The 144179-nt window shown below is 37.1% G+C and overlaps 1 pseudogene; it reads left to right on the top strand.

The window, feature by feature from the left end:
• Positions 1-84204: 84204 nt before the first annotated feature.
• Positions 84205-85938, top strand: LOC118984905 (lysine--tRNA ligase-like; annotated as a pseudogene).
• Positions 85939-144179: the final 58241 nt, after the last annotated feature.

Genomic DNA, 144179 nt, shown 5'->3' with positions numbered 1-144179 from the left:
AAATATAAGGTAGCTTCACCCACATTAGATTTTCATCACAGGTTTTATGGCTTATCATGAAACATAAGTGCTTTCATGAGTTACAAAGATTGCTTCAATATTTGACACTCTCTGCTTCAAGGAATCCTGATTGGCAGCTGATTAGGCTTTTGCTCCAGTTATTACCTTCTTTAGTGAAATTAGTAGCCTAGAAAATTGCATTATAATTCATCAAGGGGAAATTAACATTGCAAGAGATCTTAAGACTATGATCATATATTTACTTAGTATACAATATACATTTTTTCTTGAGCAATTTATAATAAAAAGTGTGCCAGAGAATGTGTGTTATTGATTCCTCTGGAATTATGACAATCCATTTATGCACATTTGGTCTCTATAAATGGAGAAGTTTTATCTGCCGTGAATTCCCTGTGTGATGGCATTAAAAAATTACAGAGGGAATGTTATCTCTCAGTTATCACTGTCTTCCCTACGTTCTACTTAAAGTCCTCTCTAGCACTAGGGACTTTCATAAGGATCCTTCAATGCAACCAATGCTAACAATATTCTACTCTGATACAAAGTTAATAATTCGCTGTCAGAAAACCAATGTGTTACATTATGGGCAATGCTCTAGAAATCTTACCCGTGGAAGCATCATAGCTAAATAAAGTTGTAAATTAGGTGCCAAAGGCATGTATAAATGTATTTTAGCAAAATTAGAAAAAGATTTTAAAGATTACAAATTGAACACACCGCAATTATATTAAATTAGAAGAAAGCAAGCTATCAAATGACTTTAGGTGTATTCTAAGTTCTCAACATTTTATTCTCTTACACCAGCTATAGAGGAGAAAAAGTTTACAGTGTACGAAAAATTGTAGATGTTAAAATGAAGTATCGGAAAACAAAAAAACACTAACTCCAAGATAATACTCATTCAGAAACAGTGACAAATTCAACAGACTCATTAAATTGTCTTACTTACATTCCATAAGTATATCTAATATATTTAATATTCATTAAATTTAAAAAAGAGGCACCCAGATAATCTACTTTACTTTTCAAAGAGCAGTACAGTTATATTTAATCTTAGAGCAAAGGTAATTTTAAAATTGACAAAATCTCATTAGAGGGTAAAACAGTTTCAAAAAGTTGGGTTTTATTTTTAAATGAAGCTATTTATCACCGACAAGGAGTATTTGAAAATAATAATTATCCCTGTGAAAATAATATGTTTGAGCTTCATACGTGAGTATAAAATCCTGATCAGAACGCAGCGTTCCTAAATCATCAGGCTGGCCTTTCTGTCCTTCTTTGCCTCCTCCTAGGGCTTTTTGCTCCTACCTGTCACCATCCCGTTTCTGTTTTTGTGTGTTTAGTTTTGTGTCGTTTGCCTTCAGTCACCCACTTCATATTCATAGACACACAAATGGCATCTGGTTTACTATCGTATTTAACATGTGAACAGGAAAGTGATACAATTCTGCCTCTAAAGCCAAAAATCAGGCAAGGAGATGAAAATAGCATCATGTTGTACATGCAGACTGTGCACAGCCTCAGTGCCCTGTCACATAAACATTCATTTTAAACATGGTACTGCTACAGTTCATTCACTGCGTATTTGCTATGTAAACTTAAATAAAACAGTTCTAACCATTAAAGACATTTACCTACAGAATTTTGGTAAATTGCAATAATGCAAATACACTACTAAATCTACACTGGAGTGAGATAGTAGGACAAAATTTATTTTATAATAATTTGTAAATATAAAATGTCATCGGAGTGCTAAATTATAAAAATAATTTTTGAAAACTCCATGAGGATGGATCCAAATGTTTATTTTAATGAGATACCAAGAATAGACAACCAACCCATTACAAAATGGGAAAAAACTCTGAAATGGGCTTCCGAAGATCAGCATTCACATGTACTGACCACAGCTTTCTCACTAAAAAACTGCAGTATTCAGATTCTCCCATTACTGCTAACCATTACTGAGCACTTGCATCAGACTCTCGGTCCTGAAAAGAAAGCACTTGCCTCATGATGAAACATTATTTCTAGGCACAAAAATACAAACCTACAATCCAAATTCACTTCTGTTTCTTAAACTCACAAGAGTACAATTTTAATAGCTAGCAAAAATAGATAACTATTTAAAATGACGAGGATTATATTTTATTAAAGTTATAAATCATTTAGCACTTTTTCGCTAGCTATCTACTAAGTATATCTACCTCATATATATTAACGCTTTTTATTCTCACAATAATCCCATCAGACAGGCATTATTATTCCCATGCCACAGATGAGGAACTGAGGCTTATGTTTGTTTGTTTGTTTTTATTCTACCGCTCCACATATCTAGCTAACATCTGTTGGTTCATTTAGTCACTCATACAGTCATTCAACAAGTATTTGAAGAACACCAGGTGCCAGGCACTGTGGCAGAAACAGAGGCTACAGCTGTGAACAAAGCACACACAGTTACCAGAGGAGACAGACACCTCATCGACTGGCTCCACACAGGCGAAATGGCACGTGAGCAACCTAAACCGCACTGCTGTCTAACAGGAGAAAAACAGTGCAGCTTTTACCTCAATATCACAATTAAATTAAAGTTCCTGCTCTTTCCATTTCCTTTTAGGAAGAGTAATTAGGAAATGGCATGTTATAGAGTAATGTGAAATATTTTAACATGTCACTTTTTTACAAAAATTAAATTTGTAAATGCTACCAAGGTTCTTCAAGACTGTCTTAATTCAAATGACCTAACTGAATCATAAATTTTTAAACATTTCTACAAAATGCCAGTGCCACTCACACTAGTAAAAAAAAACTATCGGGCTTGTGCTGTCACATTATGAGTTTGTGTGAAAGCTGCAGGCTCACAGTGCGCCTGCGTGACCGACCCCCTGGTACCAGTCAACCAGTCGGTCAGCATTGACTTCACGGTGCTTGTAAAGGACTGTAGTTCAAATTGACTCATTTATTTTTTGCTTTAACATAGTGAGGGCTCCAGATTTTTATATATAACAGGTGGGAGGGGATATGACAGTGGGCAGCAATGGTGCTTTGAAAGCAGAGCTAGGGGGATTGTGTTAGTTTCAGTTTCATAAAAAAATACAAGTTCTATTTGGGTTTTGTGTCATGCAACAGTAAAAATATTTATGTTTTCTAAAGATAACTTGATTCACATTTAACCTAAGCCTTCATTATTTCTCCTTAACATTATATTTACGTTGTGTGCACGTGGAAGGCTGAAGGAGATGATGGAGCTGCAACAGCCCCGAGCTCTGGGCACGCTTTCATCCTGACACCAGCCATGCCTCCTAGATTTTAAGCAACTCAAGGGTGGAAAATCTCTGTATCCTCATGGGCCTACAGTTCATGAACTTGAATGGGAAACAAATCCTTATATTTAAAAACCTGACTGAAACTAACCATTTCCTTCACTTGTGAATGTAGGGAATAAGTCAAAGTCAAAGTGCTTCCAGGAAGACCTATGACTTGATCAACAGTAAAAAATTCCCAGATAAATTTCATTCCAGTTGATACAGAGATCCCAGAATATTATATACACCCATCTCTATTCAGGAATTACATAGTAATTTTTAGACCTGTTGTCAGCTCTTATTTTTAATGTGTTAATATAAAGGCACATAAATTATTACTTCACAAATTTATTTTAAAACTATAATAAATATCTCTCTATATAATTAGCCCCCATTCTGCATAATTTCTTCTCCTAAGTAGAAACATATTTCTATATAATTAGCTTCTTTGTATTTTACCTTATGCATTTAAAATATTCTGAAGAGGGGTCCACAAGTACCAAAGAAGTCAACAACATACACACAGAAAAAAATATTAAGAAATTCCTGCTAGAGCCTGGAGGTAGAATGAAAGAAAAGGGATGGGGAGTGGAGAACTACTTATAATCCCATTGATGATCCAATTACTTGGGAGAATGACAAAAACTGTGCTACTCTGAGATTATGGAGAAAGGTGACCCCCATTGGACTGACTTGTGCAACATTCTGTGAGTCCTGATGTTTTATTATTCCCAATACTGAAGCAATCCTTAAACTTAAGAACTTGAGTCAAGAAGGAATTTGAGTGAAAGCTCAGTAACTCCTATTTTTGACAGTGTATAGCTGTGGTTGACTAAAGGGCTGTGAACTGCAAGAGACTTAGACAAGACTTTTTCAGACTTTAGACTTTTTATTGAATGATAGCTATTCTGTAATCAGCTTCCAAAGGAGGAAAATGGTAGAGAAATCCCCACTTGGTTGTGTAAGTGTATCTTGATTGCAGCTGAACGAAAACACAGTCCTGTCTGGCCATAGGTCATTGGAAGACTACTGACTAAAGGAATTCCCCTAATCACAGGAATTAACTCTCTAGAATCTTCTAAGATAGTTGGACAAATAATAATAAACAATGTAGAACAGACAAGAATAGATTGACTTACATAAAACTGGGCATGGAATGAGTGAGTTGAGTTCAAAGAGAAGATAATTGGATTTTAATTATGTACTTTTAATTCATCTCTTTTGAGAGATAAATTCTATTAAAAATAATTGTAAGTTTACTCACAACAGAAAAAAAGGGGGTGGGTTACCTTAGGCTCTGCTAAAATGCAAATGGCTTACACTTAGTAATTCTTCCACAATAGTCAGGAAACCCAGGGAACTTATTTGAAAGCAAGTGAGCAAATTGTTGCTGCCAAGGTTAAAACTATGCATACCACTGGTGGATGAAATGACCAGTGACCCTTTACCAGAATATGAGGCTGGATATAAATTAAGAATATGTGTTGTTCTTTATCTATCACACATATAACACCTACTATGTGCTTCTGACCTAAGTAGTTTACATATATATTTGCTCATTTAATTCATACGGCATCCCAATGATGTGACTACTATTTTTATTATCCCCATTATATAGATGAAGACACTGGGAACATGCGAGGGTGAGAAACTATTTAAAGTCACACAGATCCTGACAGAATCAGGTCTGTGGCCTGGCAGTCTTCTATTTCAACAATTTCAACAATTATATTGAGCTCCCGCTGTATAAATTATTCTGTAGAAATATGACCCCAGAGTGGCCTAAACTGGAGTGCCCAATTAGAATCATTGAAAGTCATAGCTTGAAGTAGGAAACAAAGAAGCAGAAAAAGATTTTAGGAGTGTTTAAAAGTCTTTTACTTAATTCCGTCAGTTCTAACTGAGACCGATTTTTAAATATCTAATTTATTTTCCAATTTCTTTTCTTCCTTTCCTCCTAACAATTGTGGGAACTGAGGAACAAATAGAGAAGATAGAAAGAAAGGTTTACATGACAAGGACAATATTCTTCTTCGTTTCCTACTAATTTCCTTTAAATTTATGCTATATTTGTATGTATGAAAGGTAGTGGAGTTTTTATTAAGCATGGTATCTTAAAAATGATCCCTGAAATGATATTTAGAAATTTGATTCGATAGAATTCAATTTGAAATATAACTATAATAACTTTATAGATTTCATTTATTTATTTTTAGAGAGGAGAAGGGAGGGAGAAAGAGACAGAGAGAAACATCAGTGTGTGGTTGCTTCTCACACGTCCTCTGCTGGGGGCCTGGCCCACAACCCAGACATGTGCCCTGACTGGGAATCCAACTGGCACCCCTTTTGCTCACAGGCCAGCATTCAATCCGCCAAGCCACACCAGCCAGGGCTGAAATATAACAATAATAATTAAACTAGCAGAAAAAAGTTCCATCATAGAATTCCATGGGTAGAAGCCACTGACAGAGAGGATAGCCTCCATGTCCATCTAAACACAAAAAGGAATTGAACTGCCTTTTCTCCCCAGATTTACATTATAGAGAGAAACACTAAACGTTAAAGGAAAAATCAGAATTCAGACTTCAAAACCAAAATTTAAAAATCACACCTGAAAAGTTTTCCCTGACTCCTAAAATCCTGACAGGAGCTTGACAAGAAGCATTATTTGGAAGTCAACCGTCTAAAATATTGCTTATTCAAGATGCTTCCCTGGTGGAAAATACTGAGAGGGGAATGAGACGGCACTCTCTCCTTGTCCAGCTGTCAAAGAAGACATCAAGCTTCTCGTCCACCAAAGAGACAAGACTTGAAAAAAATCATGTCATTGGAAAACTGCGTATCACTTCAGTGGGTTTGAGAAACACCTAAAAATTGCTAAAATGTGTCAGCAGCTACCTGGACACCTATCCAAAAATGAGAAAGATTATTGTTGTAGTACAATGTGAACAATAGGGAATTCGCCAGTCATGATGTAAAAAAAGAGACTACACACGTCAAACCACACAGGAATCATGATTAGGCCTTCAGGCTATTGGGAAGCATAGACTTACTGAGCAAGATGACAGCTTACAGGCCTCAGATATAATTAAAGTTTCTCTTTAGTGTTCACTTTAACATTTTACTCAGTCTTCTCTTCAACATAACTGCCAATTAGGCAGTTTAACAATAATAAATCAATGACTCTGGTAGGATTATCAATTTGTTCAGGATTTATCCATCTCAGTTGTCAACTAGAACACTAACTGGTATCTGAAGAGCACTTTTTTAAAGTGACTATAATATCTTCCTAAAGCTAGAGAAATGAAGATATACCAGTAGAGCTGACTCTAAAACAACCCACGTCAAACTAATCTAATCCTTCAAGCCAGTATAGAAAGACAACCGTAATAGTGCCCAATGAAAACCTTCAGAACATCCTTCTCTTCCCACACAACTCTCTCATGTCATCTCTCCTCCTGCTGGTTCTCTCCAGTTTTTCATTTTCCAATAGGTGTATTACACTAACAAATCACATCTTGTTTGTAGAGTATGAAAAGCCATCTTAACTCAGTGAATCTATTATTTTTTATCTACTGCCATTATTCCACATCCTGGCTACTGGGCTTCTTTTCTCATCTGTAATTCCAGTCTCCATGTGTGTTTTAATTTTCCACTGTTCAGGGACTTTACCTGAGCAGACTCCATCAGTGTCAGTGTTTTCTTCCTGTAGGTCTCCTTACCTTTACTCGTAACTGATCTTCTTTTGAGCTCATTCCCCAAATAGAGAGGAGTCCATATTTTATTAGCTTTTTAATCTCTGACACAGGGCACATTTCCTTACACTTAGCAGGGTGCTCAAAGAAATGCTTGTAGGTGTAAAGTACAACACCCTGAAAATGGTCTAGAACATTTTGTAGCCATCCTCACTTTTCTCTTTGGAAAATATATAACATAAAGAAACATTTGAATTGAGCACAGGTGCAGACTGCATGAATAGTAAAAAGCCTGCGCATCTAGTCAGCCTGGTGATGGATCACAACACACTCTCTATACATCATTTACTCTCTTCTACAGGGTTCCCATTTGGCTTTCCAGGATCACAGGGCCTTGCTTATCTCAACATCACAGGTGTTTCTCCTAGAGTCCCAGAAGGGGTACAGTGGTGTAAGTTTAAAAGCTTCCTTGGCCCCAGAGAAAGGAGGGAGAAAGAGAGGAAGATGAAAAAAGGGAGGGAGGGGGTGCGGAAAGAGAGATGGAGGTAGAGAACACAATTGAATCTTTTAATCCCTTGTTATTTCCAGATTAAATGACTTGCACAGGAGAAAAGTACTCTTTTATATCCATAACCTTTTTACTTCATCTTTACTGCCCCCTCGGTACCAAACTACCTACTAGAAGTCTGCTTAGCTTTAGCCAATACAACTCCAAACATATTCTGGTTTTATTTATCTGGGAAAGAGTGGTCTGAAGAGGTCAAGTTTAACATACTTCAAACTGCCCTTTTGGGGTGGAAAGTAAGGGAATACTATGGGTGAAGTGGGGAGAACTGTATAGTTTCAAGAAATAGTAATTGTATCCTCTGAAAACATTTATGGGAGTGAAAAAATGTATGTATGTATATATATTTAGAGATTCATTTCATCTCAGTCTTGCAGATGAAATGACAGGAAAAAAATTACCTATTCCCTATATAAGCATTATTCCCAAATATTTCTGGCTTAAGAGAAACTTTGAAACAAATTTCATCATTAAGAAAATGGAGTTAAGCTCCTTTTCTATTCATTATCACATTAAAATGACATTTCATTTATTTTAAATGACATTTTAATAGAATTCTTATTCTTATAGATGGAAAGCCCTGCATAGTACAATAATAGAATTACATCAAGTATACATGAAAATAAACCTTGAAAACAAATTGTGCAGTACTTAAAAATAGATGCAGTAAAGTAAGACATAAATAAATCAAATTCCATTTTTCCCAATAATATTAAACTCATATAGTTTATAAATATGTTCTTAAAAGTTTGTATTCTGTCAAATCTGTCTCAGATCATCAGGGAAAACTCAGCATTTATTACCATTTTTCATCACATCCTTACATGTTTCTTATTCCAATATTACATAAGAATTAATTTTATACTCTTGACTTTCTTTCATCAGCTTCATTTTTCAAAGGAAGCTTGTACCCAGTGGTTAACATTTATCATATGACTGACAGCTACCACGCAAGACTTCAACCTTCGTTAAGACTGCAACATAATAAGGAAGTCATGTGCTTGAATAAATTGTTGATCGAAATAAAGGATTGATCAAAAGATTGAAATAAAGTCTGTCCATTTTAATAAGTCCCACAATCATAAAATAACTCTTATAATTAATAATAAAAATAATTGATTGTCAGAGCAATTAATAATATAATGTAAGCAATATTTTAGCATTATAAAGGAGGCCCTCTCATTTCTGGGCACTATTCTGATAGGATATTTTTTCTGAACATAGAGGATGGAGCATCCCTGAGCTTTATCTGCTGTGAGCGTGGTTCATACTGCCTCTGCTTCTTGAAAAGTTGTAAAAAGGACCATTTTAGTAACTTTTCTGGCTCTTTAGTAACAACTCTGGCTCTTTTGGACCTTTACTAGTAGATTTAGTGAAGTGACCACTGACCTAGACTATGACAAGTCAAATAAACACACTTTGTAACTTGTTCCGAGTCACAAGTGATAACTTGTGAAACAGCAAGTACAAAATGGTAACATCACTACGTGCCAACTTGCCTGCATTGGTGCCTGATTCTGAAGAACACAGAAATAACTCCAGTGATTGCACAGCTGAGATATTTGCATTTTTAACACTCTCTTTAGGATTTCCTGTAGTTTTCTTCAGACAGGCATAAAGAAGATGCATGTTCACCTCCTTGTCCTCATTGCACTTTGCCCTCAATAAGTATTCATCAGGGGTTTGTTGACTAAAATGTTAACTCCAGAATTCTGCCTGGAGAGAAAACTGAAGCAAAAAATTCCTTGCAGACCACAGGAGGTAAAGAAGATTGAGTTTGAGGGGTTACATGGGTCTAAACATTTTATTCTCTTCCTTATAAAAATTAGGCCTCAAGGCCATAGCTTCCTGTCCAGAGCTGTTAGTGTCAGACAAACACATGATTTCAGACTGAGGAAAGAATAGTTTTAGGGATTTAACTTCAACAACAATGCTATCCTTATTTTGAGTACCTTAAGGAAGGGAGGGAAGGGCCTCAAACATTAAAAACCAGAGGCTTCTCGAGTCAACCAGAGGCTGACTCGACTATCACCCATGCCCCACAGCACTGTAGCCTTACGGGCATGTTATGTAAAACCCTCTCAGGAAGTCCTTGGTTTACCCAGTTCTCTGAACAATTCTGCTGATGGAAGTGTATGTGAAAATAAATTTGAACCCCCAGTTGGGAGGTGGCAAACAAAAGGAGAGATAAAATTGTGGCCAAATGTCATGCATGCAAAATATTCACAAGGCATGCTCTAAACCAAGAGAATATAAGAAGACATGATATTTGCTACAATTGAAAAGCTTAAAATTTGATGTTTCCTTTCAGTGTCTCTCTCTCTCTCTCTCTCTCTCACACACATTTGTTCCCTCTTTCTTTCTCTCTCTCTATCCATTTAACGTAACTGAGATTAAAATGTAATAAGTTTACTTTTCAAGAAAAAATCAATAATTGAAATGTGTTGACTTAAATTTTAAAAAACAGTCACAAGGTTTATCAACAATATGTGATCAGAGCAACATATGGAAAACAGAATATTTAAGTCAATGTAAAAATGGCAAATTATATTCCAAGTTTTGACATTGAAAATATTCATTTGAGAAATATTTATTAAATATCTGCTCTGTGGAAAACAGCATAAAGAAACATAACAATAAAGAAGGTATCACCCCTGTCCATTAAGTGTCCATCTTCCAAAAGGATGACTTGTTCACTGATAAGTGCAAGTCGAGCTGGTAATGTTACAGACATTACATATAAGTGTGATAGCAATAAGACTTATTTCAGGCAAAATTTCGAAGGGTCTCTTGCCACTTTCTAGCCATGAGACCTCGGACAAGTTCATTAACTTTCTACTGTCTCCTTTTCCCATCTAGCAAGAGGGAAAAATAATAGTGCCAACACACAGGGCTGTTGTGAATCTTAAAAGAACTAAAAAATAAATGCGAAACTTAGCACATAATCAGAGCTGATAAGAATGATGCTCTGGTTGCTTTGTATATGTGTCTCTTCAGAGTAAACTTAAAAGTCAAGGTGGGAAAAGGCCTGTCAAGAAGGGGAAAGAGATGCAAAAGCTTACAGATGGGAAAATAAGAGGCATATTGAGAGAGATTTGAACAGAGCAGTTTCTAGAATCCAAGATCAGGGTAAGAAGACATTAGAAATAAAGCTGAAAAAATGGATTAAGGCCAAGCTGAGGCAGGCTGAGGCTGGCTGAAGAATTTACATTTAACCTCAATATAGTAAGGAGCCAAACAATGTATGTGTGCAAGAAAATTAGATGACAAAGGTAGTGCTTTAAAAATATTAACCCGGTGGGGATAAATAGAAGAAAATAGGGAAAAAATTGTTATGGTGGAGGGGGTTCATTTAGGAGGCTATTATGATACCTCAGCCTTTAAATTAAAAAGTCTTGCATTGAGATAATTTCAAATGGGTTTATGTGTGTGGTGAGTTGTTACAGAAGCCACTGGAAACTAGTACAATTACAAATGTAATTTCTATCATGTAAATGAGAAATCTCAATACAGAAATGGTGATAATAAAAGAAATGATTAATCAATCAAATAATTAATGATTAATAAATTAATAAAATAATGAGCAAAGAGTAAAAAACTGGGGGCTATTTTTCTCAAAATATGTTTTTGGTTTATTTCATATGAAAATGTTCTTGGATCTCTGGCCAAGATGGAGACATAGGCAGATATACTGCACCTCCTTGCACAACCAAAAAGAAGGACAAAAATTTAAATTTAAAATTCAAATTTGGGGTTTTTTTTTGTTTTAAATTTAAAAACAAAAAAACAACTAGAACTTCCATAAAATTGAACTACATAGAAATCCGAAAACCAAGGAGTTAAAGAAGAAACATTTATCTAGACAAAGAGGTGGAGTGGAGACCTGAAGCCAGGGCAGAGAGGTTACACAGCAAGGCAGTGGCTGGAGGACAGGGCAGGTGGGCAAGGGGGTGGCAGGTGGGCAAGGGGGTGGCAGGTGGGCAAGGGGGTGGCAGGCAGATGGGGTGAGGCAGCAGCTGGCAGAACACGTGGTCCCACATTCATGATAAACCTGGAGGAACAGCTGTGGAGTGAAACGGACCACACAACCCAGGGTTCCAGTGTGAGGGAAATAAAGTCTCAAAACCTGTGGCTGAAAAAAACCTGTGGGGTTGTGGCAGTGGGAGAAACTTCCAGCCTCATGGGAGAGTTCATTGGAGAGACCCACAAGGTCCTAGAACATAGACAAGACCACCAACCTGGGAATCAGCACCAGAAAGCTCCAATTTGATTGTGGGTAACAGGGAAAGTGACTGAAAACTGGTGAAGAGCAGAGCAGGCTGCATTGTTCCCTCTTGGACCCCTCCTCCACATACAGCACCATAAAGTAGCAATTGGGGTTGCACTGCTCTGGTATAAGGCTCCTCCTCTTATTATATAACAGGTGTGCCAAGACAAAAAATAATCTCTCAAATAAAAGACCAGATCAAAGCTCAAAAAAATATAGAACGAAGTGACAAAGAGATAGCCAACCTATCAGATGCACAGTTCAAAACACTGGTAATCAGAATGCTCACAGAAATGGTTCAGTATGATCACAGAATAGAGAAAAAAGTGAAGACTATGAAAAGTAAAATAAAGGCAAATGTACAGGGAGCCAACAGTGATGGGAAGGAAACTGGGACTGAAATCAATGCTTTGGACCAGAAGGAAGAAAGAAACATCCCACCAGAAAGGAATGAAGAAATGAGAATTCAAAAAATTCAGCTGAGAAACCTCTTGGGCAGCTTTAAATGTTCCAACATCTTAATCATAGGGGTGCCAAAAGGAGAAGAGGAAGAGTAAGAAATTGAAAGCTTATTTGAAAAAATAATGAAGAAGAACTTCCCCAATCTGTTGAAAAAAAATAGACTTCCAGGAAGTCCAGCAAGCTCAGAGTCCCAAAGAAGTTGAACCCAAGGAAGCACACAACAAGCCACATCATAATTACACTACCCAAGATTAAAGAGAAAGAGAGAATCTTAAAAGCAGCAAGAGAAGAGACAGTCACCTACAAAGAAGTTCACATAAGACTATCAGCAGATTTCTCAAAAGAGACCTTACAAGCAAGAAGGGGCTAGAAAGAAATATTCCAAGTCATGAAAGGCAAGGACGTACATCCCAGATTGCTCTATCCAGCAAAGCTCTCATTTAGAATGTAAGGACAGATAAAGTGCTTCTCAGATAAGGTCAAGTTAAAGGAGTTCATCATTACCAAGCCCTTATTATATGAAATGTTAAAGAGACTTATCTATGAAAAATAAGATAAAAAATATGAACTGTAAAATGACAACCAACTCACAAATATCAACAACTGAACCTAAAAAAAATGAAGCAAAAAACTAGAATAGGAGCAGAATTATAAAAATAGAGATCACATGGAAGGTTTATCAGCAGGGAAGGGCGGGCAATGGGGGAAAAGGCACAGAGAATAAGTATCATAAATGGTAAATACAAAATAGACAGGGGGAGGTTAAGAATATAGGAAATAGGCCAAAGAACTTACATGTACAACCCATGGACATGAACTAAGGAGGTTGGGGGGATGCAGGTGGGCGGGGGTGTGCAGGACACGGGAATAAAGAGGGGGAAATGGGACAATTGTAATAGCATAATTTATAAAATATATATTTAAAAATAGTAATAAAAAATAAAAAGCTCATACCATTGAAAGACAGGGTGACATGGTGGTTAAGAGGATAGGATGCAGGGCCAAAGTGCCAGGACTCCTTCCACTGCCTCGATGTTCTCATCTGTCAAGAGGGGATAATAATAGTGCAAACTCATGGGGTTTTTGTGAATCTTGAAAGAGTTAATAAGTAGATGGGACTTGGTACATAATTGGAGCTGATAAGAACTAATGCTCTGGTTGATTTGTATTGTGCCGCTTTGAGACAGAAAAAATGAAGATAAGCACCTGAGGTTGACCAGGAAACAAAAATACGGACTGGTGTTCTTTAGGATGAAAAGAAATGGTGCTTGACTAGAGAGAGAACACCCAGACTCCAAAGCTAATTTACAGCACATCTTTGGAGTGTGACATTTCCAGTGTCTGAGAATTCTTTATCCCTTCTGAAGACTTGAAGAGAGGGAGTCAGGGGAAAAAAGCTGAAATCAGCCACTCAAGATTTAGAAAAGCTACCTTCCTACAGTCATTATACACAACTGAAATATTCCACACATAAATTATACATTCATTTCAGGTAAAAACATTTTAAAAATCACTTAACATCTCCCTAAATAATTACTAAACAAGGACTGCAATGCATGAAAATGTCTCATTATTAGAGATAATTGTGTGTCATCTGCTTTTAAGATTTAAACAAAGTTTTGTTTTCAAGTAGTAAAGTATAACAGCTTGTTCTAACAAATCAAAAGACTATTTAGGGTGTTTTGGATTACATTTGAGTGATTTTCAATTTTTGTTTAAAATCTGGTTCATTTAATGGAGAGGTAAAAGCATTCTTTAAGGATAAAATAATTAAATGCATTTCTTCCTCAAATATTCTGGCATGCAAAACGTACAGTATCCTAAACACATGTCCTATCACGCTGCTTTCTATAAGGATTGCATTTTTTTTAATACACAGCTTTCTTACAACATGCAGGAGTTGCCTTCGGTGTGCCTACTTTAGAGAAGTCCCAAGTTGTACTGTTTTCCTGGAAGCATATACCATATAGGAAGGCTTCTTAATTCTGGCTTGGACAAATATGATAACAATAAATATCATATTGTCTAATAACATAAATATAGTGTCTAATTCCAGCCTATACCGCTGAGTGAGAAGACAGCAAATTTGGATAAAGTTCCAAAAATTTTACCATTTGAATTATAAAAAGATATTCAGAAACCATGTGTTGTTCACCCTAGATAAGAGATTATACTGAATAGTGCCTTGTGATTCAAGATCCCTAAAGAGTGGGTGCTGAACACAGACAGCTCTTGTAACTGTCTTTGCTAAAGACAATTCTGGCTCCATGTCCCTCTCAGCCTAAATCCACTCCTAGGATGACATCATCCCATGTCTACTACTGCGATATGATGCCCAGATCTATGCCCAGATCTTTCTACCCACATATATGATTTGGGTAGATTATCTCAAAGTTTCTGAAGGAAAGAAACATAAAAATATAAGTCATTACATCTCACCCTTTCTACATTTCCCCCAATACACATAAGCACATTCACATGTACCACCATTACCCCATATTCACCATTTATCTGGTGAGTGGTATCTACCCAACCCAGAGAGATACCTGGGGGTACCTCTAATCTCTCTATACTACCATATCAGTTCATTGTCCACTTTTATTGATATAATTTCCTTTCTATCCAAGGAATCCATTTTTTCTTTTTGACATTTTCTGTATCTCCTATGTCACCACAGTAGTTTCAACCATCATTTCTTAGCTGCATTGCTGCAAGGATCTCCTAACTGGTTTCTTCTCCATACTTCCACCTCATAAAAGTGCAACTCCAAAATGAAAGTCGGACCATGTACCTCCCCTGACTGGAGTAATTCAGTGAATGCCAAGAGCTCTCTAAAGTACCTCACACAAATGTCTAGCACTGCCTTTAGTCTGAGTCTATGGAAGTGCTTTCTCAGCTCCAAATCTGTTTCCTTTTTACTTCATACTTTCCCTACACAAAACATATTTTTTTCTTTACCTAAACAATTTCTACTTATCCTGAATGCCCAGATCAGACCCTTTTCCAGAAAACTTTATAGATTTCTCTTTTTGTTACCCCATTCAATAATCAAAACTAGATGCCCCAACTCTGGGCTCCTACAGCATAACTATTACTCATCATGCATGTATATTCAATTGTCTGTTAATTTACTTCTCTCATTCAATCACCAGATCAGGCATTATTTGCTATTGAATCCAGAATGCTTAGCACAATGTCGGCACCCTCGAGTTGTTGAATAAAACAGAATGAATCAAAGACATAGGTCTTAAGAATCAAAACCTGTAGGAAAATACTTGGGGATGTTTTGGGGTGTGCCAACAGTGAGAATTTATCAAGTAAAATAAACAAATACTAAGTATTTTAATAAAATACAAGTATTTTAATTAAGTTGTATTTTTATGTTGGGAACAGATCCTAAGTTCAGCTTCCCCCTAAACAACTCTGAGACAGATATCTGCATGCAGGAAGTTTACTGGGGAGTTATCTCAGAAACAAAGCCTGTAAAGGAGTGAAAAGCAGAACTGAACAGAGTTTGACTACAATGAGTTGCAGGAAGGACCTTACTCAGCTAGGACCTCTGAACCTGGGATGGCCCTTTAGCACTGGCCCATCAAGGCACTGGGGCTGGCCTGTTGGTGTTCCTGCATCAGCCAGTCATGGAATGGAGCCTAGGCAGGGGCCATGCCTTTGGTGAGACTCTTACTTTCAGCAGAGGTCAAATTCCATTGAGAAAATTAGTTTTGAATTGCCAGTAGTCAATACTTTAAGCAATTGAGGGAATAAATGCTTCATTCCTCAAGGGGATAGCTAGGTGGTAGAGACATCCCCAAATACTCAGGCTCCTAAAAGCATTACTAATGTGGAGGGCCCCTGGATTTCCATAGGGCTTATCTCCTACCGCTTGGTCAAACATGCTTTACAAAGTCTTGCCACCCACTCCACACCAATGTGATAAAGAGGAGTCATCAAATAATAGACCAATCTGATATTTCAGCAGAATATCCAGACAGTCCAGGTCCTGGAGAAGGCAAAACAGAGAGCATAGCCCTGGGGCAAGATATATATTTTTACAGTTGAACACAAAGAATTTCTATCCCTCTTCCCTGATAAGGATGGAAAAGAATGCATTGGCCAGATCAATGGCTGCAAACCCTGTACTTAGAGCTTGACTGAGCTTCTGGGAGTCCTCTGTCATTCACCACGATTTATCTGGGGTTTGTAGGGGCCAGACTCACATCCATCATCATCCACTTTGCTGTCAAAGTCCAGTTCTGTAACAGTTTAGTCAGCCTTGGCAACAGAAAAATAGTTACCACTGGGCTTCTCAGAGATCACAGTGCTCACTCGTGATTTCATCATCACTTTGGAAAATGGAGCATCCTCTAGGCTCTTCCTACACAACATGGCCATCTGGTTTGGTTACCAGCCTATGTATATATATGTAATCTAGCAAGCTAACTTCTCTGAGATTTTTTATTCCTTCATCTGCTGTCCACCACAGCAATTCTGGCATTTCTATTCTTCATGCTGCAGGCCATCATTTGTCCCAAGGTTCCAAGAGCCATCCTAGCAATATGTTAACACCATCTCCCGAAGTCATTACAAGGGTATTAAATTCTTTATCATAGGAGAGTCCTTCCATGTCAATAAACCTTCTCTTATTCAACTTCATGTTGCACTCACTTTGATCCAGCATTTTGTGGCCAGTCCCACATATTCTCTCCTAGTTCCTGTCAGGACAGACTAGGGTTTACAATTTTTTAGGCTTCCTTCTGTAGCATGCCTAGCCCTTCCTTAAACATGTCATATTGGGGACTGACCCTAGATATTGGTCTGATAACCTGAAGACTGGTTGAGAAAAGAAACTAAATTGCAATTCAGTCGTAACAGAGGCCTCAGCAAATCCTACTGGAAGCTCTGTCATTGAAATAGTCCTTCCTGGATGCTCCCCATCAAGACAGGTAGTTGTGGCTTTTTATTGTCTATATTAGTAGTCGCTGGATCTGAGATAGCCCCAGTGAGGCAGGTATGACTATAGAGTGGCAACTCCCTTCAACAGAACTCAAGTCCGGTATAGGGCCTTAGCAGTGAGTCCTTAGCAGACAACATTCCCACTGTTGTCTCAGTTCTGAACAGGGGAGCTGAGTGGCACATCAGAGCATTCATTCTTGGAAGCAGGCCAATGCTCTAAAATCAATGGGACAAGCCTTAAAAACTCTGCCACTACCCTCTTCTCAGCATCTGTGAGTGGATAGAGAGCTTTGGTACATTGGCCATCATTTCATGAGGTCCGCACTCTTAGGATAGTAAATTAATGGGTTGTAGGATTTGTTCCTCATGTATAGTTTTATGGCATCATAAGAAGAGGAATATTTGGGGGGAAATAATGTAGCCTAAGGGCAGTCTAAGTATTAGAGTTATCTGGTTTCAAAAGGTGAGGCTTTGAAAATTTCTAGTGTCTCAGAAATTTCTGAAAAAAGAGTAAGATCAAATTCTAAAAACTCCTTTTGTAACTTACACTTAAACTTTTGATTCCCTTGGTAAGATGTTACTGTTTTGCATACTAAACAAGAAGTCTCTCCTATACTCACAGCTCCTAGTGATTTTAAAATGTAATGCTGCACAGGTCAGCATTCAAAATTAAACACAAAACAAAACAATGCTAAATAACAGCCAAGCCAATGGCCCAGGCTGCCCATGCAAATCTCTAACCCCCCTTTCAGCTACTTAATGAACAACTTCTCAGAAAATACTTACCAACTTTCTTCTCATCTTATTATGTATAAGATTTAAGACTAAAGACATGGACTTTAGAAAGTTTCAAGCTTACTTGAGTTTCTAACATCTATGTTATTCATAAAAATATATTTAGAGGCTTGCTAACTCAAGACCAAATTTAATATAAGATAGTGTAAAATGTTAAATAATGTAATACAACTTAAACAGCTCATTTTACTTATAAAACATTTCTCAAACATTTTACCTGCTTTGACCCCTTCCAGAGCCCTGTTAGGTATACAGAAATCATATTACAAACACTTCTATCTGAAACTGAAGCAGACATTAACTTATTTTTTCAAAACACACAATAAGAAAGCTTTTCAAGGCCTGATCATGGTCTTTTTGCCTCAAAGTCAGTGTTGTTTAACTGTACCATGTAGTTATCTATAAACATGGTGCATAGTTGACCTTCAATAAAATAGCTTGTGTTTATGTACCTAGAAACACATTTCCCAACAGACAGTTTAAAAAACAAATTAATTTGAGTTGGGGTTTGAACTGTTTACGAATGCAAAACACAGCCACAGATCAGAATGTCTCTCCTGGGGAGAATACCGCTCTTATTTCCATTCTCAAAGCAAGCACTGTGGGAAAATTAGAAAGAGCTGGTCAAGCTAATTTAAAGTTACCTGAGTGGAGACATTTCGAAACTATGTTATACTGAAGCAAAAAATACCTAAGTTTCAAATTTTCTGTGTTAGACTTTATTGAAACATAGGGTTGTGTGAGGCTTTAAAGGATTGATACTTTTAAAGTTAGAGCAATTTCCATTTTTAAAGGAAGATAATTTCCTATCTTTTTATTTTGAAGAGATACTCTTCATAACAATGATTACCCTGGCCACCAAATATTTTCTTCAGACAAAAAAGGATCTAGAGCAGCACATCTGTGAACTTATCCCTACCCCACAATCCATGAAGATGTTGACTTCAAAGCAGAGAGAAGCCCTAATGAAAATTAAACACAACACACTAATAATACTTCTTAATAATAGCACCTAACAATTACACAGCGCTTTGCACTTTCAAAGCATTTTACAATCATTAATTAGTTTCTCCACACAACATCACTATGACTTATGCCAGTGTTATTATCCCCATTTTAAAGATGAGGAAGCTGAGATCCAAAGTGATTAAGTGGCTTGCCCAAGACACGTAATGAATCAGTAGTACGATCTGTTACCTGAGTTCAGAACGCTGTGCCTCATTCTCAGAAGCAGCAGAGGGGGAGGATGGGGGGTGGGATGGGATGGGAGTAATAGACAGAAAACTGTACTTGAAAAATAATTAAATAAAAAAATTGGGGAAAAAAAAGAAGCAGCAGAGAGTGTGGAAATTCTTGAGGCCCACAAAGCATCTGCTTGGATTACAAACCTATTGTTGTTCCCACTCATGAATGGTACCCTCCTTTTTCATTGATTTCTATAGAACAAATGTAAGAAATTAAGAATTTTCCCTTCGTAAATCTAAGTACCTAGTAAACTCATTTAAATGAAAGAAAAAGAAAATCCACACATTAAGAACATTATGTGTTTTCCAATATCACTGTCATTATATCAGTATATTTGTAATGGATCACTAAGTGATGTTTGTTTTCAGTAGAAAAGAAGTTGAGAAGCAAGCCATACTCTGAAGCTAGAAATAAATAGCCTACTTGCTTCCAAATACGACCACCCACTAACACCAGCACAATTACTAGTCAAAAATTACCAAGGTAGCTAGCTAATTTTTTTCTCCCTGTGATAGATAGGTAGTAAAAAACCTGCCCTGAGATCTTTAACTTTGAGTATATGTAAATCTACATGAGCAAAAGAAAACTATTGTTTGACTTTTGAAAATTCATTCTAATATGTTCCCCATCTGAATTGGAATAGGCCAGGTTATATTGTAGTAACAAACAACTTTCAAGTCTCAATGATATTTAAATCCAATGTATTATTTCCTGCTCATCTTGCCCATCTTATGGGCAAGCACTGGGTGGGGTCTCTGCTCCACCGTGTCTTCACTCAGAGACCTAGACTGAGCATCTGGGTTATTCTGACAAAAGAAATGAATATTATAAATTGCTCACAACTAGATCTTGAAGTTCTAACATGGAAGTGACACATCATCCTCACTCATGCTTCACTGGCCAAAGCAAATTACATAATCATGGCTAATTCCAGTGGGTGGAGAAGCACAGTACCACGTATGCAAAAGAGGAAAACCACAAAATATAAGAATCACAATAATACTTATCATTAAAGATTTAGCTCACTCCTCCTCTAAGGTGCGTAGGTAAGTTTTTTCTTCCTATGATAGATAGTAAAAATTAGCTTCCTCCTCAAAGTTAAAAAAAAAAAGCCAGGTCTACGTTCCTTTGATCACAGGATGTGGGAAGAGCCCAGTCATAATCTGCTATCTTCCTTCCACTCTCATGGCAACTAGCATGTTTCAAATGGTGGAGGCTCTTTCGGCTTACATCCCTGAGTAAGGATGAGGTGTGAAGACTGTGGAACTACTGCATGAATGAGAAATAACCTTTCATGGTATTGGTTTAAGTCCTGAGATTCTGTGATTATCTGTTATTGTAAATTAACATGGCCAGTCCTGACTAGAACATCTCTTAGAAGACAACATTAATTGATGACAGCCATATTTTCATCACTAAAGTCAGATTAAAAGCTTCATAAGCAGCAAACTCCAATGGAAAGGAAAATAAATTCAAATAGTCCCTAATATCCATTATGTCTAGTTCTCTCCACACTCTCATCTTTTCTCGTCTTTCCTTTCCTCCCCGCCCCTCCCCCCTTCCCTTTCTTCCTTTCCTCCCCCCTACTTCCTTTTTTAAGCACTGAAAACCTTCTAAAAACAGCTTGGTTAGAGTGAGCCTTTGGAATCAGAGATGTCTCTGAAGCCATGGAATCATTTTAACAAGCAGTTCATGAATAAAGAACGGAAAGATCCAAGAACAAAGGTATTGCTCCTGAGACAAAATACTTTCACAGTACTTGTTATCTAAAAACTTACCTTGTAACTTTCTGCAGAAATGAGAAAATAAAATAGTGGTATCTTTACATAGTAATTTGCATTTTTTCCCAGGCAATCTCTTGGACCCTGGGTTTTTCTTAGTATAATAATTATTAAAAAGATGAATCATTTATCACTTCCCTGTGGCATATCTGGCACTTTAAATATATATATATATGTGTGTGTATGCATATATATATATATATACACTATCTTATTTAATCTTTTATATAACAAAATAAGTATTTTCATCTAATTTACAGATGAGAAAAATAAGATTAGAAGAGTTTGAGTAATTTTGCCAGGACAGGCAGCTAATGGGTTGAGCCAGGCTGAGGACAGGTCGAGCCAGTTTCAACACATCGTTTGAGCCTTAAAGCCCATAATATTTCTTGTGCATCTCGCTGCCTCATTTTCAAGTGCTAGATTATATGACTGTGTTCACACTGGTTGCAAGATTTTAGCAAGGCTTCTGCTAAACTTTTGTGCTTGCAGAAATCTGAAGTGTAATATGGAATGTGAGAAAAGAGAGATGCAAAGGTGCAAGTCTTCGGATTCTGCATTGTTTAAGAGGCACTTGGTAAATGCCAGACTCCCCTCATGGGAGTATTACCAATATAACAGCTAACAGACATTGAATGCTAACGATATGCTAGGTATTATTTTAAGTTCTTCACATGATCTAATTCATTCTATCCTCACAATAATCTTCCATGTTATCTATGTTACAGGAAAATTAAAGCACAGTGAATGAAGTAAGCAATTTGGTGAAGTGCACACAGCAGAAATTTGAACATAGTCAGTCTAGCTTCAGAATTTACGTACCTAACTGTTCTAATATACTGACTCCGAAAAAACAAAATGAGCAAAATTAGGTGAAACAATGTTGCCTTATGAGGAAGGCAACTGCTGTTATACATTTCTTTTTTCCTTTGGCTCTGCTCTCTGATTTATCCACAGGCCCTTTAAGTATCAAGGGCTGTTTTAGGTACTCTGGATACACTCGAGAAGAGAACAGTTATGGGGACTGGGGCAGAGCATGTGCTGCAGACCCCTTCTAGTGACCTTGGTTATGTCATTCAACTCTGATTGTTAGTTGCCTTATCACTTTGCATAAAATAAGGGAAGACTGAAGAAACTTGACTTTATGGCTCCCTTAAGCTCCAACATTCTGAAGCCCAGCTAGGTAACAGTTCATCCCCTGCACAAGTACCAAAGCACCCCACTACCCCTTGTGATTGTAAGGCTTTGGCTGAAGTCATTTGGAGAAGGCTCTCTCTAGCATCATCCAAAAGTTCAGTAATACGCAGAATTCAAATTCAGCAGAGTTCCATGGCATCTTGACTCTGTTACTGGGCAAAGAAAATAGATTTTATTTTCACTTTCTAGGCATAAAAATAGATGAGAGGAGTACTAGTGTATGCTAGTTCTTTAAAAGAATGGTTATTTATTATCCTTTAATGTGACTTCTAATATAAGCACTAATAAGCATCTTTAAAGGAACTTAAATGAGTCTTGTATATGCTTTCTTGGTCTTTAGATTAAAGAACAATTCTTGCAGCAAAACACAGAAGTGTGGCGCGCATCTATTTTTGCTAACAAATAGAGAATAGTTTTTCCACAGATCAGGTACAGAATCATATTCACCTCTCAGCAAACAGAATTTGTTTTAAAGACACAGGGAAGGGCAAAGTCTCAAATACAAGCTCATTGCTGATACTGGAGGTGGGTGAGTGATAAATTGTCACAGTGAGTCATTATTCCAAGAGGGTTCTTGTAAACATTAACCAACAAAGGAGGAAGATTGACTACTTGGAAATACACACTAATGACCTAGAATGAAATATAAATCATTTAAAAGAACCACGTGGAATCTGCAAGTTAAAAGAGATGAGAGAGAGAGAGAGAAACAAGCCAGAAGAGTGAGGTGCTGACCAAACCACGATTGAGCTCTAATCACAGCCAGGGGCACGCTCAGACTGACACTGTCAAACAAGGCGGTTCATGTAACAGGACGGTGTGATATAAGACTAGAAACTGCCCAAGAAGCTCGATTTATCTTCCTTTGAGAAATATTTGGAGGCTATAACCAGATAAACACTAAATTGAAATTTCTTTGCAAAGCAATAAAATAGACACTGTCAAGTACATATACCTCAATTATTTTCCTCAAGGTTTTGGAATGGAAAGAGAGTTCCTGACTTCACAACCTGACTAGTTGGGAACTAATGCTATCACAGCACATTTCATTTTGATATAGGACTCATTTATACTCTTCTCAAATGAAACACCATAGACATTAAGATAAAGTAGGAAAAGTTCTTTTATTATGACAAATTATAGGATGATTAGTTCATCTATTTTATTTCTGTGAGAGAGAGGAGAAAAATAAATTATAACAATATTAAGGCACACAAAGTCCCACAACCGACTCCCTATAATGCAGTGTTTACAGCATGCTAGGACCTTTTTCCAAGATTAAGGACCTACAAGTATGACTTACTTTTCCATTCTGTCCAAATCCTGAAAATGCTGGCCCTCAAAATTAAATCACTGAGAGTCACATTAAACATAACATAATTTTCAGGGACTCGGAAGCTGTCTTGCTCAAAATAATACCACTCATTGAAATTCATTTAAAAAGTCTTAGAGCCCTAGCTGCTGTGATTTGGTTGGTTGGAGTGTTGTCCTGTAACCAAAAGGTTTCGGGTTGGATCCCTGGTCTGGGCACATAGTATCCCCCATCCAGGCACATACAGAAGGCAACTCATTGGTGCTTCTCTCTTTCATCCATGTTTTTCTCTCTCCTTACCTCTCTAAAAGCAATGAAAAAAAAAAAAAACTCCTCAGTGAAGATAAAAATAAACACAAAAGGATTTAGAGTTCATCCTACAACTAGAGGTACTTTAGAAGTAAATGGCAGGTCATTGAAGAAACCAACACTATGGTATAAATGACCAGTTTTGCAAGAAAAGAGAAAAAATGGAGGCATGAGAAATACTCTGAGGCCATGAAAGAGACAGCTAGAAAGTGAGAGCAAACATTGGTTATTTCATTACTTTACTTAGTACCTTAGTACCAGGACAGTGTTCCAACAGGACTGGGCTCAGATTTCTGAGGCACTATCCTTGATTGCCGGGAGAAAGTGACCCAGTGCTGTCAGGAAAGCCCCAAAGAGTAATACAAGACAGAGGATTCAAATCAGCCCCAACCATCTACCTTCGCGCACTCCCAATGCTCTGAACAAGACCTCGGTCACATCTGTCTCCTCCCTTTCTAATCTGAGCCCTCTTCTCCATCACTAGGCCTTTTGTCACTCTAGCTGTCTCCTACCTACTGACCACCCACACTGACATACATATACAAATTTAGTCGGCTCCCAAACTTGTCCATGCCACACCTATACTGCACCCCAGACCCACCTAGTTCTCTGCAGTTCTCTGTTTTTCTGTCTATCTTAGGGGTTTCCTCCTGATGTTGATTCTTGGCGGACAGTTGCATTAGCTTGCTCCCCAATCTGCCTGATTTCAAAGGTTGACCCTTCCTATTTCTCCAAATTGCTACCAGATTAATCTTTTTAAAGCAAATTGGTACATTTTTCTCCCTACTCCTGAATGGCAAACAGATTAAGCCTAAATTGCTTATCCTTGCCTGCTAGAGTCACAAGCTTCTGAACAAACCTAAACTTCACATTTCCCCTCTTTTACCTCGATTTTTCCCTTTACCTGGAAATTCTGCACCTCATCTCAGCCTCTTGAAATATTAACCATTTTTAAACATCAAATTGCAATGGCATCCACTTCAGAAAGCAGTTGCCGATTCACCACTGACTCTTCTCTCTCCACCTAAGTAAATGTGACCTCTTATTTTTGAGTCAGGGTAACTTTTTTGTTGTTGTTAATCTCTTTCACTGAAAGTGAAGTGAAATCTCCTTCACTAAACGTGGTGGAAGTTGTGATAGCCCCCACAAATCCCCCTTCAGGAATGAATAATGTATTCCCCTATTAGCTGGGAGAGCTACCACAAGACACCCTGAGCTGTTAGCTTTATTTGGAGATTGCTTTAGCGTCTTCCAGCTCTATTTGAGGATGGCTTCAGCATCTTCCAGCAGCTGCATCCAAGGACCGATCGACAAAGAGAAACAAAAACCTGACCCCTTTCGGCCCACCCTGAGACAACTCTGAAGAGCAGCCCAGTCCCCAGGCTCCTTGTGGGGTTGACTTATTGAGAATGCATCTCAGTTTAACTCCCTCTCCTGCCCACTCATGCTTCTCCATTCCACTCTCTCCCCTACTCCACTACACAGAAGTTTTGACCCTAAGAGCACTCCCTAGCAAACACGCTGCATGCTCCATCTAGGTTTTCAAAATTGCAACATCACACTTAAACACGGTTCATTTTCTTTTCACTAAAGTCCTGTCTGTATTTTTTCATGTTCCCCATCACATACTAGATTACAAACTCCTCAGAGCATGGAATGCATTTTCATATCCTACAATATATGTCTGTAGTGTTCATCACAGTACATCAAGACTCGAAACTATATAGCATGTGCAAATGAATACATGAGGGAAAGAACAATTAATGCTTAAAATTAGCATCTCTGTAGTATCGCAAGGTCTTTACACACCTAAAGAATCATCAACATGTTTTCCTGAATTGATAAGTATTTAATGCGAATTCGTTACAAACAAGTCATTGAGCTGGATGATCTCAGGGAGAGTGTACAAAGAGACGTAAGGTACAGCCGGCCCTCAGGAAGGTTACAATTTAGTCAACAAGTAATTACAGTTTATACTTATGCCAGTGGTTCCCGAGTTTGGCTCTGACACCTCCCCACAACCACTACTGGGTCCCAACCCCAAAGAGTAGGATTTAATGGGTCAGGTGTGCTGCCTGGGCATCAACCCCCCCCCCCCCCCCAGTGATTCTACTGTGTCACCAAAGTTGAGAACCACTGAATTATAAAGAGTTGATAGGTAAGTACTAAGTGCTTAGCCTAAATTAACTAATTTAATCATCAAAACACATTAATAAGGAAGGTACTATAATTATCATCAATTTATAGGAAAAGAAATTAAGGCACAAAAGAAGTAAGCAATATGCCCAAGGCCACATAGTTGGTTAGATGTGAAGTAAGAATTCAAACCCCCAAACTCAGACTGGGTCTGAATATGTGGCTCTTTTCCACTACAGCCCACTGCCTGACTTGCAGAGACAGAGTGAAATGTAAACTAATTTGTGTTTGTATAGTATTATACAAATATTTTATCATTTGAAAATTGGGAACCCTTTATAGTGGAAATAACTGTCACCACCACTTCTGACATTTGGATTGCACTTTGATCCTGAATATTAGAGTAAGAAGGGAATCTACTTTCACCTATTAAGGGAGGCTAAAAATAATGATGAGTTTACATAGGCAGATGGGGTGATAATAAGCTAGATAAACAAACTCAATATTTGGCTAGCACTTTGCAACTTATGACTAAAAGTGGCGTTTTATAATTGTTCTGCAATGCGAATAAAACATTCTTTGTAGTTTCTTAAGACTATTGTTCCACTGAGTTGTATCTAAATGATTTAAAGATACTTCTCTCTTTATATCCAGAAACAAGTAGCAACAAGCAAAACCAAAAGAATGGAGGCCATGTGAACCAGAGGAAAACCTTAGGGTGCCCTTTCTTGTCTCTTTAACACCTGCTCTCTCATTTTCTTATCAACCTTTTCTCATCTTCATAATTAATAGACTTGCAAACAGTTGTCAAGTAAATATTAATAATTGGATCCTTAAATTGCTTTATTCCTCTCCATTGCTCTCATCCACACCTGCCAAGTTCTTTTTCTCCCTTTCACTCCGTTACTTTCTGTTGTACCCCATATACATTAACTAAGAGAAAGGGAAGCATCTCCTGTCCAATAAATTAGAGAAATAAAAGCCCCCCCCCAAAAAATGCTCATCACAGAGAAATAAAAGCCCCCAAAAGATGCCCATCAATTTCAGTTAGGTTTAGAGCCCATTTTAGGAAGGGCATGTGAATCATAACTTACTCTCATGGCTCTATACGTATTTCTCATATACATAAATGTATCACAAATATATTTCAAATTCTAGAACTAGAGGAGATGATAATAACCAAGTTTAAATCCTTCATGAGGTCAGAATTGAGACTTAAACATAAACTTCAGATATTTAATACAATTTCCACTACAGCACTGCTTTTAATACCCTGTTAAAAGTGAAGTTCAGAATTAATATTAGGGAGTGATTCCCTAGGGCTCTAATGAGACTCGTAATAAAGCAAATTGTTTTTAAGCTCTTTCTTGGGGAGATTTAAAAACTCAAAACCTTTGTAATATAACTCAGAATATTTTAAACTGCCTTGTAAATGCATATAGAAATAAAATACAAAATTTTAGTACAACAGGAAATATATAAAGAGATAGCTATGGCTTTGTCTACAGATATAGAGATGTAGAACAGGGTGGGTGATTTTTGTTTAGTAGCAGCCAATTTTTTTCTCTGTTTGTTATCCAAATCCAAACATTCTACAGTTTTATGCTACTTTTGTAATTTTTATAAAAAATTAAAATAATATTTTAAAATTTATCATAATCAGAACTATTTTAAGATCTTTGCAGCTCCCGAAATAATTATTTTAGGAGTCTTTATCTCACAGCATATTGAGATAATCCACTCTACATTAATGCAATGCTATAGGTAACTATGTAAAAGGTGAATTGAGCTGCAGTTAAACAACTGAAATGGAATATTATATCATTTTATTTTTACATCTGTGTGTGGTGTGCACATGTGTATGCATAACCCCCACACACCCACCTTGTTCTAGTCTCATATTCATAAGCCTATAATAATTGGTATGATTCACCTGGTGAGAAATTATAATGCAATATTACATCTACTGTAAAATCCATATATCTAGAATTATCATAAAAAGACAGTGACTACAAAGTGAATTAACACCAAAATTTGGGAAGCCATAAGTAATGAATAGAATGTTCTCTAATTTTGCAAAGTTTATAGAGTTTCAAAATCAGACTTTTGTATCTTGTGTTTTATGTTATCTAAATAGTGATATCTATATCTATTATGGGAACTGAAAGCCTGATTATGTGGCCTACTGCTGAGAATTAACTACTTGATAAATGAAGACTGTGTTAATTGTATTTAACTTGTTTCCTGTTAATGTTTAAACATCTGGCTAGATAATTTGCACCTAAAAATCTCTATAAACAAAACACAGTTCTTAACAGACAGAGCCCAGTATTTTTTTAATGCCAAATTGATTAAAACTGCAAAATCCAAGGCAGGCAAGAAAAAAAGACTGTAATTCTACTTCCTTTCACAAAAATAATCTCCTACGTGTTGCCTTTAAAAAAATGACACTGTTCACATTTTAAATGTTAGATGAATACCTGAATAATCTACTACGTAATTTAAAATCATACATTTTTTAAAAAAGAGCCCTGGCTGGTGTAGCTCAGTGGATTGAGCACGGGCCTGCGAACCACCAGAGGATCGCAGTTCGATTCTCAGTCAGGGCACATGCCTGGGTTGCAGGCCAGTTCCTGGCAGGGGACACACGATACATTGTGTGTCCTCTGCAGAGGCAACCATACATTGATATTTCTCTCCCTCTCTCCTTCCCTTCCCCTCTAAAGATAAATAAAAAAATATTTTTAAAAAAAAGAGTAAAATACTGGACAGGTAAATGAACTAAAGCCTATATTTTGAAAAGCTTAATATTTCAGCCATACTATTATGCCTTCCAATTTTCTGTTTTTTTCCAAGGCCAAATTTAAGATCAGAAGGCTATACAGATTTACTACGAATAAGAAGGGAGAAACAAGGCCCTTGGTTCTCACAGATGAGAGTCCTGGGCAGAGACAACAGAAAGGGAGCCCAGGCCTACAGAGGGCTTACTGCACACCCCAGACCCTGAGAAGAGTTTGTTCTGAGACGCTGCCTTGCTGTTCCCTTTGAAGACCACATCTTTGCTTCTAAATTTTTCTTTTCCTTATGAGATGTTATCAGGTATAACGGAGAAAACTATGATCTCCCCACATATAATAAACAGGTCATTGCTGATCTCTGAACATAATGAAGACCCAAACAGGATGAATGCAATTTGTTAAGCAATGAACTTGAATTTTTACCAGGATATAATAATCATAATTATTATTACCAATTATTATTTAGTATGTGCTAGACAGTCTTCTAATGTTGTACTTATATTGTTTATTTACTCCTCAAAAGTAAGCACTATTTTCATAATTTTACAGATAAAAGAATGTCAACCTAAGAAACATCCAAACCTGTAAGAACTTTTATGAGTTTATTTGAGCCAAACTGAAGACGATTTGTAGGAAGCAAAACCTCAATGGATTGGGAAAATGTTCCAGGAAATGATAATTTTACATCAGAGTGTTGTTATTTTATACATCAGAATGTTATTTTATACATCAGAATCAAGGTGGAATACATAAAGTTTCCATAAAATTCACTGGTGATAGATTAGGGAGGCTGGAGAAAGCAAAGTGGGAATATCTCTGGGATGGATAAAAAATAAAAGGAATAGATAGACACATACTTCATTTCCATAGGTGGGTATAGGACAGTTAACAGTAAACAGCTAGTGATAACTACAACAATGAGGGGATTTGTGGTCTCTGCTCTGGTGCAATGGTTGTGCCCTGAGGGGTTTAAAGGGAAGAAAAGAAAATTACCCTGATATTCCCAAGGTGAGTTATCCTAGATGCAAAAGGACAATAGATAGGCTCAGTTTAGGTAAAGATTAGCCTTTGTCAGAGAGGATACCTGCCTACTCCCTGCCATAATTTTCATTTAGTTAGGAAGTTTTAATTACAGGCTATTCTATGTGGTTATTTTGGGTCTCTGAGTTTATAAGGCCACCATGCAGGCTTCCCCTGAGCTTGTCGGGTTCAGCAAGTAGCCCCTTTTTCATCCACAGAAATGTACAATTATGGGTATAAGACTTATCCAAGACCTTACATTCAATAAATGAGTTGGGTGGGATGTCAATGTAGGCAATGTGGCACTAAAAATCACATTCTTAACCACCATATCATCTGATGAAAAATTCTGAAGACAAATATTCCAAGAAGGTAAGTCCACACACAATGCAATTCCACCTAAGCCCTCTGTGAAGCTCCTAAACAGTACTTTTAAAACATGTTTTAAGGTAAGTCTTCACTACAAAATCAACCATACTGTTTTTTGCCTAATGCTTCACTTACAAACCAAGCTAACAGCATCATCTTGCACACCTTAACAAGTACAAAGAATCATCATCATACATTTTTGTATATTTTATCACCTTCAAAGAATTTTCATCTTAATTAAATTAAACTATTATTATTATTATTACTGATGTCTTACATATATTATCTTGCTCTTAGGCAAAAATGAGAACAAAAACAAAAAACCATCCTTAGATCATCCTTGGACTTTACTGATTAAAATCTGACACTTTGTATTTCTAGAATCATTTAAAATAGATAACAGAAATGAAGAAAATGTGTGTTTCAACCTAAATACTATATCCACAGTAAGTAAACACTGTACTTACTCATAAATAAAAGACAACTTCTTTTCAGCATTCAAAGAATAACTATTTATAAACTTATCCCAACACTTTGTCAACCTGAGAAATAAACTTATCAGTGAATAAAAAAGAAACCCCAGGTGGAAATGGAAAATTACCAAGAGCTCACCTTTAATAACAAGTAGAAGAAACTTAACAGTGGCAAGTATTTTATTCATCAAGAAAAGTAAAATAAAAGATTATATTGCATTTTGTTGGAAAATGAAGTAAAAACCCCCATGGCAACTTTATCTATATATTAACTTAAAGCTTTTATTTATATCCAGTATATTACAGAAGGCACATGTCAGATGAAATGTATGTCTCAGAAAATATATTGTTTATAAAAATTATTTTTAAATCCTTTAATGTTGCTTATTATTTAAAGATATCCTACAAAAAACCCCTTTCCAAAGTAAATTATCCCTCCTATTAATTTTGTTTATTCATTGCTGCTCATTTGTGTGCCAAGGAAGATTTTCTCAATTTAAAGCAGAGAGTACACTTGGATCTGGTTACAGAAAAAGTCTGCTTACTGCTGCTTGAAATTTAAAGACAAGAATGTTGTCAGACTCAGCAGCATACACAGACTTTAAACTACTTTTAAGAAATAAAAGGATAGAGGAACAAGAAGAACCTTCTTAATCATTCACTGGAAAGAGATTATGTTCTTGAATATTTTTTCTAGGTAATTCCATGTGTTAAAACACTAATTCTCAGGATTTTTCTCTCCAGTGTAGGAAGAGGAACTTCACTCTGCCGCTCAGCCCCTGACCCAGACAGCCACATCATCTACATAAGTCAATGATCACATGGCAGAGGACGCAACATGGGGACACCAGTTTCCCTATAAATCCATCACTTTTTCTGGAACCACAAATCTGAACATATGATTTACTAAAAAGTGGTCATTTTTATAATCTCCATATACACAAACATTTTCGCAAAGAAAAGAACAATGCTTCCTAGTGTTTCGTATTTCAAAATTAAGGTGCAATGAAGTTCAGAGTAGTAGGATCATGAAAGATTATGTAGAAAAGATGCATACTCTAACTTCTTGAGTGACCACAAAGCAAAAGACACCAGAGGGGAAAGATATGATGTGACCTTTAAGTACGTCAACCACCACCCCCTACACACATAACAAACCAGCTAGTCCCCCAGTGAGAATTCTCTGTCTCAGCAAATGACATAGTCTTTCCAACTGATCAGGCCCCAAACTCAGAAATCTTCCTCGGTTCATTTCTTTCCTCACCTAAAACATCAATACAACTACTGGCCCTACAACGTCTCTAATATATTTTGAATCCCCCAGTTTTTTCTGTTTCTAGTGTTATGTCTCTACCTCAAACTACCAATATCTCTAATTTCTTTCCTTTGCTTTCATTCTTGTCCCTAGAATGGTCTTTTTAAAACCTTCCATGAGAACATACTAAATCTTCTGCTTAAAATCTTCTAATGGCTGTCCACTGCGATTATAATGAAGGTGAAGGGCTTTCTGTGGCGCAAGGGCCTCACCTGACCCTGAAACCTCACCAAGTGCCACTCCCGAAACTCTCTGCTCCTGCCAAACTGGCCTTTGCACTGTCATTGAACAGAACTAACTTACCCATATCTGAAGGTAGCCATATTTTCTATCCCCTTTTTCTGGAATACACATCCCTGAGATCTGTCTCTTTTTCAGCTCAGATGTTGCCTGTTTAGAGAAAGCTTCCCTGATCATCCTATCTACAGTGGCATTCATCTACCCTCTAATCACTCTGCCCAATTACAGCCCCTTTCACCATTTGAAATTATATTATTCATACACTTGGATACTGATTTATTAATCATTTCCATGTTATTTACTCATTATTTACACATGTCAACCCCCCGCCCCCATCTTCCATGAGGCACAATCTATGAAAGTAGGGATCTTACTTTTTATTCACAACTACCTCAGTACCCAGTAAAGCCAGGCACATCATCAGCGATCGATAAATATCAGCTGAATGAATGAATGAAGTGCAAAGTAAAATCTAAAAAGACACGTGGGTCTGTGGAATTCCTACCCTCGGCTATGAAGTTACAACAATGGCAGTACCCGCTCTACCTGCAGAAACCTCCAGAGCACAGAGAGCTATCTCGCAGAAGCAGTCCTCAACAGGACAAGTGGGAGTGACTTTGCCCCCATGGCACGTATCACTATATGGAGAACATTTTCCTCGTCCCAACTTGGAGTTCTACTAGCATCCAGAGCGTGGAGACTAGGATGCTGCTGATTTCCCACAAGGCGTAGGATAGCCCTAGAAAACAAAGAATTATCTGGCCCAAAATGTCAATGGTGCTGAGGAGGGAACTATGCTTTACAGCATACACTTGGGCCTGGCACCTGCCACTACAAGGCCAACTTACAATATGAAATGCCTTATTTTTTTAGATTTCCATTTATTAAATAACTAGCAAGAGAGCATTACTGTGACATTTATGGATGTCAAAGGGGAAATAATGCATAGCCCTTAGAGTGTGTCATAGGAGAAAAGCTGTTAATCACTGGTAGATATTTTTCAGATGATTTTAACAATGACAATTAGAAATAATTCACCTAACTTTCCACCATTAGGAAAGAAATTTCTTTCTTTCATTTTCTGCTTCTATTCTTTCTTCTTTTCTTCCCATAGCCTTTAAGGACAATCTGTCGATATCCTTAGAGTTCCTTCACACTCAGAGACAAAACTATGGCATGGATTTATTGATTTACTGTCCCCATAAACAGGTACCATTCATAAAGTAGTTCTAAATCTAGGCTCATTTTAGCCTAATTGTTGTATAGTATTGACTACAAAGGAAAACTACTTCAGTTGAGAACAGAAATTAGTTAACTATCATTAATAAAAACAAAAAGATTAAGGAATTCAGGAAACATGCCTTCATCTGTAAGACATGATGAGAAATAGATGAAAAAGTAGGCAGGTGCAAAGAGTTTACACTGTCATTATCATAAGACCAATGTGAGTACTGAACAGAATTAGAGTTGAGATAAAAGTGCCTTCTGGGGCCCTCCTCCTCATAACACTGGTCCTTGGCCACCTCTTTGTGCTAATACAGGCTCAACTCTTATTCAAGACCAATGGGGCCAGTTGTGTTTATAATTCAGAGTTTCTGGTGTTTAGAAATGTAATCTAATGCATATAATATAAAGTATGTAACACCCTCAGTGGAATCTGGGGCAGTATCTTGCAATCAAGCACATTTAAATTTTAGTAGCCAAATATATGAATATGCACATCAAGTATGATTATAAATACTTACAAAATAATTACAAATAGCTTCATATTAGGTTATAAAATTCTTTGTTTCTTTGAACTTATTTGATCCTGAAAAACACATTTCAGAATTGCAGTTAAGGATTTTGAGTCTTTAATAGTACAATGAGGAGAGACATATGCCAATGAAATAAATTGCCATTAGATGCATTTTGGAAGAGAGATGGGGATAGAGTTAGAGAAAATGATAGGCAGTAGACAAAGGTCGAGTCATGAGGGATGAACTTGGGTTAGCATTTCTCTAAGCTAGAAAACTTTTTTGATGCTTCAGAGCTTGTTTCCCTCCAATTGACAAGAGTAGGCAATGAAAATAAATTTCAGTTTGTGAATTCTTGCTACTTTGGCAGTCCTATTGTGAGCCACCTCTACAAAACAAGAACCTTGGGCTGGGAAATGGATACACAGCCCCTGTTGGCTTTGCTTTCTGCCTGGGTCCTTTTCCATGCATTCTGCAATGAAACAGTTTGGCCAGGGAGAAGGGAGTATCAACACAGATGAAATTTCATTTACCAAAAGTTGATGTAAGTCAGAAGACAGTATTAAGAGATGCTACCTCAAAATGCAAACACTAATTTTATAGAGAGTGTGGACTATGCATGACTTGATTTTTGTGAGTGTGTGTACTTCACCTGTTTTTTTCTCACAGTGAACATATATTACTCATGTAACAGAAATCTGTTTTGTTTTGATGTGCTTTTAAGTCAATAAACTAGCACTTCTTGATAGAAAAAAATTGATAACATCAGGAAATGTAGCTACTCTAATTAACAACTGAAATAATAAAAAGTTATGGGAATAAAAGCACAGGAAAGGGACCCTGGTGTTAAAGAAAGCAAAAATCAATATCAAAATGACAAAATAATTTTAAATATATTTAAAATCTTATGACTTGAGGTAACTTATTATAATTTCTATTAGTACAGAAAGGACTATTTGAAATAATAGGCCTATAGTTACATTCTCTGACATAAAACAGTAACAACCTTCTGGCAACTGAGACTCTAGTCTTGGTCAAAACACAGAATCCCTGCAACTCCTGCTTTTCATGCCCAGGGTCGTAATTTCATAGTGCAAAACAATTATTTTAATTTCAGTGTAACTAATTAATTTAAACAGTGGTGACAACAGAGTTGACGTTTATTGTCTTCTCACAAACTGCCTGACCTATTGTAAACACAATACATATATATTCTTAAACAATTTCCCCAAAGTCCTATTAGAAATAAGGCATTCTCATTTCACTTTTGGACATGAGAAAGCTGAGTCTTGGAAGTTGGGTCACTCATATAATAATGGCAGAGTTAGGACTCAACCATATATTTTTCTCTTACTTCAAAGTCCAGTTTTCTAACTATTGTGGTATATTTTTACTTTTATGGATTCAGAAAATATACTGACAGTTAAATTCACTTGTTCAAATTTAACAGCATCTCAGTATTATTCTAGGCCATGGTTATAAACAGTAAAAAGTACCCAATCTATTTTAGAACTCTAAAATTACTTTCATATGGGGTAGCCTCATGAAGTGATAAGGGACTCATATCCAAAAGTAAAACCAAATAAAAGTATATAATTTCTTTATTCCATAATTCTTAGGTAATATGACTAGAAAAATACACACATACACATAAGATTACAAATAGGAGTATTCTGCATTGCTTACAAGTATTGTTCCTCTTTAATTTTCTTTAAACCCTGGTGATCTTTTTAGTTTAAAAAATGTGTTTCAAAGATTTTTAGAAGTAATTCTTAGAAAGCATTACATTAAGGCATTGAGTAAAAGTTCATTTGAAAATTATTTTAAAATAAATTTTATGTATTTTATTTTTTAAACGTTTTGTTTATTAATTTTTAGAGAGTGGAGAAGGGAAGAAGAAAGAGAGGGAGAGAAACATCAATGTGTGGTTGCCTCTCAGGCGCCCCCTACTGGGGACCTGGCCCACAACCCAGGCATGTGCTCTGACTTGGGAATCAAACCAGTGGCCCTTTGCTTTACAGGCTCAATCCACTGAGCCACACTAGTCAGGGCTAAAAGAAATTTTAAAAATAACAAATCTGATAGAAGAATCAGAAGCCATGAAACTTAAAACAACTGAGTACATTCCTAAATATAAAGTTATTGGAAAAAATTAAATTACATGAGGCCTCAGAATATGTACAAACCCTGTGGTAGTTAGTGTCAGAAAACCTAATATATAATCTGCACTCCCCCCATTATAGGTTGACTTGTGTCCCTCATAAAAGCTTTGAAGTCCTAACCTTCAGTGCCTGTGAATATTATTTGGAAATACCACCTTTACAGATGACTGAATTAGATGAGACCATTTGAGTGGCCCTAATCCAGAATGACTGGTGTCTTTATGTAAAGGGAACATTTGGACACACAGACTCAAACATATGGAGGAAAGACCTTGTGAAGCTACAGGAAGAACATGATCTATAAACCAAAGGGACTCCTAAGGGGACTAGAAGCTTAGGAAATAGGTATGAAACAAATTTCTCCTCAGCTCTCAGAATGAAGTTACTCTGCTAACACCTTGGTTTTGTGCCTCTGAACTCCAGAACTATATAACAATACATTTCTGTTATGTAAGCCATCCAGTTTGTGGTACTCTGTTACAGCAGCCCCAGGAAACTAATATATTTGATAATACCTTTTTGTAGTAAGTCTAATGTTATAGGCTTCAATCTGTCTACCAGGAATTTGAAGAGAGTAGTATGTGTTACAATGACCTCAGCGGGTGTTGTGAGGGGCAAAGGTACAAGTGCAAACTGTACAGAATTTTCCAGACCCAAGTGTGAGGAAGGCATGTTTAGGCAGAGCTTATGTGGAATGCCCAATGGGTTTTATTTTAAAATGATGCTAATTTTTCCACAGGTAGAGTTAGAGACACTGATTTGGGGGCCTCTTGAAGGTACCCTCTTAGCCAGGTGAATGAGAAGCATAAAGGCAACTTCTTCCTAGATGAGAGGATTGAATTTGGAATATGACCAAAAATGCCATTTGCTGTGACTTCTGATCTTCCTGGAAGGAAGAATGTAGCCCTTGCTCCCTACAATTCAAAGTCTGAAAGACTGGAGGTGGATCAGGAATGACCTTCACTAAAACTCTGCTACAGGAAAGAGCAATGAGACACTGAAATGAAATTGCCTTGAGGAAAGGGAGCACACAAATAAGAGGCTTGGATTTGGACATAAATATTTTTGAGAGATAATTTCAGTTCATGGCTCACGAAGGAAGCTCTTCTAAACTCAGACATTCTGCCACTAGGCCACCTTTCTTTGGAGACTAGTGATTGGTCCTGGAAATGTGAACTAAAGGGGCTGTAATCATGGCAGCCACCATGAGGTATCCCTGTGAGCTGATAAGAAACATCGTTCTGCAAAAGCAATTGGGCAACAGGGAAAAACTACTCGTGGCAGAGATGTGCAAGGTGAATGGCTTAACTCCATTGTGTTCTCTGCTGGCAGTTGGAAGGTAGAATGACCCACCTTTGGATTTAGCAACCACTGAGTTTCCTGAAAAAATTAAGGAGGAGTGGAAAATCTTAGAAAGGAGAGACTAAATATCCTGATATACTGCTATTTGATTGTTTGAGGTATTAACTGACAAATAAAAGAAATGTGACTGTATTCAGGTCAATTTCAAAACATGGTAGAGACTATATATAATACCCAAGTCAGAGAGAGTACAGTGTAGATTAATGTCCAAGTGGTCAGTGAAGGTGAGTGAGATATCAGGTAAGTGGAGAGGGTCAGAAAAAGGTCATTTTTGATTGCCTTCCAATTGTGTCAGAAGGCCATGGTTGGATCTTACTGACATTAAGGGCTTGGAAGCACAGAGGTTGTAAGGGATTTAAATAAGAAGACCCAGAATTTGGTGCTAATTCTGCTAGTCGAAGATCCATATAGCTCACTTTTCTCATCTGTAAAATATTGATGATAATAATAATACCCTCCTCATGGGACTGTGAGCATCAAAAGAAATAATGCATACGAAAGTGTTCTGCCAACTGAAAAATGTCAGGCTAATAGTAGACACTATCAACTTTTGTACTAAAATAAGAAAATCATCCTGTAAAACCTCATATCAAAGTAAAAATTAGCCATTTTTCTCATCAATCATTCTGCCTTTATAATTAGCAATTTAAACAACTTTAGAAGGATCCAATAAACACGAGATTTCAAGTATTATACCATGCCAACATTGTGAAATTTCATTCTCTATATATGAGTATAATAGCCTGTTTTAAAGAGATACTAAGAATGCAAAGTAATCTCTGCAAGTAACCAAACTTGTTGCAGACTATTGGGTAGGATGGAACTAGAGACGGACAAAAATTATTCTTAACTTCAACCTCTCTGATGTAATTTGTACCATCACCCACAATCATCCAAACTATTAGTTTCTTTCCCCTCCAGTGCCTCACTCTTCCATGCACTACAAGCTATTGAGATGTAAAAACTCTTTAGGTCTAAAAAAATTATAAATCAGAGAGTAGGAAACATAAAAATAAATAAAAAACAAAATGGTACTTAGAAATCTCTCAAAAAAATAAAGCTATATGGTGCCAACTAATCAGGAACAAAGTAGTTAATCATTTACTATATGTTCTGCTATTCTTCAGAAGAATAAAACTTCTATAAATAATATTAAAAAAATAAGAAAAGTCATTGTCCTTAAAATTAGATGTTTAAACCTTAGTAGTGATATATAGTGTGGGGGAAAGTAGATTTACAATTGTTTGTACAGAATATAATAGAATAATTAATAAAAAAAAAGAATAAACTTTGTTTTCCGTACTCACAACTGTAAACTTTTGCCCCACACTGTATGTTGCCTCCCATTCAGTAATTAGATAATGCTGCTGTGTCTTTGGTACTGAGGAATTAAGGCTCACTTCTCATTCTCACACTGTATTCCCTTCAGATCAGTGGAACACAATCATTTCTAACACTGGAACATCTACTTAAAGATATCTAAGTAGATGTCAAGATATCTTGACAATGTTCATAGACCCTTTGTTAATTAAATTAATTTAGCAAGGGAAAGAAAAAGTTTTGAAAAACTAATTTATTTAACTTTTTAAATTTTAAGGAATAAACAGGATGATAGAGAATAATGCAGCTGTATAGAAAATTTCTAAGGAAGAGCTAATCTGGCAGGATGAATGACAATTTTTCATTTCAGATATCTAAAGTTTTAGGGGAACTCTTAGTTACAAAGAACATTTACAAGTAGCAGTTAGCCTATGGATGGCAATACATCAGTGTGGCAAATAAAATCAGTTTGATTCGCCAAACTTTTATGAACAACTTTCTATGTGCCATGTACTCTGCTAGTTCCTGGGGATGTGTCAGTGGATAAGACACAACCCATGTTCTCAAGATGCTTTGATGGTCTAGTAGATAAATAGCTGTAATACAGAGTATAAGAAGTTTAACCACACAGTACAAAGGCAGCCCAGAAGATGAAATAATGAGCTACTACTTAGGAGTGAGGGTTTAGAAAATTATTGTTGGGTGAGAAATAGAAATGTCAGTTTTAAGTTTATTCTAATTAGTATAGGCCACAAATTAGTTGGCTAATGAATCAATCAACAAAAGGTTTGAGGAAAGCCTTATGGCTGAGGCTCTAAGAGGTTTAAGCGATCCAAGTAAGAAGTGATGACCAGGACTAACTTAGGACATTATAGACCCTAGCCACTTCTGCGTTTTAATAAAAAAAATTTAAGTTATATTTTATAAATACTTTGGTATAAAGATAATATATAAATATATATTAAACATTTTATACAACCAAAGGCTCATTTTTCCATCTGATTTTAAAAAGAAAATATTTTGTGAGCCCCTAAAAAGTATTGAGGACTCTACACTGTGCCCACTGTCAGGTCTGGTGATTGACTTTTATGAGCCAAACACTATGTAAGTGTTTCACACATATTTAACTCTCTCTACAGCTCTGTGTTTGCAGATGAAGAACTGGGGCTCAGGGTGGTAAGCAACTTTCACAAGGTCACACGGTTAACAAGACAGAATGCTCAGACTTAAACCAAGCTTTTCTTTTTTTTTTAAAATATATTTTATTGATTATACCATTACAGTTGTTCTATTCCCCCCCTTTCATTCCCCTCCACCCGCACCCTCCCTCCCCCACCATTCTCCCCCTCTTAGTTTATAACCATGTGTCTCAAGTTCTTTGGATTCTATATTTCCCCCACTATTCTCTCCCTCCCCCCTATCTATTTTCTACCTACCATCTATGCTATTTTCTGTGCCTTCTCCCCCCTTCTCCTTCTCCCACCCCCCTGTTTCTAACCCTCCATGTGTTCTTCATTTCTATGGTTCCACTCCTGATCTAGCTGTCGTCTTGGTTTGCTTTTGTTTTAGGTGTGGTTGTTAATAACTGTGTGTTTGCTGTCCTTTCACTGTTAATATTTTTCATCTTCTCTTTCTTATATAAGTTCCTTTAGCATTTCATATAATAAGGGCTTGGTGATGATGAACTCCTTGAACTTGACCTTATCTGAGAAGCACTTTATCTGTCCTTCCATTCTAAATGAAAGCTTTGCTGGATAAAGCAATCTTGGCTGTAGGTCTTTGGATTTCATGACTTGGAATACTTCTTTCCAGCCCCTTCTTGCCTGTAAGGTCTCTTTTGAGAAATCCGCTGACAGTCTGATGGGTACTCCTTTGTAGGTGACTGTCCCCTTATCCCTTGCTGCTTCTAGGATTCTCTCCTTCATTTTAGTCTTGGCTAATGTAATTATGATGTGCCTTGGTGTGTTCCTTCTTGGGTCCAACTTCTTTGGCACTCTCTGAGCTTCCTGGATTTCCTGGAAGTCTATTTCCTTTGCCAGACTGGGGAAGTTCTCCTTTATTATTTGTTCAAATACGTTTTCCACTCGTGGCTGTTTCTTTCCCCCTTCTGGTACCCCTATAATCCGGATGTTGGAACGTTTAAAGATGTCCTGGAGGTTCCTAAGCCTCTCCTCATTTTTTTGAATTCTCATTTCTTCATTCCTTTCTGGTGGGATGTTTTGTTCTTCCTTCTGGTCCATTCCATTGATTTGAGTCCCAGTTTCCTTTCCATCACTATTGGTTTCCTGTGCATCTCCCTTCATTTCAATTAGTTTAGCCTTCATATGTTCCTCTAATTTGTGACTATATTCCTCTAATTTGTGACTATAATCTACCAGTTCTGTGAGCATCCTGATAAATAGTGTCTTGAATTGTGCTTCTGAGAGGCTGGCAATTTCTCGGTCGCTTAGAGTTATCGGCTCTGGGACTTTGAGTTCTTCTTGCGCCATCTTTTGGGCTGTTCGTGCCTGTTACATAGCAGGATCAGAGCCCTAGGTCTTCACCAGAGCAGGGCAACTCAGTCGCTGGGTTGTGACGTTGTATGTGGGGGCGGGGTCCAAGAGGGACTCTGGCATCCTGTCCACCGCCTGCCGCCACGGCCCTCACCGGTGCCGCAGTTGCTGCCGTCACCGGGCCCACGCGTTTCGTCCCACTGCACGCGAGTGTGCCACTGCCGTCAGCCCTCGCCCCCTGGGGCCTGTGTGGTCTGTCTCATTGTGCGCGAATATGCGCCCGCGGTCTGCCCCGCACCCCAGCTGGTTCTCGTCTGCCTGCGCGCCTGGGTCGGGGGCCCTGTCCTGCCCGACCCTGCTCGCTGCTGGCTCCGCCCCTCTTACCGTCCCCGTTGAACGGTTAGATGTAGTCGGACTTCCATATAATTCAATTTTCTGTCCTTTGGTTGTGTCTTTGTTTCTCCAAACCTTTGTTGTATTCAAACTTGGTTGTGGGAGAAGGCACAGTGTTTCCACCTATGCCTCCATCTTGGCGGAAGTCCAAACCAAGCTTTTCTATTAGACCCAAAGCCTGGACACTTTCTCCTGCTGTGTCAGTTTTTCATATAATACATAGTATCAGCCCTCAATCGATTTATTTTCAGAGTAAGAAAATGAGTAAGTGTGGAAGCAAAGACAATGCATCTGGATCACACAAGCTCTAAAACTAGTGAAGGCTATGGTGGAGAAGGCCACATTAATACAAATGCAGTAACAAAACGAAGCGCAGTCTGAGGCAGATGGAGGCAACGTGACTGATAGATAGGAGCCAGGCTCCGAAGCCTGAATGCTTGGGTTCAAGTTCCAGATTTATAAATGCTATTTAATTTCTCTGAGCCTGGTTCTCTTTCTCTGTGAAACGATCATAAAATGCCAAGGTGATAATTTTAATTTATTGATTTGAGAGAGAGAAGGGGGGAAGGCAAGAGAGAGAGAGAGAGAGAGAGAAACATCAATTTGTCCACTTTTTATATATTCATTGGTTGATACTTATATGTAACCTGGTCTAGGAAATCAAAGCAACAACCTTGGCATATTGGGGTGATGCTCTAACCAACTGAGTTACCCAGACAAGGCCATGGTGACTATTTAAGGATTAAGTTATTTAACACTTAAGTAGTACTTAAAATTGTGCCTAGCACAGAGTAAATACCTAATAAAAGGTAGTTTTTTAATAAGCTAAATAAGCTAGTTATTTTAATAAATGTTTAATAAATAAGTATTATTTATATATAACTATACAGTCTCCTATATTGATTTTTTCACCAAAACAATACCTTTAATACAATCTCAGAATCTAAAAGATAGAATCTAAGAGATGGAATCTAAGAGATAACTGAGAAAATTAAGCTACTGAAAGGTTGAATTGATGGAGATCTGTAAGTTTCTTGCAGGGGGATATATTCTATGGCCTTGCCATTTTTTGAAAACTTTGGTCATTTGTTGCTGAAAATATTAATTTCTTATCATGTTAGCATTATCCAGACAGTGTAGTGGACTCAATAGCAGAGTTTTTCTTGCTATCCAGGCTCTTAATTCCCAATGACGGCTGAAAACATCAAGCTCTATGTGCTTTCAACACCTTAATTCAACTGATAGGCCTGTTCTTCCTGCAGTGATAGCTATTTCTGTCACTGGTACCACCTTCCTCTTCATGACATGGACTCAAAATTCAGCTCATTCTGAAACCCTTCCCCGTCTTCCCCTCCCTACCCACAGTCTCTTGCATCAGTTCCCCCCTTGCCATTACTACTCCCACAGCCTGCTCCATTCACACTGTATTGAATCTGCCCTTGACACGTATTCCATGGCTCTGCTTCCCATCTCTCCACCTTCTAATCCATCCTATGCACTGCTGATGAAAGAATCTTCCTGCAAATCAAAGTCCAGCCGGCTCATTTTAGCATTTTAGGCTCCCTACAATCCGGTCTAAACCTATTTCTCCAGTTTTGACTTCCTCTTATGCAGCTCACATCAAATCAAATAGGAATATTGCAGAATACGTCCAGCATGTTTCCCATTTGTGACTTTCCCCCGATAGATGCCTTTCACTCCATTTATGGTTATAAGAATTCTATTCACCCTCCGAAGTTAGAAATGTACCATCTTCCAACAATCCTTCTTTTGTCTCTCACAGCTCCCTCCCATCTTCTGCCACCCCTATCTTCAATGCTTTAATGGTGTTTTAAAAGGACCATGCATTTTAAAAGGGCTCAACATAAATGTCATCTCTTCTGGAAGCCTTTGCCATCCCACCTTCCAACCCCTCCTATTCTTTCTTCTGCTTTGTAAGAGTTGTTTTTTAATTGAATTTAACTATAGAGTTCTTGTATTATTGTATTTAATACACAATTTTCTAACTATTTTGGAATTCCTGTACCCTGCTAGAGTATAAACTCCTCACCCTGACATACCCAGAGGTATTTACCTTTGTGGACTTATTGTTTTAATCATAAATTAAAACACAAATACATATTCTTTTTAATCATATGTATTGTATAAATAAATATAGCTATCTATCCCCATTTATATTTATACTTTGTGTTAAACTTTTAAACATATATACCCAAACCCCAAAACGTATTTAATTGACATAAATATAATGCAAATATAACTAAATTGTGTTTAGGATATAATTTTTCATCTATCTACCTAATGATTTAGATAAATCTATAAATCTTCATCTTTGAATCTAGAGCAAGATTTATGGCATGACACAGCACCATGGAGAATATGCATAACATCAAATTGTAGGGCAATAGCAAGTCTGGAACCTTCCACTAAAGGCACTTCCTAAGCTTCAGACTGCTTCGCCTACTATACTTCGTCATGTGCACTTAGGCTATGAAGAAAGCTTCACAGCAAATAAATTCTACCATTTTCACAGTAAGTGTCCCTACTGAATGAACATGACTTAACATGCAAATAAATTAATACATTTAGTTTCTGCAGAAAAATGTTAGCTAAAAAAACATACAGAATTAAGGATTCAAAACAGTAACAAAATATACTTAGCACTGGGCATGAAGATTCATATTACCATCATAAAATTATATTCTATGCTACCACTGTCATTTTTTAAAGTCACAGACTACAGGACTTACAACTGCTAGTAGTTCAAGCTCACTTAAATAATAGCAGAAATGTTAGACTATTCACATAAAAATCAATTCGAAATCTTAAAAAGATTAATAGTTCTGGAAAAATACCTCTGAAAAAATAGTCTTTATAAAATATATAAAGAAAAATACTAAACTAGAAATAAAAAAAGAAACATGAGAGAAACATGCACATAGCTTAAGCACAATAGTCTTAAACAAAAAGAATTTTTAATATGATCATGAAGTTTGAGTGAGTCTGCAAATAAAGGTGCTGCTCACAGCAATGCTTCTGGGAGTATCCATATGTTTAACTGTAATTTTTATTACTTTTAAACTATAATTAAAATTAACTTTCAACCCAGTCCTTACTGGAAGCTGAAAGCAAGCAAACAAAAGCAGAGAAGCTCAGATTTGTGAGAGAACTTTGATAGGAAGAATATATTTTTGACAGTTTATTTTTCATTATTTATTTATTATTTAATTAAAATTTTCTTTTCAATTACAGTTGACATACAACATTATATTAGACTCTTTAGGTGTACAACATAGTAATTAGATATCCCTCACCCACTTGCCATCTGGCAACCATCAATTTGTTCTCTGTATCTCAGTTTGTGTCTGTTTATTTTTTATTTTTTAATTTAATCTTTATTGTATTTTTTTATTACTGTTTAGCCCCCTTTACCTCTCTTTGAACTGTTGCCCACATTCATGAGTATATTTTGAATCACTCATATTTAGACATAGCTATAGTGTGACAAAATAACTGAGTATAACTAAAGTTTAATAGAAGACTCCAAAGTATAACTTTTAAAAAAACAAAAATTTGGCCCTGGCTGGTGTAGCTCAGTGGATTGAGCTTGGGCCTGTGAACCACACAATCGCGGTTTGATTCCCAGTCAGGGCACATGCCTGGGTTGCAGGCCAGTTCCCAGCAGGGGACCCACGAGAGGCAACTATACTGATATTCTCTCCCTCTCCCCTTCCCTTCCCCTCTAAAGATAAATAAATAAAATCTTTTAAAAAAATACAAAAATTTGTATTTTTATTTATGTCTGTGAATAGTATACAAATGAGCACTAATACCAGCTTCTTTACTATCTGTCAGAATTGCAAAATCTATAATACGTAAATTGGGAATAATATTTGGAGACTTAGAATAAAAGGAAAATAAAGGAGAAACCACTGGATGTTGCCAAAGCAGAGTAAAATGCAACAGCTGAGCTAATTATAGCCTTTCCCCCTAAATGTGATTATCCCTAAGGCTGGTGGATGATGAAACAGATTTCATTTCCACGGACTTGCCTTCTCTATTTTCCTTGAAACAAGATAAGTTGGGTAAGCCGGTTCCTTAGTGTTAGAAGCTTAATTTTCAAAGCTGATCTCTCAAAATGATTCCAGATTTAAAGATGACAGAGTTTCTTGATATTTTCACAGGTTTTTTGTGGGCTAAACACTTCCAATTCAACTCACTCTTTGGGCACTCTTTCTTCTATATTTCTTCAAAACCACCACTGTATTTGGAATTTAAAAGATTAAGAAATACTTTTGTGAACACATGGAAAGCCAAGAACAACTGCCTTAATTCCCATATAAGACTTATTTGGTTTCAACCAAATGTTTACATAGTAATTTATTTACACAGTAATGGAAATATAGGGACTGCGTGAGCAATAATGAATCTCTTTCATCAGGAATTCATCACTGACTCCCCTGAGAGGGAATAAGACTGTGTGAAAATTGTTCTTCAAACTTAATGCTTTTGCAAACCATATTTCTGAGACAAAATAGCCATTTTGAAAAAAGATACATTATAAATTTCCAGTATAGAGAGATATTTAAAACAGTGACCCTAAACGCTAAATTTCAAATCACAGTAATTTACATGATAGAAGAAATTCTTAATGTGAGATGTTCACATTAAAGCCTTGCACTCTAGGGCTTTACAGACTGCAGATCACATTTATAAACACATCTTATTTGAGCCTCCAAACAACCCAGTGAGGTAGATATTATTAATTCCATGATACAGAGGTACAATTTAATTTTAGAAAAGTTGGGCAACGTGTCTAAAATCACAAGCTTAACAAGTATAAAATCAAAGGAATCAAAACTGCACCTTCAGATTTCCACTTCTTCATACTCTGGTACCTCTAAAAGTATAAGTAAAGCAACCAAATGGTCACATAGTCATAATGATTTGGTAGTTCTATTGGTGAAATAGGGTAGGTAGAAGTACTAAAAGAAAATAAAAGTACTGAAGTAGTACAAAAGCTCCAATTTTCACAGACTGTAGTCATACATTGTATAAGGTAATTAATTCACAAGAAAGGAAAAAAAGGTCATTTAAGAAAATCAGTTCTCAGTAATGCTTTAGTTAGGTCACAGGTGCTCATTCCTTCTGAAAGTGAGAGTTTTGCCACTTTGTTTACTTACTATTACTTCAGGCGGCCATCATCTGAGGGAATAGTGATGCGGAAGAAGAAAAATTATAAATAATCATCACAAATGTGAGAATTCACATTTATGGGCTTAAAGGTAGGATTTTCTTTTAGAGTTTTTGATGATGAGTTTATTTATTTTTTTAAATTTTTAAAAATATTTTATTTATTTATCTTAAGCGGGGAAGTGAAGGAGAGAGGGAGAGGAACATCAATGTATGGTTGCCTCTCATGCATCCCCTGCTAGGAACTGGCCTACAACCCAGGCATGTGCCCTGACTGGGAATCGAACCACGATCCTTTCATTCACAGACCCATGCTCAGGGTACTGAGCTACACCAGCCAGGGCAAAATAATGATAAGTTTAAAAGTCTTAACTGTGAGGTTTTTATTCTCTACTCATATTTAGTTCTTTGGGAGTAGGCATGGAAAAGGGGGCAAAACTGTGTTCAACTAAAATGGAGTTTATTGAGAAGATGCGAGAGAGGGACAGAGTTCAGGGCATTTGTACAGGAGTTATAAGATAACAAACCATGGGATCTAAGTTAGACTGGGGTGGGGAATGAAGACAGGATGGGCAGTGAGAAGGTGCTGGGGGTGAATGGGTCAGTCATCTCAATAGGTCAAATAATTGTAATGGGGCTACCAAAGCAAATAAGCCAATGGTCGAAGGATGGCATATTAGAAAATGAGCTTTAGGGGTAGTGCAATTTCTAGTGATACAGGGACCAAGGTGTGGTGGAGAAAAAAGGTAAACACTGGTGAGGAAGGCAAGGGATTGATATGACTAGACTTCTTAACTAGAATCCAAAGCACCATCCACATAAGGCTAAAGTCTTTACGATAGTGTAAGGAGTAGGGAGAGAGAGTGATTCAAGAGCTTGATTCTTCAGTGAATACTGTAAACAAATGGGAGATTAATAACAAGAGTAAGAGAGGGAAGATGGTCTATTTCATAGTCAAAAAATAACTGTGGACCATGATTCAAGTTTCAATGCTCTACTTGCGGTCAGAAATGTATATAAACATGAATGAGTGAGTAAAACAGAGGAATGAATTTGTGCCATTAAATAAAGGGGATTCCCTTCCAGTCTAATCACTTTCAACTTCACAAACAGAATATAAGTTGGGAACATAAAACAAAAAGGGAATGTAAGTTGGGAAGTAATTAATCCTCTCTTTAATTTATCACCTGTCATTTGACACATGGCTAGGATAAATCAGTCCCTGTATATTTAATGCAGATGAAACTTCTTTTACATTATATACTTCTCAAAGGTAATGGAAGTCCTGAAATATGCGTTAAAATTTCAATTTTTTGGAAAGCCTAAAGTTTCATTAATATTAAATTTTATCAAATAGAGGATTTTCATTTTAATGGCAAAATCTGACTTTTCACAATAAGAAACTCCTTTCTAAAGTATAAAAAGGCTCATTGTTGTTGGGATCATTTTACTGTGAAAACAATCAAGATACATATGTGTAGTATGTATCTGTTTAATTTGGTTCTGCATAGAATATAAATGTTACACACACACATAGAAGTCCACGTCTTTCAACAAGGCAGTTAGTATATGCTGCCAGTTAGTACATGCACAGGCAAAACATTTCTGGAGAACACTCTGACAATGTGTAATGATAAGGACCATAAGAACTGTGTAGCATTTGACATAGCAATTCTCCTGACAATTCATCCTGAGGGGGAAATTAGACACAAATGCAAAGAGGTGCTTATAAGAATGTTACTAATGTGGTTACTTATACTATGAATGATTAGAAACACAACCAAACATGAATCTGTTAAGTAAATTTTGATTTAGAGTAGAATACTAGGCTATCATTAAAAATGAAGATGGAGCTCTATTTTTTTTCTGCTAACATGAAAGGACATTTAGAATGAACTAAGTAAATAAAACTAAATACAAAACAATACATCTGGTTTGACCTTTTTTTTTTTAAAAGTATGTGCTATTAGTATTTGTATGTCTATGTCTATACAGAGGGAAAAAAGCCAGGAAAGATATAATGAAATAATAGTGGAATTTTGGGTGCTAATTTCTCTTATTTATTTATGTTTTCTAACTTTTCCACAACAAATATATATTACATGTGTCTTTGTTACAGGGTACAGGCAAGCAGGGGCCCAAATGGGGATTTGTAATGGGGTCCAGAAGTCAAGGTGTCCAGGAAATGTTAGAAAAACATAAATATGTATGGGTGTGGAGATATGTTTTTCACCCCCACAAGTTCAAGCTGGGGGATGGAATGCATGAACCATGCCCATTAGGAATTGTTTTGCATAGCAACAGTTTTGCAGATAACCTCCAAAATGGTCATTTAACATATCTATAACCTTTAACTGGTTTCATAGATATGTTAAGTAGCTGTGGCCATGCTTTGAACCAGGGGGATGGAAGTGACTTCCACCCAAGATGTAACTGGGAGGCAACTCCCCCTGGTTACAGGGCCTGTGTGAGAGCTTGGAGATGATTGGCTCCATGCCATGGGGCCACACCTGCCCAGACTCTCTATGGCAGCCCAGAAAAGCTGAAAGAATAAGAATTGCTGGCAGGTGTAACTGATTGTGGGAGGAGCCGGAAATGGGGCTACAGAGGAAAATTGGCACTGGGACTTAAACCCAGGTGCGGCAACCATGCAGGTTTTTTGGGCTCCTTTTTGCCACGTGGCTAAGGAAGCAGGAGAGACTTTGCCTAGAAGGAAAGGGGTGAAAGGATTCTTGCTGGTGGGCCATGAGAAGGTACCACATGGTTTTGTATTAACTGGAGATCACCATGGCGACACAGCTGATGGTGCCGGACTGAGGTGCTGCCTGAACCATGGACTTCTACTTCTTTTCCTGAGATATGGTACCCCAGACTGGGCGAAGGGGAGAAGGAAGGACTGTGAGTTTGTGGGTATTCTAAAGGACTTTAGTATTTTTAATGAAGACATTGTCATTACTTTAAATCTGTATAACTTTTTAAATAAATAATCTCTTTCCTTTTCACCAATCTCTGGCATTGAGAGACGTCTTTCCCTGGAGGCGGGAAAGACAAACTTACTTAGTACAGGGGAAAGAGGGGATCCCCGTAGCACAAGGGTGGGTCCATTCAGTAATAGTGTATCATTCACCCCCTGCCCCCTGCCGGCATCTGTTCTGTAACGTATTTACTCTGAAGAAATAAAAGTATTATATTATTTTAGAATTTATTTTTAGATTATCTTAGGTTGTGATGGACAATTCAGATAATTGGCACATCTAAATTTTTAAAAATTAATATAGTTTATTTACACATGTGTATATATTTGTGACAAAGGATAAAGAAGTTTTGTATTAGTTTTTTCCTGAAGCAGAATTTCCCATTGTTGAATAAATCCACAAATGGTTTATGAGTGCTATTTTTTTTTTATTTAAAGTATTCTAGTACCAATCAAGTGAGGGAGAGAATTTACAAGACTACAGACGAATACTAGATAGGAGAAAACAAAATGCATAGATGAAAAACTAGGGCAAAGAGGGTAAGGAAAAGTCAGCAGAAGGCCCCCTCAGGCAGAGAGTTGCTTTCTCCTTCTCTGTACTCCTACTATCGTCATTTGCATGTTTTTAAAAGCACTCATCGCATCTCATTCATTATCTCTTTAACTGCCTGAGATTCTCACTTAGTCTCTGTGATCCTCTTTTCTAGACCTTTCTTCTAGTCTCATGCTTAAAGCTAAAAGATGCTTATCAAAACTGTTTTAGGTGGAAGGAAGGGGGTTGGATTACATTGAAAATCACCTATCATACTCCATTTTTAGAAGTCAGTAACTCTACATGCATGATGTCTTAAGTGAAAAGTAGCAATTAAAAAAAACATGATTTCAACATAATCACATTCATTTTGGAAATAATATATATATACATGCATAATCCTGAAAGGATACAAATAAAGGTTTATAGTGTTCTGAGTATGCCTGACATCTATTAAAATTAACATATCAATCAATGTACTAAAGATACAGTAGTTCCTCCTTACCCATGGAGGTACATTTCAAGACTGCCGGTGGATGCCTGAAACCAAGGATGGTATTGAAAAAAACATATATACTATGTTTTTTTCTTATGAACACATACCTATGACAACGTGCAGGGCTGTCCAACCTGTGGCCCACTGGCCACATGTGTCCCAGGATGGCAATGAATGAGGCCCAACACAAAATCATAAATTTACTTCAAGCATTATGAGATTTTCTTGTGATTACATGTCACAATGCATTTAATGCATGGCCCAAGACAAGTCTTCTTCTAGTGTGGGCCAGAGACACCAAAAGGTTGGACACCCCTGGTTTAATGTATAAATTAGGCACAGAAAGAAATTAAAAACAAGTAATAATAAAACAAAAAATTTATAACAATATACTGTAAAAAAAAGTTATGTGAATGTGTAACAGAGAGGTCTGGCCAGACTGCTGGGGAGCAGGGAAAGGAAACCCCAACCTGAGGGAACCCCACCCTCGGAAGGAGAGGTGCACCCCCCAGAGCAGGGAGGGGCTGCAGAGGAAGATAAGAGGGTGGGTCAGTGTCTGGATCCCTGGCATCTGAACAGGCAGAAGAAGGGGCAGAGAGGCAGTGGTAGTGTGAGACTGCACTCCCCATAGGGACCCCTGAGAGGGGTGGGGAAGTTCTGAAGGCTGCCTGGGCTCAAAACCGTAGCTGGGTCATATAATTCCTTACCCCAAAGGCAACAGCAGACCACTAATGCAGCTACAGACACCACTTGTACAGAACCTGCGTGGGCTGTGGGGGCTGAAGAGGTCACAAGACAAGTAACACCCTCCTCCCACTTCTGGATCACGGCAGCCAGAGGAGGGGTGAAGGCACTGTGTGGGGCTGACACACATGGTGGATGGCAGCCCACAGCTGGCCGAGCATTTGGACCCTCCTGCATGCATAGAATTTTGAGGAGAAGATTTAAAATGGTGGGCGCACAGTAGCTAACACTCTCTTCCTCGCCCCTGGTCGGGGTGAGGAATGGAGTGCTTGCTGACCTGCAGGACACCAGGCTCAGCTTGGGTGCCCTTTCTGAGTTCCCCTAGTTCCCATAGTCAGGAGCTAGCTCACAGAGGCGGAGTCCCAGGTGCAGGACACACACTACACCAGCTCTGGGCCTGCAGGATGCCAGCCCTGCGGGAGACTCTTGCCTCACCCTGCTCACATGGCCTGGAGCAGGCTTGTGCAGGATGCACACCTCACCAGCAGTGAGCTCAGGTGGGACACTGTGGCCCCACACCAATTGGCATGGGTCTTGGACTGCTCCCACCCTCTCGCCCTGAGGGCAGCACACAGACATGCTCGCTGGCCAGGAACATTCCTCAGCTCTGGAGCGCAAGCAACCTTGGACCGTGGGGCCCAGTGGACTGAGTCCCTAGCAAGAACTGCTGTGGTGATCAGGCAATGCACCCCGGCCCTAGAAGAGGGAGAAAGCTGCAGCAAGACAATGGAAACACTGGCCTCACAAGTGAGCACTCCAAAGAGAGAGAGAGTCCAGAGATGTAGAGACAGAGACTCATCCATGTAGCAAGCAGCCTTGGACTCCAAAAGGGCAGATAAGAATGGAGGGGGCTCTCTGGACATGGATTTGGATTTCAGTTTTGGGGAATCCAGGGGAAATCTGTGTTTTGCAGAAGGGAATGTCTTAGAACAGAGGAGATCCTAGCTCCCCCAAATTGGGCACCCTATTAATGAAAACCTTTTTCCTCCTCCACCAATCTCTGTTTTATGGTTGTGCATGGCAGCAGGCAGCTGAATCCCATTCTTTCCTGTAACAGATGTGTTCTCTCTGTCAAAATATCTTACTGTACTGTACTATGGCTCTTCACTTAACGGAAGCACTTCACTGCTTCTTTTTGGTATTTCCAAATTGCCAGCACTACCTACCTCTCTTGCACTTTGTGGCCATTACTATGTAAATAAGGGTCACTTAAACAAAGATGCTGTGATATCTCAACAGTCAATCTGATAACCCAGAGAGCTGCAAAGTGACCACGAAGGGGTGAGGAGCTCAGACAGCATGGAAACTCGGGACAAATTGACAATCCACATCCTGAAGAGGATGGACGTGGACGTGGAAAGGTTGCATCACAGTGCTTAGAATGGCAAGTAATGTAAAACTTATAAATAGTTTATTTCTGGAATTTTCCATTTAATATTTTTGGGTCTTGATTGACTGTTAGTAACTGAAATTGCAGAAAGTGAAACCTCAGATAAGGAAAACACTATTGTAAATAATATTGGTAATATTGATTAGAAATATCTTCTATGACACAAATTTGTCACTTTCTTTTTCTGCTTTGTGTCAATAAAAATCAAATAAATATTAAGAACATAAACAACTTTTGCCCAAAGAGCATGCAATGGACCTAGTTATTTTTAGTGTTTCCAAATCACATTTGTTTTGCCACAACAAAGCTGTTAATTAAAGCAGCTATAATGCAAAACTACTGAGTCAATTATATTCCTGTTCCTTTTCCCTCCCTCACCTCACCTTGTTTTATTTTTAATTCACACTGCATATAAATAGCAATTAAAGTACAAATCAGAATGTTACTTGCACATATACATTTCATTATTATACATGATCTGTACTCCTAAACACATCTGCATTTTACAAAACATTTAGCCAATATTTTTCTCTAACCAACAAGAAAACTAATAAGAGTATATGTATGTTATAATAAACAAATATATTTGCCATAATTAATATACTGAGTAGATTGATTGTAACAATCATCTATCATTTATCTAAAACTCAAATTATTTTAGAAATGTTTTAAAATCATGTAAAACCAAAATTTAAGGATTGACTTGCCACTACTTAATTTTCTACATATGAAAATAAATTTTATGGTTAAAGATAGTGACTACAAAGATGGAGGTGTAGGTGGAAACACTGTGCCTCCTCGCACAACTAAGTTTAAAGACAACAAATATTTCGTAACAAAAATGCAGCCAAAACACAGAAAATTGAACTGTACAGAAGTCCGACAACAACAAACCATTCATCCAGACCAATAAGAGGGGTGGAGTCAGTGGCTGGCGGAACTGGTCGGGCAGGAAAGATTGTCCTGACTGACAGGCCAGCAGGTGGCGGTTGGCAGATCCCAGGTGTGGGGTGGCAATGGGCAGACACAGGGAGAGCACAAGGTGGCTGGCTGACAGTGGTCACACATTCGCACGCAGATAAACCAAGCAAAGGAGCAAGCAGTGAGACAGACCGCGCAACCCAGGGCCCCAGCGGTGGAAATTAGAGCCTGAAAGCACCAATTGGAAAGACTTTCCAGGTTGAGGTGCTGAGAGAGGCTCCCAGACTCACAGAGAGCTTCTTGGAGAGACCCACAGGGTCCTGGAGGGTGCACAGGCCCACAGACCCAGTAGCCGGCACCAGGGGGGCCAGGTTTGCTTGCAGGAAGCATCAGAGGGGATCAAAATCCAAGAAAGAGCAGAACAAACACTATTGCCCCTCTCTGACCCCGCCCCCATGTACAGTGTCACAACCCAGTGACTGAGTTGCCCCGCTCTGATGAACACCTAGGCCTCCGCTCCTCAGACATAACAGGCATGAATAGTCCAAAATATGGCTCAAGAAGAACTCAAAGCCCCAGAGCCCATAACTCTAAGTGACCAGGAAATAGCTAAACTCTCAGATGCACAATTCAAGACACTGGTGATCAGGATGCTCACAGAACTGGTTGATTTTAGTCACAAATTAGAGGAACAAATGAAGGCTACACCAATTGAAATGAAGGGAAATGCACAGGAAACCAATAGTGATGGAAAGGAAACTGGGACTCAAACCAAGGGAGTGGATCAGAAGGAAGAAAAAAATGACCAAACAGAAAAGAATGAAGAAACAAGAATTCAAAAACATGAGGAGAGGCTTAGGAACCTCCAGGACATCTTTAAACATCCCAACATGCAAATTATAGGGGAATCAGAAGGGGAAGAGGAAAAGCAACAAGTGGAAATCTTATTTGAACCAATAATAAAGAATAACTTCCCCAATCTGGCAAAGGAAATAGTCTTGCAGGAAGTCCAGGAAGCTCAGAGAGTCCCAAAGAAGCTGGACCCAAGAAGGAACACACCAAGGCACATCATAATTACATTAGCCAAGACCAAAATGAAGGAGAGAATCCTAGAAGCAGTGCTTCTCAGATAAAGTGCTTCTCAGATAAGGTCAAGTTCAAGGAGTTCATCATCACCAAGCCCTTATTATATGAAATGCTAAAGGGACTTATATAAGAAAGAGAAGATAAAAAATATGAACAGTGAAAGGACAGCAAACCCACAGTTATTAATAACCACAGCTAAAACAAAAGCAAACTAAGAGGACAGCTAGATCAGGAGTGGAACCATAGAAATGGAGATCACATGGAGGGTTAGCAACAGGGGAGTGGTAGGAGGAGAAGGGGGGAGAAGGTACAGAGAATAAGTAGCATAGATGGTAGGTAGAAAATAGACAGTTGGGGGGGGCAAAGAATAGTATGGAAAATATAAAATCTAAAGAACTTGTGACACATGGACATAAAGGAAAGAGAGGGAACGGTAGGGGAGGAGTGTGCAGGGTGGAGGGGAATGAAGGGGGGACTAGGACAACTGTAATGGCATAATCAATAAAATATATTTTAAAAAGATAGTGACTACAAACAGAAAGTATCATTTTATTTTATACTGTTTATACAAGAGAAAATATTGTGTAATCTATTAATGCTAAAATAGATCTGCTAAAGCTAGTGCCAGTAAGTGATACCTTTGCACACCATAAAACCAACTTATCTAAAATACGGGAACTAAAATAATGAAAGACATGGAAGAATATGCATATCTTATATGTTTTCCCTTCTGTTATTTATTTCTTAATTTTTAATTCACACTTGAGTATATATTTAATTATTTTAGAGAGAGAGGAAGTGAGAGACAGAGAGAACAAGAAATAGAAACATTGATGTGAGAGAGAAACATTGGTCAGTTGCCTCCCAGACATACCTGGACCAGGTATTGAACCTTCCACCTAGGTGTGCGCTCTGACTGGGAATTGAACATGAAACCTTTTGGAGTACTGGATGATGATCCAACCAACAGAGCCACCTGGCCAAGGTGACTTTTTCTTTCTTTTAGCAGGCTGTTAAATGTCTCAAAGTTCCTAAAACATAAAATCTACATAAATCCCTGTTTAATGTCATCAATAGCTTCTGCAACTTTAAGTGAAATGATATAAACAAAATCAATTTTACCACAGGCTAATTGATATAAACAAGAGCTAAGTTCTTATGGCATCTCATCAATGTTATTACAAAATGATATTGGATAAAACGGTGTTATGTGAGGATCTGCCGTATATTTTAGGCTACTGTTCTTGACTTAATTGAGCTTCTTTTTCCAAATTAACTTAGCCATGTATAGTCATGTTTCACCTTCTAATACTCAGAGGGCTTTATATAACCTCCTTATTCAAATATTCTTCATAGCTGCCTCTTACCTACTATATCATGTACTTTTTTTGCCTAGTTTTTAAGAAACTCCAGAGCAAAAAGGGACTCTCCCATCCAAATATATTTATTGTGACTGACTCAACAAATGCAGCTGAGCCACCAGCCATGCCTTTCTACATTCATATTTGCCGTGTGCTTCTGCAATCAGTGTTCTCTATGTAGCATGTTTTCCTTCTGCTCAATGATTCCTGCTACCTCCATATTCAGACCATCAGGGAGGAAGAAAATTTCCTTCGCCCTTCTAGTTTCTTCTGGCTGGCCTAATAATTAAACTGACATGAGACAGATTAACTGGAGAGAACAATCAAATTTAATTATGTACATACATAGGGGAGTTCCATAAGAATATGGGTCTCCAGGACAAAGCGGGCAGTTGAAGCTATGCCATCTTGAGCTAAGAAGAAGAGCGTAATGGTGTGAGACTTCAAAGAGGAGAAAGACAATTCACAGGGAGATGAAATTAATTAATGTTTAGTAAATAAATGTTTGCTTGGTCATCTAGAGACAATAACCACAGAGAAGACTTTGATCAAAAGTGCCTTGCTGTGTTTCTTCCTTTCCACCACACCTAGTTCATACTTAACTATGGTTACATATGGTAATAGTTTTTCCTATAACAGGCCTATTTTAAATTCCTTTAGAGCATTTGCAGGAAGGTCAAAGGATCTTCCTGTGCCTTGTGCTTTCTAAAATATAAAATAATCCTCATGCCAGAGAGACACACTTTGAGGCGGCAAATTTTATTTCCCTCATATAAATTGCTAACAAAGTACTGAGCTCACCTTACTTAGAAATATTACAGCACTTAAATGTGCACATTCTTTAAGTAACTACATGATTATGGATTATTTCACATTGTATGTATTTCTAGAACTCTCAGCATATTGCTTGGTGTACAGTGGCTTTCAATAAAAATTTGTTTGACTGCTTCAGCAAAAGGCTGTTGTAACACTAGCAAACTTGAAATGATATTGGTCCTGCCCCCAGAACCTGTCTTATAAAGGCACTAAAATAAAGTTTAAGGTACATAAAAAAGCTCCCTTCAAATTTATGAGGCTACACATTTTCTTCTAGACATCAAAGTGTGCTAAGATAATGTTCTTCCTGTGCAGACATGGAGTGTTGATGTCCACTTCATCATTGGCTTTCGGTGTTTGAAAATTGCCCTAGAACTATAGGTGGCCAGATTTAAGCACAGGTCTGCTGAAATGGCTCTTAGAATAGGCATCTTTGAAAATATTCTAAGTTTTTGCTATGAGATATACTTGTAGGAAGCCAATTGACTATGTAATTTTGTGAAAGGAAACTACCAAGAAATGGAGAGCAAAGAGAGCTGACATATAATGATTAGAGTAGAGCCTCCTATATCCCCAAACCAAAAAATTCTCCTAACAGCCCTATGTTCTTTTGGGGAAAAAGGTAATGAGGGGAAAAATAATTAAATGCATTTAATTTGGAACATGAAGAGAAGTTTAAGGGGACAAAGTTATTAAAAGTAAATAGATAAATAAATAAAGTTCAGTCAATGGATAAGTTAGGTCATTCAAGATAAAATTAATATTAAATATACAGAAGAGAGAATATAGGAGTAGTAGTAATAGGGCCAAAGCATACAACAAAAAAGAAAAACAGAACAAAACCCAAGAAATAAAAAGGGGAGAGTACAGTCAAACCTCTAGCACACTGTGCAAAATGGATGAATTTGGGTATTTGAGGAATGGTGTGTTTGTAATTCCACCCTGATAATCAGTTGAGAGTATGGAGTATGCTATGAGGTTGAACATGTCATAATCTCTTCTCTTATTCAAATCTTGCTGCTCTACAAACCTCCAAACACAGGCTAAAGACTCTGATACTTTGTCCAGAAAATATTTTTTATGAGTAAAGAGTATGATCCCACCACCAGTGAACTAGGGTCCCCTTTTCCCTACAACCTCTCCAGCACTTGTTTGTTTCTTTGTTTATGATAGCCATTCTGACTGGTGTTAAGTGGTATCTCATTGTGGTTTTAATTTGCATCTCTCTGATAGCTAGCGATATCAAGCATCTTTTCATGTGTCTCTGGATCCTCTCTGTATGTCCTCCTTGGAGAAATGTCTGTTCAAGTCCTCTGCCCATTTTTTAATCAGGTTGCTTGTCTTCTTTGAGTGGAGTCGAGTGAGTTCTTTGTATATTTTGGAGATTAAACCTTTGTCTGAGGTATCATTGGCAAATATGTTTTCCCAAACAGTTGCTTCTCTTTTTATCTTGATACTGTTTTCCTTAGCCATGCAGAAGCTTTTAATTTTGATGAGATCCCATTTGTTTATTCTTTCCTTTATATCCCTTGCTCTAGGGGACGTATAAAATTCACGATAGCCAAGAGCTGGAAGCAACCTAGATGCCCATCGGTCAATGACTGGATCAAAAAACTATGGTACATTTACACAATGGAATTCTATGCTGCAGAAAGGAAGAAGGAACTCCTACCCTTTGCAACATCATGGATAGAACTGGAAAGCATTATGCTGAGCGAAATAAGCCAGGCAGTGAAAGACAAATACCATATGATATCACCGTTAACAGGGATCTAAACAAAACAAACAAGCAAGCAAAATATGACCAATAACACTCAATTACAGAACAGGCTGACAGGGTCCAGGGGGGAGAGGGGAGAGAATCATAGGGGAATAGCGGAAAAGGGGATGGACTCACATGAACAAGTATAAAGGACACATGGACAATAACTAAGGGTGGGGGACGGAAATGGGAGGAAGGCGGGGAGCATGGGGTGGGGAGCAGGCAGGGTTGGGAATATAAGACAGAAACCTGTACTTGAACAAGAATTAAGTAAAAAATTATTTTAAAAAAATAAAAGAAAAATAAAAGAAAAAAAGAGTATGAAAAAAATTGTATTCATATTATACCTATAATCTTTTTCTTCTAACTAGTATGGTTAGAATGACTTTATATTTCATTTTGCCCCAAATGATCCCAGTTTATACCTTTATACAAAGTATTAATTATTAATAGTGTCCCCTTTTATGACCAAAATAATCCTAGTTTGGATAATACATTTATGATCACCTAATTATAGTCAAAACAGCTTAGAAGAGATCAAGAGGTAAGAATTATAAAATAATAAAAATATAATTCTTATATGGCTTTAGAGTAGATTTTCCAAATCCACATTTTCCAAATTCTAACTTCAAGAAACCATTATATAAATGTATTTCATGGCTCAACATAACTTTTCCCCAACAAATGAAAAGCAGTTCAAAGCACATCTCTCACAGATGGGAAAGGTCAGTAATGTCGGCTTTGCATATCAAAGCAGCGTGTTTTACTACGTGCTGCAGAAATTTATGCCATGCAATATATGCAGCCTTTAGAGAATGCCATACAGATGTAGCATTTTCCAGCTGGTTGTTTTTAGAACCTTTCTCCCTGAATTTTAAATATATTTTACCTGGATTTTCAGATGAAGTTGGCATTTAGTTAAGCACAATTATTATAGTCAGAAGGAGGAAGAAATGGTGCCAAAACCAAAATAAGAGCAAAAATGATGCCAGAAAAAAACTAAGCATTTCAATCATTGTAATAAATGTGAACAGTTGCAATGTTATCATTAAAAGGTGGGGGCTCAGAATGGGTAGTTCTACATATATAATTGAATTGTTACAGAAATATTCTATCTAGAAGATACAGCAGTATAACAGACAACGAATGAGATGCAAGAAAACACAGATGGGCAGTTTAATTGACTCAGGAACCAAATCAATGAACAAAATGAGCATTTTACCAAAGAGAATGAAATTAAAAAAAACACAGCAATAGAAATTCAGGAGATGAAGAATTCAAAAAAAATGAAGAATGAACTAGTGAGCATAGAAAACAGAGCTGACCAGATGGAGGGAAAAAAATAATGATACAGAAGATAGAAATCTAGAATGATGCTGAAGGAAGAAAAGAGACTTGAGCATAAAAAATGAAAGACCTCTATGACAAATATCTGACTCCTTAGAAAGATCAATATAAGAATAATAGACATATCAGAAGAAGAGAGGGAGAAAGAAATGGAGACCCTATTCAAACCAATAGTTGATAAGAACCTCCTAAACCTACAGACAGAGCTGGATCTTCAAATCCAAGAAACAAACAGAAAACCTAATTAGCTAAATCCAAAAAAAGGCCTTCTCTAAGGCCCATTGTATTAAAAAAAGAAAGTAACCTATAACAGGAAGTTGGTCAGACTTCTCAGCAGAAACTCTAAAAGCCAGAAGAGAGTGGAACCAACTCTTCAAACTACTGAAAGAGAAATTAACAGCCAAGAAAGGTATATCCAGCATATCATTCTTTAGATCTGAAAGAGAAAAACTTTTTCAGGCATACATAAGCTAAGGGAATTTATCACAATAAGACCTCCATTGCAGGAAATACTCAAGGGGATTATTCTACCTGAAACAAAGAACAAAAGGTCACAAAACTATGAGTAAGATCACCAGCAAATTTACAGCATATAGAGGAATAATTTGTGACAACAAAACCATAAAAGCGGAGGAGGCAAAGTCTGAATTTGCAAAGGAGGATGGAGATCAGATGAATTCAAAGGAAAAGGACTACTCTATATACATTTTTTAAATAAACCTAATGGTGACCACACACAACAATCTCCAAAACTGACACATAACTTTAAAGAAAGAAGAGACGAAGAAAAAAAGTATGAAATACTGCCAAACAAAAATAACAAATAGAAACACAAAGGAAGAAAAAACAATGGAGCTACAGAGCTACCAGATAAAAAAGATAAAATGGCTATAGAAAATCCTCATACATCAATAATTACCCTAAATGTAAATGGACTGAGTTCACCAATCAAAAGACACAGAGTAGCAAACTGAATAAAAAAACAAAACCCAACCATATGTTGCTTTCAAGAGCCATGTGACCTGCAAAGACAAAAGTGGATTCAAAGTGAAAGGGTGGAAAATGATTTTCCAAGTAATATTCACAGAAAAGAAGATGTAGCCATACTTATATCTGACAAAATAAATTTCAAGATAACAAAGGTAAAATAAGACAGATGAACATTTTTAAAGTATATTGTTATTGACTATGCTATTGCAGTTGTCCCATTTCTTTCTTCCCTGCATCCCTATCTATCCTGTACCTGCTCCCTCCAGCATTCTTGCCCCCTTAGTTCATGTCCATATGTTGTACATATAAATTCTTTGGCTTCTCCATTTCCTGTACTATTCTTAACCACCTCCTGCCTATTTTGTGCCTACCAATTATGCTTTTTATTTGCTGTACATTTTCCCCATTCTTCCTCCATCCCCACCAATAACCCTCCATGCGATTTCCATTTCTGTGATTCTGTTCCTGTTCTAGTTGTTGGTTAGTTTGTTTTTGTTTTTGTTACAGTGATAAAAAGAACACTACACCACAATGGAATTCTATGCAGCAGAAAGAAAGAAGGAGCTCCTACTCTTTGCAACCATATGAATGGAACTAGAAAGCACTATGCTAAGTGAAATAAGCCAGGCAGTGAAAGACAAATACCATATGATCTCACCTTTTACAGGAACCTAAAGAACAAAACAATCAAGGAAGCAAAATATAACCAAAGAAATTGACATTGAGAACAGGCTGACAGTGATGAGAGGAGAGAGAATTTCAGGGGAAAAGGGGAAGGGTTTATAGGAACAAGTATAAAGTATGCATGTACAAAAACTAGGCAGGGTAGAAATGTGAGGAAGATGGGGATGGTTGTGGAGGTTGGCTGGGATGGTAGTAAAAGACATAAAACTACACTTAAACAACAATTAAATTTTAAAAAAGGACACTACAACAAAAAGGCATAGCACTTCTTAATATATATGCACCCAATCAGGAAGCACCAAAATATATAACACTACTAACAGAACTAAAGGGAAAGAAAAACAAAAACACAATCATAGTAGGGGACCTAAATACTCCATTGACAGCTCTACATAGATCATTCAAACAGAAAATTAATAAAGAAATATCAGCCTTAAATGACATTGGATTAAATGGATATAATTGACGTTTAAAAGACTCCTATCCCAGAAAATCAGATTATACATTCTCCTCCAATGCACATGGATCATTCTAAAGGATGGCCATATGTTGGATCACAAACCTAGCTTCAACAATAGCAACAACAAAGAGCTAAAAAAAGAAAGAACAAGTGCAGCCCAAAGTCAGCAGAACAAAGGAAAGAATAAAAAATAGAGCAGACTTAAATGGAAGAGAACATTTTAAAAACTATACAAAAAATAATACAACAAAGAGCTGGTTCTTTGAAAAGATTAATAATATTGACAAACCCTGGCCAGATGCACTAAGGAAAAAAGAGAAAAGACTCCAACAAACCAAATCAGAAATGAAAGAGAAGTTATAATACTACAGACATCACAGAAATACAAAGGATCGTACTAGAATGATATGAAAGACTATATGCTACCAAATCCAACAACCTAAAAGAAATGGATAAAATCCATTGTCTACAAATAGACAACCTTCCAAGACTGAATCATGAAGAAACTGAAAATCTAAATAGACTGATCAACAATGAAGGAATTAAACAAATATCAAATACCTACCAAAAAATAAAAGTTCAGGATCAGATGGTTTCACTAGCAAATTCTACTATTCAAAGAATATTTGATACCTATCCTTCTCAAACTCTTAAGAAAAATTTGAAGAGTCCTAGCTGGTATAGCTCAGTGAATTGAGCACTGGCCTACAAACCAAGGAGTCACTGGTTTGATTCCTAGTAAGGGTACATGCCTGGGTTGGGGGCCAGGTGTCCAGTAGGGGGTATGTGAGAGGCAACCACACATTGATGTTTCTCTCCCTCTTTTTCACCCTCCATTCCCTTTTCCAAATAAATAAATAAAATCTTTATTAAAAAATAAAAGAAAAAAGTTTGAAGAAGAGGCAATAGTTCCTAACACATTATATGAAGCCAACATAACCTTGATACAAAAACCTGAGAAGGATAACACACACAAAAATGAAAACTACAAACCAGTATCTCTGGTGAATACAGATACAAAAATCTGAAACAAAAGTCTAGCAAATTGAATACAACAATACATTTAAAAAATATGTCATGATCAAGCAGGGTTCATTCCAGGGCCACAAGGATGGTTCAACACATGCAACTTGATCAATGGAATATACCACATTAACAAAATGAAACATAAAGATCATATGATTTTTTTATTGTGTTTCAAGTACAATTGTCTCCATATAGAAAAAGCATTTGATGAGCTTCAACATCCATTTATGACTAAAACAGTAAAATAGGTATAGAAGGAAAGTACCTCCATATAATAAAGGCCATATATGACAAACTTTCAGTTAATATCATACTCAAGGATGAAAAACTAAAAGCTTTTCCTCTTAAATTAGAAAGAAGACAAGGTTGTCCACTTTCACCAGTTTTATTCAACATAGTACTAGAAGTCCTAGCCAAAGAAATCAGACAAAAGAAAGAAATAAAAGGAATTCCAATTGGGAATGACAAAGTAAGTATAGCCTTTTGCAGATGACATGGTTATTTATACAGAAAACTTTAGACTTCACAAAAAACACTAATAGAAAAAATAAACAAACAATAAAGTTGCAGGATTTACAAAAATCCACTGCATTCCTATATACTAACAATGAAGTTTCAGGAAAAAAACTGAAAAAAAAGTTTCTCTTGCAACTACAACAAAAATAATAAAATACTAAAGAATAAATTTAACAAAGGATATGAAGGAACTATTTAGAGAAACTTTCAAGGTATTATTAAAATAGATTGAAAAAGACAATAAAATGGAAATATATTTTATGTTCAAGAATTAAAAGAATCAACACAGTTAAAATGTTTATCTAACCCAAGGCTTTATACAGATTTCATATAATTACCAACAAAATATCAATGACATTTTTAAAGAAGTAGAACAAAAAATCAATAGATTTATGAAGTGGGGTGGGAGGAATGGAGACAAGTGTACCTGAACAACAATAACAAAAAAAAGTAAAAAGAAAAGACCACATATAGCCACAGAAATCCTCGGGAAAAAAAAGAACAAAGCCAGAGTTATCACACTACCTGACTTCAAATTATGGTACAGAGAAACAATAATTAAATAGCGTGGTATCAGCAGAAAAACAGACACACAGACCAATGGAACAGAATAGAGAGCCCAGAAATAAAACCACATGTAATTGGGTTAATGGTGTTTGATAAAGGAGCCCAAAACATACAATGCAGAAAAGAAAGTCTCTTCAATAAATAGTACTGGGGAAATCGGCAAGTCACATGCAAAAGAATGAAATTACACTATACTTTGTGCCATTGTACAAAAATTAATAAAAATGGATGATATACCTGAATATAAGACCTGCAGCAATAAATTATATAGAAGAAAGCAGGTATTAAACATATGGATCTTGGTTTTAGAGATTTTATTAATTTGACCCCAAAAGCAAGGGAAATATAGGCAAGAATAAATAATTGGGACTATATCAAAACTAAAAATCTTCTGCATAGCAAAACTAACTGTCAATAAAATAAAAAGGTAAACAACTGAATAGGATATGATATTTACAAACAACATCTCTGACAAGAGGTTATTATCCAAAATATTTTGGTTTGGACAAAAATTCATTTTTTTTTCCACATGATGGCTCTAGTAGTGCTTAATTGTCTTTAACTTCATTTGAAACAATTTTGTTAGATTATATTGTGCCAGCTGTCATATCAGCATGCATGTTAAAAAATCAAAACTGGTGAATTTTTGTGCAGCCATTTTAACATCAAAGATGAAATAAGATACTCAACATTTTTGGTGTATTCTGCTTTATTATTTCAAGAAAGGTAAAAACACAACTGAAATGTAAAACAATAAAAGGTTTGTGCAGTGTATTGAGAAGGTGCTGTGACTGATTGAACATGTCAAAAGAGGTTTGGGAAGTTTCTCAGTACTAATGACATTTTGGCCAAATAACACTTTGCTGTGGGGCTGTCTTTTGGGTTGGAAGAAGTTTGGTTGCACCCCTGGCCTCTACCCACTAGAAGCCAATAACAGGAGATAGCTGACATACTCAAAATATTTAAATCAATAAAGTTATTGGTGAAAATGAAAAATGTTCCTTTTATTGTATGGAAAGATCAAAATGGACATTTTGGCCAATCCAATATAAAGAACTGATACATCAACACCAAAGAATCAAACAATCTAACTTAAAAAGAGGGCAGAGGACCTGAATAGGCACTTCTTCCAAGAGGGCACACAAGTGGCCAACATATGTATTAAAAGGTATTCAACTTCACTAGCTGTTAAGGAAAATGTAAATCAAAACTATAATGAGATACCACCTCATACCTACTAAAATGGATATTATCAACAAGAACATGTAATAACAAGTTTTGGAGAGGTTGTGGGGGAAAAAAGGAACCCTGACTCATTGCTGGTGGGAATATAAACTGGTACGGATACTATGGAAGAGTATGGATATTCCTGAAAAAAATTCAGAATAGAGTTACTGTATGACTCAGCAATTCCTCTTCTGGGTATCTACCCACAGAATTTGAAAACATTTATTCACAAAGATGTATGCACCCCTATTTTCATCGTAGCATTATTCACATGAAGACAACCAAAGTGCTTTCAACAGATTATTAGATAGAGACAATATGGTATATATACAGTATAGAATACTACTTAGCCATAAGAAAAGATAAAATACTGCCATTAGAACATTATGGATGGACCTTGAGAATATTATGCTAAGTGAAACAAGTCATTCAAAAAGTATACTATTTCACTCATATATGTTATATAAAGCTGAAACTCACAAACACAGACAACAGTATGGTGGTTACCAGAAAGAATGGGGGGTGAGGAGGTAGTAAGGTGTAAAGGGAGCAAAATATATGATGACAACAGATGATTTGACTTTGGGTGGTGGGCACACAGTGCAATACACTAATCGTGTATAATAGAAACACATACTTGCAACTGAATCTTATTCACCAATGTCACCCCAATAAATTTAATTTAAAAATTAAAAAAATGAAATAGAAAATCAAAGGCCATTAATTATAAAAGTAAAGGCAGTCCTATAAAAGACAAAAAAAATATTTTTCCAGACATCAAATTAATAGAGAAAATGCAAAAAAAGAAAATGCAATTAATGAGAGGATGTAGCTGCAAAATAAATGTAAAATAAAAATTTATATTAGAAATAATTGTCAAACATTTTGCCAAACATTCTGAAAATTTATACAAAATGGATAATTCATAGGAAAATATAGATAACCAAAATTAAGATTTGAAAACTTAAATAAAACAATAAGGAGAAAATGGAAGGGTAATCAAAGATCTCCTAGGAAGAAGCAATTTCTATAATATCATTAAGAAACCATTATCTGTGTTATTTACTGTTCCTAAACATATATGTAAGCAGAAAACATCTTAAGCCCTTCTATAAAGCTAAAACAAGCCTGATACCAAACCCAGACAATTTTTTTAATATAATTTTTATTTAATTCTTGTTCAAGTACAGGTTTCTGTCTTATATTCCCAACCCTGCCCGCCCCCCGCCCCATGCTCCCCACCTCCCTCCCCTTTCCACCCCCGACCCTTAGTTATTGTCCCTGTGTCCTTTATACTTGGTCATGTGAGTCCATTCCCTTTTCCCCCATGATTCTCTCCCCTCTCCCCTCTGGACCCTGTCAGCCTGTTCCATATTTGAGTGTCATTGGTCGTATTTTGCTTGCTTGTTTGGTTTGTTTAGAATCCTGTTAACGGTGAGATCATATGATATTTATCTTTCACCGCCTGGCTTATTTCGCTCAGCATAATGCTTTCCAGTTCCATCCATGCTCAAACCCAGACAATTTTAGATAACATAAAGAATAGACAGGTGTGGTTCCATTTTTTTTCTTTTTTTAATCCATTCTCCTTTTATTTATGTCAGGATAAATTAGGGTGGGGAACTAGTTACACATTCTTTTCTTCCTACCCACCCCTTTTTTTATTATTGATTGAGTACAGTTGTCTACATTTTGCCCCCATCACTCCCCCTGACCCCAGCTATCCCCACCTCCCACCCTTGATCCTTCCCCTCTTTGGCTTTGTCCATATGTCCTTTATATATGTTCCTTGACAACCCTTCCCCTTCCTCCGCCCATCATCCCCTCCCACTTTCCCTCTGGTTACTGTTAGTTCATTCTTAATTTCAATGTCTCTGGTATATTTTGCTTGGGATTAGAAGCTAAAATAAATTATAGAAATTAAAGCAATACATATGAATATGGTGGTGACTACTATATTCATTTGTCAAAACTCCCACTAAAAATGGGATTTGACTGTATGCAAATTACACATTGAGTCTAAGAACTAATATAAAAATAATGTGAAAGTACACCAACATACTAAAAGATTAATGCATCAGGCCAAAATAGGGCTTATCTCAAAAATAAAAAGATAGTTCAAGTTAAGAAATCTAATAAAATCACTTAAATTAATTCATGTAAAAAGAATGTGTATATGTATATGTACATATATAAATTCAAATATATACTTATAAATTTTAAATAAAAATCAATTTCTAATTTAAAAGATAATGCTGTATAATCCAGGAATACAAAAAAGCTTTTTAACCTGAATAAAAGATATCTTTTTAAAAAACATTTAATTGATGAAATATTGTAAGCATTTTCATCTATGTTAGAATTTAGGTAAGAATGTCACTAAACTTAACCCTAACCAATGTACTAGGAAAAAATTCATCTATTAAAATATTGCAAAAATAAAACAAAACTCTGATACAAAATACAATAATTACTGATAAGAAAACTAAATACTAACTGAAAAAAATTAGTATAAAATCAGAATCCAAAGTAGCTACATGTGAGAACCTTATGTAATATATAATAATTAATAATATCAATACACCAAGGCAAAAATTAAAATGAACATTCTAATCACAATAGGAAAAAAATCAATGAACACTTAGTAATAAAATTATGGATCTGCAATCAAAGTATAAAATTGGATAAAACCTATAATGTAAGACAAATGAAAACAATGTTGTTAGTAAATTATAAAACTCAATATTACAAAAACATGGTTTCCCCAAATTAAGTTCTGAAATCAACTATGACATAAGAAGAATATTTATCAGAATTTGAAATAATTTCTAGGTTTGTGTGATGGAAAAGTATCATTGTGTAGAATTTCAGGAACTTTCTGAAATAGGAGTAATGTGTATTTATTGGCCTCTCAAAATACTATGAGGCCATAGAATTCAAAGAATTTGGAATCAGAGTTGATAATTGGCAGACACATCAGTGACACAGAATAAAAACTCCCGAAATACACCCTAATACGTATGAAATGCTAGCTATGACTACTGTAGTATATCAAAACATTGAGAGAAAGATTACTCAATAACTGACTTGTGGGGAGTGGGTTGGGGAAAAGTAAATATAAGTGTATAGAGCAAAACTATACCAACTAAGAGTATTTTTGAGGCACTTTTAATTTTTGAAATTTGGTCAAGTCAGCATCTGATTTTCCAACCAGTTAACTACAAAGAAAGCCAAACTGACATTTCTTGAACAGAAAGTTCTAAGTAAGCATTCTTTGGTCTTGTGATATTGAAACTAACGATTTTTCATTGTTATAGCAGAAAGTATTCATTCCTTAGTGTCATCTGTATAAGCACAACTTTTCTCCATCATTCCCAATGGCACTATAGAATTGAAGAAACTTGAAGAAAGATAATTAAATCAACCCATCTAAAAAACCTTTTAAGAAAGAACATAAAAGATCCATTTATTCAAAGAATATGTAAACACCCATCCTCACAGTTAAGACTTAAACACACACACACATACACATCACCACTGCCCAAGTCAGATCTCATCACCATCACATCACAAGTCCTGAGAGCACCTTTACTTAGATAAAAAATATACATAGTGCCTGATTTTTCTTGCTTCATAAATTCATATTTCCCTTTTGGCAAACAACCCCATGGTTCCTCCCCTATGTTCTCCAAAGTATAAAGAATTAGAACAACACAAACAAATAAACATACATGAGCCATCACAAGTATGCCCAATTTAGTATACTGGTTGTCATTACAACACATGATTTTTTAAAAATTCATACAGAGACATAGCTATAATTTCTGTCTGTTCCTTAGTAATGTTTAATAGACAGTATCAATTTGTTCAAGTTAAAAAATACATATAGAAAGCTACACCCTGGCTGGTGTAGCTCAGTGGATTGAGTGCGAGCCTGTGAAGCAAAGGATCCCGGTTCATTTCCCCGTCAGGGCACATGCCTGGGTTGCAGGCCATTTCCCAGCTGGGGACACAGGAGAGGCAACCATACACTGATATTTCTCTCCCTCTCTCCTCCCCTTCCCCTCTAAAAATAAAGAAAATCTTTAAAAAAAAAAGAAAGAAAGCTACAAACTTTCAATACAATGGCTAATGCTCAATGTTTTCTTCAAAATATTTTACCACCAACACAAAAATTTTCATTAACCAAGATCCCATATCTTTGAAAAAGATGAACCGTGTGCAGATAACTTCTTCTGTGTAGTGGTTTCTTAAGATGATTCCCTCACTGGTACAGGATCACCTTATACATTTAATCTTTTCTGTAATCTTCATAATGTCAGAAACTACAGCTCTTGTCTTTACTGACTATAGGCAATAATTACATAAAACAAATGTACACAATAAATATTTTATAAATAATGAACTAAATAATATATTAGCTTTGTGTCCCCCCTCCCCAATTCATATGTTGAAACCTAATCCCCAATGTGATGGTATCTGGAAGTGGGGTTTCTTGAGAGGTAATTGGGTGTTCAGGGTAGAGCCCTCATGATTGGAATTAGTGCCCCCATAAAAGACATATTTATAAAAGCATGAGAGAGCTTGCTTCTTCTCTCTTCACATTCTGCCATGTGAGAATGCACAAAAGAGGAAGTGGGCTTTCATTAGACACTTGATCTACTGTTGCTTTGATCTTGGACTTCCCAGCTGTCAAAACTATAAGAAATAAATGTTTGTTGTCTAAGCCACCCAGTCTGTGAAATTTTTCTTATTCTAGCCCAAACTAATTCATGAAAATCAGATAAGTATCTGTACATCTATATCTATATCTATATCTATATCTATATCTATATCTACAAACAGGTCCTTTCGGTAGATACTTGCACATCTCTACTATGAAGTCCTCTGTCAGAACCTACTCTCATACTTTATGCATGGCTCCAAAAAGGTTAGTTTCAATTCCTTAGAAATGGGATTACATCACTAGCATATTTTATAAGTACAATTTGGGAGGTGTTAGCACTCCATTATTTTCATAAATCCTGACACCTTCTGCAAAAAGCACACCTGCTAAGTAAAAGCAACCTGCTTTTATGTACACCCTGCTTCAAGACAAACCTGCTAGATCCCCTTCCAACTTGACTTTTCTTTCTGTGTAAAAATTCTGACTGGAGCAGGCAACTTTCAGGGTTAAGCTGTCCTTCATCCCAGGCAGGCCCAGCCTGCTCTGGCAAGGCTCACTTAAGAGCCTGAACTGTGTGGTCTTAGCTGTGGTGACTCCAGTTGACAGCTAAGGAGATTGGTGCCTCCAGCTTTCAGGAGGATCTCAGGCCAACTTTGTTGAAAGAAGTTTGTTTCCAAAAAGTTTGAGAATCATAGAATTTTAGAATTGGAAGGGACATTAGGAGAGAATTATTCATGCAGTCATTCAACAATTTATCCAATAGCATTTATTAAGTAACCAGCATAGAATCAACAATACCTTGTAGTCCAGGCTTCTCATTAACTACAGCATCACTGGGTTGCTAGTTATTATAATCCTAAGAGCATAAAATTTTAAAACATTTAATTAGGCCCTGGCTATGCAGCTCAGTTAGTTAGAGCATTGTCCCTATATGCCAAGGTTGCAGGTTCAGTTCCAGTCAGGGCACATACAAGAATCAATCGATGAATGCATAAATAAGTGGAACAACAAATCAGTGTTTCTCTCCCTCTCATTCTTTTTCTCTTTCCCTCTCAAATTAATATAAATAAATGTTTTAATTAGGTTCAATTGATTCTATGAAAGAAGATAAAAATATGCACTAATTTTGACAGATTTTCATCCTCAAAATGTACTATTTTAGCATAAAACAAAATGTATCTGATTTTAATATTTGTACTTCTAAAGCAAACATAAATTAAAGAAGTAATTGTCAGTTTCTCAACATCCTCTGTACATGGAAGAACTAATTTTCCAACAAAACAATGCTGAGCAAATGCGGCGCTTGTGCGAAATTTGGGCTCATCTGAGCTTGCTGGTTGGGAAAACCCTTGATGGAAGCAGAATGCATCATTGGTTAAGAACAATGCCATGAAAATAGTTCTAAGGTGAATGAACTAAGAAAACTAAGTTGAATTTCTAATTCCTGGAAACAATTTTTTAAAAAAGAGAAGAAGGAACAGGACATTTGGGAATCCCAATCTGTGAAAATACTGATTCTACAAAGGGATTGATCACACCTTACAGTAATTTTCTCAGGATGATGGAAGTAAAAACATGGTAAGTATTTACACTTGCATCATTTCTCAGTTCTGCTCTTGCCTTCTCTATGAAAATCACATTAGGATGAGGTACTCAAATTTCTATATGCCTATCTCTTACTGCCTACCTATCAATTTTTAAAGTGGGTCATTTGCCATGAATAGAGGTAAATGCTTTGTATAAATTATATCCAGTTCTCTCAACAACTTTGTAAGGTAAACCTTAATATCCCTATTTCGTAGATGAATAAACATTGGTTTAGAAAGATTACATAAAGGGTCTAATATCACTATCATAGTTTGTGCTCTTCTGATATCAGGGCCTAAGACAAGGACTTGGATATAGATAGTTTATTTGGAAGGTGATTCCAGGAAGCAGAACTGGAGTTGTATACATAGAGAGGGAGGAAGGAGAGACCAATACAAGGGTTCATGCCTAAGGTTACTGCTGTCGGGAACCAGGGTATGAATCCATTGGAACTTCTGACAAGAGTACAGATGTTTCCATGATTTCCACCTAAATGTTGAGACACTGGAAAGTACATCCAGGGTTTCTGACCACTCTGGTTGGTGGTTTCCTCTGGGGCATTAAAATCCTCATGCTCTGGCCAGTACTGTTATTTGGGTAACAAAGCTCCAGTAACATGGAATAAGGATGTGGGCAGAAATCTGAAAGACATGCTCATACTTAAGGTAAGATGTTGTTAGTTCAAGGTGAAATTGGACTTGCACGGTACTGTCTACTGTTTCTGTGTCTGAAGTCACAGAAAAGCCAAGGGGATATAGAACATACATCAGAGTCATCTGCAACAGTAACACAGATGCTCAGTCCCTGGGCTCACAAATAATCTCAGACAAAGGAATTCCGTCATTCATTCATGCAAATTCCATGTACTCAATCACATGCACTCAGCCAAAAGAGACAGACAGAGAGAAATGAGTAAATGTTTCTCATTCATGTTTTCAAATGTCTCTGGAATCATTCATCTGATGTGTATGACCTAAAGTCGGTGTGATTCTAGAAATGTGACTACTCTTACATGAGTATTTTACGGCAAAGAATGCCATCATTAAGTTTAAGCACATGCGTTTTCATGCATCTGATGCTCAACTGAAGAAAAGGAAATCTGTTTCAATGCTGGGAAAATGGTTATGTTTTCCTTATTAATATGCCTGTTAACAGTATTTATTTTTTGGGTAATGGAAAATTCAATTATCCTGTGCTAGGTCCCTAACTATAAAGTGCTTGCCTTTACACTAGACAAAATATTATCACGCTGTGTCAGCATTATTTTTCTCTCTGCAAAATCTCCCCGAAATTTCATTTAACATTATGCTCATGCTACTAAGTGCTTGAATGTATAAAACATTCACTTCATGGTCTGGAGTGAATGTGTGGTGTGGGCACTGCTCTAGAGTGAGACAGGGCAAACTGCTGGGATGTCACAGGGAAGAATACTCAAGTTGACAAAACCACAGAGGATGATGAGGCAGGAAATGCAACAGCAGATTCACAAACTGGTAACATGAGAATAAGGACCTCTCCTGGCATTCAATATTTGGAAGTGGATTGTTCTCTATCATATTTTGATAAAACATGTACTAAGTAGAAAAACTGGTATAATAGAATATCACAATAGGAAAGGGAGCACAAACTATAATATGCCTATCATGATTTTCCCCTTCTAAACTGGTTTTTTTCTTCAATGAAACTAAAAAACTGAGATGGAGGCGAAGCACTGATATTGGGCTGGCCGAAAGTTCATTTGTTGTTTTTTTTTCTCCATAAGATGGCTCTAGTAGCCCTTAGTTGACTTTAATGTCATTCAAAACAATTTTGTTAGGTTGTATTGTGACAGTTGTCATATCAGCATGAATTTAAAAAATATCGAAATTGGTGAATGTTTGTGTAGTCATTTTAATATTGAAGGTGGAAGAAAACACACAACAGTTTTGGCATATTAGCTCTATATTTCAAGAAAGGTAAAAATGCAACTAAAAAACAAAAAAGATTTGTGCAATGTATGGAGAAGGTGTTGTGACAGATCGAATGTGTCAAAAGTGGTTTGTGAAGTTTCATGCTGCAGTGAGACACTGGACGATGCGCCATGGTCAGGTAGACCAGTTGAACTTGATGGTGATCAAATTGAGACATTAATTGAGGACAATCAACATTATGCCATGTGGGAGATAGCAGACATACTCAAAATATCCAAATCAATAAAGTTATTGGTGAAAATTAAAAACATGTCTTTCATTTTACAGGAAAAAACCTAAATGGAATTTTCAGCTAACCCAATAGTTTTATTTGGAGAAGTGATATCTAAGAAACCAGATCAGGCTTTCTCTTTAGAGGTATTACACGGGAAGGGGAAAGGCAATCCAAGGGTGTATACTCAAGCTGGCGACTGATGTGAGCAAGTGGGACTCAATTTATTGAGTACCTTCTCAAGAAATGTGTAGAATATGCTTCAGAACTGTCTGCCTGAGACACAGAAAAGAGAAGAATGTTACCATACACTCCTATCCCCTACTGATGAAGAAATGAGTCAGATATGTAAATGTACTGGACTAGCTGAGTCTCAAGAGAAATATCCAAAAAGTCCCCAAGCAGAAAACATATTCTGGGGGCCAATCTACAGTGAGGAGTTAGCATGCTCTGTCTCTGTTCAGCTAGTAAAACGGTAATATATAAACAAAAAAATGGGTCAGAAAGATGTGAGATTGAATATTAAAGGTGTCTAACACATATTAAAATTTATTCTCTGTCCACCAAAGTGTCCATATAAATCAAACCATGGTGACAAAATTTTATATACTTAAATAGCTAAAAATAATATAAACCCTGAATCGTGACCTTTTATGATGCTCCCAAGTCCAGCTCTATAGAAAAAGACATTTTTATTTTTGAATTTTCTTACTACTTTGTTATTTTTCCTTTTTACTGAATTTATTGAGGTGACACTGGTTAACAAAATTATATAGAATTCAGGTGCACAATTCTACAACACATCGTTTCTGCACTGTAGTGCATGTTCACCACCCCAGATCCGGTCTCTGTCCATCACCATTTATTCCCCCATATCCTCCTCCAATCCCCTCACTCCCCTCACCCCAGCAATTGCCACACTGTTGTCAGTGTCCATGAGTTTTTTCTCATGTTTTCCTTTTAGCTCAATCCCTCCATGCCCCCAACAGCCCCCACCTGACAGTTGTCAGCCTGCTATCTATCTATGAGTCTGTCTCCATTTGTCAGGTTCAGTTTGTTCATTAGATTCCACATATGAGTGAAATGACGGGATACTTGTTTTTCCCTGACTGGCTTATTTCACTTAGCATGATGCTCTCCAGGACCAACCATGAAGTCACAAAGGGTAAGATTTCCTGCTTTTTTAAGGCCCAGTGGTATTCCATTGTGTAAATGTACCACAGCTTCTTTATCCACTCATCTACTGATGGACACTTGGGCTGCTTCCATTTCTTGGCTATTATAAATAACACTGCAGTGAACACTGGGGTGAATAAATATTTTCGAATTAGTATTTGAGATGTATTTGGATAAATTTCTAGAGTGGAATCACTGGATCATAAAGAAGTTCCATTTATTTTTTGAGATATCTCTATGCTGTTTTCCATAGTGGCTATATCAATTAATCTGAATCCCCACCAGCAATGCCACAAGGGTTCCCCTTTCTCCACATTCTCACCAACACTTGTTGGTTGATTTATTGATGATTGCCATTTTGGCAAGTGTGAGGTGATATCTCATTTTGGTTTTAGTTTGCATTTCTCTGATGATTACTGATGTTGAGCATCTTTTCACATGTCCATGGGCCACCTTCAGAGAAGTGTCTATCCAGGCCATTTGCCCATTTTTAATTGCATTTTGAATATTAACCCCCTTTCAAATGTATTGGTGAATATGTTCTCCCATTGAGTGTATTATTTTTTCATTTTGTTGATGGTTTCCTTTGCTGTGCAAAAACTTTTTCGTTTGATGTAAACAATCTGATTATTTTTTCTTTGTTTCCCTTGCCCACAGAGATATATCAGAAACATACATATTGCTATGAGAAGTGTCTGAAATTTTACTGCCTATGTTTTCTTCTAGGCTTTTTATGGTTTATAGTCTAATATTTAAGTAATTAATCCATTTTGAATTTATTCTTGTGTATAGTATAACAAGACGGTCTATTTTTTATTTTTTTGCATGTTATTTGTCCAATATCCCCAACACAATTTATTGAATAGACTATCTTCACCCTATTGTATGTTTCAGTCTCCTTTGTCAAATATTAATTCACTATAAAGGTGTGGGTTTATATCTGGGCTCTCTATTCTGCTCTATTGATCCATATGTTTGTTTTTATGCAAGTAATTTACTATTTGATTGCAATGGCCTTGTAGTATAATTTTATATCAGATAGTGTGATTCCTCCAACTTTGTTCTTCTTTCTCAAGATTTCTGTGGTTATTTGGGGTCTTTTGTGGTTCCATATAAATTTTTGGAATGTTTGTATCTAGTTGTGTGAAATAAATCATTGGTATCTTGACAGGAATTGGGTTGAATCCATAGTTTACTTTGGGTAGTATGGACATTCTGATTATGTTAATTCTTTCTATACACAAACACTGTATATGTTTCTACTTATTTCTACCATCTTTAATTTTTTTTCTTAGTGTCCTGTAGTTTTCTAAGTACTGGTCTTTTACATCCTTGGTTAAAAAATTACTCTAGGTATTTTATTCTTTTCAAATTGTGAATGGGAGTGTTTTCTTAATATCATATTCTGATAGTTCATTACTAGTATATAAAAATGCAACTGATTTCTGGATATTTATTTTGTATCCTGCTACTTTATTGAATTCATTTAAAAGTTCTAGTAGGTTTTCTGGTGAAATCTTTAGTGTTCTCTACATACAGTATCATGTCATCTGCAAATAATGACAGTTTCTCTTCTTTTTAAATAGAAAATCTTCTATACTAACATTTTAAATTAATAAAGTCACGCTACAAGGTATTTCTTTTAATAAGGTCAAGAAAAATAAATAATAAAGTGAATGAAGAAACAAGTGTGTAAATCAGTGGTTCTCGGCCTTAGCTATACATTGAAATCACCTAGAGTACTTTAAAAAACACAGATGCCCAAATCTCACCGTCAGCGTTTTTGATTTAATTGGTCTGAGGTGTCACCAGGCATTAGAATTTTTCAATTTCTTAAAAATTTGCAATATTCAAGCAAAGTTGAAGAATAGTTAAACAAAGCATATGTTAAAAACCAAAACTGTTTAAATACCTCATTGGGCCTAGAATCCATTTTTTTAAATTCAAGTATTTATATCATGTGCTTCAGCTGAGAATGTCTGAGCATGTTGTTGTTTTAGCTTCCCAAAGGGATCTCCAGTGTGACACCCACAACATCAGCCTTTGAAACTGCTTAGAGATAGTTATCCCTTTTATACTCACAGTCAACTGCCAGGTGACCAGAGGATCAGTTTAACTTTTTCAATGTGTTCTTTGTAGGTAAAGCTGCAGTGACTGGCAGAATAAATAAATCCATTGATAATAAATGAAGCGATCTGCTACTGGATGTTTGTCCCCAAAGTATGCATTACTAAGCAAGCTTGAGGTCATTAAAATGTTGAAAGAGTAAAAGAACACTGACAAAAAAATCCATGTTTAATATGTTTGCAGGGCGTAACATTTTAGCTTCAAGTTTCCTTTCTTGGGTAGAGAAGTAGGTCCCAAGGTCATGACTTCCTAGTTTTCGTTTTCAGCTAAAATGCATCCACTGGCACTCTGACCTGGCCAGCCCTTTAAGAGAAGCTGGAGCCTTGCCAGCACAAGTTTACAAAACATAATCTGGGACCTGTCAGTTTCCTCATGCTATCACCAACAATGTCTTGAAATCTAAAATGCAGATACAAGAGATAATATCCAATTTTTGTGTGACAGTTACAAATACATTGTTATAGCAAGAATAATAATATATGCTTTTGGTAGTTTTTTGAGCAAATAGAAAAAAATCAAATCCTATTTATCCTTTGAAAAATTGAATAATCAAGGTGATGAAATAATACATTTAGTGCCATCGCATTTAAGTCTGCTTGGATTTCCATTTTACAAAAACTTAAAACGCACTAAAACACTATTGATGGTTAAACTACTCAGAGCTGCTCACAATTTTGCTGAGCAATTCAGTCCATCACTGTAAACATCTGCCACCATATACAATCCTGTCAACTTTCTTTCATCTTGGTCTCTATCTGTATAACTAAGTTAGCTTTTCCAACTAGGTTATCTTACCTTAGATGTTTATTTTATTTTCTTAAGGAAGATCTCTAATTAACCTGCTTTGAAAACTTCTACTTAGCAGCAAGACATTTAATTATCTTGCTCACCTTTTGTTCATCTGCTTTGCAAATAATGATATGAAACATTCCGTCTTTTAACTCCACATTTTTCTTCTTCCTGATTAGATTCCACTTAAACAGCATTATGTTCCTTCAAGTTCCTCCAAGATGAAGGATTTTCTTTAATCACCTGCAAACTGCTTGTCTGCCTCTTTAGCATCCTGAGATACCTAATTCAACAAACTTAAATCAACAATACAACTACTTATTTCTAACAGGTTGAGTCCATTAATTCTCTTCTTTTTATGAAGCTTTTATATTAATTCAAGTATACAAAGATATGCAAAGTGGATTTGGAAATACAAGATGATTGCATTACCTTAAAGTGGGATTTTCCCCTCAAGTCTCTTATCTTATATAAAATAAAAATTTAACATAATAAAATTATATTTGTACAGAAAAAGCTAAGAGCCTAGTTAAGTAAAATATGACAACTAAAAGGGATATTAATTAAAAATTAAAATGGTTTTCCAAGAAAAAGCAAAAAAAAGCATGCATTAAACATGTACTTTCAATCTGATTATAAAATATCATTTGAATCTGTCAAGAAAAGATTGGTTATCAAGAAGTGGATACAGCCCTGATTTGTGTGATTCAGTAAGTCAGACATCATCCTGCAAAGTGAAGGGTTACTCATTCAATTCCTGTTTGGGGCACTTGCCTGGGTTGCCGACCCAGTGCTCAAGGTTGGGGAGTATGGGAGAGGCAACCGATTGATGTTTCTCTCACACATGAATGTTTCTCACCCTTTTTTTCCTCTTCCTCTCCCCCATTCTCTAAAATCAATAAGCATGTCCTTGCTTATTAAAAAAAGCAAGTGAGAATTTGTAAAAAGTGGAACCCCTGCCTGGTTGGTGTAGCTCAGTGGATTAAGCATGGGCCTTCTGTACCGCTGGGCCTTCCTGAGGTTGTTTAGGTGTCCATGAGGTCAAAACTACTTTCTTAGTAATAGTAAGACATTAATTTTTATTCTCATTTCTCAAGAGAGTACAGTGGAGTCTTCCACAGGCTGTGATGTGTGATATAACAAATAGATGCAAAAGTAGGAGAGTCCAGCTGTCTCCTATTAAGACAGATATCAAATGTAAATGTTTTTGCAAAAATGTAAAATGATGCAATTCATCTTATTACATTTTATTATTTGGAAAATACACTTACTTATATTTCATTTACAATATGATACAATAATGGCTTTTATGTTTGCTATTTATATAGCAGGTTTATTAGTATTTCAAGGTAATTAAATATTTCAAAATTTTATGTTAATTTTTAATTCAGTAAATATTTATGCTTATAGCACACTAAGCAAAACTCTTTGCTCCGTCATTTTTAAGAGTAAAAATGTGTCACAATACCAAAATGTATGAATATTTTATGTTTTATATTTTATAATATGTATTATATTATATATTTTATAATATGTAATATAATGTATTATATCTTACTTTTATATTACTATTATATCTTATATTTTATACAGTATATATTTCACAATTTGTATATTTAGACAGTCATTTCTTAAGTGCAGAACGCTCAGTTAACATCTTCACATTCCTCATTCATCTGTCTTAGCCATGGGCCAGTGAACAGAGAATCAGAAAAGCCTAGCCTGTGATGGGCCTGCAGGGTTTCAGCAGGAGACATTGTGACCAGAAAGAGGTTCAGGTCCCTGCCTGTCTTGCCCATTAGTCCCCATAGGCATACCTTTGACTAATGAAATGAATCTGAAGGGCAGGGTAAATGGTTAGAGACGCAGCTAAGAAAGTACAGTGCAACAGAATTAGACCAGGTAACAATCTGAATTGGTGAATCCAAAACAAAACAGAAAGTAAGTGTAAGCCCAGGTAAGAAGTGGAGCTCTGAGCCCAAGGAGCAATAAGAACAGAAATAAGACAGAGAACATGACCTAGTACAGAAATGGCAGCCTTGGGAATGTCTCAAGTTCCCACAGATACTGGCACCTGACTGGTACAATTTCATCATATTTCTATGGAACCTTGAAAGCCATCAGGCCCTTCGTCTTAGAACTCAAAGTTTTGACTCTTCAGTTTTGGACATGTTTCTTGGTCTCTCATTATGACTGCCTCCCTGTGTTTGTTTTTATGTATGGTATTAGGTAGAGGTACTATGTCTCTTGGTCTTGGTAGAGTGGCCTTATGTACCAGGTGTCCTATAGGGTCAAGCAGGGTAACTTCCTCCATCAACTAAGCTGGGGACTCCAGGTGTGTCCCCACCCCATGTGAGCTATGTGCACTCTCTGTTGTAGTTGAGCCCTGATTGTTGTTGGTACTTCAATAAGAGTAATTTACCCCTAGGCTGATTGGCTGTGAGGACTGATTGTCACCACTGTGGAGGATCTGCTGTGCTGGTGCCAACCCCACAGAGCAGTACACATTTCTGTAGGGTGCTGGTGCCTAGTTGAGTTCATTCCTTGAGTTTGTCACTGGGGGAAGTAGTTGGGTGGTGCTTGGGCAAAATACAAAGCTGTACGCCAGGTATGCTGGCTCTGGAGACTCTGGGGAGGTGCAGCCAAGGTCAGCTGCTGCCTGTGTTCTCCCTCTGTCCTGCATGAGCTACGAAGTGATCTGCAGATGGTTGCTACTTGTATTGAGCTTGGAGATGCCCAGAAGAGGCTAAGCTATGAACTAAGGCCAACTGCCCCTAGTGCCAGGTCTGGGGGTACATTGAGGCTACATGCTGTTTGTTTGAGAGATTTTAGGAAAGTATGAAATATGAGCCAAGATAGATCATTCATATGGAAAGGCCACTGGTAACAGTTTGGGTGGGCCTGCAAGTTGAGTGGAGTAGGGTCTCAGAGAACCATCAGGTCAAGGAAAACAGTGATAGGTTGACGGAGACTCAGCCATGGCATTGCTTGCTGGCTTTATGGGGGAAGGGCCCAGCAAAGGAACAATGGCCTCTGCCAGCACTCTGTCTGGGAAAAAGCTGTCCCCTCAGTCCTCGCTGAATAATTTATTCCCACCCTGCATATCCCTGGGAATTTTGGAGCTGCTGCCCCAAAGTTGGAGCTCAGAGCAAACGAGTCTGAGAGAGTCTTCACACAGGCTCTTGAAGAGGAACACCTGAGACTCCAGTAGACCTCTGCCTACTGCTTTTACAGCTAGAAGTTATGGGGACCTCTCTTCCCAGGACTTATTACTCGGCAAACACAGTTCTAGGAACTTGGCATAGTATAATAAATATGACAGACAAAAATCTCTACCCCCAATCGGAATTCACATTCTGATAAACAAACATTATAAAAAAACAGTGATAGAAATTCCAGGAACCCACAATAGACTCATCTAGCCTTAGATACTATTATACCTCACTTTCATGTGAGGAAAGTGAGGCCTGGAGGGTTATATAATATGGCTCCAAAACTCAGTTGTCAAGGACAGAGCCGTAATTCAAATCTGGTTTTATGATGCCAAATCCTGGCGTTATTTCACCTGGCTATATCACCTCTTTATCACATACTAAACAACATGCAAAAGGAATGGTTATTCAATAATGCCAAAGAATACTGTTTATATTTATATTAACTTCTACTTTTATACAAGGCCATCTTGGACAAATAGGTATGTGTAAACATGACTGATAAATATTAAAAACTGTTCTAATTTGCATCAAACTCATGCATACAAATATTTCATTGGATTATAATGAATGTATAAAAGGGTACTTATCATAAATATACACCTCAATGTATTTTCATGAACTGAATACACCTTTCTAAGTAGCATCAAAAAAGAAAACATTATTACTCCCCTTAAAACCCTCTCATGCCCTCTTTCAGTTACTATACAACCTCCATGGGTAACCACTATCTTGAGTTCTAACAGCAGAAATTAATTTTGCCTATTTTCATGCTTTGAATAAAAGAAGTTATACAGTATATACTCTTTTGCATCTGACTGATTTCTCTTAATATTGTCTGCAATTATATTATACACCATATAATTGTGTGTAGTTAAAGATTATTTATTCTCATTACTTATCTTCTCTACTATTGGCTGGTATTAGTTTCTATTTGGGGACAATATGGATAGTGTTGCTATGAAGATTCCTGTGCAGTCTCCTGTTGAATATGTTACATATTTTTCATGAGAGTACACCTAGGAGTGGCACTGCTGAGTCATAGGGTAGATACATGTTTAGCTGCAGTAGATATTATCAAAAAGTTTTTCAAAGTAGTTTTAATAATTTGCTCTCTTCCAAGTACAATTTACAGTCCCACCTACTCCAGGTTTAAATTGTTACTGTAGATACCAAAATGCCTTCTAAAACGGGTACCGATTCATCTGCAAGATAACCTCACATTATTTTACTTATCTTCATAAAAATTCAGATAGATATATCTAGCCTATATTTTAAAAAACAAAAATAATACATAAATATAATTAGTTGTCCTCATTATTCTACTCTTCTATAAAGCACTCTCATGTACCAACAAAAACTATAGAACATGCGTGGCAAAGATATTTCAGGAAGCCTGGGATCCCATATGACCTATCACAAAAAGTATTAAGCAAACGCTTTTTAACTGAATATAACTAATCATTTGATTAGAGTAATAATATTCTTTTTCTTCCTTTTCTTCCCTATGTCTGTGCATTCCTGAAATAATAAAGTACCTTCTGCTAAAAAACAGCAACTGTTTAGTGCATGGAGACAAGATGTCAGGCAAGCAAAGCTTCTAGGAGACTGAGTAATTTGGTCTTTCTTAATTGGAGAAAGAGCCCATGACTACAATCTGCAAAGATTGGTTGAATCTTCATTAGAATAAGCTAAAACCCTTTCTCACAATTTCTCTGCATTTTGATTTTAATAGAATTCCTATCAAAGGACGATAAGCAGGAAAACACTTATCTATATTCTAATTCAGATTAGTAAAACATAAAAATGCAGGAGGCCCTGTACTATTTGTAACATAAATATTTTTGCTCCTAAGCCTCCAGTTAGAGCCGATGGAATGAGAGGGACCAAATGGTATTTCAGAAACAAAGTACATGATAGATACTCAATAAATCTGGAGACTGGCAAAACTGATTACTGTTTTGTTAAAAGTTATGGAAATATAAAAGGAAATTCAGCTTATCCAGGCTAATTCTAACAATGATTATATATAAAACAGTGATAAAAATAACTGCAATCATCTGGACATTGTGAGGTCCCTAATGCCTGCTGGCTAAGCAGGACATTGACAGATGGGTGAAATCACCCCTAAGAAGGAAATGAGACACACCTCCCATCTCCCATGACTTTTAACATTTGTTAGGGACTTAATAATACCCAATGTTAAATAACTAGCACAGCCATAAAGTGGAAAAACTAAGCAAATATGTTTGTTCAGCCAGTGTATCCTTTCTGTCCAGGCCCAAGTTTCTCAGGGTACACTGAAACAAGCTGTTTCCTAACCGGAGCTGCTTCTAACATGCTTATGAAAAATGCATGTATTTCTTCTCAGACTTAACAATTCAAAATCCTCAGGGTCAGACCAAGAAATCTGCCTTCTTAACAAGTGCATAACGCAGCATTTGAGAATCGCTGCTCAAATTGGAATTGGAGATAAGTGGGAGGATTGGGGTGGAGAGAGGAGAAACAGAAATAATTCAGGCTACATCATTTTTAGCTGCGACTAAAAAAAGAATCATATAATTCTGTTTCTCACTTTTAGACTAACCATTAGAATAATCAAGTTGTGTCTGAAAAATAAAGATACCACCTTTAAGGTTGGGCCCTCCAGAGCAATGGCTACAGGGTAGGCACCTGAGGTGCATGTGGACAACAGCCAGCTGAAAGTAAGCAAAATGAGCTAAAGAGATGTCTCAAAGCTGAAAAGAAAACAGTGGAGAAGGAGGACCAAAAGTAGAGCTCAATGAAAAACGACTTTGCCAGGTCAGTGCTGCTACTACCAATAGCATCACTGCCAATGATGTGAGTGCCAGGGAAGAAAACCTGGACCCAAGCCCATACCACAAGGTCCACAGCCAAGCAGCCCATCAACTAAAGACCAATGGCAAGGACCCATAGCCATGGAAGTTCCACATAGACTTCTCACCTTCTCACTCACTCAGTTTACCCATGAATACAGCCACCTCCAGCTTGGGGACCACCTGAGTGACATTACCTTAAACATGGCAGATAGGATATATGCCAAAAGAGCTTCTGGGGAAAGGCTCATTTTTCTACGACCTTAGAGGAGACAGAATCAAGTTGCAAGTCATAGCCAATTCCAGGAATCATGAATCAGAAGAATTTATTCATATCAGTAACAAACTACATCAGGGAGACATAATTGGAGTTCAGGGAAATTCTGAGAAAACCAAGGAGGGTGAGCTGAGCATTATTCCCTATGACGCCACACTGCTGTCTCCTTGCTTGCATATGTTACCTCATCTTCACTTTGGTCTCAAAGACAAAGAAATACAATGTCTTCAAAAATTTCTCGGACTTAATCCTGAATGACTTCATGAGGCAGAAATGTATCATCCATTCTAAGGTCATCCCATATATAAGAAAATTTCGGGGTGAGTTGGGATTCTTAGAGATTTAAACTCCCATGACGAACATCATCCCAGGGGGAGCTGTGGCCAAGCCTTCAATCACCTTCCACAATGAGCTGGACCTGAATTATACATAAGAATTACTCCAGAATTCTACCATAAGATGCTGGTCGCTGGTAGTGTCAGCTGTGTTTAGGAAATTGGATGCCAGTTCTGGAATGAAGGAATTGATTTGATTCACAATCGCAAGCTCACTCCTCATGATTTTTACTTGTGCTACACAGACTATCACAATCTCATGAAAATCACAGAAAAGACTATTTCGAGGATAATGAAGCACATTATAGGTGGTTACAAGGTGCTCTACCATCCAGATAGCCCAGAGAGGCGAGCCTACAAGATTAACTTCACCCCACCCTTCTAAAGAATCAGCACATAGAAGTGCTGATTGCGACAATCCTGGGGGGTGGCCAGAAATTAACCTCACTGAAACTGATCTGTGTGGCAAAAAGTGTTGAATACCCTCCACCTCCGACCACAGTCAAGCTCCTTGGTAAGCTTGTTGAGGAGTTCTTGGGGGTGACATGTGTCAGTCCTATGTTCATCTGTGATCCTCTGCAGATAGTGAGGCCTTAAGCAAAGTGGCAATGCTGTAAAGATAGTCTGACTGAGCACTTGGAGCTTATTGTCATGAAGAAGGAAGTAAGCAATGCTTACACTGAGCTGAATGACCCCATGAAGCAGTGGCAGCTTTTCAAAAGACATGCTTATAAATGAAAACCTCTTCATTGCCCTGGACTGAGGGCTGCCCCTCACCGCTGGCTGGGCACAGGCATTGATCACACCACCATGCTTCTCACACACTCCAGAAACATCAAGGAAGTCATTCTGTTTCCTGACATAAAAACTGAACACAAGAAGGAAAATGTAGCAACTGCTAACACACTGGAAAGCATAACAGCTGGCACCTCTGTCTAGTAACTAATAATTGCAAGTCACATAACTCAGGCATTTTTTTTTTACTTCTGCAAAACCAAGGACTGCAAAGGAATTCTTGAACACTGTTGTTCATTTGACTATTGCATTTCAGTTACCAAAAGAGACAAAATGAATTAAGAATTATTTTTTTACTCCTTGTTACCAAATAAACCATTTGTCCCTAAAAATAAAACTAAGATAAAAAAAGATACTTGGCCTCATCTCAAACACACTAAATTAGAATCTCCTAAGGAAGGACCTAGAGTCAATATTTTTTTCTTGTTGTTCAAGTACAGTTGTCTCCATTTTCTCTCCACCACTCCCTGCCACACTATCAGTCCCTGCCTCCCATCCTTGATCCTACCCCCTTTGGCTTTGTCCATGTGTCCTTTATATATGTTCCTTGATGATCCTTTGTTTTTTACAAGCTTCCACAATTTAAAGATCAGGAAAGTTTGAAACACTGTGGAAACTGTCTTACATTCTACTCAGTTAGCCCTGGCCACTTAGAGAGTTTAAAACTTCTGCTCACAAATTTTCATAAAGTTAGTCATATATTTCTTTCCTGAACTCTTTCCGTGGTTAAAAAAACAACAACAAACAAAACAAAACACAAACACTTTTAGGCTGCTAATAGTCTTCATTTGTATAGCTGGCTTTTTTCTTCATTCTTCCTTTTTAAATTACAAAGCAAACATATTCAGGTAACCAGCACCCAGATTAAGAAACTGAATACTAACTACCGAGACCCCAGAAGTCCCCCTAGTGCCCCCTTCTGGTCACTGCCTTGTCATTCTAATCACCACCCTAACTTGTAGTGTCATAGATTATATTTACCTGTTTTTGAAGTTCATTAAATAATATCATTTGAAGAAAAGTGAATAACACATGATCATTGAATACATTGATGTCCAGTTTCTTCCATTCAACATAGAGCTTGTAAGTTTTGTCCATATCATCGTATGTACTTATGGTCGACTCACCTTTTTTGCTATATCATTCTTTTGTAATAATATGCCACAATTAGGTCATTCGTACTACTACTGGTTATTCAAACTTTGGGACTAATAACAAAATCGCTTTTGTAAACATTCTTATGCATGACTTTAAAGAACATATGGACTCACTTCTCTAAGTTCTTTAACCAAGAATAAAATTGCTGAACCAGATATAAGCATCTATTTGGCTTTAGTTTCACTGCCAGTTTTCCAAAATGGTGGCACTTCCCCCAGAAGAAGAGAAGAACATCAGTTACACCAATGCTTGGTGTTGCCAGACTTTTCATTTTAATCATTCACTGTGTTTTTGTTGGTATATTCTATGGCTAATTTCTGAACTGCTTTTATTAATAATGGTATTTAGAACCCCAATTTCTTTGTAGCTTTACATTTAACAGTCTATCTAGCATCTAAGGTTTAAGCTGCTGGATAGATTTAGCCATGTAAAGGAGAGTAAGCTCACCCTAGCATAAATTTGCCTAACTCCATTTTACTTTTACTTTATAACCAAAGGAAGAAACAGTCATCTTCAATTAATTTAAGACTCCCTGAATATTGGAAGATGAAAAAAGATGGAGGACCTAAATGCTTGTAGATGGCTAAACCAAGTCTAGTAAATGACTTCTTTAAGAAAGTGTGAAGTTTCTCTAAACTGGGCGGGGTGGGGGGAGGGGGTAGACTGTATAGACATGAAGGGATACAAATACTTCTTCTTCTTCTTCTTCTTCTTCTTCTTCTTCTTCTTCTTCTTCTTCTTCTTCTTCTTCTCCTCCTCCTCCTCCTCCTCCTCCTCCTCCTCCTCCTCCTTCATCTTCTTCTCCTTCTCCTTCTTCTTCTTCTTCACTTTATTCTTCCTGGCTGTAGTCTCCAGCCAACAAAAATTCCTTTTCAGTAATGGCTCAATATCTATACTATTAGCCAATGTATTCGTGAAAGCAACATAATGTGAAATTGAAGTTTTAATAGTTTTTTTAAGAGAAGAAATGTAATTAATTCATGGAAGATAAACTAATATCATTATTCAAATATCTGGTACTATTTTTCCATGTTCCCTATATGCTATTTTGTCACACAGATCAAAAAAAATGTAGCGTAGATTTAGCCAGAAACCTAACTCTAAAAAAACAATGTGTCAGACTTCAGGTCAAGATGGAGGTGAATGTAGACAGGCTTCACCTCCTTGCACAACCACAAGAAGAATTCCAGCTAACCTCAAAGCAAAAAACACCCAGAACTGCCAAAAAATCAAACTGTATGAAAGTCCAGCAACCAAGGATTTAAAGAAGCCACATTCATCCAGAGGAGTAGGAGGGGTGGAGTTGTGGAGACAGGTGGAGAGGCAGAATGGTGCAGAGAGGTGGCGGGGGTCGTGGAGGCAGCAGTGGTGGAATGAACAGTCCCACATTCATCTGTGGTGGATAAAAACCAACAGTGAAGGGAAGGTAGGGAACCAGGGTTCAAATCAATGATTTGGAACATAAGGACGAAAAAACAGAATGAAGAAACAAGAATTCAAATAAACAAGAAGAGTGTAAGAAGATGCTGGGGCATCTCCAAAGGAGCCAACATATGAATCATACAGATGCCAGAAGAAGAGGAGTAAGAGCAAGAAATTAAAAACTTATTTGAAAAAATAATGAAAGAAAATTTCTTTGGTTTGGTGAAGGAAATAGACACACATGTCCAGGAGGCACAGGGATTCCCAAACAAGTTGGACTCAAAGAGGACCATGCCAAGATACATCATAATTAAAATTCCAAAGGTTAAAGAAAACAAGAGAATCTTAAAAGCAGCAAAAGAAAAAGAGACAGCTACCTATAAAGGAGTTTCCATAAGACTATCAGCTTATTTCTCAAAAGAAACTTTTCAGGCAAGGAGTATTCAAAGTGATGAAAAGCCAGGACCTACAAGCAAGATTATCCTTTCCAGCAAAGCTATTTATAATGGAAGGGAAGATAAGGTGCTTCACCAAAAAGGTAAAGCTAAAGGAATTCATCCTCACCAAGCTATAATTATGTGAAATGTTAAAGGGACTTATTTAGGAAAAAGAAAATCAAAACTATGAACATTAAAATGACAACAAACACTACCATCGACAACTTAGTCTAAAAATCAAAAATATACTAAGCAACAATTAGAACAGGAACAGAATCATAGGTAAGGAGCTCATTTGGAGGTTACCAGCTGAGAGGAGGAAGGGGGAGAATAGGGGAAAAGGTGGAAGGGTTAAGAAGCATAATTGGTAAGTATAGGAAATGGAGAAGCCAAAAGAACTTATACGCATAACGATGGACATGAACTAAGGAGGGCAATACTGGAGGGAATGGAAGTACTGGGTGGAGGAGGGGGGAAAAGGAGAAAAAATGGGACAACTGTAATAGCATAATCAGTAAAATATACATTTTTTATAAAAGCATTGTGTCAAGAACACTAGTCCATTTTGAGGTAGAAAATAGGCAGGAAAAGATTCCTGGTATGAAGTGAAAGATGACTGAATGAGACTTTTTCTTTTCTTTTTTTTTTCTTTTCTTTCTTTTTTCTTTCTCTTTTTCCTTTTTTCTTTTTTGAAGTAAAACACAAATTCAGATTTACACACTGCCAGAATGTTACTTGTTGGCAATTCAAAGATAAATCAGCCCAGAAAGAGAAAGAACATTTTGTGTACTCTCCCAGGGTTTAGTAACCTGAAAGCAGACTGGAGCTGGAGCAGTTTGCAGGGAGGCGGTTAATTTCAGACTCAAGAAAGATACAGCTAATCCACTCCCTCAGGCATAAATTGAAATGGTATTTAGAGAAAGATTTAAGGGGAAAACGTCTTTCACATAGAAAAATGTGTGTTACTTCTCAAAAAAGCCTACATTTTCCATACATAATGTTTTCCTCTTCTGCTTCCTCCCACAAAGAACTAAACCAAGGTTATTATTTAAACATTAATTAAATTAGGCAGGGAGAAAGTTTACTGTGGTTTATATAACACAAGCCCATATAATTTTTTCTAATTATAAAGATTTCATGTTTGAACAAACACCTTTCTTCTAAGCTGCTGAGCACATACAGAGGTAAATTAAACTATTTGAGTAAGGTAAGCAATTACAACAAATGAAACAACAGCCTCACTTGCTCCCTAAACCACAAAGTCTTCATGCATGCTTTGCAATGACCCACACATGGAACAATAAGACAAATGTTAAAAGGTACTGTCAGAGGAACTGAATGCTAAATGATGCAAACTTTTGTCTAAATCCATCCAAACAAAGGCAACAAATTGCCATGTCATGCATCGGGGACCCTTTCTTGTAAAAACCTGAGCAATAATGAGATCTTTTGCCCTTCTGTGGTGTCAGATCCTATCAAATACAAATGGGCAAACTCTAACCTGAATACACCAGATGCGGCCAAGTAGGTTTACAGTTGTTCGTATTGGAAACAATATAATGATTAATAAACCTTAATACAAGAATAAACTCTATGCTTCACATACTCACAACTGTAAACCTACTTTTTGCCCCACCCTCTATTAATTTAAGTAATCATCTTGCTATTTATAAAACAAATGAAAATACTCTTTCATTTTACTATGGCATTTTTTTCCAATAGAAAGGTAATTTAATTCATACAAAGCTAACACAAAAATAAGCCTAGTATTCCACCAACTAACTCTAAGTCCTGAATAAGTATCACCTCTGTTTCTTCCCAATGCAGGCTAGTGTATGCTATGCTTCACAACAGTATTTTCTAAACTTCAGAACATGGCACTGCTAAATCTATGCTCCAGTAATCCAGAAGACCATGGTGCGAGTAATAAGAAATAATGTTTTGTCACTATTCAATTATAAAATGTATGATTTTTCTCTCCTTCTATGTGCTGTTTATAACGCATAGGGAGTATCTATTATATGACAGAATTAAGGGTTTTAATTATAATTCTAATTATTTACACAGATATAATATAATATAATATAATATAATATAATATAATATAATATAAATCTCAATTGAATTATTTCTTTTTCCATGGAAATGTCTCATATAATCTGAGTACAAATTTGTTTAATGAATCTTCATTTTGTTGTTTCTGTTGCCAACCATATAAACAGGCTTTCAAAATTGTCAATCAGCTGACAATATGCTTTACTGGCAGAGATAAAATCTAAATAATTAACCAGGACAAGCACAGGCACTAACTAATCAGAATAGAGTCCCAGCCAATCAAAGTGGTCTTCACTATAAATAACAGGCATGGCCATGCAAGCATGTTCTGGCTGAAGAACAGCCCCAAGAAACGTGTTCTTCCAGCAGTCACTGATATTTGTTGATCTTCAGTGAGCAACAGCATGGCATATGCACATATACACTCCCACACACATCTATAACTTGTTTTTCTTCTTTTTTGTTATTATATGACATTATATCACTGATATTCAGGTATTCTTAGCATGCCGCCAGATACATTTTTCTTAGTACAATCATAATATCTCAGCACAGATGTATCATTCTCCTACTGGTAGATCATTGCTCTACTGACAGATATTTAGGTTACTTTCAGTTAACCCAGCAAATATAATTGCAGTATACATGGTATGTGTACATATATCCCTGTGCAATAGTTTTCTTGTTTTTAACAGTAAAAATTAAGATTGTAAGTCAAAAGATATATGTTTATCTTTTTAACTAATTATGTGAGATTGTTTTCCAAAAAGGATTGCAACAATTCACACTATAAGAGTTCCTATGACCCAACAGGCTCACACATGCTGCGCCGTGGGGTGGGTTCCCTGGAAAATAGCCCATTAGAGTTGTCAAGTCTGGAGGCAATGTTGGACTTCTTTATTTCATATCATGAGTCACTGATCACAGGCCATCTTCAGGGAGAGGGAAGAATCTTGGTCCAGATGTCTTTCTGAGAAAAATTCTGGGACAAGGAATTGAGGGTTGTCAGCCACCCAAAGTCTCCACAACAGGGAGAATTCTCCAGTTCTAAAGGGGGATCAGATCCCATTGTATGAGTAGAAACTTTATTTCACTGTTTTTTAATTTGTATTTTTCTAAATACTAATGCAGGAACATATTTTCACAGGTTAATTAGCTGTTTAAAATTTCTCTCCCTTGACCTGTTGTCCATAGCCTTTGCCCATTCTTTGCATGTTAGCTTTCTTCTTGTCCTTTTGTAGAAATTCTTCATATATTAGGGCCAATAAATATTTATTGTATGAGTTACAAATCATTTGTAATTCCATTTAATTTATCTATTTTTTTGCCAAATGTATGAGGGTATTGACAGTAACAGGTAGCACACCCAAAAGGTTTCAACTGAAAAGTATTAAATACAGGGCCAGGTCCTAAGATACAGGCAAGGTTAAGGAAACCAACAAAGGTACTAAGAGTAAGAGAAAGCTGCCTCTATCACCAGGTCTTAAGAATAAGAAGAGAAAGGAATTAACAGAGTCTGATAAAAGCTAGAGATGTGGAAGAAGAGGTGCCCATATCATACAGTTAATAAAAGTATGCCTCTTGGGGCATGCAGAAGCCAGAGAAGAGAAGAAATGATTCACAGTGAGAGGCAAATATAGAATACCAATACACCATATAAAATATTTTAACTTTCTCTGTAGACCAACATTTCAATTTTCTAAAAACTTCTAAAACATTGTGATTTTTACCATTATAATAAGCTATTTTTTATAACTTGATTTTTGAAATAGCTTAAGGTTCACAAGAAGTTGCAAAAAGTACACAGAGCTGCTGTTTAACCCTTTACCCAGCATCTCCCAATAAACATAACCATAACAAATATAACCAGAGCACATTGTCAAAACCAAGAACTTGACATTGTACAATATTACTCACTCAGGTGCAGATCTCACACAGGTTTCACCAGTTTTTACATGCACTCATTTGTATGTGTGTGTGTTGTTCACAAAATTTATCACAAGTATAGATTTGTGTAAATACCACCACAGTCAAGATACAGCATTGTTCTACCACCACAGAGAAACTGTATTGTATTAACCATTAACAGTAACATCCTCTCCCAACCCTAATTCCTGGCAACTAGTGAAATCTCATTCACTATAATTTTGTAACTTTGAGAATGTAATGTAAAAGGAATTATACAGTATTTAACTACTGAAATTGGGAGGGGGAACTTGTTCATCATAACGCTATTGAGATTCATCCAAGTAGTTGCATATATCAAAACTTTGTTTCTTTTTATTATTGAGTAGTGTTCCATTGTGTTTATATATCACTGGTTGTTTAACCATTTACACAATGAAGAACCTAAGTCTTCATTCCTCTGGATCAAGTGCAATTTCTAGATTATATGAAAATTTATATTTAATGTTATAAGCAACTGCTATTTCTATTTCTGGGAAGAAGAAATAGATATAATTTTCTGTACATCCTATGCTATAAACAACTAAAAATCCTGGATATTATGAAAAAAATTTAAAGCTCTGCAACAACACTCTGAAAAATCAAACCGAAGAATGACAGAGTGCTGAATTTCCAACCTCGGAGCTAAAGAAGTTGGAAACTCAAGACTGTCAATAGATACAGACAAAAAAGGAAAAGCCCAACAAAAGCCTACAGCCAGGCAAAACAAAATCTTAAATAACCAGCATATCAAAGCCTACCATGACAGAAAAAAAAAGTAGTATACCTCCCTCCACTAGCAAGGCTAAATGAGAAGCGTAAACCTCCACATTTGCAAAGTACAATGAGACCCTCACCCAATGCAGGAGAGATTAGAGAAGGCCAGTCAGGAAGATGGGACTTTCATCTCCCAGATGATGAAGAGATTTACACACTATCAATGGAGACCACCAGGGGAGGCAGCCCAGCCACTCCCACCAGCAATAATGTGAAGGCTCATCAAAGTCCCAGCAGGGCACTTGAACTTGTATCTTTCTTTCTTTCTTTTCTTTTTTTTATTTAATCATTATTGTATTTTTTTCCATTACCATTTAGTCACCTTATACCCTCCTTCTCCCAGCAACATCAAAACACTGTGGTCCATGTGCATGAATCTTTTTTCCTTTTTGCTCAATAACCCCACTCACATAGTGCAGGGTGGGGACAACTACCCCCACCACTAGCTATCATCCTGCTGCCCGTCCATGAGTCTGTCCCCATTTTCCTTATTAATTCAGTTTTTTCATTAGATTACACATCTGATTGAAATCATATGGTATTTGTCTTTCTCTCACTGGCTTATTTCATTTAGCATAACGTTCCCCAGGCCCATCCATAGTTGGCCAACAATAGTTGCAAAGAGTAAATTTTTCTTCTTTTTTATGATCAAGTAGTAGTCCATTGTGTAAATGTCCCATAGCTGTTTTACCCACTTACCTACTAATGGTCACTTGGGCTGCTTCTATACCTAGAGATTGTCAATAATGCTGCAATTAATATGGAGTGCTTGTGTTATTTCAAATTAGTGTTTTGGGTTCCTTCAATATATTCTCAGAAGTGGGATCACTGGGTCAAAAGGCAGACCCATTTCAAATTTTTTGAGGTCTCTCCATACTGCTTTCCAAAGTGGTTGTACCAGTCCACATTCTCACTAACAGTGCAAAAGGATTTCCCTTTCTCCACACCTTTGCCAACACTTGATTGTTGATTAATTGATGATAGCCATTCTGATAGGTGAAAGATGGTATCTCATTGTGGTTTTAATCTGCACTTTTCTGATGATTAGTGACATTAAGTCTCTCTTCACAAGTCTACTGGCTATCTGTATGTCTTCTTCGGAGAAATATCTATTCAGGTCCTTTGCCCATTTTTTAAACTGGATAGTTTGTTTTCTTGGTGTTGAGTTTTGTAAGTACTTTATAAATTTTGGATATTAATCCCTTATCAGATGTACTGGCGAATATGTTCTCTCATTCCATGGGTTGTCTTTTTATATAGTTGATAATTCTTTAAGATGTACAAAGTCTTTTTAGTTTAATATAGTCTCACATGTTTATTTTTTCTTTTGTTTCCCTTGCCTAAGGAGATATATCCAATAAAATATTGCTATAAGCAATGTCTGAGATTTTGCTGCCTATGTTTTCTTCTATGTTTTTTATAGCACAAGTCTAACATTTAAGTCTTTAATCCATTTTGAATAAATTCCTGTGTGTGGTGTAAGAAGGTGGTCTAGTTTCATTTTTCTGCATATATCTGTCCAATTTTCCCAACACCATTTATTGAATAAACTATCTTTAGCCCATTGTATGTGCTTGCTTCCCCTGTCAAAAATTAATTGAATATAAAAGTGTGGATTTATTTCTGGGGTCTCTATTTTGTTCCATTGATCTATGTGTCTGTTTTTATATCAGTACCATACTGTTTTGATTACTATGGCTTTATAGTATAGTTTCATATTAGGTAACATGATTCCTCCAACTTCATTCTTTCTCAGGATCATTGTGGTTATGCAGGGCCAATTGTGGTTCCATATAAATTTTTGAAATATTTTTTCTAGTTCTGTAAAATATGTCATTAGATTCTTGACAGGAATTGTTGAGTCTATAGATTTCTTTGAGTAGTATGGACATTTAATGATGTTAATTCTTCTTATCCATAAATATGATATGTGTTTCCATTTATTTGTGTTTTCTGCAATGTCTTCTAATTTTCTGAGAATTGGTCTTTTACATCCTTGGTTAGGTTCATTCCTTGGTGTTTTATTCTTTTTGAAGCAATTGTGAATGGCATTGTTTTCTTAATTTCCCTTTCTGTTAGTTCATAATTGGCATATAAAAATGTAACTGATTTCTGGATAATTTTATATCCTGCTACTTCGCTGAACTCATTTATCAGTTCTAGTAGTTTCTTGAAAGAATCTTTGGGGTTTTTGATATACGGTGTCATGTCATCTGCAAATAATGACAGTTTTACTTCTCTCTTTCCATTTTGAATGCCCTTTATTTCTTCTTATTGTATGACTGCTGTGGCTAGGACTTTCAGTACTATGTTGAATAAAAGAGGTGAAAGCAGACATCCTTGTATCATTCCCAATTTTAAGGGGAACACGTGTAGTTTTTGCCCATTGAGTATGATGCTGGCAGTGGCCTTGTCATATATGGCCTTTATCATGTTTAGGTATGTTCCCTCTAATCCTACCTTGCTGAGAGTTTTCAACATAAGTGTGTGCTGGTTTTGATCAAATGCACTTTCTACATCTATTTATATGATCATGTGTTTTTTCCTTCATTTTGTTTATGTGATGAATCACATTTATTGATTTGTGAATGTTGGACCAACCTTGCATTCCTGGAATAAATCCCACTTGATCAGGCTGTATGATCTTTTTGATGCATTGCCATAGTCGATTTACTAATATTTTGTTGAGGATTTTAGCACCTATGTTCATCAGCAATATTGTCCTATAATTTAAAGATCAGAGCAGAAGTAAATAAAAGGGAGTCTAAAAAATGATAGAAAAGATCAACAAATCCAAGAGCTGGTTGTTTGAAAAAATAAACAAGATTGACAAACCTTTAACCAGACTAAGAAAAAAAGAGAGAGGACCCAAATAAATCATCAGAAATGAAAGAAAAGAAATAATAACTGACACCAAGTAAATACAAAGAATTGTAAGAACATATTATGAACAAGTATATGCCAACAGACTGGACAACCCTGAGAAAATGGATAAATTCCTAGAAACATGCAATCTTCCAAAAGTACATCAGAAAGAATTAGATAATCTGCATAGACAGATTACACCTATTGTAACTGAAAAAGTAATCAAAAAACTCCAAACAAACAAAGCCCTGGACCTGATGGCATCACAGGTGAATTTTAGCACACATTCTGAGAAGAACTAACACCTCTCCTTCTCAAACTATTTCAGAAAATTCAAGAGGAGGAAAGCTCCCATCTCATTTATGATGCCAGCATTATCCTAATTCCAAAACCAGATAAGAACACTGCAAAGAATGAGGTGCATTTTTATCTGGCAGTATTTAGCCTGTGCCCCACTTCCTCTGCTCAAAAAGTGCCAGAGGAATTCAATTAAAACAGAAGGTTAAATAGGACCCAGAATCTTATAATATAATTGAAAAATGCTCAGGTTTCAGTAAAAAAAAAATCACTCATTATATCAAGAACATAAAGGTATCAAACTGCATAAAAAATAATGATCGATAAATGTCAACACTAAGATGGTGCAGCTCTTATAACTGTCTGAAAAACATACAGAGCAGCCACAATAAAACTGCTCTCATGAGTAATTACATACTTCAAACAAGTGAAAAAAACTAGAATAGCTCAGCAAAGAATTAGACACAAAAAGAATCAAATAGAAATTTTAGAACTAAAAAATAGAATAAATGCCCCCCCCCCAGCCAAAAAAAAAGTAGCCCAGGGAGTATGTGTGGCTGAAGAACACAATGAAGGGGAGGACAGAAGAACGTACCAGTGAACTGGACAATAATAGAACAATAGAGTTATCAGATTTGACTAACAGAGAGAAGATAAACTAGGAAAGAAAAGGAACAAAAACTGCACCACAGAGACCTACCATTTGCATCATGTGGGTCCTTAACTGAGAAGAGAAAGAGGTAAAAATAGTATGAGAAGAAAAAAAGGCTGAAAACCTCAAATTTGACAAGACATAAACCTATAGATTCTAGAAGCTGGAAAAAACCTTAATTAGGATACACAAAAAGATCCATGTCAAAACACATCATAATTAGACTCCTAAAACCTAAGACAAAAAAATTGGAAGCAGCAGAAAAAATCTTATTTATAAGGGAAAAATGATTCAAATGACTGGATTTCTCATTTAAACCATGAAGGTTACAAGGAAATGGCACAATTTATCTTAATAGTTAGAAGAAAAGAACCATAGTTTTATACCTACTGGAAATATTCTTCAGGAATAAAAAGAACAGCAGCACATTCTCAGATTAAAGAAAACTAACAGAGTTTGTAGCCAGCAAACCTACCCAACATGATTGGCTAAAATAAACAGAAAGTAACAGATGAAAATAGGAAGACTGGACCATCAGGTAGAAAAAAAAAAAAACATGAAAAAGTATAGGTAAACACAACGGGCTTTCTTTCTCCTCATAAATTTTCTGAATTTTGTGTTATGTTTGAAGCAAAAGTTATAACCCTTTCTAAGATGGTTTTAAATGTACATAGAGGAAATATTTAATATACTTATATTATAAATAGGGGAGGGCAAAGGGATTTAAAAGGAAAGAAGATTTTTATACTTACTCAAACTGATAAAAGTGACAATACCAGTAAACTGTGATAAGTTGCATGTGTATAGTTAGAGTAATCAAGACTGAAGGTATTGGTGGAAGGATAGAAATGAAGATAACAATGGACCAGAAAGAATAGAGAACACTGAAAGTGACCCACATAAATATGCCAAGGGATTCTTGACAGAACAAAAAAAAATAAAAAATATATTACATTAAGAAAGAATAGCCTTTTCAAGAAATAGTGCTAGACCTATTGGACATATATTAATGTAAAAATGAATTGTGGCCTGTGTTTCATGCCTTATATCAAAATTAAGTAGAAGTACACCATGGACTTAGAGGTAAAACTTTTAGGAAAAAATAGGAGAAAATCTTTGGAATCTAGGGATAAGCAAAGAGTTCTTATGCTTGATACCAAAAGCATGACCCACAAAAAGAAGTTTGGATTTCATCAAAATTTAAAACTTGTGCTCTATGAAAGACTCTTTTTAAAGAAAATATTTGCAAACCACATATCCATCAAGGCACTAATAGCTACAATATATAAAGAACTCTCAAAACTAACCAGCAAGAAAACAATAAATTCAATCAGGAAATGGGAAAAAGATATAAAGAGATATTTCACTGGAGAAGATAGACTAATGAGTGGTGAACAACCAAAGAAAAAGATCAGCCATTTGGCAAGTGCAAATTAAAACTACAGTGAGATATTACGCACATGTCAGAATGGCTTAAATAAAAAATAGTTGCAACAATAAATGCTGGTTAGGATGCAGAGAAACTAGATCACTCATTCATTACTCATGGGTATATAAAATGCTACAGTTGCAATGGAAAATATTCTTGCAGTTTCTTTAAAAAGTAAAATTTCAACTACCACACAATAATGCAATTATACTCTTAGGCATTCAACCCAGAGAAATAAAAAAAATTTGACACAAAAACCTGTACATGGATATTTATAGCAGTTATATTTTTATAATAGCCCAAAACTAAGAACACAAATGTCCTTCAATGGACAAATGGTGAAACAAATTTTGTACATCTATACCATGGACTACTACTCAGCGACATAAAGGAAGCCACTGTTGATACATGCAACAACCTGAACGAATCTCTAGAGAAATATGCTGATTAAAAAAGCCAATACTAAAGTTATACACAATAGTATTCAATTTATTTAACATTGTTGGAATGACAAGAGGGTTAAGGAGGGAATAGAGTGGGAAGGAAATATGCGTGGCTATCAAAAGAGAACATGTGGGGTACTTGAGGTGAGAGAAGTGTTGTGTATCGTGACTGTCAATATCAATAGCCAGACAATGATGTACAATTTCTTTACAAATGAAAACTAAGAACTTCTCTGCAAAGGATACTGTACTATAGTTCTGCAAAATGTTACCAGTGAAGGAAACAGGGTAAAGTATATGTGGAATATCTATATTATTCCTTACAACTGCATGCAAAACCACAATTACCTCAACATAAAAATTTTAATTACTACAAAAATAAACTGCCAGTTTCCTTTATAGCAGGGGTGTCAACCTCATTTTCACTGGGGGCCACATCAGCCTGACGGTTGCCTTCAAAGGGCCAAAATAACTTTAGGACTGTATAAATGTAACGACTCCTTAACTGTTAAGGAGTTAATTATATTTGGCCCTTTGAAGGCAACCACAAGGCTGCCATGGCCCCTGGTGAAAATGGGGCCGACATCCCTGCTTTACAGAATGGTTTTACCATTTACATTCACAGCAACAACGATAAGAGACCCAGTTTCTCTGAAATCTCACCAGTATTTGGTATCATTAACATTTAAAAATTTTAGTTACTCTTATAGATGAGTTGTGGTACCTCTAACTTTTAACCTTTACATATATGACTTGCTGGAAAAATGATGAGTTTTTCTTTAATATATAAAAAGAATTTCAGTTCTCTTTTGGAGGAGTCGTATTTCCCTCCACGAACTGTTATATTTCTTTCATTACACTATGAGAGTTTTGTAACTCACATGTCTGCCCTTTTGAACTTGGCTTACTGGAAGCTAATGCAGAGATTTTCCACCTACATTTGTGTACTAAGGGACTAAGGTATTCTCACTTTATGCTACCAGTCAGTCATACAGGCAGAGGAGGGAGTAACCCTAGTGGAGATGCTTATAGAAAATAGATTAGGAGCCTTGGAAAGTGGAGGCAGAATTAAAATCAATTCCACCCTAGTCCTTCAAGGAAAAGGTCTACATTCCAGTCTAGTCCAAGGAAGATTGTGTGGCAGGTCCTGACTCATTCCAGGCCAATGAGATCCAGGAGAAATTAGGTCCAGAAAGAATGCAGCAGACACACAGCTCTAAAATCATAAAGCAGAGATGGTCAGAATGATGCAGAGGGCACCAAATCTTTCCAAGACCTTCAAATCAAGAAAAAGTGCACCAGAGCAAAATATAGCATATACTCCCATACAGCTTGGGAGAGATCTGGCAAAAATGAGAGGCAACAAATATAAAGAAGGGCTTTCCTGAAGAATACCCTACCCTGAGGGGGAAGAAAGAACCTGAGTGGACTGAAACAATCCGGAGGCCAAGACCTAGAAAGAGGGGGAGAGCAGACCCATTCACTTTTAAATTCACCCAATTTGGGAGTTTAGGGTGTTTGATTGACAGAGTTTTCACTTCTCTTTATTTCCAGAAGATAGACATGTATGCAAAAGGTCAATGATACCAATTTTAAACAGTAAGAATATAAGCCAAGGTCAGAGTGTATATGCCCAATTTTTATACTCAACTACCTTAGCTATCCCTGACAAATGTGTTTTGGTACAATCATCCTTTTGCTATCATTAGTACTTAGTGAGTGTTAGTATTTTCATTATAGCTATACTTTTTTAGTGTAAAATTTCTACCACTTTTTGGAAGTCAGTAGATGGATGCATAGGTAATAAATAAACCATATTAAACAAAAAATGAATTTTTTTGATCACTGCAACAAAGTGACACTTGAGGACACCCCATTTTCTAATCTATTTTCACATGAAGGAGATCATAAAAAGAACAGATGTTTTAAAATTATGACCATCGGTCTTATATCCCAAATCCCGAGACATGAAAAAGGTAGTTTTCTGTCAAAACATCTATTCATAATCATGCCTGTCCCTCACCCAGAGCCAAAGGTTCTATTCAGGATGTCCACGAGACAGCAGAGGAATGTGTTTCCTATTACAATCAGTGTTTGGTAGATTATTGCTAAGGACTGTTAAAGTTCAAAAAAATTTTAAAATTATGCTTCACATTAAATTTTATTTACTTCTTGACCTAGGTGTATAATTCCCATGGAATAATAATTGTGTGGGCGTTTTATGTTTCTCATCCCAACTATTTTAAAGCTGACTCCAAAGGTCATAATGTATGGCATAAGGAGTACAATTTAATTTTTTTAACTTTTTTTATTTTTTAAAGAGAGGGAAGAGGGAGAGAAACACTGATGGGAGAGAGAAACATTAATTGGTTACATCTTATATGAACCCTAACCAGGGACTGAACATGCAGCACAGGCATGTGCCTCGACTAGGAATCGATTCAGTGACCTTTCACTGCGAGGGATGATGCCCAGTCAACCAACTGAGCCACACGGGTCAGGGCAAGGCGTGCAATTTACATTGTAATAGAGAGGATACAACACTAGAGATTATGCTTCAAAGTATATATTTCTATATTACATTAGAGTTTTTAATTTTTCATTTACAAGTAACCCACATGAAATATACTATGTGTTCAAAATGATATGCCTTCCCAAGCGATATTTTCAGGTGGAACCTATGAAAACTGAGTTTATTTCAAATAAACAATGGCATTCCTTGGAGAAAGCCTGTACTGTACTAAAAATAAAAGTACACAAAAGGTTCATGGTCACTTTGTTAAAACTCAAAGTCCATGAAAATATTAAATGTCAGGATATTAAAAGTTTTCAGCAATTACTCCAAAATACTTGCCCAAGCTTAACAGCCGTTTCCAGTCTATAACCATAAGGCAACTTAAAACTAAACTAAAATATCTTCAAAGTCAAGACTTCCAGCAAAGATGAAGGCATAGGTAGGTACACTGTATCTCCTTGTACAACCAAAAGAAGGGCAATTACAAATTTAAAAATAAAAACAACCAAGCCCTGGCTGGTATACCTTAGTGGATTGAGCACGGGCCTGTGAAGCAAAGGGTCACTGGTTCGATTCCCAGTCAGGGCACATGCCTGGGTTGTAGGCCAGGTCCCCAGTAGGGGACACATGAGAGGCAACCGCACATTGATGTTTCTCTCCTGCTCTTTCTCCTTCCCTTCCCCTCTCTCTAAAAATAAATAAATAAAATATTTTTTTAAATAAAATAAAATAAAAACAACCAGAACTGCCAGAAAATTAAACTGTATAGAAGTCCAACAACCAAGGATTAAAGAAGAAACATTCATTCAGACAGGTAGCAGGGGCAGAGACAGGCAGCCAAGGTGGAGAGGACACACTGCAAGGGATGGCTAGAGAACCCAGCAGGTGAGGCAATGGCTGGCAGTTCCACACCCGCATGCATGTAAACCAGGATGAATAACTGGGGAGACAGACAGACTGAGCAACCCAGGGTTCCAGTTCAGGGAAACAAAGCCCCAAAACCTCTGGCTGTAAAAATCTGTGGGGATTGTCACTGCTGGAGACACTCCAGGCCTCACAGGAGAATTCACAGGAGAAACCCACAGGGTCCTAGAATGTACGAAAAACCACCCAGGAATCAGCACCAAAAGGGCTCAATTTGCTTGTGGGTAGCAGAGGAAAGCCTGCTGAGAGGCAAGGGAGCAACATTGTTCCCTCTCTGACACTTTCCCCACATACAGCACCACAGCGCAGTGACCTGGGTTGCCCTACCCTGGTGAATACCTAAGGCTCTGCCCCTTGCAATGTAACAAGCACCCCAAGACAGAGAAAATGGTCAAAATGAAAGAGCACGTCAAAACTCCAAAAATCGAACTAAGTGATGAAGAGATAGCCAACCTACCAGATGCAGAGTTCAAAACACAGATAATCAGGATGCTAAAAAAAATGGTTGAGTGTAGTCACAAAGTAGAGGAAAAAGTGCAGGCTATACAAAGTGAAATAAAGAAAAATATACAGAGAACCAACAGTGACGAGAAGGAAACCAGGACTCAAATCAACAATTTGGAGCAGAAGGAAGAAATAAACACTCAACCAGAACAGAATGAAGAAATAAAAATCCAAAATAATGAGGAGAGGCTAAGGAACTTCTGGGACAACTTTAAATGTTCCAACATCTGAAACATAGGGGTGCCAGAAGGAGAAGAGGGAGGGCAAGAAATCGAACATTTATTTGAAAACATTATAAAGGAGAACTTCCCTAATCTGGCAAATGAAATAGACTTCCAGGAAGTCCAGAAAGCTCAGAGAGTTTCAAAGAGGTTGGACCCAAGGAAGCACACACCAAGGCACATTAAAATTACACTACTTGAATCTTGATTCAAGATAAGGAGAGAACCTTAGAAGCAGCAAGAGAGAAAGAGAGAGTTACCTACAAAGGAGTTCCCATAAGACTCTCAGCTGATTTCTCAAAAGAAATCTTACAGGCAAGAAGGGGCTGGAAAGACATGAAAAGCAAGGACCTACATCTAAGATTCCTCTATCCAGCAAAGCTATCATTTAAAATAAAAGGGCAGAAAAAGTGATTCCCACATAAGGTAAAGTTAAAGGAGTTCATCATCATCAAGCCCTTATTATATGGAATGTTAAAGGAACTGATCTAAGAAATAGAAGAAAATCAAAGCAGTAAAATCACAACTAACTCACAAATATTAACAACTGAACCTAAAAAGGAAAAGCAAAAAAAAAAAACTAAGCAAACAACTAGAATAAGAACAGAATCACAGAAATGGAGGGTTATCAGACGGGAGGGGTAGGGGGAAGAATGGGCAAAAAGGGACAGGGAATAAGGAGCATAAATGATAGGTACAAAATAGACAGGGGGAGGTTAAGAACAGCATGGGAAAAGGAGAAGCCAAAGAACTTATAGGTACAACCCACGGACATCAACTAAGTGGGGAGGGGATGATGGGGATTGCAGTGCAGAGGGGAATAAAGGAGAGAAAAAAAACCACACTATAATAGCATAGTCAATAAAATATACTTAAGAAAATATAAAATATCTCCAAAGTCAAGACATTTAGAAAAAATAATTTTAAAATGGCAGGTTTTTAATCAGGTTACAAATCTAAAAATAAATACAATAGAATGCTTTTAAACAATATAACTATCTTAGAACATAAATAATCCCTCATATATAATTTATATACAAATTAAAACAGTAGACAGAAATGTTCCTTGGCCTATATATGATATTACAAACTCTCCATATATCTCCATTTAGATGCCACTCTGTGAGACTTACGGGTCTAGGTGTTAATCTGTCTGGACAATATCTTAATTACTGCATATTACCATAATGCAATCAAACTTCATTTGAATTTGACAGTCCATCTGTTAAAGTTCCTGGTATTTCCGATGAAAATAAATCAACCTGTATTCAATTAAAATAGTTTCTAAGGTCCCTTGTAGGTTAATAAGGTCAAATTCTAAAGTTTATTTATAAGAGGAGAGTAAATTAGAGGTAAAAATAGAACAAATTAAAATTCAATATATCTTATTTGCTTGCTGTTACACGAACATTGGAAATATGACTGTAAGTATTTCTAAACTAACTGTTTGAATTTATCAGGAATCAATTAATATTTCCCCAAAGTGTTGGTAACATAGAATAGACAAAATATGACCCACTCTGATGTGCATAGGTCTACTTGAAAATGAAAAAAAAAATTATAACAATATTATCAAGAAAATCACTTCATAATAAATGCTGTTTATAATATTCAAACATAGGATGACTTACTATTTGAGTAATAATTCTAGGTAATAATCATGGATAGAAAGAATTGTGATATTAAAAAATTTCATATTATTTCCTGTTCTGATCTTGCTGAATCCTGAGATAGGCTGACCTTCCTCTCTCAGTCCCCAGATGACTTGGGAACACAGCTGTAGAACAATGCCTGCATCTGAATATCCTAGTTTTCTTTTTAACTCCTTCTCAACTCTTGTGTGTTGATGTGTACGTTAACTGTAGCTATCTATTTCCAAGAAACAAAATTTTTCTGCCTATCCTCTCTACCAAACTTACCATCTTCTTTCAACATATTAAAAGTTCTTTTAACAAAATCCTAACAATTTTGCTTTTTAAAAGTCTCCACAGAGGACTCTTTAAAACAGGTAGTAAGGCCTGGTCCTCTCTTGCTCAAAATAATCTTTGGTGGAAATGTACAGGTAGAATATTAATTATTAAGGACTAAGTAGTAGAGTTCAAATACTAAAATATATAAATATATATGCTATAAAATACTTTGGCAATCAGGAAGTCAAAACAAAGTATAACGAAAGAAAAACTCCAAATTGCAGCATTATGTGAACCCCTAAGCCCTGTTTGACACCAGAGGGGCAGAGAAGGGAAATGGTGTCAGCCAGTACTGTCTTCATTTGATGATGTAAGTGACAACTTTGAGAATCTTGATATTTCCCAAAGGAACCTATGAATTATAGCTTTAAAAATCACTCTAGTCAACTTATAAAATACAAATTTCATTGTAAAAGGTTTGGTGGTCAGCCTTAAAAACACTTACATATATAACTAAAACTGTGAAAATTATAGTTATAAATGACACAGATATTATAAACCTTGAAATTTTAAAAATAATATGAACTAAAAACAGAAAGTAGAGAGAGAAGACCAAGTAGAAAAGTGTAAATGTGTTGATATTACACTCCTGTACACAAAGGATTAAGAGAAAATGCTAGAAGCAAATGAATCAAGTATGGGGATCTGAGTACAGAGTCTAGATGTGTAACATTTCTGAACAAAGAGCTAACCCACCATGATTAAATGGCAAACCAAGGTGGGTGGCGGGTGCTACGGGTTATATAGATATACCAGCTTCACTTTTTTCAATAGCTGATCTCTTTTGAGGTTATTTATTCTAGTGCATAAGATTTAAGTAATATATTAAAATTACCAAATACTAGCTAGTATTTATTTATATAAAATATAATTACTTATCTAAGTAAAATTTATACATTATTATTGTTCATTTTTTAGAAAAACAAACTGATGGAATGCTTAATTTATACCCCTTAAGAGTAAATTCTAAAAACACAATTTTTATACTTATGAGGTTCAGGGAGATAGCAGGCAATTATATCTAACAAGCAGTTTATTGTTCTCAATATAAATACGGAAATTTGCCTTTACTTCTAAAGTTCATACTATCTATTTGGGTAGAGATCTTTCTCAATCATATCAATTAGTAAAAAAAATCCCACTTTAAAACAGATATGTGGTATTAGAGCATGAAGGACATTATCAGTACATTTTATGGTATTAAATTGACTTTATGCCTTTGTGAATCTGTGTGTATCTCTGAGTGCCATAAAAGGAGGGCTAAAAATTTATCACCTAGCCCTAAATTCATGGTTATAGAGTTATAGACTTTGTCTATGTAGTATAAATACACACACAATTTAATACCTAACATAAAATTGTATTCTGAGAATAAGACAGGAGCAGCTTTTTTAGGAATGATAGTACAGATACAAAGATTGAACTATGCAATACTTAAAGAGCATTACAGATGCAGCATGATTTAAAGAACTTAAGAAAACTGATATGTTGCCCTGGCTGGTGTGGCTCAGTAGGTTGAGTGCTAGCCTGTGAACCTGAAAGTCCAGGTTTCATTCCCAGTCAAAGTACATGCCTGGATTGCAGACCATGTCCCTGGTTGGGGGAGAGCAAGAAGTGGCCAATGATTCACATATCAATGTTTCTTTCCTCTTTCTCCCTCCTTTTCTTCTTGCTAAGAAATAAATAAAATCTTAATAGAAAACTGACATGTTTTATCTTATGAGTCCACATCTACAATAGTCATGCCTTCCTGATGGACTGATTTTTTTAAAGATTTTATTTATTTATTTATTTTTAGAGAGGAGAAGAGAGGTAGAGAGGAAGAGAAATATCAGTATGTGATTGCCTCTCATGTGACCCCTACTGGGGACCTGGCCTGCAGCTCAGGCATATACCCTGACTGGGAGTTGAACTGGAGACCCTTTGATTTGGAGGCTGGCACTCAATCCACTGAGTCACACCAGCCAGGGCTGGACTGATCTTTTTATAATTATATAATGTCTCTCTTTGTCTTTAACAATTTTCTTTGCTCTAAAGTCTATTTATTTGATATTAATATAACTGCTTTTTATAAAAAGTAATGCTTGCATTGTGTACCTATTTCTATGCTTTTACTTTTAACCCACCTATATTACATTTGAAGTGAATTTCCTGTAAGCAGCATATTATTGGATCATATTTTATTTTTATCCATGTGCCAAAATCCATTTCTTTAATTGGTAAATTTAGACCATCTACATTTTTAACAGCTTTACTGATTCACATATGATACAAACTGGCTCATTTAAAGTATACAATTCCAGGATTTTTATATACTCATAGGCTTATTCAACCATTCCCACAATCAGATTTTGAACATTTGCATCATATCCCATAGAAATACACACCAATTAGCATTTACTGCTTGTTTCCCCCCAAAACTCCCTCCACAAGTCCTAGGAACCCAGCAATATGCTTCCTGACTCTATAGATTTACCTGACCAGGATATGTCACATAAATGGAATTATGCAATATATAATATTTTATGAGTAGCTTTTTTCACTCAGCATCAAGTTTCCAAAGTTCATCCATGTTGTAGCATGTACTAAAATTTCATTCCCTTTTAAGGATGAACAATTTTCCATTTTCTATATATAACAAATTTTTAAATCAATTCACCAAGTTGTTTGGTGAATAGATTCCATATTTGGGTTGTTTCCACTTGGTGGCTATTATGAATTACGCTGCCACGAACATTCATATACAAGTTAATATATAAATGTATGTTTTCATATTTCTTTGGTATATACCTAGGAGTAGAATTCCTGGGTCAAATGATAACCCTATGTTTAGCAATTTGAGGACCTGCTACACCCTTTTCCAAAACAACTACACCAGTTTATACTCCTGCCTGTAATGTATAAGGGTTTCATTTTCTCTATATTCTAGTCCACAATTGTTAAGCTTTTCTTGGTCCCTCAGCTAAGGGAAACAAGATTCTCTTGGAGTTTTGGGGTCTGTATCTATTTTGGTCCAGGATTAGAGTTTTTTGCAGCACCCTGTCCAGGATATACAAGAGGCAAGAAATTCAAGGGACTCACTGCTGTGTAATTTCCTCAAGTTCCTGCAGTCTCTCAAGTTCTCAAGTCCCTAGGCAGTCAACCTTCTCCTTTTTTATCTTTCAGAGAATTCCTAGGCTTGTTTGTTGTAATATCTGTGAATTTTTAGTTGTAAGGAGAAGGACCTGGGGGATGGGAGGAATGGGGTTGCTCCAACTTAATGAAACAAAGGTAATATTTCATTTTAGTAATGAAAATCTTTGTGTTACTTGAACTCCACTGATACACTCTGGTGTTTTCTTCAGTAATATTTTAGGAGGGTTAGACTATTTGGGTGAAGTTACAAAATTATTATTTTTTGTTTTTGTTGCTCATATGCAGGCAAACATTCATTTACATTTATCTAAAAGTAATTTTAAACATTTGAAAGTAATTATATGGGTAAGTCACTTCAATTAGTTAAAACAGTTGGATGAGAACACAACAGAGTATTTCAAGCAACAGCTGAGTAGAAGATTTTAATCTCATTACAACTGATGTCAGCATTCTATCTGAGGCAAAACTAATTGCAGTATCTTCCACCCACAGTCCCAACTCATCACATACTCATACAGGAGAACATGTGCTCATGAAGAAGTACGACGCACACAGAATATTTATTTGGACCTTTGCAGTCATGTTGTGTGCTGCGCATGATAATAGAGCCTTGTGCACATAATGGAAAGTGTCCATGTCATTTCCCAGTCCTGTCCTCATGCAACATCTGTAGTGAAATGCTGGTTGGATGTGTTTTTTGTGGGAACAGAGAGCTATAGGGTTTTGGGGGGCGAGATGAACCTAATTTAGAGTCTCAGTTCCATCTTGGGCAAGTTACTTAACATCTCAGAACCTCAGGTTCCTTGTCTGTAATATATGGGCTTCTAAAGCTCTTGATATTCTGGAAGGATTGAATTAAAGTATACAAAGTGTCTTTCAAAGTGCTTGGCTCACTAAAAATGCTAACCAGATACATATTTGACTTCCTGATTTCGCACTGGCAAACAGTGAAGCATGAAGCTAGAGCTCACATATCTCAGAGTCACTAAGACTGGCTTTGATATTCCCCCGAATTTTAATTAAGATGTAAAACACCAACTCCACAATACAGAATACCAAGCCAAGAACATTATGGGTCCCCAGACCTATTTGCACCTGAGGAAGTGTATCTCCCAAAGATATTTTAAAACTCGGAATCAAAACATACATATGTAATTAGTCTAAATACACACACATACACACACACACATATTCCAAACTTCCTGATAAATTTTTCTCTACAAGTCATCAAATTTCAACCATACTTTTTCTGAAGATACATTCAAAGACAATTCTCAAGAATTTTTACTTTAATTCTGTACTTTATTTGTTGAGAGTTGTTGAAGTTTAAAAGGAATTTTTAAATCATATGTAGCAAAAATAAAGATTTTCCATACATATCATTTACAGATAAGCAGCAGAATCCCAATACTTAAATACTTGCTCACCCCTTTCCTTTCCCCTGTGCTCTCTGTAAACTAAAGTGTAATTCTGGGTTAAGTGATGTTCCTGAAGATCAAACTACTGTCATAAACTACTTTTACATCTTTGGCCTACACTGACCTGGAAGCACTTGAAATAATAAGTCCAGTTTATCCAAGGGAACATTCTCTGAAGGAATAAGCCAGATCCTTCAGGGTGTAATCCTGGCTAGCCACTGATGGGTCAATAGGCCTCGCAAATCACTGGGCTGCCTGGACTTGACCTCCCAGCTAAGTGACTACGGCAGCATAGCACTCTGCATTCAACAAATATGTTCTCATCTAGCCTGACCACATACTTTTCAGTGTCAAGGAAAATGTCGGTGGTTATTACTGCCCTATTTTTAATGCCAAAGAAATGAAAGCTCTGAGAATCTTGATGTTTCCCAAAAGATCTACAAAAAAAATCTACAAATCATAGATGATTGACAGGCAGCCTCTGAGGTAGGAGAAACACTGCCTCTGAGGGCTGTAGAGAAAAACTGGAAAAGCCTAGGAACATGGGAAGGAATATTATGAACCCCAAATAATAGCAGCTATCAAATTTTAAGCTGGCAAGAAAAGGAGGATGAAGCAAAACAACTGCACAGGACATGGGGAAATAAGACATTCAAGTGAGCTGAGTTCTGTGGACAGCTGACTATTGTGACATAGAGGGTAAGGAATAGTTGCTTAAACTCTGTATGATGATGGAAAACTATGTCTTCAAATGTGAAATAACTTGAATAGTGAAAGAATTAAGGTTAGCAGGACAGTTTCCCTATTTCATACTTCAAATTGGGCTAAGTCCAGCTTCACGAGTTGCTGCCATTGATGGATAGTATCCAGCTGCCCATTCTACAGGACCCTCATTTCTGGTGAAATCAGAGCATGCATTTCTAACAAGCTTTCCAGCTGATGATGAAGCTCAACAATGTTTGAAATGTTTGAAATACTCTGTCCTATATGTAAGTCCTTTTATTTCATGTGCATTTCATTTTCTTGTGGCTAAATCTAAGGGGGAGGGTAGGTAAGGTATGATTATTTGTTAGGTGCCTGAGAAAGAAGTGTCTTCTCTGTGACCCTTATCCATACTCTCCAACCCAGAGGATATAAAAAGTGTTAATTGTATTCATTATAATCAATAAAAAATACAAGTGAAGCAGAATAAGAGTTAGAGAACTCAAAGGGTCATTGAAAAGTAAATAAATAAAATAGAGTCATTTTTTAAAGGTATCTAGGAGCCACTGCATCATTCCAAGGTCAAGTGAAATAAACAATTAAACACACACACACACATGTTCTGATACCAGGTTGAGTATGCCAGTCAAGGTCTCTGACTTCTGATGAGAAGGCCTTGTCATTTTAAGGAAAAAGAGAAAAAGTACATACTATTGTCTCTGAAAAGAATTAGAGAAATTAGACATTTTTACCAAATGTAATGTTCATTCAGTCCTATCCTGAAACAAGTTCAATGCATCAACTCACAAAAGAAGAGGGGAAAATGTAGTCTCAGCTTTAAAATAATACCATATGTTTCCATGCCTACAGTCACCAAAAAACAAAAGATTTTGTTATACATATGAAAGAATGTTGTAAAACAATAGCCAAATTAGATGATTCAGAAAAAGTTTCATTGAAAAGTTTAATATAATTAAAATTTATATGAGAGAATATTAAGCTGCATTTTTATCTTTTATAATTTTAAGTTACTCAATAAAAATTCTATTCTCATGTATTACTTTACAAAAGATACAACTGCATAGCCCTGTCTTAGTAGTAATGCACCCCAAATTTATGCAAGGAGTTTATTCCCTTTTACTTCAGCACTATTGTGATAGATAATAATTGCAACGGCAGAATTGATCAACCCCACTCAATTCACATCCCTGTCACCTGGCATATCTATAAACAAAATCTATTGTAAACTTAATGTCTCTCTCTTCTTCAACATAACTTACTGTTTCAGAAATTATGACATGTGCGAAGGACTATTCTTTACCTATGTTCCATACCTGCTGTAATCACAAAAGAAGAAAAGATTCTTTATGGCATTCATTTATGGCAGTGGAAGCAAGACATCTTTTCATCCACACATAACTTAATACCATTATTTAAATCAATATTTAAGAACTAATAAAAAGATTGCTGAATCACAAGTTGATTTAATTCATACTATAAAACTGTGCATTGAATTAACAAACTGATTGCACTGCTTTATTCTATCAGAGTCCTAAGACTAATCAAATCTTAATTTTCATGTTTCCCAAAACAGTCTACATGATGAAATTGCAAAGACTGAAAGAGCATTTTATTGCATGTATAAGAATCTTATATTATAGGAGTTGCTTATTCAAAACAATTATAGTGGGTGAAAAGGAAAAAAATAATGTCTCCTTCCAACTTTAATATCTTCTACATAAAAAGACAGCTTGGCAGTAAATATGAGTAGTTCAAAAAAAACCAATGTCATTATAGGTTTTCATTGGAAGTGACACTTGTCAGAACCCCATAGCATCATTATTCCTCAAAACACAAGTGCTGACTACTAGCAACAGAAGATGAGAGTCTCAGTCAGCACCTTCAACCGCACTCCACCATTCCTCCTTGCTTCCAGTTTCCACCTAAAACTCAATTTGCTTTGTGATATTGGCTCCTTCCCGGTTTCCTATCAGCAAGGATTGCCTTGCCTTATGCATGATACTTTATTCTAGCTCTGTATTCAATCACTCATTCCCTCATTTACTCAGCAAGAAGTAACAAAACTTTATCTGTGTTAATGCAAGATCCAAAGTGCTAGGGACCCAAAAAAGATGACCAAGATATATCTGTGCCCTAAATGAGTTTATAGTTTTAAGATTGTAGAGAACTATGTCAATCCACTCCAATGTAAGAAAAAGCTCAATACTAATAGGAACTTTCTTGCCTGCCACCTAAAAACAGTTATTTCCCTGTGTTTCCCCATGGTGAGACCCTTTGATTGTCTCTTTAGCAGCCTATGTAAAAGTATGAAGAAAACACAGCCCTTGCTCTTAAGAAATCAAAGTTGAGAGAAAAGACTCATACATGTACAGTCTTGAAAGATGGCCACTAAGTATTCTTTCCATTGTTATATACATGCCCCTTAGCAATGTGACTTTCTGCTCCTCTCCTCAAGAGACAGGGTCTATTTCATGTTGTTGGGAATTCGGGTTGGTCTTCTGATTTGCTTTCAACAACTGAATGTGGCACCTTCCACTTCCACCCATGGAGCCTCACCGCCATGGAAGAAGTCCAGGCCAGACTGTAGGATGGTTAGAGACAGTGGAGGAGATGAGGTAGAGAAGCCATCTTGGAGGTTCCAGACCCAGACGTACTCCTGGAGGAATGCAGTTGGATGAGTGAACTCAGCTGCATTATCAAAGAGGAAAACGCTCCCAGGTCAGCCCCACAAGCTCACAAAATCATGAGAAATAATAAATTGTTGCTTTAAATCACCAAATATTGGAGTGGTTTATTTAGTACAAATAATTGAAACAGCAAGCAATTATAGTAACACTTGATATTTCCACTACAGTGAACCGCAAAGTGCACAGGAGAACAGAGAAAAGATAGTTATTGAGTGATCATCTACTATGAGACATTACCATGCAGGGAATAATCAAAGATATACAAAATGTGATTACTGCCCTAAATACTCATTTTTTTTCCTGGAAACCATGGCTATTATTTGTAATAATTAGACAGTATCCAAATTGAAAATAGTATAACTGTCCCTGTGGATAATAAAAGTTGAGAGAGAAATAGATATATAAGTTTGGATTGGTTGAAGGGCTAGAGCTGGGATCAAAAGAAGGAAAAGCCATCCATGTAGGGTGAAGAGTTGAGTAAGAAGGCAAGAGTCCAAGTAGGGATGACGGGAAGGAGCTCTCTGACAGGGCAGGTAAGAAGAGGGAGAAGTGTGGATCGCAAAATGCAATCTTCTCCTTGCTTTCTCACTCCACAGTCCTGAATCTGTACTCTAAAAGTGTTTGATGACTATTGTCCCTCCTTTCCTTTGAACCAGTCAAAATATTAAGAGAACTACTCATGAAGTGTAGCAAAATACTGCTCATCACGTAATTACTGTTGAAAAGAAGATTTACAAAACGCTTGCTTTCTTTTTTCTCCTCTAGAAAATTTTGTTCTGCTTAGCAAACCACATATTAATCAACAACATGCCTATTGCTATACCTGTCAGATTGACTGAAATGCTGACCATATAGTTGGTGCTGTCTAGTTACAGAAATTATTACATGTCATCATCTGTGACAGATTTTTAGCATATTTAAAGAGAGTTTCAATGGCTCCTACTTTTTACAATGGAGATGCACAGCATTGCATGCTTTAATTTTTTTTAAACAGGGGATCTGTTTTTCTGTATTTAGTAAATATAATTCTTGTTAATATATTCACTCCCTGAATAATGTGTTTGTATTTTTTCAAAACAGAAAATAAAGTACACTTACAAAGTAAAAATAATACTGGTTACAGTTTATCTCTTTGTCTTTGACACTGCAAGCGACCAAGCAATCCACTTTCTGTCTTTGTGTTAGTTCTAGGGCATGGCTGAAATAACATATGTGTACATATATACAGATATCCCTATCCCCATATATGTAAATAATGGCTTATGGCTTGTATGCCTTCTGAGATTTATTTTTAAAGACACCCTCGATGCTTTCTGAAATACTATTTACCTGAACATATACAATTCTGGGACAGGGCCTTATCTCTCTCCTCCATGCTGTCAAAGTAATAGTGTTTTCCTAACAACTACCACAATTTCTCAAAAGTGAACTTTAACAAACAAAGCATTGAAATGTTATGAAATTCACTACCTTTGTTTTCATAAAAGTAATTGCTTACACCCTGTATGATTGTTTAATCGCTGTGGTTCAGTCATGAGCAAAACAAAATACAGAAGTAGATTCCACTTGCTCTCCTGCCCAGAAACCACATCCCATAATTAAATTGGAAGATGGTAGGATATCTCTTCAAACAATGCAAGGGAGCAGTGGGATTGCTTCCTCCCGCTCATTAACTTTGGGTGACAGTTGAGTCATAACTATTAAGAGATCCTGAGGTTTGTAATGAGTAGATCATCTCAGACCAAGGTTGCTGGCTCAGAAGTGCACAGTGCTCTACAAGGTGAGCTTGGAATAATGAGCATAAGGAGCTCATTATCCTCTCAGATCCAAGGAGCAGACACGAATGCATAAAATTTACCTGGGGTCCAGACAGGAGACCTGTTCAGAGGAAATCTGTACCTCATAAAATGACTCATTGGCCAAAGCCAGAATAATTCCGAAGCTGTCAGATAAATTGTGTGTACAGGTAGACAGAGACATAGTACCTCTTTTCCCTGGATAGGCTTCTCCCTACACTTACTCACCCACATTTACATTCCAATTCTCAGAAAGAGATATATAGTGTCCCACCTTCATCAAGTGGTCTTTCATCATCATACGGGCAGGTGCTCTCAGTGCTCCATCCATATGCCCTCAGCCTTGACCATTTCAGGCATGCCAGGCCTAAATCATTGTCTGATTTGGCAGGTAGGGCTTTCGCTACCCGCCAAAGACCACTCTGCCTATGCACATGATAAACTGCGAATGCTGAGGAATTAATGGCTCTGAGATTAGCTCACAAGTAATGACTGGGAGGAGTTGATGAACAAACAGCCTAGCTCCCTTATCTCTCAGGTAAGACAACTCCAAGTCGTATGTTCTACAATATCCCTCAAAACTCCCTAGCATAAGTAAGCTCCTGTTGCCCACATCTTTATTGGCCTTCTTCCTTCTCTGCCCTATTTTTTCATTTCCCTGCCAGTGTTCTTTGGGTTCACCTCCTAATAAGCTATGTATAGTGGAATTTTTGTCTGAAGTTTGATTCTGAAGAAGCCAAATGAAAATCATCATCATCCTGACAACAATAATAATAGCACTTGGCAGATCAAAATGGAGGTGTAGATAAACACACTTTACCTCCTTGCACAACTACAGAAAAAAATACTACTAGACTACAAAACAAATATTACCCAGAACCACCAGAAAATTGAGCTATATGGAAGTCTGATAACCAAGAATTTAAAGAGGCTACATTCATCCAGACAGGTAGGAAGGGTGGAGTTGCAGAGAGAGGCAAAGAGGTATGGAGAGGCGTGGAGCTGCAGGGTTGCATGGAGAGCAGTGGAAGAGGCTGTCCCACATGCATGTGTGGTGGAAAAAAATTGGGAGGAATACGTCAGGACCAAGAGATCCCAACCCCAAACCAGACCACTCAGCAGCCCAGTGTTCTAGCGCCAGGATGGTAATCTGGCTGTAAAAACAAGTGGAGGTTGGGGTGGTGGAAGAAACTCCCAGATTCTCAGGAGATTCCACTTAAAAGGTTGGCATGGACTTAGGATTTACACAGACTCACCCACTCTGGGGTTCAGCACCAGGGCAACAGCAGAAAGGGCTCAAGTGGCATACAGGGAAAAAGTGAAGTGAATGCAAACAGGGCACATACCAGGAGACAGCTTCCTCCCAGGCATCCCTCCAGAAGCCAAGCAGCAATGCTGTCCCATCTGAGCCCTCCCCCTACACAGAGTCACAAATGATGAACTGGTTCCCCCCCCCCTGGCGATCACCTAAGGCTTCACCCCACACAGTATACAGGTATATTCTTCTACAATAGGCCATGCTGCTAAAACAGGGAGTCAAAGCAGCCCTACCTAATATACAGAAACAAACACAGGAGGCTGCCAAATTGAGGAGACAAAGTAATATAGCTCAACTAAAAGAATAAAATGAAACTCCAGAAAAAGAACTAAAGAAAACAGAGATAACGACTTATCACATACAAATTTCAAAACAATGGTGATCAGAATGCTCAAAGAAGACACTGGGTATGGCAACAGCATTAAAAAAAGGCCAGGAAGAAATGAAGGTTATGTTGAGTGAAATAAAGTAAAATATACAGGGGACTAACAGTGAAGGGAATGAAATTGGGAATCAAATCAATAATTTGCAATGTAAGGAAAAAAATCATTCAATCAGAACAGGAAGAAGAAAATAGAATTCAAAAACAAAACAAAGGGTAGCCTAAGAAGCCTCTGGGACATCTCCAAATATACCAACATCCAAATCATATAGATGCCAGAAGGAGAAGAAGAAGAACAAGAAATTAAAATCATATTTGAAAAAATAATGAAAGAAAACTTCTTTAGTTTCATGAAGGAAATAGACATACAAGTCCAGGAAGCAGAGAGAGTCCCAAAAAAGTTGGACCCAAAGAAGACCACTCTAAGACACATCACAATTAAAATGCCAAAGGTTAAAGCTAAAGGGAGAATTTTTAAAAGCAGCAAGAGAAAAGCAGAGAGTTACCTACAAAGGAGTTCCCATAAGACTGTCAGCTGATTTCTCAAAAGAAATTTTGCAGGCTAGACAGGACTGGCAAGAAGTGTTCAAAGTGATGAAAACTCAAATGGGACCTACAACCTAGATTACTCTATCTAGGGGAGAACAGATAAAGTGCTTCCCAGATATGGTAAAGCTAAATGAGTTCATCATACCAACCCATTATTATATGAAATGTTAAAGGGACTTTTTAAGAAAAAGAAGAAGATCAAAACCATGAACATTAAAGCGGCAACAAATTCACAACTATCAACAATTTAATATATATATTTTTTAAACTAAGCAAACAACCAGAATAAGAACAGAATCATAGATATGGAAATCTCTTAGAGGGTTATCAGCTGGGAGGACAAAGGGGCAGAATGGGGGAAAAGACACAGGGATTAAGAATCATAAATTGGTAGGTACAAAGTAGACAGGGGGTACTAAGAATAGTATGGGAAATAGAAAAGCCAAAGAATTTATATGTATGACCCATGGATGTGAACTAAGGGGAGGGACTGCTGGAGGGAATACAAATACCAGGCAGAGGGAGGCAAAGGTGGAAAAATTTGGACAACTCTAATAGCATAATCCATAACACATATTTAAAAAATAATAATAATAGTGTTTGATACTTACTGTGTTACTACTCTATAAACTTCAGGCTTTTATTCCTTATTCTACTAAAATTTTAATTTTCAAAACAGGCAGCTAGATTACCCATATCCCATAGCTGAGAAAAGAGGGGCATGAGGTGGGGGGTGTGGGAGCGTTTAAGTAAGTTCCTGAGATATAGATACCTGAATTAATAATGAAGACTGGAAATCAAGATGTTTGACTCCAAACTTATTTTGTTCATTGTACTATACTACTATGTGGCCACTCTTATGAATTAAAATTAAATAATTTTTTAAAAAAGTTCATGTGCTGAATTCTTCTGTATTTCTACAAAATATATATTAGAAAGGAATCATTTTATTTTAGCTACTTAGTACTAAATGCACAAGAGTACATTTGTCTACCCAATAACAATTTCAAAAACAGTAGTCAGAAGGTAGACAGTATTTTAATCCTTTTGGAACATTCTTCCATTACATGTTACATCACCTTTTTTGCCACAGCAACACTTTATCAGGAGCATAGAACCTCCTCAAGGGCAGGACTGTCTCATTTGTATCTACACTCCCAGAAGCCAGGCTAATGGGTATTCAATGAATTTTAGTGGCACTTACTTGAATTCTAATAAAGTTTAACATAGAAATATTTTGGGGAGCAGTCAATTTCAATAAGATTCTACCTGGATGCAAAGCAGATTGACGGTCCTTAGTAGTGAAATTATACAAAATGATGAGAAAAGAGGGCCTTGGCCTTCCCAAAAGTGTTATCTATATGGAGAATGATATATACTTCAAAAACATTTGATATTGTAATGTAACTGGTGGCTAGATATAATAGTTTAATATCTCAAAAAAATTTAAAGTGAATTTAGAGTGATTGGGAAGAAGGAGAATTCTGGAATTTAGAATAATAAGTTCTACAGTATAGATCTGCTCCAGGTCACTGGAGATAACCCCTGTGGAAACATTGCTGACTCTGCAGAGAACAGGTGATGAGTTTCTTTATCAAAAGGAAGAAAAAGGGTTTTCTTGAAGTTTTCCTAGTCAATCTCTGGCCATTAACAATCCCACATTTCTATTAATGACATGCATCCTTTAATCAGAAACTAAAGACTGGATACTTGGGCCACTGCCTACAACACTGCCATTTCAAATATGTATAATCACTGATTTTAATAGTGTTGCAACCTCCTATTTACAACTGTAAAATAAACATTTCTAAATGTATAGAAGGAACAACCTGTGAGAGACAAATAAGCCTTTAAATTATATCAAAATACCAATTATTTACAAATGTGTGTGAATTAAACATTAAAAGCCTAAATGGCTTCACCTTACAAAATATTGCAATGTAGAATGAAACTATAATCAGGTAAAATTAATCCATACCCCACATAAAATAGTTTAGAAGATCTGAACCTATAGGGTTCCAGAAAATACTATTTGAGACCTTCAACCACATGAAAACAGATACAAGAAAGAAGAAGAAACTGATGAGCAACACCCCCCATTCTCCACAAATAAAATTATTTCATAGTTACATTTCCAAATTACTGTTGGGATCTTTTTTAATATAAAAGGCTCTTTTAAAATTAATCCTAGAAGCAGAATAAAAAAATATAGTAATTTCCTGCTTCACTAATTCATTATGAAAAATTTTATATTTAATTAAAAAAATCTTTCCCCCAAATATAAACAGTAGGCAAATTGGAGCCATATTTAGTTGCATGTTATTTTCCACAATATATTATGAAATTTTTCATTCATACAGCAAAGTTTAAAGGATTATAAAGTGAAATCCTATACACCCGTCACCTAGATTCTACCATTATCATTTTACTATGCTTCTTTTATCACACATCTATACATCTATCCATCCCTCTGACTATTGATTAATCCAGCTGTGTTTGAAATATTTCAATATTATTTTCAGACATGAAAAAATTCTCTGTAATACTTCTGCATGCATACAGTGTATTTCAATATTTGCTTCCATTTTCTAAAATTTGCAAGCAATGAAATTCAAAAATCTTAAGTGTTCATTCACTGAGTTTTAATAATTGCATACACTTATAAATATAGAAACCCCTCTCAAGATACAAAACACTGACTTAAAGAAGAATAAATACTTGATATAAATTTTTTTCTTTTGAATATCCAAAATATTCAGAATGTTTACTGTGACACAAAAATATAACATTCATTTTCCTTAGCCTCAATAAATTTTTCACCTCAATCTCAACAATGAATGAAATAAGAAAAACAGCATATGAAACGATGTCTGATGGTTTGCTTTGTTTACAGCAGGGATGTTATGATAAATACCAACAGTGCCTATGCTGGTAAGATAACTTCAGAGGCAGGTGAGGAGAGCAAAACACAAAAGGGAGTGGGGGAAGCTTCGGTCAACACAACCGCACACAGCTCCATTAATGGGTGCCATGTGGCCACATGAATCTAATGACATCAGATACTGGGACTATTCAACAAAGGTTGAAAATCCAGACTTTTTGTGTTCTGTACATTGAACTCTAAAATGTAAACAATTACATTAAAAATCTTAAAAATGTGATGTAGTTCAGTCAAACTGAGCCTATAAGGACCCCTCCCCCATAGATTGTATTCTCTTGCTTGGAGTTTCATGCTATTCTGTAGGTCCCTATAGAAATATATAAGGTCTGTCCAGAAAAAGCCCAGTCACTGTTAACATAATGAGAACGCTTTGCACCACACCGATGTAATCTGGCAGCCAAGGAGAGTGGATTGGAATGCACAATTGTAAACAATCACAACCTCATTATACTACTCAGTAGGGATGGTATATGCCATTGAGTGAGCATTGTGTGACCATTGCATTCAAAATGACTGAAAGAGTAGAGCAACAAATCTGCATAAATTTTGTGTTAACCTGGAATATTCCTCTGGGGAAACTATTTACATGATTCAGAAGGCTGCAGCTATAGAGAGAGAGGAAGATGGTGACGGAGTAGGAAGAAGCAGATTTCACTTCCCCCTACACATGGGAGAAAAACCTAGCCAACCTACAAAGGAACAGAGCAAACAGCCAACAGTACCCCAGCATATATGAAAATAAGAGACCAAAAATTGTAGCAGACACTGAAAAACTAGATGGTAAGGAGAGTGCTTCAGGAAAATAAGTTCCAAGGGATCAGCGCAGGGACCAGGGAGGCTGTAGCCCCAGGCCTGGCACTGGCACCGGGTCTACCGGAGACTCCTTGGGAGCGGTGGGCCTGCCACAGAGTCCTTGGGAGAGAGCCAGGTCAACTGCTCCCTCCCTCCCTGGCCAAACAAGGTTTGAGCAGCACCGGGAGAGACCTGATTGCTTGGAGTCGCAGAGAGGGGAGTAAGGACAAAGAGGCAAACACACAGGGGCTGTGATCACCCTCAGAGTCTGTGGTCGCTGGCTTCGGAGAGTTGAGAGTTGAACAGTGACCGGCGCTGACCCCGATACTCACCCGTGTGGCTGGAGAGTTGGTCTGTATGACATGGCAGGCTTGAGTAGGAGGGATTTCTCAAAAAAAAAAAAAAACTGTTTGGGGGATTCTCTTGCAATAGCCGCTCGGCCTACTCCCCACCCAGCCTGGCAGTGATCCCAAGGTTGCACAGAAAGTTGAGTGGAAGGCCAAGTGGACGGCCCTGAGCATCCCCATAGTACTGGGAAGAGACTGAGGCGGCCTGGCCCAGTGCATGCGCATACCCACATCCCATCCCACAGCAGCAACCCTGGGGAAAGAGCCTATGAGAGAGACCTGGATTCCACCCCCAAGGCACAGCAGTGAGGTGCCAGACTAGTTCTAGGGGGAGTGCCCACAAGACTGGCTGAATGCACATTGGAAAGGGAGAGAAGCCATACAAATGGCCCCTCAGCCTGCTGCAGCCAGCAAGACCAGAAAAACTGGTTGGGCCAGTTTGAAACCAAAAAGAGGTTTTTCTTTTGTTTGTTTGTTTGTTTGTTTTGTTTTGTTTTGACAGGTTTCCCCTGTTCTCTCTTTCACAGTGTATTTGTAATTTACTGTTCTTCACTTCACTCCTGTTCCATTAGCACACTACTCAAGGTCCTATACTCCTTATTCTTGTTAACCAAATCACATAGATTCTGTCATATGATTATTGCTCTATTATTATTGTAAATAATAGCTGTTCCATACAATTGTAAATACTATACAACACCCCTCCTGGATCTTAGCCCACTTCACAGTTTCCTGAACTCTATTACTCTAGTGGTTAACTCTTCTCTCACACACTACACCTATTTACTATCCTTTACTCCCACCTTACCTCAGAATCTGACTTCCCACAACCTCCCTGCTTTCTAGAGCAAACTCACAATCCTTCCCTCCCCAACAAGAGTCTTATCCTCTTTCCATCCTTTCTAAAAAGTGGCTAGCTGGGTGGAAGATCACGGTTAACACTATATATAGTCAAAGGATCTCCTATCTCTTCTCTACTGGCTGTTACTGTAAATATCATAGAATACTTTCTTGCTGTCTTAAACTATTTTGTCTTCCTCACGAGCTGAACACAAAAAAAGAATAGGTAGAAGCAGTGAACACGAAATGGTGAACACCCATTCCACTGGAAGAGGAAACCCAACAACAAAGGAACCACCAACAGATAACAAGAAGATGGTAAAGAAGGGAGTGAAAACCACACAAACCTCAATCCAGGACGTCTCTGGAAATACAGCTAAATAGTGGAGAAACTACCCAGTACAAACAACTGAACAAGAGCAAAAGAGAGTCCTCAAAACCTTGTATACACAGAAGAACTAGTTTCAACAAAATTTGGCCTCTCCAGCACAACAAATTACAAAAGGTGGTGGACAGAGGGACCACCAGTTAACCAGCTGGTGGGAAGGACCCACCAAAGAAAGACCCAACAACAATCAAAACACAAACACAAACACAAAGCCAACTTAAAGGACAGCACAGGACCAGTGAGCTTGAGAGATCAAGGAGACTACACCACTGAATCTCACAGGTATTCTATCACAGAAGTTCACACCATAAACCCAGGGAGCCAGAACAAATCAATTTAAGAAATTGAAGGTAATAAGAAGAGTCTCACAAACCATGGGAAGACAAAGAAACAATACCCAAATGAAAGGAAAGCAGGAAGCCTCAGAAAGAATGCTGAATGAAATAGAGGCAAGTCAACTATCAGATATTGAGTTCAAAGAAATGGTTATCAGGAAACTCAATGAGCTCACAATGAGCTCCCAGAAACAACAGGGAAACTACAATGAACTCACTGAAAACTATATCAACATGAAAAAAGAAATAGAAACTATAAAGAAAGGCAAAGAGAAAATGAAGAATACAATTTCCAACTGAAGAACACAGTAGAATGAATAAAAAGCAGGATTGACGAAGCAGAAGATTGGATCAGTGAGCTAGAGGACAAAGTAGGAAAAAAAAAAAACACCCAGAAAGAGCAAGAAAAGGAAAAAAGGCTCAGAAAGAATGAAGAGGGATTAAGAGAAATGCAAGACAATGTGAAACATAATAATATCCAAATAATAGGGATACCAGAAGGAGAAGAAGAAGAACAAGGGATAGAAAATCTATCTGAAAAAATAATGATGGAAAACTTCCCTAATTTGATGAGAGAAAAAGTCACACAAATCTAGGAAACACAGAGGGTCCTAATCAAGAGGAACCTAAAGAGGCCCACTTCAAGACACATCATAATTAAAATGGCAAAATCCCAAGACAAACAGAGAATCTTAAAGGCCGCAAGGGAGAAACAGGAAGTAACCTACAAGGGAGCCCAAATTGTAGGGAACTGCTTCATGAGATGTGGAAATGTGGCCCATGACCCACATGCATTATACCTAGGCTGCTTTGTGACTTGTTCTTGCTAAAAGTCTCACCCTGAGTTCAGGCAGAAAGCCCTTGCTGCATAACTTTAAAGTAATTTCCTTTAAAGTAACTTCCAATTCTCCCAAGGACTGAAGTGTAACCAGACCTGTTACTCTTGTGTTCCCTTGCATTTCCAACATTTTTCAATGGACTGAATTTATGAGTTGGGTCATGGCAGCCTTCAGGTTTCCCCTTGTGTTAATTCTTATCTGTGCTTTATAATGTATATGGAAGCTGTTTTCTTGTGATCACATTCGAAAACAGCAAACAGTAGGTTTCGCAAGCGTAACAGCTACAATTGATTTAAAAAACAAAAAGGGGGAGATGTTGGAAACTTCCCTGCCTGGTTTCAGAACCTGTAATCCCCCCACCCCATGGCTAAGGTTGAGTGAGCAACCTTTGGATCATAAACCACTAAGGAAACAAAGCTTATCTCCCTGGCAGGAGTGTCACTTCTGCTCCTTTTACTTCATTCATAACTGGCCCCCAATGCTTGATTGGTTAGCCAATGATGGGTAAGATTCCCCAGGGGAAAATGACCTAAGACAGGCATGGTCATGGGGAGGCCCCAAGGAAGGATTTTGGGGGCTGTGGAGAAAGGGGGTGATGGACCCTCACCCCTCAGCTTTGATGTAGCCTGAGTCCTCGTTCTGTCTGCAAGAAGTCTCCTAATCTCTTGGCTGCCTTACTTCCCCTGCCTCACTTAAGCCTGAAACAATGACAGAGGGCAATGCAGCCCTGTACTGGAAAGGGTGGGTTCCCTGGGTGATCCCTGGGTGATCAGGCCTAAGAAAGAACACACAAAATCCCGTGAAACCTACTTTGCTAAGAATGCTCTCAATTAAATGATAAAGGTCCAAGAAAAAAATGAGTTTGTTTCCCAAATTTTTGTAGCACTTTAGCTAACAGACCCTGGCTCAAAATAAGTCCTAGTAGTTCTTTGTATGTTATCTACTGTTTGATATCTACTGCCTGATAATGACTAATGAACTTTACCTGTAATCCTGTGCTAATCCAACACAATAAAAGCCTGTCCCAGCAAGGGTTGGGGCACTCTCCTCTTGAAAGAGTGGCCAGGCTGCCACTTTTTCTCCCCTTGAGTTGGTAACCGTGCTATCCCTTTTCCTCCAAAGTCCTCAGTAGTCTCTGTAAATTTGTCTCATATCTCATCCATAACACTGAGGACACTGCAGGCCAGTGTGTGCGTCAATCGATAAGGTTAGCTGTTCACTTCTCAATGGAAATGCTCTAAGCCAGAAGAGAATGGCAAAAAAAATATTCTAACTAATGAGAACCAGAGGCTTGAAACCAGGGTTACTTTACCAACCAAGGTTCTCAATCAAGACAGAAGGCCAAATAAAGAGCTCCCAAGACAAAAGAGCTGGTTCCACCAAACCAGCTCTGCAAGAGATGCTAAAGGGACTGCTCTAAGGAAAGGAAAGAAAAGAGAGAGACAGAGAGGAACACAGGTACAAAAATGGCAATGAATAAGTACCTATCAATAATAACCTTAAATGTAAATAGGTTAAATGCTCCAATCAAAAGACATAGAGTAGCTGAATGGATAAGAAAGCATGACCCACACATATGCTGCGTACAGGAGATCCACCTCAGGACAAAAGACCATCACAGACTGAAAGTGAAGGACTGGAAACAAATCTTCCAAGCAAATGGACAGAAAAAAAAAAGCAGGAGTAGCAATACTCATATCAGACAAAACAGACTTCAGAAAAACAGCCATAAAGAGACACCCAGAACGGTTACTTCATAATACATACTTAAGGAAAGAATCCACCAAGAAGACATAAACATTGTAAATATATATGCACCCAACATAGGAGCACCCAAATACATAAAGAAAATCTTAGAGGACTTCAAGAAAGATACTGTCAGCAACACAATTATAGGAGGGGATTTTTAACACCCCACTGTCAAAAATGGACAGATCTTTCAAATAAAATATCAACAAAGATATTGTGGCATTGAACAATGCCCTAGATGAAATGGACTTAACTGGTATATATAGAACCCCTTCATCCGAAAGAAGCTAAATATACATTCTTTTCAAGTGTACCTGGAACATTTTCAAAGATAGATCACACGATAGGAAACAAAACAAGCCTCAACAAATTCAAGAAAATTGAAATCATACCAAGTATTTTCTCTGACCACAAGGGACTGAAAGTAGAAACCAACCCCAAGGGAAAAAAACCAAAACACTCAAAATCATGAAGTGTTGGGAATCACTCTGCCTGGTCTCAGGAATTATAACTGCCTCTCATGGCTAAGGATGAGTCAGCGACCTCCAGAGTGTGAGCAACTAAGGAGACAAAGCTTGTTTCTGGCAGCAAGTGCTTGCTCTGCTTACTTCCCTGCCCCCAATGTGTGGTTGGATGGTTGATGATGAGTAAGACTCCTCAAAGGAGGGGCAACCTAAGCCAGACACAATCACTTGGGAGACCATCATGGAAGGACTCAGAGTGCTGCAACAGAGGGATTGATGGACCCTAGCCCCCCCGGCTATTCTGACATAGCCTGAGTCCCCATGTTTTCTGGGAGAAGTGTTTCCTGGCTCTAATCCACTTACGCCTGAAAACCTGTGATGGGGAAGGTGGTGCAGCCCCTTGCTGGGCTAGAGCAAGATCTATAGTGATTTGGCATAAGAAAGAATTCCTAAAAGTCCTGTGAAGCCTGCTTTGTTAAGAGTCCCTTCATTCATATGTTAAGTGTCCAAGCAGGAAATAAATATGTCTCCCAAATTTTCTGCACCCCCCTTTTCTGACAGACACTGACTCAGACTAAGCTCTCAGATTTCTTTGAAATGTTATCTACTGTTTCATCCTTGTCACCTGTATTCAAGTGTATTACAATCCAATAAAAGTACCTTGAGGAAGGGGCTCCTGGACTTTCTCCTCTGAGAGATTGGCCACCTCTTCTCCCCAAGAAGATCATGTCTTGGTAGTGTTACTTTCATCCATGGTGGATGGGGGGACTTGCTGGCAAACTTCCCCCACAATGAAGATTGAATAGCTTGCTATTAAACAATGAATGGGTCAAAAATGAAATTAGAGGAGAAATGAGAAAGATTCTGAAACCAAACAAAAATGAACTCACAACAACTGAAAACTTATGGTACACAGCAAAGGCAGTCCTGAGAGGGAAGTTCATAGCAATACAGTCCTACCTAAAAAAGATAGAAACATTTCAAACAAACAACCTAACCTTATGTCTATGAGAACTTGAGGAACAACAACAAAGACAGCCCAGAGCTAGTAGAAGAAAAAAAATAACCAAAAATCAGAGCAGAATTAAATGACATACAGACTAAAAACACAATTCTAAGGACCAATGAATACAAGAGCTGGTTCTTTGAAAAGATAAACAAAATAGACAAGCCTTTAAGCAGACTCATCAAGAAAACAAGAGAGAAGACCCAAATAAACACAATCAGAAATGAAAGAGGAGAAATGGCAACTGACACCACAGAAATACAAAGGATTGTAAGAAATGACTATGAAGAACTGTATGCCAACAAATTTGAAAACCTATGTGAAATGGACAAATTTCTAGAAAAATATAATCTTCCAAAGCACAATGAAGAAGCAGAAAGCCTAAACAGAGCAATAACAGCAGGCAAAATTGAAGCACTAATCAAAAATCTCCTGAAGCACAAAAGCCCTAGACCAGAGGGTTTCACAGGAGAATTCTACAAAGCATTTAAGGAAAAGCTAATCCCTATTCTTCACAGGCTATTCCAAAAAATCCAAATTAATGGAAGCCTCCCAAACTCTTTTTATGAAGCCAGCATCACCCTAATCCCAAAACCAGATAAAGATACAACAAAGAAAACTTCAGGTTAATATCGCTGATGAACATAGACACTAAAATCCTCAACAAAATATTGGCAAATCACATCCAACAATACATCAAAAAGATCATTCACCATGACCAAGTGGGATTCATCCCAGGGATGCAAGGATGGTTCAATATTCACAAATCAGTAAATGTAATACATCACATAAACAAAAGCAAAGACAAAAACCACATGATCATATCAATAGAAGCAGAAAAAGATTTTGATAAGGTACAACACCCATTTATGATAAAAACACTCAGCAAAGTGGGAATAGAGGGAGCGTTCCTCAATATAATTCAGACCATATGTGAGAGACCTACAGCCAACATCATACTCAATGGGAAAAAACTAAAATCTTTTTCACTAAGATCAGGACAAGACACAGTTGTCGACTTTCACCACTTCTATTCAATATAGTATTGGAAGTTTTAGCCACAGCGATCAGACAAGAAAAGGAAATAAAAGACATCCAAATCGGAAAGGAGGAAACAAAACTGTCACTATTTGCAGATGACATGGTAGTGTACATGGAAAATCCTATAGACTCTACCCAAAATCTGCCTGACCTAATAAATGAATTTGGCAAAACAGTGGGATACAATCTCAATATCCAGAAATCAAAGGCATTTTTGTATACCAGCAATGAAGCAGCAGAGCAGAAATCAAGAAAAAAATCCCATTTGATATAGCAAAAACAAAAATAAAATACCTAGGAATAAACCTAACCAAGGAGGTAAAAGACCTCTATGCAGAAAACTACACAACACTAAAGAAATAAATCAAGGAAGACACAAACAAATGGAAACATATACCATGTTCATGGATTGGAAGAATTAGCATCATCAAAATGTCCATACTACCCAAAGCAATTTACAGATTCAACACAATACCTATTAAAGTACCAATAGCATATTTCACATACATAGAAGAAACAGTTCAAAAATTTATATGGAACCATAAATGACCACGAATAGCAGCTGCAATTTTGAGAAAGAAGAGCAAAGTAGGAGGGATCACAATACCTGACATCAAACTGTATTATAAGGCCACTGTAATCAAAACAGCCTGGTACTGGCATAAAAAGAGGCACATGGACCAGTGGAACAGAACATAGAGCCCAGAAATAAACCTGTGGGGGTGAATTTCCTCGCAAGTCCCCCCATGTGCCACAGATGAGAGTAAACATGACTGAGACATGATGTGATCTGCTTGGGGAGGAGAGGTACCAGTTTCCCAGACGAAAAGGGCCTTGAGCAGTGGCCAGTTTCTCAGGGGAAAAAGGCCTTGAGCCCCCTCCTCCAGGGGCTTTTATTGGGTTGCAATACACAGAAATACAAGGTGGCAAGGATCAAACAGTAGATAACATTTCAAAGAAATCTGAGGGCTTACTATGAGTCAGTCTGTCGGGAACAGAGTTTTAAGGTTTCCTGCTCAAACACTTAATATATGAATGAAAGTACTCTTAGCAGAGCAGATTTCACAGGTTTATCAGGAAGTCTGTGTTATGCCAGATTTTTCCCCAGGACACACTCTAGCAAGGCAAGAAACTGTACCCCTCCCGAACAGGTATTCAGGCTTAAGGGGATTAGAGCCAGGAAGCACTTCTCCCAGAGAACATGGGGACTCAGGCTTTGTCAAAGCCAGGGGCGGGGATGAGAGTCCATTGCTCTATGTTGGAGCCCCACCCACCCCCCCACGCCCCCGCTGAGTCCTTCTATGATGGCCTCCCAAGTGGTCGTGTTTGGCCTAGGTTGCCCCCTGCTGTGAGGGGTCTTGTTAGTCATTGACTTCTGAACAAGCTTTGTGGGCAGGGAGAGGAAACTGAGACAGAGTTTGCTACCAGAGACGAGCTTTGTCTCCTGCAGCTCACATTCCAGAGGTCGGCACTCACCCTTAGCCACAGGGGGTCAAGTTACAATTCCTGAAACCAAGCAGAGAAGTCCACAACATAAAACCAAGTCCCTATGGTCAATTACTATTTGACAAAGAGGGCAGCGACATAAAATAGAGTAAAAATAGCCTCTTTAACAAATGGTGTTAGAAGATCTGGATAGCTATGTACAAAAAAATGGAACTCAAGCACCAACTTACACCATACACCAAAATAAATTCAAGGTGGATAAAATATTTAAATATAAGCTGTGATACCATTAAAGTCCTAGAAGGGAACATAGGCAGAAAATCTCAGATATTTTATGAAGCAACATTTTTACTAGTATGTCCCCTAGACCAAGGGACATAAAGGAAAGAATAAACAAATGGGATCTCATCAAAATTAAAAGCTTCTTCACGACTAAAGAAAACAGTATTAAAATAGAAAGAGAACCAACTGTATGGGAAACCATATTTGCCAATGATACCTTAGACAAGGGTTTAATCTCCAAAATATACAAAAATTTACATGACTCCACTCTAAGAAGACCAGCAACCCAATTAAAAAGTGAGCAAAGGACTTGAACAGTCACTTCTCCAAGGAGGACATACATAGGATCCAGAGACACATGAAAAGATGCTCAATATTGCTAGCTATCAGAGAGATGCAAATTAAAACAACAATGAGATACCACCTTATACCACTCAGAATGGCTATCATAAACAAAGCAACAAACAACAAGTGATGGAGAGGTTGTGGAGAAAAGGGAACACTAGTGCACTCTTGGTGGGATTGCAGACTGGTACAACCACCATGGAAAACAGTGTGGAATTTTCTAAGAAAACTAAAAATGGATCTGCCTTTTGACCCAGCAATTCCACTGCTAGGATTATATCCTAAGAACTCTGAAACACCAATCCAAAAGTATCTATGCACCCCAATGTTCATAGCAGCACAATTTACAATAGCCAAGTGCTGGAAGCAACCTAAGTGCCCATTAGTAAATGAATGGAACCAAAAACTATGCTACATTTATACAATGGAACTCTGTGCAGCAGAAAGAAAGAAGGAGCTCCTACCCTTTGCAACAGCATGGATGGAACTGGAAAGCATTACGCTGAGTGAAATAAGCCAGGAGGTGAAAGAGAAATACCATATGATCTCACCTTTAACAGGAGCCTAAACAACAAAACAAACAAGCAAGCAAAATATAATCAAAGACACTGAAATAGAGAACAGGCTGACAGTGACCAGAGGGGGGAGGGGAGGGAATTTCAGGGGAAAAGGAGAGGGTTTACAGGAACAAGTATAAAGGACACATGGACAAAAACTAAGGGGGTGGAAACGGGAGGGAGGCGAGGAGCACTGGTCGGGTAGGCTGAGATGGGAATAAAAGACAGAAAACTGTACTTGAAGAACAATTAAAATAATTCTTTTTACAAAGGCTGCAGCTATGGGCAACTGGTGATTGACAGCTTCAACACACAATGCACCCACTCATGCATCGCATCTCGTGCAGAGTATTTTAGGGAAACATTAAATCACCCAGGTGACTCAGCCTCCCTACAGCCAGATATGGTGCCCTTCGACTTCTGGCATTTCCCAAAACTAAAATCACCTTTGAAAGAGAAGAAATTTTAGGTCATCAATAGGATTCAGGGAAATATGATGCACAGCTGATGACAACTGGGAGAACTGTGTGATGTCCCAATGTTCCTACTTTGAAGGGGACTGAGGCATCATTGTCCTATGTACAATGTTTCTTTTTTTAAAATATTTTATTTATTTTATTTTTAGAGAGAGGGAAAGGGAGGGAAGAAGAGAGGAAGAGAAACATCAAATGGTTCCATCTCACATTCCCCTAACTGGGGACCCAGCCCACAACTCAGGCATGTGCCCTGACCAGGAATCAAATCGGCAAACTTTCAGTTCAGAAGCAGATGCTCAATCCACAAAGCCACACCAGCCAGGGGTGTACAATGTTTCTTCTATCTTGTATCTTCTCTAATAAATGTCTCTGTTTTCCTTAGTATATGGCTAGATACCTTCTGTACAGACTTCATATATTTATTATGATCAGATAGTGCTTTGAGTCAACAGATGAGTTTCAAAATTGTATGACTTAATGGATCCTTTTAGCAGTATTGTTTTAAAGTTTAAAAATGAGCAGTTAGATAAATCAGATTCTTTTATAAGAGATATAATAGCTCTTATTACAACAAATACCATAGAATAAAGATAAACTAATAGTAAATAATAGTACATTCTTTTCCCCCATTCCCTTACAATTCCATCATTTGTTCACTTATTCATTTATTCAATAAATAAATAAATATTATTTATAAATACATATATATACACATCATATATATATATATATATATATATATGAGGAGGGACCCCCCCAAAACTGAAATTATCTCCTGCAGGGAAGACCCCTTGTAGTACAAGCTTCCACTGCTAGGTGAGTATTCTAGGATTCCGTCTATAGCAGTGTACCATCTGGCACTATTGTGAGAGGCTGCCTTCAGCTTCAGTGAATTTGTTTGAAGACTGTTTCAACATGTTTGTGCCGCTGCCCGCAGCAGCAAGGGTGGTCGCGAGGTGAGGCGAGGGACTTAATTAAAAGAATGGAGAGGACCATAAGCTCTGCTGGCAAATGGCAACTTTATTCAAGGAACTGCTGGCTTATATGCAGAACTGCAGTGGCCTGAGAACAATGTTGTTTTACAAAAGTTTGTACACTCCCGAAAGCTATCAAGAGGGCAAGATGTTCTCATATCCTGAGAACATTAGCCCAAAGATAACAGTGTCCTCATGACTATCACTTTCTTGGAACATGACGCATATGCCAAGATCTTGTTCTTTCCTTCAAGGCTGAGAAGGAGAAGGTCCGGAAGATGTCAAGATACCCGCCGGCTCCAAGGACCAGAAACCAAGTCCCTCCACCATTTTCACAGTGGGGGACTCTGTCCTTGGTCCCCTGCGGCCTGGCGGGCTCCCACATGTTTGCCCTTTTCATGATGGGTGATTTACAAGTGCACCTGCCCACCTTCACTGTGCTGAGCGTTCAGCAGACCTTGACTAAAATTGGCATGATCCGCATACCCCACCCTCCCTGTTCAGTTGATCTTGACTTCTTTTTTGTTTTCTTGGATGAAAAATGTTCTCAAAGGGAAGCATTTTACCATTGTGGAAGGGGTGAGAAAAAAAGGCAGAAGCACCAAAAGGCATCAAAATCAATGAGTTCAATACTGTTTTATGCAGTGGGAAAAATGTCTTGATGGGTGTATTGCATCAAATGGAGAGTACTTTGAAGGTGAACAAAGTTTAAATGTGTAAGAATAAATACACAATTTTTATTTAAAAATTCTGGTTTGGGGGGTCCCTCGGCATATGTATCAAGCTGTCCTAGGCCTGGGGTATTAAACACCCAGAATTCATGGTATTCAGCTCAGAGAAGATAGACAATTAGTGTATAATGTACCTTGTGATTATAAGGGATGGGAGAAAAGTATAGCAGGGTAAGTGTAACAGAATGATGTAACATGGTCAGTTCTCCCTGACATGATGACATCTGGAAAAAGGTGAAAGAAAGTGAGAGAAGGAACCCTATGACTATCCTGGCAGAGCCAGGATCTATGAAGAAAGAACTTGTCAGACTAAATGAAAAAGTATGTCACCAAATGCAAACTGATGCTTCCTTTTAAAAATATCTGTTTCATATAACATATATACAGAGTATATCCAATTTGAGAGAATAATATGTTGTTTGGGATTTAAAGATATGAAACTCTAGCAAGGATTTATCACAAGTTTATTATTCACAGGGGTCAATCCTATAATTAAAATATAATATTTATAATTTTTGATGTACACTTTTTGTGGAATGCATTCAATACATGTAGGAAGGTATGCCCTGCCAACAAAATTCTTTAGCACAATATGTTGCACTGACGAGTAAGAAGGGACTAACGGACAGCTGGCAGATCATTTTCATATAAGAAAATGAAATCCAGATAAGGAATAAAAATGTGAGCTTATTATATAGTCTTTGGAGATCATGCCTGATTTGCTTTCCTTGAGACTTTTTTGAATGAAGTGTACGATTCTGAGAGTTAAAGACCTTGTCTGTTGCCAGCCCATTCAAGGTGCTGATAACAGGTGGTGCTAACGTACCTTGACATAGGATTTTCTTTCTCAGGAACTCAAAACAGGGAAAAGGGATTATGGCAACTATTTCACCTGACCCAGCTGCATCTCTGTCTTTTGTTACCCATCATGCCAGTTTCAGAAGAGTCAGTATAACATTTCAATCAGAAACTGGCAGAATTTGCCTTTTTTACACCTGTCAAGACTGAAGGTAATTGTGCTCCCCTGCCCATTCCACTTGACGGAAATATATGGAAATTAGACATACACCACATTGCATGAGAATCTGCCAGTTTTTGAGTGCATTTGTGAACTCTCTTTTCCATTTAATATAAAAATACAAAGAAAAAGGCGGGAAAAGGGAAGGCTGGAAGTACACAGTAAAATATGTTTGGCTGCCAGTAAAGTTACCACATTGAAGCTTCTGCTGCTTCTTTCCTTGACATAAACCCTTCATAGTCTCCAATTACATTAATTGCTCATGTGGTAAAAAACCATCTGGGTAATAAACACAACCAAGTTCATGAACATGATAATTTGGAAAATGTTCTCANTTCCACTTGACGGAAATATATGGAAATTAGACATACACCACATTGCATGAGAACCTGCCAGTTTTTGAGTGCATTTGTGAACTCTCTTTTCCATTTAATATAAAAATACAAAGAAAAAGGCAGGAAAAGGGAAGGCTGGAAGTACACAGTAAAATATGTTTGGCTGCCAGTAAAGTTACCACATTGAAGCTTCTGCTGCTTCTTTCCTTGACATAAACCCTTCATAGTCTCCAATTACATTAATTGCTCATGTGGTAAAAAACCATCTGGGTAATAAACACAACCAAGTTCATGAACATGATAATTTGGAAAATGTTCTCAATGGAAACAAGGGCAATATAAAGATGTCCCAACATTTTGGTCTTTCAGATTTAATTTTAACAATTAGGAGTCTTTTGAACATCTTCATTAAATACAGGTAAATATTAAAAATATGGCTATGTTATTAATTAAAGACATTACTATAACATCTTATCTTTTAAAATATGTGGAAGTATATTTACAATATTACAGATGACTGAAACCAAACTGTAATTCTCTGTGAGGTATCAAAAGCTACCAAGGCCTTTAAAAGATATTAAATCAGTCTCCAGATGATAGAAGACCCTCAGGATGTTCATGTGTAAAGCAGGTTCACTCAGCACCCAAAACTAGTAGCAGCTGCTGTTCTATCTGATGCATTACCTGCTGTGCCTCTCCATTAACCTGTGGAAAAATGTGAGTCTCATTCTTATCAGAACCTATATCCTCTGTATTTGAGGACAAAACAAAACCCAAGTTCCCAATTTTTCTAAAAGAAAACTAAGCAACCTTTTAATACTCCAGTAGCATTGATTTCAGTCCCCAAATCTTGAGAGAATTTATGCTACATATTCAACATGCATCTTACTTTGTTAAAAAGTTATTCTCTAGAGAAATTTAGACATAACTCTTGTTGAGGAAGCATTTTACAAAACACCCTAGTGGTATGAGCACTGATATATTTACCTGTGCAAAATGAGCACAATTCTTAAGAATGTCCACTGCCACTTACTTGGGGAATTTATATTGCCTTCCTTCCCCTAAATAATGTGATCAAAACATTTTTATATAAGTTCTTCCCTCACTCTCGCATCTCCCACCACCACCCCACTCTGGCACCTCCTCCAGGAAAGCAGGAGTCCAGGGAGGGTGGCAGAAGAGGCTACTTCTAAAGTTCTGTGCCTGAATCTCTAAATGTGGTTAAGAAAGCTGAAAGAGTTGTCCGCTTGTATATGTGGGCATAAAACTCTGTTAAAAACCAGGTTTTCCCCTTCTCCCCCTAAATAAAAGAAAAAAAGCGGTATTTGAGAAGGAAAATATTTTTGGCTCAAAATATTACACACAGTGGATCTGAGATAATTTTGAAAAGTCATGAGCTGCACAGAGAAATATCTTGATTTTACGTGTTTCCAAATTTTGTTTGAGTGGAGGTAAAATAAGTAAATACCTAAGCCATTTGTTTGTTCATTAATTCATTCCTCTATTCATCAGTCAGTCCATCACACATCAAGTACTTACTGAGCACTACTTATGTGCCAGGAAGTTCTAGGCATTAGGAATACAGCAGTGAAACAAGACACAAAGTCCTAACTCACAAAACTTACATTTGGAGTGGGGTTGGCATATAGGGCACAGATAATAAACATGCGGGCTCAAAAATAAATGAGAAAATCTTTCACACTGTGATACATGCTATGAAGAAAAGGGAGAAGGGTCATGGAATAAGATGCCTAGTGTGAGGGCAGGAGGCTGGTTTTAAAGGCCTGCCCAAGGAGATAGTTTCTTAGCTGACACCTAAATGATAACAAGGAGCCAGCAAGATAAAGATACAAGAGGGAAGAGTATCCCAGGAGTGAGTGGGAAACACATTCTAAAAAGGATAACTGCTAAATCTAATCCTGGAACAGAGATCAGGCCAGTGTGGTTGGAGGTGAGAGAGTCGAGGGTAGAAGGTGAGGGGTGAGGGGTAAGACAGGCAAGAGCAGGCTCATCTGTAACTGGGCTCTTGCAGGCTGGGAAGAGCAGTGGGGCTCCACTCAAGGGGATTACACAGCGGTAGTATTGTCGTCTCATTTATGCATTTTAAATGTTATTTTGGATGCTGTGTGAAGAAGAATGAACAATTCTGAGGACATTTTACACAAGCTCCCCAGTAGAACTGAGCCCCAGTTACCCATACCCTTAATATGTTCATTAAAATCCCTTTTTTTCAGGGTATGTCACTGTCCTTTCCCTCATTCCTGTTTCATGAAATTATCAAGTCAACTATCATATTCAAGTAATTATCTGAAGTTTTGCCTTGGAGGAATCCAAACTAGGGCACCATAATGCCCCCAAACAGCTCAGTATGCTTGTGAGCTTCCTTCCACAGTGGAGCAGAATTTCCAAACCATTATTCCAATGACCAATCCCAAAGTACTATGAGTTTGGACAAAAGATGGGGTGGTGGATGAGAGGGAGAAGACTTATCAAGTGTAAGAGAAAGTCTAAGTTAAGATCGCGGTCAAAAAGACATCCTGACCCATTCTGACCAGATCCACAGTCACACAGATAGGTACTTACATAAGAAAGTTGTAAAAAATGTCTGTGACATTCATTATTATCTTACTCAAAATTTTGACAGAATTCAATTGAAAACTGAACATGTTGAGACAGGCGCTGGCATGAAGCCCCAGCCTAGTCAGATGTACATCTTGATTTACTGCAGATGGGCACCAAGTCATCTTGCCAATTTGGATGTTCCCAGGAAGGTTTCACAAACAGATCTGTTCTCCAACAGTATCTGCCTTCAGTCAAAAGTGGAACAAGTATAAGAAATGTGTCTTAATTCACACATACACACAAACATACAGGAAGGTTACCAGTCAAGTTTAAGCCCAGTCAATTTAGATTTTGTTCACAATAATCTATCATCATCATCATTAGTATATTAGTTTACTACTGAAGAACTTGCATTTAGCCAATTTAATACTTATTTATGGAGGTAAACTTTACCCAGAATTATAAAATAAATCATTGTAAAGAACATATGTTCTCTATACTTAAGTTTCTATATACTATTCCCTCAAGTATGACCTGGAACTAAGTTCAATATTCTTCTGTTCATGCTATGAATTTTTCTTCATTATTTTGCACCCAATAAAGGCATAAAAGCTTAAAACTACTAGCTAGTCAAGTTCCAATAATGTTAATGGAGATATGTGAGATATACAACTGAAAACAACAAATGAACAAACACAAAAACAGTTGGACAAAAAAATCATTGACACGGACAATGTGGAGGTTACTAGAGGGAAGAGGGGTGGGGTTAGTAAAGGGTAAAGGAGGCCAAATACATGGTGACAAAAGATGAATTGTCTTTGGGTGGTGGGCACACAGTGCAATATACAGATCATGTATCATAGAAAAGTACCCGTGAAATTTACATAATCTTATTAACCAATCTCACCCCAATAAGTCAAACTAAAAATAAAAAAAGATAAGTAAAATGAAAAAAGTAAATGACAACAGTAACAGAGAATTATTTTATATTAAGGGGCAATAACTGAAAGTCTATGTTGCACATATACATGTTGGTGGCATCATGGCAAACTTCTTTGTCAGATCTCTGTGAAACTAGAGATCATTTTTCCCAAGACAAATACTTCAAACCATTTTATCTCTAGAAGTTGCCATGTCCCAGCTTTTATTTTTGGAAGCTCTGATTTTTCTCTCCAAGGGGGTTATTTCTATCAGATTAAAATTATTTTGTATGTTCTAAAATGCTCATAAATAAAGTCCATTACATTACAAGTAACCTTAATACTTTCCTTTCTTTCCATTAATATTTTTTTTCAAATACCATTTGCATTCAATATTATGTCATATTATATTCAGGGTACAGCATATTGGGGTACTTTCTATCTATGAAGGTAGATATGCCTAAAAAATTAATAAAGCCTCACACAAATTCAACTTAGAATACCATTTTAGGATACAGTATGATAAATTTAGTTCCTCGTGCTTAAGCCTATTGGTATAAATTATTTGAATATTACCTAGCCATCCTATTCATAGAAATTTAGGCCCTGGTAAAGTCACAGCGGCAACAAGATGATGATGGAGAGACCTCAGGGCATAACACACTCTGCCCTGCTTCCTAATTGCTATTTATTCAAGACTCTAGTGACCATTAAGCCGCAGCTTCCCAGATATCTACTCAAAGCAATGCCCAAGTCTTTGACAGAACTTCTTTTTGGAGAAGAAGGTAACCCATACGAAAATGCTTAACTCATTCAAGAGTAAAATGACTTAATCTTGAATTCTAAAGTGTCTTTAGGGGTTCCTTCAACCCTGCAAAGTAACCTGGCAGTACTCTGAGGTTAAATAATTCACTCTCTGCTAAATACTTCTAGGAAGTTCTGAATCCCAAAGGGGCATCATTCTATTTTTTTGGTTGTTGTTGTTGGCTTTGGTTATTAACAAGCTGTTCCCGATAAAAAATCAAAACCTCAAATCTCTCTCCTTGCCTCTTTCATCCACTGGCCCAGTGTTTAGTAACTATCTTTTATTTATCTATTTTATTTATCTATTCAGAAACCCTACCACATCTTCCCTCCATCAAGTAACTTCAGGCCCCCTGAGGGTAAAGAAGCTATTTTAATTATTTTTGGAATTTGACACTCTAGGACAAACTAAGTGCTCAAAAAATCAATACTGAGAGAATAAAGAGACATAAAGCAATTTACAAGCCTTCTAAAATGCATCTTTATTTGAAGATTTTAAAATATATTTTATTGATCATGTTATTAGAGTTGTCCCACTATTTTCTCTCCTTTTTTCCTGTTTGCCCTGTACCAGCATCCCCACCTTAGTGGATGTCCATGGTTGTACATATAAGTTCTTTGGCTTCTCCATTTCCAGTACTATTCTTAACCTCCCCTGCTCTATATTGTACCTACCATTTATGCTTCTTATTCCCTGTACCTTTCCTCCCATTCCCTGCCCTCCCCTTCCCTGCTGAGAACCCTCCATACGATCTCCATTTCTGTGATTCTGTTCCTGTTCTAATTGTTTGCTTAGTTTGTTTTTGTTTTTGCTTTTGCTTTTTAGGTTCAGTTGTTGATAGTTGTGAGTTTTTTTTGTCATTTTACTGTTCATAGTTTTTTATCTTCATCAATTTCATAGATAAGTCCCTTTCATATTTCATATAATAAGGGCTTGGTGATGGTGAACTCATTTAACTTGATCTTATCTGGAAGGAATTATCTGTCCTTGCATTCTAAATGATAGCTTGCTGAATAGAGTAATCTTGGATGTAAGTCCTTGCCTTTTATGACTTCAGATACTTCTTTCAAGCCCCTTCTTGCCTGTAAGGTTTCTTTTGAGAAATCAGCTGACACTCTGATAGGAACTCCTTTGTAGGTAACTGTCTCCTTTTCCCTTGCTGCTTCTAAGATTCTCTTTCTATCTCTTATCTTGGGTAGCTTAATGATGATGTGCTTTAGTGTGTTCCTCTTTGGGTCCAACTTCTTTGGGACTCTCTTGGCTTCCTGGACTTCCTAAAAGTCTATTTCTCTTGCCAAATTGGGGAAGCTCTCCTTTATTATGTTTTCAAATAAGTTTTCAATTTCTGGCTGTTCCTTCTGGAACCCCTATGATTCGGATACTGGAACATTTAAAGTTGTCTCAGAGGTTTCTCAGTTTTTTTCATTCTTATTTCTTCATTCTGTTCTGGTTGAATGCTAATTTACTTCTTCTACTCTAAACCATTGATTTGAGTCCCAATGTCCTTCCCTTCCCTGTTGGTTCCCTAAATATTTTTCTTTATTTCACTTTTCATAGTCTTTACTTTTTCCTCTGTTTTGCAACCATACTCAGCCATTTCTGTGAGCATCCTGATTACCTTGTTTTGAACCTTCCATCTGATAGGTTAGCAATCTCTTCATGGCTTAAGTTGTATTTTTTCAGGAGCTTTGATCTGTTAGTTCATTTTGGCCATTTTTTTTGTGTTGGTGTGCCTGTTACTAGTAAGGGGTAGAGCTTTAGGTATTCAACAGGGTGGAGCAATCCAGGTTCCTGAGTTGTGGTGCTGTATGTAGGGAAGGGGTCTGAGAGGGAACAATGCTGCTTGCTGGGCTCTGGGCCAGCTATTAGTCACTTCCCCTGATACCCACAAGCAAAGTGGGCCCTTCTTATGCTGATTCCCAGGTGGTTGGGTTTGTGTACATTCTAGGACCCTGTAGGTCTCTTCAACAAAATCTTCTGTGAGGGTGGGAGTTTATCCTCCTGCCTCAACCCCCACAGGTCTTTACAGTCAGGGGTTTTGAGGCTTTATTTCCCCATGTTGGGACCCTGGGTTACAGGATCTGTCTCACTCCCTAGTTGTTGCTGCTGGTTTATTAGCAGGCAAATGTGGGACTGCCTGCTCTGCCGGCTGCTGCCTCACCTTGAGTCCTTTCTGCCCCGGCTGCCTAACTCCACTCCTCCTACCAGTATGGATGAATGTTTCTTCTCTAATTTGTTGGTTGTTGGACTTCCATACAGTTTGATTTTTCTGTCAGTTCAGTTATTTTCTGTTTTTAAATTTGTCCTTCTTGTGTTTTTGTGAGGAGGCAAAGTATATCTACCTACACCTTCATCTTGGCTGGAAGTCCTCTATTTTTCTCCCATTTTCATTCTCTTTTTCTTTTTCCAAGATCATATGGTTCACCATCTACCCCACTCTAAGCTAAAACCAGCAGTCATGTATTTTCCTGTACATTTGTGAGAGTCTTAATCAAGAAATTTACAAATAGCACTGGCTGGTGTGGCTCAGTGGATTGAGTGCTGGCCTGTGAACCAAACTGTCACTGGTTCGATTCCCCATCAGGGCACATGCCTGGGTTGCGGGCCAGGTCCCCAGTCGGGGGTGCACAAGAGGCAACATACACTAATGTTTCTCTCTCTGTGTTTCTCTCTCCCTTCCCCTCTCTAAAAATAAATAAAGCCTTGAAAAAAAAAGAAATTTACAAATATATAATCATAAGTCATGTGACTACATGCCTTTTACAGTAAATACAACTTAACCTTTTTTTGTTCCCTTGCACAGACTGAATAGATAGCAAGACACCACAAACTCAGAGCACATATCAGTAATCTCTGCTACAAAAGCCTAATCCCAATACAGCAACCAGACCTGAAACTTCAAGTGCACATCAATAACTACTCAGTACTCTGAGCAGTGTACACAGTAAATTTAAGCAGAGATGAAGAGACTGACAGTCTAATAAAATGCCAGTGGCATATCTTTGAGCTATAGGTGTACAGGTCACCACATCTGAAGCATTCACTCTCTTAACCAAGAGGAATGACATCAAGGGAAAAAAGTGAGCAAGCAAACAAACAAACCAACAAAAACCTTGTACGAATATTGAATGACTCTCAATGACTTCAATCATATAGTACATACACTTAAGAATACTAAGTCATAGCTCATAATGCACAAATTTTACACTAAAATGCATTAGCTAAAAAAGGTTTTGTGCATAAAACATCAAAGCTGTGTTTCTTAGAAACTGTGGATCTTAAAATTGTTACACTATCAATTTCCTTGACTGTAGCAAGAGTTGGACTCTTACTGGGTGCTAAGTGAATGTTCATTCAACAAAGAAATGAATGAATCTATCATAAGCACAAACTAAAGTCATCATATGGTAAAAACAAAAACAAAAACAAAACAAAACAAAACAAAAAATGCCTCATTGTAATGAGGAGTGCTGAGAGGAACTTTTAATGAATGAATCAGATTACAACTTTTATACAGTCAGCTTTAGAAGTAAAAACCTGGGGTGAGGAGATACATCTTTCCAGCAGGATTTGTTACTCTGTAGAGATTTGAGTAAGCTCCTCAAGCTTCCCCCACAGAGGTGGCCTCCTGTGGGTTGGTGGCTCTGTGTTTGGCACTTAAAGCCATGTCTGGGGCAGGTCATTTAAATTCTAAGTCATTCAGCTCACCACTTGGCTCTGAGGAGTACAGATAACAGTACTTGGTAAACTATATAGAATTATAAAGTTATAAGCAAAAAAATAAAAGGTTATATATACACACAACTTCCATCATCATTACTATCACTAATAAAAATTCTTGCTGTATTAATTTCCTAGGACTGCTGTAACAATCCACAAATTTGAGGGTCAAAACACCAGAAATTTATTTTGTCACAGTTTTGGAGGCCAGAGGTCTGAAATCGAGATGAGAGCAGGAACATATTCCCTTGGAAGGCTCTAAGAAATAAACCTTTCTTGCTTCTCTCAGCGTTTGGTGACTCCTGGCATTCCCTGACTTGGAGATGCAAGACTCCAGTCTCTTTGTACATTTCTACATGCTCCTCTCCCTTGTATGATCCCTGTCTTTAATTTCCCTCTGACTTTGGCCCCAACCAAAATCTAGAATCATCTCATCTTAAGATCCTTAATTAATTCACAAAAATGCTTTCTCCAAAGAAAGTCACTTTCCTGGGTTTCAGAAGACAAATCTTTTTAGGGGCACAACATTCAACTGATTACACCTTTCCATATCCTCTGTTTCTACCTTCTCTCTCCTCAAACAACAAATGAAAAATAAAATGATTTGCACAGACTTTCCTATTGTTTTCGCTATCTGCTTTTCATTCTTGGGAAAAATAAAAAGATAAAATAACAAAAAAGCTGTTGGAAAATATACCTTGCCAGATAAGTCTACATGGTGACCATTATATTATTATCAATACCCTTTGCTACTGGGATGCACAAATTTGTTTCTACAGAACATGATATGTGTAGGAGTTAAATTAAGCATAGCCTGCTGAGTTGAACAATTCTCTTACTTCAGATTTAATTATTAATTGCCATTCTCTTATGTATGGCATAAATGGAAAAAGTAAGCATACACTTAAAAAGTGAAGATAAACTATATTTCAGTGCTGTTAATCAGCTTGGAGGGCAGCAGGACACCAGCATACAAACCTACAGCATACATTGAAATGTACTCAGCTAACAATTAGAGCTAATATTTTTAATGTAAGGTTTCCATTCTTAAGCTCTCTAAGTAATCATCAAAACAAACCCTGCAGGTAAAAACATCTATTTTTGAACTATTAAAATCAGGGTTTGTTTGTTTTTTTGTTTTTGTTTTTCCAAAATGTCTGAATGTAAGCAGCATGCAGGAAAACAAATTGCTGTAATGCACAGACAAATCACAAGGTTTTAGAAATGACCCCTTTTGAAACCTAAATAAAAAATATAAATGTGCCTCCTTCTTTCAACAAGATAATTACAAATAGTTTTTACAGGCTCTCTGAAATCTCTGCTCTTTTTATGGACATAAGGAAGATGGCAGTTGCTGATGGTCCTCGGTCCATAACCCTTGAGCTTCTTCATTTTCCTAGGACTTCTAATTCCCAGTTTCTGTATCCCGACTGAGAGCTTCCCCATGAGTTGCAGAAAGCTGCATTAATGGAGCCTGGGGACACCCACACATTCTCCTAAATTTCTCAATAGACAAAAGCTGGGATACATACACCCCAGTTCACACACCCCTCACATAGGATAATTCTGAATCTAATTCCATCCCATTTCCCAGAGTGTCCCCCATGGCTTTAAGCTTCTGTCACCCAGAGTTATGACTGGTGTGATAATGTATCCCTTAAGCTGCCTTCCATTTACGGTATCTTTGTGTTACTTTCCATTTTCTCCTAACTTCCAAGTAAACTATTGCACTCATATATTTGTTTTAGAGTCTGCTTATAAAACAATGCAGCCTAAAATAGAAAACAAGAAATATTTTCACTCTTTAAAAAAAAGCATCTTGTCCTGGCTGATGTGGCTCAGTGGATTGAG

This window comes from Sturnira hondurensis, unplaced genomic scaffold (assembly GCF_014824575.4).
Source record: "Sturnira hondurensis isolate 20B ecotype Veracruz unplaced genomic scaffold, ASM1482457v3 Scaffold0003874, whole genome shotgun sequence".
In the NCBI taxonomy this organism is placed as follows: Eukaryota; Metazoa; Chordata; class Mammalia; order Chiroptera; family Phyllostomidae; genus Sturnira; species Sturnira hondurensis.
Note: the sequence above shows the minus strand (reverse complement) of the source record. Positions and strands in the feature narration are given on the sequence as shown.